A 110,159-nucleotide genomic window follows, 5' to 3' on the forward strand; every position below is an offset into this window, starting at 1 on the left:
TCCCTTCAGTCGCTCTCGCTCAAACAATGCACACAGCTAATCGCTGCCAGAAACAGACCAGGGGTGCAACGAACACTTTACTGAGTGATCACTATGTTCGGGACTGTTGCGTACAGGATGAATGGGTAAATGGTACTAGGTAGAAGGAAAAATGGGGGAGACCAGGGATGGGGTGGTCCAAAGTGAAGGGAGTGGAAAAATAGTGACAAACATGAATGAAAGTAGTGTACTCACCTCATATGCTGGAACATTATGCAAGCATTAAAAAGATTTGTAACATCAGTATCTATTGTCCTAGTATTGTTAGGTGAGAAAATCTGCTGACTGAGTGATGGGTATTATATGATCCCATTTCTGTAATTAAAATACCCCCCCCACCCAGTCAAAAAAAAAAAGGAAAAGAAAAAACTAGTACATGAACATGAAGAACAGTATGGATGGAAGGAAAACAAGTTGGATAAAAAGAAAGGTTAGGGACTTCCCTGTGGATAAGACTCCGAGCTCCCAATGCAGGGGTCCTGGGTTCGATCCCTGGTCAGGGAACTAGATCCCACATGCATGCCACAACTAAGACCCGGAGCAACCAAATAAATAAATAAATAAAATTATGGTTTAAAAAAAGGATAAGCTTGGAGAAAGGAAGCAGAAAATCCACTACAAAAAAGGACTCATTTATTGGACAAATATTTATTGAGTTCCTTCCAAGTGGCATGCAGTGTTCCAGGAACTTGAGAAAAATCAGTAGAAAATATTGATTTTTTAAAATATTGATTCTAATGACACAGACATTCTAGTGGAGGGAGACAGATGACAATTAGAGTAAACAAGTAAATGATGTAGGGTGGGGAAAGAGGAAAGGGGAATGGCTTGCAATTTTAAATAGGATGGTCAGATCAAGCCTCATTGAGCAGGATGGCATTTGAGCAAAAGTTTGCAGTAAGTGAGAGAGTGGGCCAGGTGAATATCTAGGGAAAGAGCTTTCTAGGCAAGGAAAATGCCTGGCATGTTTGTGGAACAGCCAGTAGAGCACAGTAAGAAAGGGGGAAATGGAGGTGTTAATGGAATAAGATGCAAGTCACACAAGAAATAGACACTTCCATGTAAGAACATAAAAATAGGGACTTTGCTGGTGGTGCAGCAGTTAAGAATCCGCCTGCCAGTGCAGGGAACACAGATTCAAGCCCTGGTCCAGGAAGATCCCACATGCCACAGAGCAGCTAAGCCTGTGAGCCACAACTACTGAGCCTGTGTGCCACGACTACTGAAGCCCACGTACCTAGAGCCCAAGCTCCACAACAAGAGAAGCCACCGCAATGAGAAGCCCACGCACTGCAATGAAAAAAAAGGAATAAAGTCTTTAAAAAAAAAACAGAAAGAACATAAAAATATGAAGATTAAGTCTCCTTTTTCTACACGTTACAAAGAAAGAACTAAATTATGTGTTTTTTACTTTTCTTTTTCCAAACTACATTATGCCCACAACACCTAAGTACATTAAGCCTAAAAGCCCTTCAATAAATATATGTTGGTTGATTAGAATTTACCATGTCAGTGAACTTCACACACCTGTCCTAAGTGGAAACTTTCATTTCTGCTTCTGAAACATTAGGAAAGATTCTGCTGAAAGGACCCTTGATGAAGAGACAGTAAAAAAGACTTGCACAGTGGAGGTGGATTGAAGGCTTTCTCATTCTGCACTCTTAACTTTTCAAAAGAATACTGTCACTAAAACTCAAAAAGATTTTTTTTAAGTCATTGGTGGAAAATGTTACCATGTATATGAAGTGTAATAATAAAGTAATATAAGAAATATTTATTCAAAGAAGCGTTCAAGAAAGCAGTCTCCTTAAGAACCTAGACACTAAGATCCTCTCCTTGACCAAACTCTAGCCAGGTTCTTCTGAGACCTCTTCTCAACAGGGCCTCAGCTTTAGCATATAAAGACGAACATAGTTTACAACAGCTCAAAGCCGCATCCTTGGAATGAGCCCAACTTCCCTTAAAGTGCCTATCTGAAAAAACTCAAGGCTGCCAAAAAAATGTAGTGTTAGTTCCAGCTAACAAATGAAGATAGAGTCCCTATCTTCTAGTCTTTGTGGAAGGACTGGAGACTAAATTTGATAAGCAGCAGTTAACGAAAGCAGAGGGATTTCACTTGCCTAACAGCTGCTTCTCAATTTCTGTAATCTTTCATTTCCCTGACTTTACTGGTCCCCTACTCATGCCCCCACCCCCATTCTCTCATTCTCCTTTTAAAACATGAGATCACCTATGTACAAATCGAAGTCGATTTGAATATTTCCCTATTGCAACAGTATATCATTGATTAAAACTGAAATGTTGACAGGTGTCCAGCTTTGTATTCACACTGGACTTTTCCCCAGTGAAATACTAAATTACTGATAAAAGTTAAAATTTAACAAGTGTATGACTTTTTTTGTCTATAACAACACTGAAATCAATAATTCTGCTATGTCTCCAGGTTTTTTTTCTTCATTGGAACTACCTTAAGAAATTCATTTGCATATGCTGTTACTTCCAAACATCTCATTTCTTTCTTATTCTAAATAGTGTAAATGATATTTATTCTGTCCTAGGCAAGATAGGAAATTTAGAGGTAATATGAGAAAAGACAAACACATTTGATTACATAAAACATAAACATTTTCAGATGACCAGAGATAAAATTTTAAAAGTTTAAAAAAACAATGAATATTTGCCACTAAAATGACAGACAAGATGGTGGTTTATATCACAAACATACAAAGAACTCTACAAATGGTTAAGAAGAGGTAAACAACTCAATATAAATACAGACAAAGTACATAATTAGGTAAATCACAAAAGAGAAAGCAAGTGCCATTGGTCAAAAAGACAAGATGAAGAAATTCTCAACTCCAGTAGTAGTTTAAATGAATGTAACTGCAAACAAGGAGATACCAGTTTTCATCAATCATACTGGGGGAAACTAATAAGAATAATAACATCTTAATGCAGAAAAAAAGGTGGAGTAGACATAGATCTCAGGTACTGACTTTGTTGGTGGGGGTGTGAATGACTAAAACCTTTTAACAACAATTATTTATTAAGATACATAAAAAGATAATATTGGGTTGGCCAAAAAGTTCATTTGGGTTTTTCCGTAAGATGGTATGGAAAAAAACTGAATGAACTTTTTGGCCAGCCCAATATTTAATTTATAAATCCCATGTTTGGAAATCTACAGAGATAAAATAATTAGTCATAAAGGTATATGTACCAGGATGCTTACTGCAACATTGTTTGTAGTGGTGGGGGGGGAACAGGTGTAAAATACTAGAAGACATAAGGGAGACATTCACTGGAACACAAAAATATTGGGGAATTAAACACCAATATCACATCAATGGACAGATCTCCAGACAGAAAATCAATATAGAAACACTGTTCTTAAACAACACAGTAAACCGGTTTGACTTAATAGATATATAAACAAAATTGCATTCAAAACAGCAGAATACACATTCTTTTCAAGTACACCAGGAACATTCTCCAGGATAGAGCACATGATAGTCCACAAAATAAGTCTCAGTAAAGTTTAAAAGATTGAAATCATGTCAAACATCTTTTCCAACCACAACACTATGAGACTAGAAATCAACTACAAGAAACAAAAAAGTGCAAAAAACACAGTACAAACATGTGGAGGCTAAACAATATGCTACTGAACAACCAATGGGTCACTGAAGAAATCAAAGAGGAAATCAAGAAATACCTGAAGACAAATGAGAAAACAAAAATGCAATGGCCCAAAAGATATGGGACCCAGCAAAAGCCATTGTCAGAGGGTAAGCCACATTGCCCCCTGGTAACTGTAAGTTTGTTTTCTGCATCTGTGACTCTATTTCTGTTTCGTAGATAAGTTCATTTGTACCCTTTTCTTAGATTCCACATACAAGTGATATCATATGATATTTGTCTTTCTCTGACTTACTTCACTCAGTATGACAATCTCTAGGTCCATCCATGTTGCTGCAAATGGCATTATTCCATTCTTTTTTATGGCTGAGTAATATTCCATTGTATATATGTACCATATCTTCTTCATTCATTCCTCTGTTGATGGATGTTTAGCTTGGAAGCATTTTAAGTGCCCATCAATAGATGAATGGATAGAGAAGTATATAAATATACATACATATAGATATATATATTTACTATATATAATGAATATATAAAATAAATATATATAGAAAAAATAGAAAGAAATTTATTAGATATATATAAAATTATATATTAGATATTCCTTCCTATATATTACGTAGCAAGGAATATATTATACATAATATATATAAAGGAATATTACTGAGCCAGAAAAAAGAATGTAATCATGACATTTGTGACATCATGGATGGACCCAGAGGGTATTATGCTAACTGAAATAAATCAGACAGTGAAAGATAAACACTGTGCAATTTCACATATATGTGGAATCTAAAAAACAAAACAAATGAACACACATAACAAAACAGAATCATAGTTACAGAGAATGAACAGGTAATTGTCAGAGGAGAGAAGGTCATGGGAAGGAGTGAAATAGGTGAGGGAGATTAAAAGTTACAAAAACAAACAAAAAATAGGTGAAACCTGAATGTATGTCAATGAATGCCATTTATCACTTATTCAATTTGCCACCGAAAAAATTGTGGCATATTCTGTGGACTCTTTGCTGCTTTTAAAATAACAATTAATTAGATCCATATTAGTTGAACTGGAGAATATCTATGATGCAAGTTTAAGCGAGAAAAGAAAGCTGCAAGTAATATCCATGGTGTAACCACATTTTAAAAAATAACAAAACGCCAAAGTACTTACAGACATGTGCATCTGTATGCATGCAAAGTAAGATGTGGAAGCTTACAAACTCATGGGGGGAGGATAAGGTGATTATTAATCATTTCCTTATTTATCTACATTGTTTTACTTGTGACAGTGAGCATGTGCTACTTTTCTGAAAATAAAATAAGGTCCTTTAAGAAAAAGTAAAAAAATAAGAGAAATCTCCCAAGGAAGAACATAGAAAATGGACCAGTGTGGCTAACGGGGGCCAAAAATAAAATGGGGCAGGCAGTCATGACAGACCTGGGGTTCAGTCACATACTCTGTGTTCGTAGAAAAACCACGAACAAAAACTTTAAAGACTTTTATTCTGCTAAGGGTCCTACGTAGAAAAGCCCCAATCAAGAAGCTCCAATGACAGCCAATCATTGATCATGATGGGAGGACTTGTAGTCAGTCTGCAAGGGCCATCCAATCCCCTTACAAGTCTCCCAGCTATGGCTTCTGAGGGTTTCACTTTTAAAAATCCCTCACCCCTTTCCCCCACTGAGAACACAATTTCAGTTTCAGCTGAGGGCTGTGTATCCCCAGTTTGCAAACCTTGTGAACAATAAAGCTGTCTTTTTGCTTCAAGATAACCCTGATTCTTTTCTGGATGTTATTTCTAATTTAGGACAACACAGTTGTAACTTTAATACTTTATTAAAGTTTTTAATAAAGCTTTAAAAATATATATAATATATAATAAAATAATAAAGTTTTAACAAACTTTTCAAAGCTTAAAAAAATACTTCTGCTGTATCCATTGGAAGGAATTTTATTTGGAACAAGATAAAGGAATGAAGTATTTTCTTTTAATTTTGGTTGCGTTGGGTCTTCGTTGTTGCACGCGGGCTTTTTTAGTTGCATCGAGCGAGGGCTTCTCTTCGTCGGGTGAGCAGGCTTCTCATTGCAGTGGCTTCCCTTGTTCTGGAGCACGGGCTCTAGGCGTGCGGGCTTCAGTAATTGTGGCTCGCGGGCTCTAGAGCACAGGCTCAGAAGTTGTGGCGCATGGGCTCAGTAGTTGTGGCACACGGGCTTAGTTGCTCTGCGGTATGTGGGATCTTCCCGGACCAGGGCTCGAATCCGTGTCCCCTGCATTGGCAGGCAGATTCTTAACCACTGCGCCACCAGGGAAGCCGAGGAATGAAGTATTGATACATGCTATAACATAGATGAACCATAAAAGCATAATGCTAAGTGAAATAAGCCTGTTACAAAGGACTGCATATTTTATGTTTCTGTTTATACTGATGAAATAATATTATTTTTAAGGCAGGACAAGAAAAATTTTAAACATAAAATTCTCTCTCTGCCTGTTTGGGCTACTACCCTTGTTGCACTGTACATCTGTATGATATATTAACCAGATCTCTTTAGCAGATGTAGGAATGCCTGCTCAACCATAAAAACAACTTTTTCCTGGTGCCAGCAAGGTAGTTTCTTAGGATATAACATTTACTTTTTAATCTTGTAAGGGGTCACCAATTACCCACTTCTTGCCTTATACAAGGAGGTCTGAACTACGTAGACTGTCAATACATCATTTGATATATAACCTTTTGTCTCCAAAATGTATATAACTGTGCTTTAACTTCTAATGGGCAAAACAGTCCTCAGGGCTTTCTGAAAGACTGTCTTCTATTGGCTCGAATAAAATTATTTCCTTCTTAGATTGACTACTAATAACTTTTCATAGACATTTGCATAGCATAGCCAGCAGGATATCAGAGACACCCATCAGAGGACACCTGGAGACTACCTGAACTGGTTGTTGTTCAGTACCAGCTCAGGTCCTTAGAGTTCCACTGGCTTCTCAGTACTTTTCAGGTGTTCCTGTAAGTTCTCCTGATATCCAGGTCTTATTGTTTTAGGTGATGGTCCTACAAATTTTATTCAAGCTGATTTTACTTAAGACTTGGAGTCTTAAAGAGCACTGGTACATTTCTTAGGGACTTAGGGGGATCTGGGTGGGAGGCTCAGGAAAACCCAGATAGGTGGCCAGGTTTTTGTTAAATTTGGCTTAATTGAAAAACAAGTAGATATATGGTCTGAACAAACAGCTAGTGAAATGAGAGGCTGAATTATTCCACTCGGAAGAAAAGGGACATTTGCTCCTTCTGGCCACAAGGTGTCCTCAGGCAACTGAGAACTTAGTGGAAATGTCTGAGGATTAATCCTTGTGACATGGAGCAGTCTCACAGGAAATCCCAGTACTATTAAGTCATTTCTGCTCTTCCTGAGACACATGATGTAAAGACTGATCATCTAGTGCTCTGAGCACCCAAAGCAGTTTTAGACTATCAGAGGGAAGAACAGAGACATGTAAAAGAGTCAAACGAATCCAAGGTTAACTCTCTAAGGAGCTAGACTCAGAAGCAGCACACATTCGATACACCACACTGTTTTCAGAAAGTTGTTGAATTAGGCTACCAAATTAATAATGGGAAATTGTTCCTCAAAGGCCAAACAGCTCCCTGACAGACAGGCACCTATGGGAACCCAGCTGGGCTTATGTATTACACTTATGGAACTGATACCTGCAAGAGCTTACTTAGTTGGGAACTGTGGAAAGTCACGCCCTGAAAATGACCAAGATGGGGCTCTTTCTGACATTCCCAAACTGGCTTTGCATATGCAGTTATATAATGCCAGCTTGATAAACATCTTTTCAGAATTCAGACCCTAAGGGAACAAGATCTTCTAGGAGGGACTTGCTTTTCTCTCCCTATGCCTTGAGATGTAAGTGTTCTACCAGGACTCTCAGGAACTCTTACCTTACTCTTATCTAAACCATCTCCAATTCCTGAGACTGAGAGGAAAAAAAGGTGGAAAAGAGGCTTTTTTAAACTCATGCAGATAAACTTAACTTACTCCAATTGTTATTTACAAACTAGTGAGTTTATATTGTAATACCTGATTCATGACTAGACTTGAAAATGAAGCTATGAGATCTTTGGTTGTGTCTGTCTATACATGTGTACGTTATAGATATGATATATCTTTACGTTCGGATGGCTTTACCAAAATTAAATGCCAATTAATGTAAATTAGCTCTATTTAATTGGCTTAAATAAAACTAAGCTCTTATGTAAATACTCAGAAATATAAAAGAAACTAACCCAAATGAATTTCAGGTTCACTGGAAAGTATTCAATGTTAAATTAATATTTGGTATCAAAATTAGTTTAAATTTTTTGGTTTAACTGATACAGATGTGTCTGTGGAACCATCAACATTAAGTACTAGGTTTGCTAGAAGTCAAATAAGATCTTACAATCTATGTTAAAAAATTTGTCAGCAAGAAAAAGAACGTGATTTGATGAGACCAAGTTTCTTTGTCAATTGCATTGTAATTAGATCTTTAACCATACCTTTTAAAGTCTTTTGTTTTTGTTTTTTTTGCAGTACGCGGGCCTCTCACTGTTGTGGCCTCTCCCGTTGCGGAGCGAAGGCTCCGGACGCGCAGGCCCAGCAGCCATGGCCCACGGGCCCAGCCGCTCCGCGGCATGTGGGATCATCCCGGACCGGGGCACGAACCCATGTCCCCTGCATCGGTAGGCGGACTCTCAATCACTGCGCCACCAGGGAAGCCCTAAAGTCGTTTTACCACTTATGGACAGCTATTGTTGTACTCTGATGTTTTTGAAAAAAAATGCTTCATCTTCAAGAATATTCATAGAAAGAAACTTTTGACAAGTACAGGTTTCTGATATCGTTCAAATCATACCACAAATCTGGGTAAGAAGTTAAAGAGTTCTAATGGAAAACAAAATGGCTTCATAAACTGTTAACAGATGATCAAGATCAACAAGGATTAGCTACATAGGACTGAGTGAACTGATGAATATGGTTATAATTTTTATGACTTTTTGTCTAAAATATTTTTGGCTTTTAATCTTTGTTTTCCAGTTTTAAGGAAATGTTTCCTCTTAAGCTAATAATGACTTATAGCAACTTGGTAAGTTGTACGTTTTTAAGCAGAATTGAAATATTTATCCTTTCTCTCAACTTAATTACTTCAGAATTTGGAAACTCTTAGTGAATATTCTTATTTTTAGGCAATATAGTTATTTGTATATGTTCAAGAAGAATCTGTTCTCCTTATAACAGGACATAATTGGAAACATTGGTTATATTAACATGGCTTTGACTGGAATGTTGTATTACAGAATATGATAGAATCAGATATGACCAAATAACTTTAAAGAACTAAGGTGAACTTTATGGAGCTATAAAGCCCCTTGGAAAACAGCCTGGTACCCTGCTTTCAGTGTTCTCAGCAGCCTTACCAGGTAAATAAAGAAATCCACCTGCTGGCTGGTGCAGGAATCTCAAGATATTTTGGGGACCTTGAGAAGAGAGGAATTCACCCAAATCTATAGATACCACAGGCAGAATCTGATAGCAAGCCCTTGATGTGGCTTGCCCACCCTTGACAGGCCTTTTAAAAGTTTAACCTGAGATTCCTTATGAAAACTTCCAGCAAAGCCAATTTAAAGAGCCTATATAATCAATTACACTTATGTAAATAATTAAGGTAAGTTTATTGAAGCCAGGCTTATTTTACAAACAAATTAGTCTTAATTTGGCTATATTTGGTGGAAATTAGGATAATTTTAGAGAGAAAAATTACTTGTGGATATTCAATTCTAGCGTTGTTCATGTCTTTGGGGTTTTATATTTTCTACCTAGGACTCACTTCCTGAAGGGCTCCTCATTACTATGTTATATTATTGTAAAGTTTAATTAACTTTTTAAAGGACATTCTAAGTTTCTTTCTGAAGCTTATCCCAGTAGTCTGTCTTTGGGCAAAGATCAGTTGTCCCGTGACCTGCAACCAGGCAGATTATGCATACTGGGAAAGACATTATTTAAAGGTCCATCTCCAACCTAGATAGAAAGACCCTTACCAGGTACACTTGACTAGCTCATACACAGTAAAACTAAAGGAAATTGACTTTTGGATCCTTATGTCCCACTTTAGAAGGGTCCTGCACTGGGCTGGTCTATAGAGAAGACTGCTGACCTCAACTCACTTTAAAACAGTGCTCAAATAGAAGAGAAACTACACCCACACTAGGACAAAAAGACAATGACATCAGAATTAGACAGCTATCTTGAGATGCTGGACCTGACTTATATGATTATTTATAGTGTTTTATTGATTTTGTGGACTTTTGCATATATCAATTTTTTCTATCATGGGCACAAAACCTAAGTAGGGTTTAAAATTAATTCAATTGTTGGCTTTACAGTGAGTAATCTACGACAGATTCTTCCGGGTGTACCTTGGTGGATTTCTTCTCTCCAAGGCTCTAACTGGATGGCCCTTAGAAATTTTATTTTAGAAGAAAGATACCCTAGGACTGTGCCAGCTACCACTGATATCACTAAGTGGGACCCTCTTATTCAGCCAATGAATGACATTTGTTCAGAATCTGACTATAAATACTCCTTTTCACTAGATATTAAATATATTACTTAGGGCTTCCCTGATGACACAGTGGCTGGGGGTCCGCCTGCCAATGCAGAGGACACGAGGTCGAGCCCTGGTCCGGGAAGATCCCACGTGCCGCGGAGCAGCTAAGCCCGTGCACCACAACTACTGAGCCCGCGTGCCACAAATACTGAGGCCTGGGCGCCTGGAGCCTATGCTCCGCAGCGGGAGAGGCCACCACAATGAGAAGCCCGCATACCGCAAAGAAGAGTAGCCCCCGCTCGCTGCAACTAGAGAAAGCCCGTGCGCAGCAACGAAGACCCAATGCAGCCAAAAATATAATAAAAATAATTAATTTAAAAAAGAGATAATGGATATAAATATATATATATATATATTACTTAGCTCCTACCAGGATCCAATGGATTTATTGAACAATTTTATGGCGTTGCCTCTCCCCAGGTTGGTTAGGAAGATGCACAATTGGTTTTACTCATGCGCAAGGTCACCTACAGGTAGCCTTTGAAACTGTCCCTGCCAATCTGCCTTTAATGTGAACACACAGGGATCAATCAGTCTTGCATTGGTATGATCGTTTGGTCACAATATTTATTCCTTCACTTGGAATAGAAGTTGTCATTATTCACAGAGACTTTAACAAAATTCACCCAGCAAGCCTTAAATGATAGTAACCAAGCCATTAGCTTGCTCAATTCAGAAGTTTCCATGATGAGAAAAGAGGTCCTATAAAATCACATGGCCTGGGCCTCCCTGGTGGTGCAGTGGTTGGGAGTCTGCCGGCCGATGCAGGGGACACGGGTTCGTGCCCCTGGTCCGGGAAGATCCCACATGCCGCAGAGCGGCTGGGCCCGTGGGCCATGGCTGCTGGGCCTGTGCATCCGGAGCCTGTGCTCTGTGGCGGGAGAGGCCACAACAGTGAGGGGCCCGCGTACTGCCAAAAAAAAAATAAAATAAAAAATCACATGGCCCTAGATATTTTAACTGCTTCCCAAGAGTTTTCTAATATGACCCATATCGTGACACATATGAAAACGCAAATTTCCACTCTAAATGATCTTCTTCCCAGTTTAGGAGAAATACTAGGAAAAAGGTTTGGTTCGGCGGGTGGGGGTCCTGCTTTAAATCTTTACTAATGGCATTCTTACTCCCGTTGGTAATTTTGATGACAGTTTGTATAACTTGTAAAGTGATGGTTTCTTGCATTTCATGCTATGTGTCACCAACTTCTACTAAAATAATAATATCTAAACTGATTGAAACTATTGATTACATCTATAGTTCTCTATAAAATAATGAACATGCACAATGCACATGCAATGTAAAATTGACATAAGTCCTACTGGGCAACTTGGAATTCACTGTCAGTGCTTGACAGACATTATACCACTATAGTCCCCCTAAAAGGAAAGAAAGAACCAGGCTTTTAGAACTGGCAATGGAGGGACATGACAGACCCAGGGCAGGTAAGCAACCACAGGTGGCATCAAGGGACCAAATATTTGATCACCTAATGCTTTCTATCAAAACATTAATGATCGGGGCTTCCCTGGCGGCGCAGTGGTTGAGAGTCCGCCTGCCGATGCAGGGGACACAGGTTCGTGCCCCGGTCCGGGAAGATCCCACATGCTGCGGAGCGGCTGGGCCCGTGAGCCATGGCCGCTGAGCCTGCGCGTCCGGAGCCTGTGCTCCGCAACGGGAGAGGCCACAACAGTGAGAGGCCCGCATACAGCAAAAAAAAAAAAAAAAAAAAAATTAATGATCAAAAGAGGGAATTGATGAAATAAAACTATTTTTAAGGGAGGGCAAAAAACATTTAAACATAAAACTTTCTCTCTGCTCATTTGGGCCAATACTCCTTTTTAGTGTGCACTGTGCTTCTACAATTATACATAAACCAGATCTCCTTAAAAGACACAGGAATGCCTGCTTGATGGTAAAGAGCAATTCTTCCTGGCACCAGAAAGGTAATTCCTTAGGCTATAACATGAGGGATGAGACATAACATGAGGGATGAGGCAGCATTGAACATGGGGCTGTTTTATTTCTTTTCCTTCTCAACTAAAGAGGGTTTTCATTTCCAGCTCAAGTGTATTTTATTTTATTTTATTTATTGCTATTATTGTTTGGCTGCAGCACACAGCTTGCAGGATCTTAGTTCCCCGACCAGGGATTGAACACAGCCTGGGCAGTGAAAGTGCCGAGTCCTAACCACTGGACCGCCAGGGAATCCCCATATTCCTTTCTTAATCCTTAATCAAGATGACTCACTACTTGCCTTGTACATGCACATCTGGACTATGTAAACTGTCAATACATCATTTGATATATAACTCTTTGTCTTCAAAATGTATATAACTGTGTATTCTCTTTTATTTATTTATTTTTTAAGTACAAACATCCCAGCAACAGCACATGGTGAGCTGTTGCTAAGGGCATAGGTCTTTATTGGAGGAGGGGTACAGGCAGGGCATGAGGAAGGTTCCCCCATTCTAAGAGGATGGGAACAGTCCTGGCTGCCCCACAGTGGGTTGTGTGGTGGGGGGGGGGTCTCTGGCCAGGCCACAGTCCACATGGGAAGACACCAATCAGTCCCAAAGTCATGGGAATGCCACACAAGCCTGGCTGTGGGCCCAGGCACTACACAGGAGCCCAAGGCAGGTCCCCTGGGCTAAACTATACAGGATGTTAAACTATACAGGATGAGGCTGTACATGAGTTAATTACAAAAGAGCTATACTTACAAAAATCTGTACACACATTTGAAAAACTCACAAAATTGTCATCTATGTATCACAAGTTGCTAAATGAAAATAACTTAAAATGGAATAAAATTATACATTTCTTTTCTCAATTCTTTTCAAAAGGATTAATATTTTTAAAGCACATATACTACTTTCCTTAGCAAATTCCACAAAGAGACTGAGCAGCCCAGCCCTCCTTGAGCCCCAGAGGACTTGAGCTATGAATGGGCCTGGCCAGGGGACACGGCCCAGAGTCAGGGAAGGGGAGTCAAGCCCACAGTACAGAGCAGAATGCTGAAACACAAAAAAGGAGGAAGTTGTCTCTGGCTACAACTCTGGCATTAAATAAAAGAGGCAAACAGGATGGAAACATGCAGCCCTGTCAGCCAGGTTGGGGCAGAGTAGAGGAACAGGCGGCCTTGAAGCCTGGCTCCAAGAAAGGTGGGAAGCAGGCCTGGGCACGTACCTTGATGGGAGAAAGTTGTGTTTCAACCAGTTGGGTGTGCCTACTGGGCCTGGCAGGGAGTGCATGCATGAAAGAAACAGGGAAGGGCAGGTGGGCCACCTTGGCCACAGCCAGCTCATCCAGTAACTAAAGTGGATGTAGTACAAAAGTTGCAACCAAGTACTATGGACATGCTACCTGCTTGCCTTAAGGGTCATGTGGCAATGTTGGGCCAAAGGCAGGACCCTGTCCTTGTCCTGGGTGCCTGGGTCCTCAGCCACAGAAAGAGCCTCAAGTTTTCCCAATGTGTGTGGGTCAGGGGAGACAGAACACTCTCCCCTTACATGTTAGCCGAGAGCTCCTGGGTCCAGGTATCAAGGCTCAGAGTTTGTGCTTCTCTTTGTAGTCTGTGCCCCCTGTTGGCACCAGCAGGCTAAGAATGGACAGAGGAATATCTGGGCCTCTCACCCCATGGCAGAGCACCCAGCCTGAGCTCAAAATATCACAACAGCCCTTCCACACTGACAAGGTGTCCAAGAAAACCCACAGGGTGGCCTGCCGAATAGGATGCGATGCACAGTTCCATGGGGCAGAGGGGCATGGGTGGTGATGATCCTAGTGGAGCTCCGTGGCCCTCAGGTCTGCATCAGGCCTGGGAGGGCCATAAATGATCACCGAGGCAATGTGGTTGTTCTGCATGACCTCAAAGATCATCCGCTGAAGACCAAAGCAGAATGTGGAGCCAAATGGGTTGGTGTTGTCTGGGGAGCAGGACCTGTGCAGAGCAACAGGCCTCTCCACAGGATGGCCCAGAAGCTCTTGGATGTTGTCCCCCTTGCTGTAGGTCATGCACGTTTCTGTCTGACCATCTGTGTTTTCTCTCTTTACAGTTAGTGGATTCTTGAACTCACAGTGGTGATAAATGTTAAAATTATAATGTCCAGGGTAATTGGTGTATAGGACAAAGTTCTTCACTTTGAGTGTATTCGCGTCAAAGAGGATGTCCACTCCAAGAGTGAAGTAGTTAAAAAAGTAGTCATCGCACTTGGATGGAACTTGCTTATTAGGAGAAGGAGAATAAATCTTCATTTTGTCTTCTGACTTGTAGAAGACCTTGTGTGGAGAGGTAAGCATGCTAAGAACATCTTGGCAGGAACTGCCAAAATACACTAAGAATTCAAATACCCACATCTTGGCATCTGTTAATAGGCTGGGTCCGCAACCTGCGGCAAGTAGGCGAAGTCATAAACCTGAGGGTCCAGTTCCATCTCAAAGAACATCTATACTCTCAGCACACACATTGCCCAGGAAACAGCTCGGGGCATCATGGGAACCTTGGTATCCTGTAGGCTGTTTCCACTGTAGATGTGCATTCGTTTCACGATTGCTTCGTGTGTTGTCTGGAGAGAAGCCAGACCATGGGCAAAACTGGGTTCGCACTTGGGAGCCTCGGTCCATGAATCTAGCTGAAAAGAGAAAAAGACAGTCCTCTGAAGTTGAGGTGGAAGAGCTGCTCAGTGGAGTTGTACACTGCAGGATGGGTTGCATCGAAAGACTGGTCAATCTGCTCAATGGTGGGAGCTATGGCTTGAGAATTGAAATGCACACCACAATATTTTAACTTTACTTTAGTCAAGTCATATATTTCGATCACCTTAAGTCTCTGATAGTTTCATCCCATCCTGAGTCAGGTTAAAGATGAGGTGATGGCTTAGAGGAGACCAGTGCACCTTCCCATTGCTTGTTTCCCAGAGAACACTGAGGCACCACCTCCACGCCCAGCATTGGTTTGGTTCGCTGATCCGGCGGCCTCCCTGCCGCAGCGCAGACAGACCGGAGCTCACCTGACTGGCAGCAGCCTCGGGAGGCCCTGTGCATTAACTTCTAATGGGCAGAAATGTCCTCAGAGCTTTCTGAAAGATTGTCTCCCGGGCTATAATCCTCAGGTTGGCTCAAATAAAATTCTCTATTGCTTTCTTAGATTGACTATTAATCAAATTTTTCGTGGACAATATAATGTCCAGAATAGACAAATCTATAGAGACAGAAGATTAGTGGGTTGTGGCGGGGGGTGGAATGGGGAATAGGAAGTGACTTCTAATTGGTAAGGGTTTCATTTTTTCGGCGGTGAACGTTCTAACATTGATTATAGAGATGGTTGCACATCTCTGTGATTACACTAAAAAAAAAAACACTGGGGCTTCCCTGGTGGCGCAGTGGTAGAGAGTCCGCCTCCCGATGTAGGGGACACGGGTTCGTGCCCCGGTTCGGGAAGATCCCACATGCCGCGCAGCGGCTGGGCCCGTGAGCTATGGCCGCTGAGCCTGCGCGTCCGGAGCCTGTGCTCCGCAACGGGAGAGACCACAACAGTGAGAGGCCCGTGTACTGAAAAAACAAAACAAAAACACTGAACTGTGCATTCTATCTTTATACATTTTTTTCCTTTTTTTTTTTTTTTTTGGCTGCCAGCCTGGGGTATTTCAATTCCGCGACCAGGGGTTAACCCCAGGCTGTGGTAATGAAAGCCCGGAATCCTAACCATTAGGCAACCAGGGAACTCCCAAACTACATTTTAAATGGAAGAAATGTATGTTATGTGAATTACATCTCAAAACGTTGTTTAAAAATACTATCCACTATTAACATTTGTCTTATTCATCCCCAAAAGACTAATATTTGATATCTTTGAATAAAATCCCAAGAATGTGCACCAGATTCTAAAGACAATTCTAAAAATGGTTATCCAAAAGTATCGAAGTCTAAAGGAACTAGTCCAAAGAAAACACCACATTTTGGGGCATGTACATTTCCCAATGTTTAAAAACTTTTACATAACTTATGAAATGCAATACAAAACACATAATGAGTATACTGAAGTACATTTCAGAGCCCTAATTTTTCTGCTTCCCTGGAAGAGGGCTGAAATTTGTATATATTCTGAGTCAGTTGGTTTTAGAATTCTTGGGACCTATTTGCATTAAAGAACTATTTCTTAAATATTTTTCAGTATACATTGAATATACCAAGGAAATTCAAATATAAAGAAAAATTCCGCTAAGATCTAGAAATACATTCCAGGCTCTCAAAAATTTGGTTAATACCAAGAAGACATTCTTTTTTTTTTAACATCTTTATTGGAGTATAATTGCTTTACAATGGTGTGTACTTTCTGCTTTATAATAAAGTGAATCAGCTATACATATACATATATCTCCATATCTCTTCCCTCTTGCTTCTCCCTCCCTCCCGCCCTCCCTATCCCACCCCTCTAGGTGGTCACAAAAAAGCACCGAGCTGATCTCCCTGTGCTATTCGGCTGCTTCCCACTAGCTATCGGTTTTACATTTGGTAGTGTATATATGAAGAAGACAAATTCTTAATGAAACTTTTTGTTTTTTGGCCGCGCTGTGTGGCTTGCGGGTTTTATTTCCCTGATCAGGGATGAAACCCAAGCCCCCTGAAGTGGAAGCGCCGAGTCCCGCCACTGCACCTCCAGGGAAGTCCCTTGAAACTCTTTTAAGCTAAAAATAAAAATTTTTTTAATGAGATTTTTTCCGTACAGAAAAAGCAGGAACATCTATTCAACTGTATCGGAATGCGAGAAAAGAAATCATTTCTTATATGAAAAGTAACAGATTATATGGACTCTCAATAAACTTTTATTTTTGAATAAATAAACAAATCTTCCGGGAATACACGTTTGCTTGTACGTCAACCTAAAGCATTTCAGCGAGACCAAATATCGTGAGCGCCGCTGGTGTAGTGGTATCATGCAAGATTCCCATTCTTGCGACCCGGGTTCGATTCCCGGGCGGCGCATCTAACTTTTGTCCTTGCCTTAAATAATTTTTATAATCTTTCTTCTTCTGGAAACACAATTTTTCATTTCCATGAATATTTATATTTCACTATAAATTACTGTTGACACATTCGAATCTGGAGTGGAATTCAAAAGAGTTTCCTCAAGTCATGAACTAGTTAACCTTTACGCCTGCGCAGTCTGAGACATCCCCGAGCGTCGCTGGAAGAGCGGCTGCGCAACGAGTGAATATAAGGACTGAGGTGCAGCCTGGCGGCCAGGAGGTTGAAAGTGCAAGATTCTTCTGCGCCTGCGCGGCCCGGGTCACTTCGCTGGCCGCTTCAAGGCTCCCGGCTCGCCGCCATCTTGTGTTGGGGCTTCATTGTTCGCGCTGGGCCGGGTGGTTTAGTGTAATTGCCGCCGAAGGAGGGGGCGGAGTAACCTCCGGTCGGCCGAGAAACCCAGCTATTTCACAGACATAGCAGCTCAAAAGATTTGTGAGGTAGTAAAGGGTAGAGAGCTGGACCCGGAGGCGCCGCCGCGACAGCAGCAGCCATGGAGGACGAAATGCCTAAGACTCTGTGAGTCTGGGGCAGCGATGAGGGGGGCGGGATGGTGTTGGTCCCGGAGCGAAGCTTCGGCTCTGCGCCGCTCCCCAGCCTATTGTTCCCCGCGGACGCCGCGATATCATGGTTCCTCTCCCTAGCGCTCACCGGGATGCCTAGGGACCGAGACCCGGGCTGTGAGGGGACGAGATGGACGGAGACGGGGCTCAGCCCTCTAAATTAGTCCCTGCCGCGTAACTACCCCACAGCGTCGCGTTTGGCTTCGTCCCGGGCGCTCTGTGGTCTTAGGCGTGGAGAAAAGATTTTCATTCAAACCTGGTTTTAGAACTCGGCTAGCCTTTTTGTTCTACGCTTTTCTTCTCTCCCCCCATCCCCCTCCCCCGCGTCTCGATTAACCTCTTTTGATTTTTACAGCCGTCTCCCTTTCATTTTACTTTGATTTTCTCTAGAAACTCTTCCTTTCAGTGTCTTTCGTTGATAAGAATTTTTGTCTTGAAAATGCTTATACTGATTTTCAGGGACTTAAACTTTATTCTCGCAGTTGCCAACTGGAAAAACGCCAAATGTTTTTTCTTGAACTTCTCTGTGGCTTTCTTTCCGTGGCACCCCCTCCCCTGATCAAAAAGCCCCAAATCGGACCCCTTAAGGATCTTGAAACTGCTTTTTAAAAATGGAACTCTCCCCCGGAGGTATATATTAACTGAGGGGAAGTGAATATAATGCATTTTTATCGTCGCTTGCTACTTTTCTGATTGACATGTCGTTGAAGCAGCGGCGAGTTTTTAATGAAGCAACAATTGATAAGTACCTTAACATATTTAGTCACCTCTGAGAATTTTTAGACTTAGTGTTAAGTGATCTTAGTTTGGGATCTTTTCTTTGTCGTGTTGCTCTCCCCGCCCCCTCTCCTTTGTTTTTTTCGAAATATTATCCGCTGAGGTGATCCTGCCTTTGTTGCTTTTCTCGAAAAGAAGAAAAAGCCCGATGAGTTTTTGACGTAGCTTTTTTGTTTTTATTCTTAGAATACTGGCAGTTTGAGAACTCAAGGCAATAAAAATAGGCTCAGGTTTCTTTTTGCAACTCTCTGGATATCACAGTTGTTATGAAGTACAACGTAATCAATTATTTTTTTCGCCAACAAAATAGTTTACGTTTTGTAATCTATATGAGAAATATAGTTACACTTGTTTTCTTAATGAATAGGTAAACTTTTTTGATAGTTTGTCTCATAATCTGTTAGTTACGTTATGTGTCTTTTTAATAGGATGCAGCAATTAGCCCATGACTTTTGTCTTTTGAAAGATTATATCTGTAGATGAATACTCCCTAAAACATCATTAGCCCCATAGAGTTTATGGAAACCTTTTTTCCCTCTTGCCTCTTCGCTGGAAGCATGATAGCCAGCAGCATATTGGATTAAGAACGGCTCATCTTTTATAATGTCTTTAAGAATCTTATTTTGAAGTTTTTAATTTCAGAAACTGCCAAAAATAATCTGAGAATTTAACCTATTTAGTACGTTGATTTGGGAATATCAAATAATGAAGACAACTTAAGCTTTCCTAGGCCAGTCTACAAAAGCAAGCAGTACTAGCTTGGGGACAGGGGACCAACCATTGCAGGAGAATTAATGAAGTTTTATTTATTATTTAATTTATTATTTATTTATTGAATACTTATCGTTTGCCATGTGTTCTCTGTTAAGTGCTTTATGAGCTTGTGTAATCCTCATCAGAATTCTGCAGTAAATGGGTCCATTTTACAGCTGAGGAAAAGCTAAGCTTAGAATTAAAGTAACTCATCCCAAGTCATATACCCTTTTGTTCATCATCCTGCAACTCTACTGTCCTCAACTCTTGACACTTACATTTATGACTAATTTTGCCTTGTATGCTTTACTAGAACACCCCATCCAAGAATCTTTTCCCCAAAGTAGTCCATGCTTTAACATTTCCTATTATCCCCTCCCTCGCTTCTGCCTTTCTCAATCAAAACTCCCATTCTTCCAGTCAGACCAATCTTGATTAAATATGAGTAGGTGCTCATCCCTGATTTTTCCCAGCAGTGTTTTTTATTTTTAATATAAAATGTTTGTTTGAATAACCTTGGGAGTCAGAGGCTTTTAATATGTTCTTAGCAATGTCTGGTCCATGGTAAGTGATCATTAAATTTGTTTTAAAAACTGGTACAGTTTCAAGCAGTGAATCAAGATTTTACTCATTCTTGAGGGTAAGATACAGTCTGAATTTCCGTATTGCCTGTGTACCTGAATGGCTCAGAGGAAGTGCCTTCCTTTGCCACAAACCAGTGTTCAGCAGTGCCTTGTTAGAGACTGTTCAATTTCTTGTCAGCACTACTCTGGAAATGTACAGTTGACCCTTGGGCAATGCAAGGGTTAGGAGCTCCAGCCCTCAAGCAGTCAAAAATCCATGTATAACTTTTACAGTCAGACCTCAGCTTCTGTGGATTCAACCAACTGTGGATCATGTAGTACATATTTAGTGAAAAAATTCCATGTGTATAAGTGGATCCACACAGTTCAAACACATGTTGTTCAAGGGTCAACCGTATTGTGAGAAGTGGTTTGATTCTGGAAATGTTTTGAAAACAGAGCTGTGGGAATTGCCAGTGGTTTGGATGTTGAATGTGAGAGTGAAGTCAGCAATAACTTTAATTTGCAAACGCGTAATTATCAGCCATCTAGAATGTTAGTTTGTTGTAAAATATAATTTAAAACGAGAACTGTCCTGAGAGCATGGATATCTTATTAATAAGTCTTCTGGGCATAGTGTTAGATACTTTTGTTCAGACTGGTTTATGTACAGTTGGCCCTCTGTATCCACTGAAGTGGAACCCTCAGATATGGTGGGCCAGTTGTAAGAAACCTGAGCATCCATGGGTTTTGGTAACCATGGGAGGGGGCAGGTCCAGGAAACAATCCCCTGGGAGTACCAAGAGATGGCTGGCTGCATATGGTCTGTTCTCCAAGTGAAGGAGGTGCTAGCTGATAAAATAAGAGGGTTTCAGCTATCACGCAACAGAGTGTCCTTTGTGAAGAGTAGACAGTTGTTAAATAATAGTAAGGTTATGATGCTGGTATATAGTATTTGTATTATGTACAACGAGCATTTACTGTCATACATAATGTCTTTTTTTAAATTGAATATAGTTGATGTACAATATTTTATAAGTTACAGGTGTACAGTATAGTGATTCACAATTCTTAAAGGTTATACTCCATTTATAGTTATTTTATAAATTATTGACTGTATTCCCTGTAACGTATAATATACTCTTGTCATAATTTCGTAATTAGTAGGAGACATATACCTTTCCCCCCTGAACTAGAGGGACTCAGGCAGAATGGGTTAATTCCCTAGCAAATTGCAAATGTTCAAAAGTAATTCTGAGAGAGTACAGTTATCTCTTTGACAAATATTTATAGAGCACTTAAATATTCCAGGCAGGGTTCTAGATAGTAGATATATAGTATGAATGAAAAAAAAATCTCTGTTCTTATGAAATTTATCATTAGATTAAAACGTATTCATGTTTTTCACTCAGATTTTCAGAGGCCTCATATCAAAGTCTGCATTTTTATACGATTGTGGCTCATAACAAACCCAATACAGCATTCTGCCTTGTAAATTTTTCTTTGTAGCTTAAATTTTCTAGACCTGTACTAATCAAAATGAATATTTAAAATGTTTTGGATTCCAATGTTATAACTGTTTGAACTTAATATCAGCTTTAAAAGTATATATTAAATTGACATGAAATCCTATCCCAGAACTGTCAAGTTTTCACTAGCATTGATGACTTTTTCCATTGAATTTTCTCAGGAGGCTTTTGTTTTTTTAGATTTATTTATTTTTACTGTACACAGGATCTTTGTTGTAGCATGTAGATTTCTTAGTTGCGGATGCACGTGGGATCTAGTTCCTCGACCAGGGATTGAACCTGGGGTGCCTGCACTGGGAGCATGGAGTCTTACCCACTGGACCACCAAGGAAGTCCCTCAGGAAGCTTTTTATTTTGAAAAATTTAAAACCTATGGAAAAGTAGCAAAAATAGTACGTTGTAGACTTTGATAACTTTCATGTGGCTTTACCAATTGCTAATAGTTAGCCAAATTTGCTGAACCATTTGAGAAGACATCATGACACTTAGGGGCTAAATACGTCTAAGAATAGGGGCATTCTCTTATGTAACGGCAATATAATTTTCATATTAAGGAGGCTACACTGAGTCAGCATTGTTAACTAATACACAGTTTATGCTCATATTTTATCCAGTTGCCCAAGGAAGATGTTTACTTTCCAGTTCTGCACAAGATTGGTACATGTTCTCAGAGGTGATATAATAAATATCAACATGGGATACTTCAGTCTATGCTGTTAACAAAAAGTTCATGGAACACATAGAAAGGGATATTTTAACGTTCTTGAATAAAAAGCATCTTGAAAAATTAAAACTACATAAATGTAAGAAATTTACATTTTTGTTTAGTAGTCCAGTTGACATTGTGACAGGGAATTTGGCTTACAACTGCTCCAGTATCAATTTTTGTATCACTCAGTATTTTCTTAAACGCAAGCTGCAAAAAAATTCAGGCATACAAGGAATTTGTTTAAAAAGATATTGGACACTCCCAGAATTTGCAGGAAGGTTATGGAACCTGGCTTAGAAAATGTTCAGGAAAGAGACAACTAACTGTCAGGCCTACAGTCCTAATCAAGCCACAGATCATCCCAGAAAGGATACTACTGCCACACCTACTGAGGACCTGATACTACAGCTTCCACTTTCACTGGGCATGGGACTCTGCGGCTGTTTGCCACCAAAGTGGATTCTCTTCAGTCTCTGCTTCTTTCACCCCTATCTTTGTCTTCTGTGTTCAGGACTGGTATCTGTAATTGCGCTAGCCCAGATCACATGCAAGGGAGACTATATAACCATATTTAGCCTTCTCATCTTCTGAAGAGGAGTCAGGCTTTGCCACAGAGTGAGGATTTCTCTAAAAACAGGAAGATATTTGGCAGCCTAAAAAAAAAATCTGTTACACAGGTAACTTAAATCCATGCTGTTAAGAGGAAATCCTTTCACTTCAGAAACAGAATAGTGTGTGACAAAGTATGGGACAATTAAGAAACATTTTTATATAAAAATGGGAATGAACTACAAGTATATATGTTACTTGTAGTTTATTGTATTGGTGTCGAAGGTTGAGAGCAAGTTGTTGTGCAACTTCCTCTGAAGAGACTTTCTCGAACAGCTGTGTGTAGAGTTAATTGATAAAGCCTCCTGGAACATATAGTATACAGCAGGCCACATTAAATAAACAAATATAAAGGCAATACAGACCTTAGTGCTTTTTAAAGTATGTTTTATTATTATTATTAGCTATCTTCAAACTACGTAAATCACTTAGAAAATATTTCTGAGAAAATCTTAAAGTTTTGCAAAGAGTAAATGATAGACTCCGGGTTCCCTAAATACTGTTCAGCTTGTCACTGGATTATCTACCTTTAGCAAAGCAGATGTTAGAATTAAATTTTCAGAAGAGCCATTTTTTTCATTTAGACATATGCAATCCTTAGGATTTCTTATAGGCACAAGAGTCGGGTAAGAATAGATACAGAAGAGTTGCAGAGATAGTACAGAGTTCCCGTTTGACTTTAACCCAGCTTCTCTTAATGTTAACATCTTACTTATATAACCATGATGTAATTATCACAACTAAGAAATTAACATTGGTACAGTACTGTTAACTACAAATTTTATTACCATTTCCCCATGCCACTAATGTCCTTTTTCTATTCCAGGATCTAATCCAAGATACCACATTGTGTTCAGTTGTCATGTCTCTATCCTGTAATATGTAAGGAGATATCTTTCATTACTGTGGCACTTTTGAAGGGTACTGTTTCTCCACTGTACAATGACTACTGTTTTTCTCGACATACTCTGTCAGTTAGAATTGAGTCACTAAGGTAGCCGACCCTCAAGTAGAGGGAAATTAAGCTTCACTTCAGAGAGGGAGGTGTATCAAAGAATTCTTGTCAGTAGCGATTATTACTAAGGTGTTTTAATGGTGATTTCTCTCATTTCTTCTACATTTATTAATTAGAATTCTGTAAGAAAAAGCTCTTGCCCCCCCCACACCTTAATCTAGAATTCAGTCAAGGATTATTCATTGTATTAGGTTGTCAGTCTTTTAAGTCCCTCTTAATCAAACACAGTCTTTTTTAGGACAATAATCTTTTGAAGATAATCAAATAAGTCGCCATATAATAATCAAATAAGTCGCCATATATGTGTAATTTGTGTAATTGTTTTATATGCCCAATATCCTGTAAACTTAGATCTAAATTTAAGCTTAGCTAGATTCAATTAGATCTTTCTGATTTGAATACTTCATAGATTGATATTATATAATTCATATAGTACATACAATGTCTCATTGTTTATCCATAAAATGATTTAAAGTTTGAACACTGGGTCAAAGTGGCCAAAAGCTCTCACTTTTAAGGTGGGTTTTCCCTTTGCAGTTGTTAAGTGATCTATGTGATAATTTAGGCACCCTGCAAATATCCATTTTCTTACCAACCTTTCACCTAATAGTTTTATATCCATTAATGGTTCATGCCTGAGTCAGTTTGTCAGTCAGGCTTACACATTGCTAATTTAATGCTCTCTGTCTACATTTACTGACTAGCATTTTTCTATAAAGGAACTGTTCATTGTTCCTTAAGACTCAGCACTTCTCCCTTTGCCATTTTAACCTATACCTGTGCCTTCACAGTAAGCATTCAATATTCTGTTGAATGGGTAAATGGAAGGAAGGAATTGAATCCACACTTTGTGGCATGTATAGATGTTTATCTTTGGGGGGAGAGAGTCCATACCTTTCATCACATTCCCTGAAGGATTCTTAGCAGAAGAATGAGAAACTACAGTTGTTGGGAGACAACATTCTCTGATTTCAGAAGTAATAAACCTCTAACTCTAACATGTCTGGAGGTAATCTCATTTTAAAATCCCCTTTTGAAAATTAATTTATAAACCCTTTAAATAAGGATCATCCCCCTTCCCCCAGAAAAAGTAAGGATCATCCCAGTCATGTGGTCTTATAATACATTATTTACACTAATTAAGTTTGTTAGCCACCACTTCATATTATCTGTTAAAAGTCTCTCCTAGACTCTTTCTACTCCCTTTCTACTATCACTGATCAGTGGAAGGTTTCCCATTGAAAGGTTTCCGATTCTTTTGTGAGTATGTACAACACCTGATAAGTGATTTATCCATGATTTTTCAAAAATATGTTTACTGTGTAAGCCAAAGTATACCTAAATTGGACAGTTTTAGGGAAATCCTGTGAATTAAAAATTGAAGAAAATTAATGTTCTCAGTAATACTGTAGAAGTAGAAATAATTGCAAAGCTTTCCAGGATTGATTGTATAAAATGTTCTACATATTTAATGATTCATTTGAGCGATTTTAAGCATATCTTCCTAAGGTAAGCCTAGGAACTTAGAAACAAGCAACAGGTTTTATTTGTACAACCTTGAATAAAAACACACACACACTAGCTTCCCCTCTACTAACAGTGTGTCATTAATATATTTGCAAGTAACGTATCTTCCATATGTTTTGAAAGAGATTTTGAAGTTTTCACAAACTTTTAAAAAGTTCCCAAATAGTAGATCCCAAAGATCTACCTATTCCCCATATTCACTCTCCAGTAATCAACTTTAGGAACTGATGCAAAAGAAGCAAATTTAAAATGATGAATTGTTTTTCTTTGTGTTTCAGATATGTCGGTAACCTTTCCCGAGATGTGACAGAAGCTTTAATTCTCCAGCTCTTTAGCCAGATTGGACCTTGTAAAAACTGCAAAATGATTATGGATGTAAGGGTATTTTACTTAGTTAACTTTCTTTTTTTTCTTTTCTCTGAGGTTGTCCATGATACATTATTTAAATCCATTACTTCCAGGAACTCTTAAATTGCTTTATACAGTCTAAATTCATAGGGGTTTTAGTAAATTTGTAATGAACCCGTTTTGGCCATGAAGTTTGTTTTAGTAAGTAAAGAAAGAAGAGAATGGTACTAATCATGCCTAAAGCAGGTGACAACTATATGTGGGCTCTTGTTTTAAAGTGTATTGAGGCATCAGAATTGTTTGTTTTATATGTGGTATCAGTTGATTGGCTAAACTAGAAATTCAGTTATTACAATTAAAATGGGAAATTGGGTAAAAAAAAAAATAGACTTTGATACTGTGAAAGTGTTTTTAACTTAATTTTAAAGGTCATGATTCAAGTTTTTCTTGTATTGTGGCAGTGCCCATCCATCAGACCTTAATGTATAGAAAAAACATAGAATTCACTCATCTAATTGGTATTAATCCTGAGTCATAATGTGTGGTAAAAGGCACCTTAAAATTCTTTTGATGAGAAAAACAGTGCTAAAGAGAAATCCTTTTATCCCTGGTCTCACCTACCTTTAAACTTTTGGTTTTCTTTTTTCCAGGAAAGAAAATCATGTATGTGTCTGTATCTACTACTTTCTCTTCTATTGTATTTCAATTTAACTTTTTTTTACTTGGTATTTTTAAAAATAATTATTTAGCCAGTTGGCTTTGGTTTGCTGTCTCATATTTTAAAATGTCAAACCTTTCTCCTGGGATTTCCCCAGTGGTCCAGTGGTTAAGACTCTGCCTTCCAATGCCGGTTCGATCCCTGGTCAGGGAATTAAGATCTCATCTGGCGCGGGGTGCAGCCAAAAACTAAAAAAAAAAACTTTCTCCTAATGTGGTAGGGTCACCTACATATAATATAGATGGATTCAACAGATGTTTTTTGTCCTTTACACTCTTCTAAAGTGTTGTTTTTTGGGGTTTTTTTGGCGGTACGCGGGCCTCTCACTGTTGTAGCCCCTCCCGTTGCGGAGCACAGGCTCCGGACGCGCAGGCTCAGCGGCCATGGCTCACGGGCCCAGCCGCTTCACGGCACGTGGGATCCTCCCGGACCAGGGCACGAACCCGTGTCCCCTGCATCGGCAGGCGGACCCTCAACCACTGCGCCACCAGGGAAGCCCCTAAAGTGTTTTCTTATCACATTTAATATCTGTATGCCTTTGGATAAAGAAGAAAAGATTTCTGTACCCTTAGAGAAAGATAAGAGGGAGAGATAGGGGACTATGATGGAGAATTTAAAACCAATCTTTCATCTGGGGCTCCTTCCTTATCTTAGTGATAGTATTTATGGAATGCCTACTGCCTGTTATTTTAATGCTGATGCCTTATCACATGCTCAATAGAAACATTACAAAGCAGCTGTTATTCCTTTTTTTTATTATTTTATTTATTTACTTTTGGCTGCTTTGGTTCTTTGTTGCTGTGCGTGGCTTTCTCTAGTCAAGGCAAGTGGGGGCTACTCTTCGTTGCAGTGCGCGGGCTTCTCATTGCGGTGGCTTCTCTTCTTGCGGAGCATGGGCTCTAGGCACACGGGCTTCAGTAGTTGTGGCTCACGGGCTCTAGAGCGCAGGCTCAGTAGTTGTGGCGCAGGGACTTAGTTACTCCGTGGCATGTGGGATCTTCCCGGACCAGGGCTTGAACCCGTGTCCCCTGCATTGGCAGGCAGATTCTTAACCACTCTGCCACCAGAGAAGCTCTTCCTATTTAATATACACAGAAATGGGGCAAAGCAAGGATGTAAACCCAGATTGATCTGTTCTCTCCATAGGTCTGTAGGCTGCTATTCTCTCTGTGTCTGGGTCTTTCTAGATATTTGCCTGTTAAAGGTCACTAGGCAAAATGTTAATGACTGCTGGACCTACAGAAAAGGCTAGCTAGGTTACCTCTGCCACTTTGTATAAATTTTGGATTTTCGTCACTCAAAGGCTTAGATTAACTATTCCTTCTCCTCCTCCTTATCATTATTTTATTATTATTAAAGTCTAAATCCTAGTCTTTTCACACTGATGCACTGATGTTCATATTTAGGAATTTTATACTCCCTAGAGTATAAAGGCTGATAATGTATATGCTTAGAATTTTTTTTTAATCTAAAAAGTAGTTGTTGTTTTTTTTCTGGGTACAAATTAAGTAAAATGAACATTCTTATTTATTTGATTGTCTTACTCTTAGGTGTAAGCCACTTTTCTAACCACATTCTGATGCCTGTCAACATTGATCTTGGTAATAGAATTCCCATTAAATATAACATTAGTTTGATTATACATTTTTAAAAACATTTTTATATTCTCTAATGTTTTTAAAGTAAAATAATAGATAGTTTCAATGTCATCAATTTTGTGGTTGCCTCCTTGCTCTAAAATTCTTTAAAATCATTGCCAGTGACTTTTTTTAACTGTTAATTGTGCTTGAAACAAAATGGCATATTTATTTCTTCTGTTATCATTCTAGTCTTTTGAATTAGTTTCTTATTTTAATAGTTCTGCTTAGGAGATTATGGAAAGAATTAAAAAGTCATTTGGTATTTTGTACTGATAGGTGTAAAATATTGGGTGTTTTTTCTGCTTCTTTAATTTAAAAGAAAACATCCAGGCTTCACCTGTCATCAGACCTCAACTACTTGGAACACCAGTAGAAAAGAGGAGAGAGGTTTTTTTTTTCTTTTTTGGCCGCATCACGGCTTGTGGGATCTTAGTTCCCTGACCAGGGATTGAACCTGTGTCCCCTGCAGTGGAAGCGTGGAGTCCTAACCATTGGACTGCCAGGGAATTCCCAAGAATTTTTATTTTTAAAAGATTTCTAAGCAGGCAAAAATTTTGATGTCAGAAAGTCCACATTCTAAAACATATTCTAAAACTTTGCTTACCAGAGAACCTCTTCAGTTTTCAGAGCCTGTTTACTTACATTTTAGTAACAGGTTTAAGAAAGTTAATTAGAACACTTAGTCATTAATAAAAGATTAAATTATATATAGTAGTATAGTATAAGCTGTTGAAGAAGATAGCTTTCTATAAAAATAGTTCATTTTTTAGTGTTTACTGCCTTATCGAAACATTTACTTGCAGAAAAGACCCTTCGTTCTCCATGGCCTGATACTGAGATGTATAAAACTTAAAATTGGCTTTTGTGTTTCTTCTTCAACAGACAGCTGGAAATGATCCATATTGTTTTGTGGAGTTTTATGAGCATCGTCATGCAGCTGCAGCACTAGCTGCTATGAATGGGCGGAAGATAATGGGTAAGGTAAGCTGTCATAATTAAAGAAGGTGACTTGCACTGGAGAATTCTAAGTTGTATACGGTTTTGTTTCCTTTTTAGAAGCATTATATTCGCTTTACAGAAAATGATCACATTTAATATTAAGAAGCTGGGATAAAGCAAATTAGAGGGTATGTTTATGTTAGTGTTCTTCATGGTGCCTTGCACATGGTAAATACTAAGATATTTGTTGAATTATTCAAGCTTTGATGAAAGATCTAGGAACATTGGATACTAATGGGGAAGAATAAAAGAAAAAAAATTTATTGGTACTTTAGAAAGGTTAGTTGAATGTTAACAAAGAAGTATGTATGGTTAGGATTTGTTAACATTATTTGCGTAAGTGTACGTTAAAAAATAAGTATTGAGGGCTTCCCTGGTGGCACAGTGGTAGAGAGTCCACCTGCCGATGCAGGGGACACGGGTTCGTGCCCCAGTCCGGGAAGATCCCACATGCTGCGGAGCGGCTGGACCCGTGAGCCATGGCTGCTGAGCCTGCGCGTCCAGAGCCTGTGCTCCGCAATGGGAAAGGCCACAACAGTGAGAAGCCCGCGTACTGAAAAAAAAAGAGTATTGAAATTTTGACCAGAAAGTTTGAATGCTTCATCTCAAACATATACGTATGTGTTCATAGATGCAAATCTTGTAATATCTGATTATTACCTTTATTTTTATGGAGTATAAATGTAGAAAAATTTTTTTAGGAAGTCAAAGTGAATTGGGCAACAACCCCCAGCAGTCAAAAGAAAGATACAAGCAGTAAGTATATTTTATACTCTTTGAACTTTTGTGTTTATTGTACATAGTAGTTTTATTGTAAAGCATATAAACATCATACATTTGCAGTAATGTTTTGATCGTTATCCTAAGATATGATTGAATGTGTTTGTGTTAATAAATTTAAGAACAAATCTAATCTTTGTCATCAGGTAGTACCGTTGTCAGCACACAGCGTTCACAAGGTAATTGTATCTTCTTAAACATAAAATGAAATCTCTTGAAAGGGTATTCACTAACCACCTGAAGTTTTTTTGTTTGATATTGGGGGGAGCGGGGAGGGAGGGGTCGTATTTCTATTTGTCTCTCTGGCAATATTTTTCCCCCTTTTTCCCACTGTTGACCAATTGTGGTTTGTCCACTACTTTGGTGGTATTTTAAGTTCTCTGATCCCCATTGATAGCAGCTGATGCCTTAGAAATACTTTCACCACTGAAGGGCAAGATACCCTTTTTCCTTGAGGTCATGATCTGTGCTTCATACCAGATCTTCTGATTGCTTGAGTTGCTCCTGAAACTGTGTTTCCCAAATGGCAACCCAATATGTTGCTTAAGGCCTGCCAAATAGGGGTAACTTTTCTTTCCAAATATACTTTGTCAGAATTGATATATATGTCCATTTAAAGTGTTGATCCAACTGTTTTGTATTTTTAAAGTGTTTCTTTTTTTTTGAGCATTGTCTTTTTAAGAAAACTTCACATATGGGAACGTTTTTTCTCTCCAGTGCTTTTTTAATGGCTCTGATATAAAGTGAAGGGATTACTGTTTTCATTCTGTTGCCTTCAGTCTTAGTTCACTTGCACATGGATTCACATAAACTGAATGGTGTAATGTCTGGGCAACCAAAACTGTTGGCTTTTGAGAAAACTGTCAAATACTTTAACATCAAACTGTTGCAATGCAAGGTATTTCTTTGATTGTTCTTCACAAAATATGGTTAAACCAAGTATATCACATAGGTAAACTGAATAAATGTAAATAAGTACTATTAGAATGGTAATGAAGTCATAAATATATATATATATTTTTTTTTTGCAAAACTTATTATTATTAGTTTATTTTCTTAGACCAGTATAATAATTGGCTATAAGTAGAAATATAACTGTCAGTTTCCCATTAGATATATCATAGTCCCTAGGAGAATCTTTCCTGTATTGTCACCTTGATTCATTATGTTTAAAACTGATAGGATTTGTCTAGGTATAGGATAGTGTTATACTTTACTATAATCCATAAATTATTTTAAGAATACTTTACTGAATAGATTTTAGCATTTTTTTAAATTCTAAAATTATATTTTTCTTTTCACTTCCCCTTCCTTCCCCTTATAAGATCATTTCCATGTCTTTGTTGGTGATCTCAGTCCAGAAATTACAACTGAAGATATAAAAGCTGCTTTTGCACCATTTGGAAGAATATCGTAAGTAACAGAAGATAAATTTAAAATGCTTTATATTAGAAACAATCTTACATAGAAGTAATTTGAAAATCTATTGTGAATTTTGGACATTAATTTTAACACTTGAATGTGATGTATTAATATTCACTTGAATAAGTGTATTGTTTAGAGACTATTCAAGCAGTTAACAGCCAAAGATTATTTTCCCATTGATAAATAAATCTTTGGTCTTCAATTATCTTAGAACTCTTTTTCAATTAGCGTTAGCTTTTAAGAGACAAATGTGCTGTTGTGCATATTGTTTCTTATATGAGTGTCTTGCTAGCTTGGTCATAATCTTTAGTGAACTTGTGCTATGACTAAGGAATTTAGACCCTTTGGCACTTCTATGATACCATGCATTTTCTGTTAATATATTTTAACAAAAAGAAACCTTAACAATTCAACCCAAAACGCAGTTATTAAATGTTAATTCCCAGGTATCTATCCTTTTGTTGTTGCTATTAACAATAATAATAATGCCTTTTAGTGTTTTGTGAAGCACTGTCTTGCTTGCATTTGTTATTAATTGTATAGTTTAGGCCTTTTATAAAAAGGTCACTCAAGGAGTATTCATCATAAAAGAACTTTATATTTTGAAAAGCATGCCTGTAATAGAGTAAGAATAATAAGTTGATGATTGCACTTTCTTAGAAGTAATCGTTGAATTTAGAAAACAAAATTTTTAGAGTTTCTCGTTGCTTTATTATTGTTATTCCAGCTAGAAGAGTAGGAAAAAGGAAATGTTAGCTTTGGTTTGGTTTGATGAACAGACCAACAGCAGAGATGAGAAGGAGACTGGACAGTAAAAGCTGGTGGTATTGGTGTTGAATTTTGGAAGTTTTCGTTTGAAGAGTTTTAGTTCATTGGTAGGAGGATGAAAATGCATAGTGACCAAGGAATGACCATAAGTAAGGGGCCAACTTTAAAGGCAGTCACACGATTAGGGTTTACAAGTAGACTCTTCTGTTAGGTGACATTTTTCTTTGTCTCTTAGAACTGACTTTAGGAAAATAAAGTTCTAATTTCGTGACTGTTCCTTTTAATCTGTTTTAGGGCTTTGATTATGGTTATCTGGCTTTCTAGCTGGCTTTCAAATATCTAGATTGGAAAGGTCTTAACCTTTGGCCTCTCAAAGTTTCTGTAAATCTCTGTATGCAAAATTTTATGCTTGCTTTCATTTTGGTGTGGAGTATCTTTGTAAGTTTTATCCTATTTTCAGATTAGTCACAGGGCCATAAAAGATTAAAGAACTCTGATATAGATCTTTGCTGCTTCTTCCTTAGAGAATCCTTTCAGATATAAGTAAGCATTAAATATATTTCAAGGCTAACATTTCCTGAAACTTACCTTTAAAAAGAAAAGGCTTTTCTAACATTTTAACAGATTAAACGCTATTTTATTAAATGTTTCGATTTTGATTGCAGTAGCTTTTCTGAAAGCATGGGAATTTTAGTTTGGCATTAGATAAAGATTGTTTAACAATTGGTGAGTTTAAGTTAAATGACATTCAAATTTTAGTAATTTCATTACTTTTTAATCAAGGATCAATAATTTCTTTTTGTTAAATATGTTGGTATCATAATTATAGTCTAGATTTTCTTAGAGTCAACTATGATTACTGATGTATATATCATTTTTCCTTGGTAAGGCCTTTAAGTTTTATAATTTTCAGTCGAGATAATGTCTAAGCTTTAGGCTACCCAGAGAGTTAGTGTTTCTAAATTTGAAGGAACCATTTTCAGTTGGTAGCATCATTTCCTGATTTTTTTCAATTAAAGGAGATACGTTGATAAATATATATATTGAAAGGTTCTCATGATAGTCAAGTATTCCCCGTAGAGATCCTACAACAGTGCTTGATTTATAAAAGGTGTGTAGTAAATGTTGGCCTATTAAAATATTTAGTATATAAAATATAGTACTTTCTTTCCCTAATTTACATAGCTTAAACTTTTCCTGTTCCTTGAATTTAGGGTAGTCTAACAAATTTTGCTATAGAAATGAATCAGCTACAAATTAAATGCATGTGTACCATACAGATAATTTTAATAAGTATTTTTACATATTGAGAAGTGGCTTGCATTAGTTTTCCCCTTTCACCATCACCTCTTTGTCATTTTGACCCTAAACACTTAATAAATCACTCCTAAATTGATCAAAATATGCTTATGTATACTTTAATATAAAATTATATTGCATGGCTTTCTGACTTGGGTTTTTGTTGTAAAAGTGCCTGTTTTGTTCATGTGTCCTGAGAGAACAAGCATTGTGACATACCTGGCTAACTTAAAAGCAGATTGCCTGTGAAGCACAATTTGAGTCCAATTTTTTGAGGTATGGAGTTTTAGCTATCATGGCTGGGTTTTTTACTCAATCTCAAATAATAGGGCTCTGGTTATTTTGCAGAGTATCTCTGAAGAATGGACAGAATTGCCCTGGCTAACTACAAGCTACGGTTCACAGTGGATAAATGTTGGCGTGCTTTTTTACTTTCTGACTTTTTAAAATTTTGCTTTTATATCTTATAGTTTCCAATCAATCTTATATGATTGCTATTTTAGAATTTAGTGTAAAATCTTCTCTTATATAAAACTAAATATAGTTTAGTATAAAACTAAAGTGTGTGTCTAGTATTTTTCTTCAATGATTTAACATTTCTGAAAAGTCAAGTTCTCAAAATTTACCCATAGTCCGGAAGGGGGGTATGAACTGATCTGAGAAAATGAAAAAATTTAATTAATTTAGGGAATATACAACTTTTCCATTCTTTTAGTTTCCAGTTTTCTATTTTAATTTTTTAATGATTAGGTAGTAAGTATATAGTGTCAAATAGCAAATTATAAATTGCATGGTTAAAGAAAGCCATTCATTTAGTGTACCTGTGAACCCTATAAGTTAAGTAAAATTCATGTGAATAGCTGCTTTTACCATGCTTAATATTTAAAAATTTAAAAACTTTTTAAAGTGGGAGGCAGTTTCTGTACAATGTATACATATATATTTAAGAAGTTATTGATTTGCATGTTTATAAAATTAAGCTTCATTTGCTAATACATGATAAATTTTATAGAATAAAAGGTGAATTTGCATTAAAGGTTCATTTTAATGAAGATGAAACATGAAAATGAGTTGTGTATGAAATTCTCACTTGATATCCAGAGGAGAGTTTGCAAACCTAAACTTCCGATTGTTTCTGATTTCAGAGATGCCCGAGTGGTAAAAGACATGGCAACAGGAAAGTCTAAGGGATATGGCTTTGTCTCCTTTTTCAACAAATGGGTGAGCTAAATAAATAAAAAGTGCATGTGTGGTGCTTTAAGAGTAAAGGATAAAAATATTCATTTTGTTTCGATTGTTAATCATTTTCCTCATCTGCCATTTGTTCATTTCACTGATAATTAATACCCTTACTAGAGGATATCTTTTTTCTCCTGTTTGGTCATTTAGTCAGCATTTATTTAGCGCCTGATGCATGCAAACTACTGATAAAATGTTTTCAGAATATAGAAAGTAGAGTTGTTTAAATCATCAGCCAAAGTTAGATATTGACTATCTCATTTATATATTTAATTCATTATGTCCCTGTTTCATATTCCCATGGTAATTCAAACATAGCTAGTGTGATAACTCAAGGTTCCAAACAATTAAATGCAGAGATAATCACATTTCTAAAAATATAGGGATGGATGGTAGGAGAATTTAATGCACTAATCCTGGAGTATACACTAAGGTTTCATTAACCTTAGATTTTATTGTATTGCCTCTATGTTATGACTGTTGTTTGCCAACGATTACTACAAAAATATTGTACTTTCTGTGTAAGAGTGCCTTAGAATGAGCCATTAAAATTTTTGATAATATAAAATTATTTTAGAAAGGATTTTCTTACTTTAGTAAATAGAGTATTTGAAATAGATATCATTTCTTGATGACTTCAGGTCAAATTTATGAGCATCATTCTGAGTCTTTTAAAAATACACCCATAAAAAAAAAAAATACACCCGTTCGCAGTTATGCCAAATAGTGTCAAATTGTCTTGTTTTTTTCTAGTTCCTGTCTGCTTACATTGAAACTGTTTGGTTATTCCTCCCTATGAACTCTTACTATCCAGATGCTTGCTATAGCAGCCAGCTTGCAACCATTTTGCCCCAAATCTACTTTTCAAATAAAAAAGTCTGCCCTAAAAATGTTTACATGGCTTATAAGTTAAGGCAAAAGAGGGTAGAATGCACTGTAATGGTATGTCCGCTGTTTGCACAGTAACATCATATCTTGCAATCACATTGTTTAAATGTATAGCTATCATCTTCCTCTCATGAAGTGAAAATGTCTTCTAAGGAGTAGGTTAGCCTAAGAGGTCAGGAAAAATCCGTATATTAGAAGAAAAGTTGCACATGGTAAAGCATATTGAGAGGTGAAGGGGTAAGAGCTCCATCATGTATGTGTCCCATCTACCAAGTATAAGATGAGATAAGGAAATAAAAACTATGAGAATGTAGCTGGTTCTCAAAGCTTTACTGTTAATCACAGCATAATATTTAGGAAAGGTAGAAAAATACCTCATACAATGGATTGATAGCCACAATTAGTATGAGTTCCTTAAAGGATTGATAAATAGGATATTAGTGTCTTGTGCTACTTGGGGAAATAGGTTGAGGGCTTTGGGTTGACTAAGAGCTCATTTTTTCCATTTGAGATTATGGAATATATACCCCTGCTATATGAAAGTCACTATTTAATGCATATTTAGTATGAAAGTCGGATAGCAAACGATGTCTGTGTGTGGCCTCTGGAGTTAGCCAGAGATGGATTGTAATCCTGACAATCATCATATGATAGGTGTAACTTAGAGTGATTTAATGTGATCTTCCCAAATTTATATTTCACTCTCTGTACATTTGGGATATGTGATTGGCAGGCATTCTCAGTGCCACAGCACCGACTGACATTACCCCTGGCTTCCTTGCCTCTTCCTGTGTTGTGTGTGCTAGGCAAACTCCAGTACTGGTTGAACATAACCTCTCTGCTTACTCTGAAGTAATTGAGTATTGATAGAGAAAAACTGAGTCAATGGTTTTGCTTCTAATTTAATGGTCACACATTAGATAGATGAGTACATGTTACTGTCTTTGCAAACCTGTGTTTCTCTAGTAAATATGATTTCCTGTTCTTTGATAACTACTTCATGCCCCCTCATTTCTCCTCGGATATTCCTCACTTTTCTCCATCACCACCCTGAGCTTCAGCTGAGAAAATAGAAGCTATCATACAGGAATTCCCTGAGCTTTCAACCACCAAACCTACATTAAATGCACTCACCTTCTCCCTCTTCCTCCTATTACAGTGGAGGAAAGGTCCTGTAAAAGACCAAATCACTTATGATTGGGGTCCCACCACTCCGTCCTTTTTAAGGACTTTGATCACGTGGTTATTCTGGGTTTTTTTCCCGACTAAAGGTTTATTGAGATATAATTCACATACCATAAAATCCACTCATTTAAGGTATATACCTCATTGGTTTTTAGAATATTCACAGTTATGCAGCTATCACCACAATTTTAGAATACTTTCATGACCCTGAAAAGAAACTACATACTCATTAGCAGTCACTAGCTTTTTTCTTCTACACCCTCTCCCCTCAGCCTTGAGCAACTATTAAATCTACCTTCTGTCTATATAGATTTCCCTGATCCAAACATTTTTTATAAATGGAATTGTATAATATGTGCTCTGCTTGTTCTTTTGTCCTATGTCATCAGTCTTTCCCTCTTCACTGAATCATTCCCATCAACCAAAAAAACATGTTCTGATGTCTCTTAATAAACTTAACCCCATATCCCTTCCTTATCTGTATCCCTATTTCTCTTAATAATTCAGACTCCAACTTCTCAAAAGAGTTGTTTGCACATTCTTCCACTTCTTTGTCTCCCACTCACAATACGCATACCCCCCACAGAAAAAATTTTCCCTCTTCTGTGAGCAAGTAATTGTATTTGTTTTCTAGGGCTGCTGTATCAAAGTAGCTGAATGACTTAAAACAACAAAAATTTATTCTTTCAAAGTTCTGAAGGATAGAAGTCCAAAATCAAGTTGTCATCATGGCCATGTTCCATCAGAAGACTGTGGAAGAATCCTTCTTTCCCTCTTCTTAGTTTCTGGTGGTGACTGGCAGTCTTGGTATCCTTGGCTTATAGCTGCATCACTCCAGTCTCTGCCTTGGTCTCCACATGGCCTTCTTCCCTCTGTGTGTGTCCACATTAGCTTCTCCTCTTCTTACAACGGCCCTTCTTAAAGGGCCCACCCTAATTTGTATTGACCTCATCTGAACTAATACATCTGCAAAGACCCTATTTCCAAATAAGGTCACATTCACAGTTACGGGCAGGGTAGATAGGACTTCATATAAATTTAAGAGACACAGTTCAACCCACAACAGTAATTAAACATCGTATGGAGCTCAGACTTGTTAGTGTGGTAAGCAATATTTGTTTTTTTTTAAGAATATGCATTTCCTTTTTATGTGTCTCAACAGCTTTTAGTTTGCCTGTTCTTTTGTGCTAGTTTAAGCTGACATTTGACATATGCAAACCAAAGCTGAACCCCATCTACTTTTCACTGTACTCTTTTTTTTTAATAAGTTTATTTTTTTGTATATTTATTTATTTTTGGCTGCGTTGGGTCTTCGTTGCGGTGCACGGGCTTTTCATTGCGGTGGCTTCTCTTGTTGCAGAGCATGGGCTGGAGGTGCGCAGGCTCAGTAGTTGTGGCTTGCAGGCTCTAGGTGTGCAGGCTCTAGAGCGCAGCCTCAGTAGTTGTGGCATACAGGCTTAGATGCTCCGTGGCATGTGGGATCTTCCCGGACCAGGGCTCGAACCCATGTCCCCTGCATTGGCAGGCAGATTCTTAACCACTGCGCTGCCAGGGGAGTCCCTTTCACTCTGCTCTTAAGCTGGCTTTTGTTCTTACTCTATACCAGCACTACCCTTTTCAAGTTCACCTCTTGACTTCTGCTTGCTTGACCCTGACAGTAGTTTGTTTTTTTGTTTTTTTTTGCGGTACGCGGGCCTCTCACTGTTGTGGCCTCTCCCGTTGCGGAGCACAGGCTCCGGACGCGCAGGCTCAGCGGCCATGGCTCACAGGGCCAGCCGCTCCATGGCATGTGGGATCTTCCCGGACCGGGGCACGAACCCGTGTCCCCTGCATCGGCAGGCGGACTCTCAACCACTGTGCCACCAGGGAAGCCCCTGACAGTAGATTTTTGAGGGTTTCTTCCTTCATCACTGGCTATTCCTTCTTAGTCACCTTAGCTATTGATCTCTCCTTTACCCAGATTTCAGATTTTGCTGTTTTTCAGGACTCTATCCCAGGATGCGTTCTTCTCTCTAGTCTTTCTTCATGACTCTGAATCTTACATCTCCAGCTCCGTTTACTTCACACTTACTAACAAATGGTCTTCATTTAGATGTCTTACAGATATCTCAAACTTAATGTGTCTTAAATCATCTTTGTTTCTTCCTCAAACTTGTTGCCCTCCTCCCTCCCAGTCTTCTCATTTCCATTAATGCTAGCACTATCCTCCCTACTGCCCAGGCAAAACCTAGGAATTATCTTTGATTCCTGCCCTTTGGCTTACTGTGCACATCCCTCCCCACCAATTCTCTTGACTCTTCCTTTAGATTACATCCACTGCTACTGCATTAGTCCTGGTTACCGACTGTTTTTTTAATTTGGATATTGCATTAGTCTCATAAAGAGTCTTTTTCCTTTTACTATCTCCCCAAACTGTTCTCCTTCTTAAAACATAAGAATGGCCTTCTTAAAACATAAATCGATCATGATAATCTTTCTTAAAATAATCAGTTTTTTCCTCTCGCACTTTTCCTTTTTTGCACACTAGATTCCATTAAAACTAGTCATCTTTCACATGCTTCTTTAAGATGCGTACCAAACACTTTCCTGCCTTAACACACCTTGCAGTGCTTTTCCCTCTATCAGGAACACCCTGGTGTTTGGACTTTTCTAGCTCCTCTTCCTCTCTATTTCAGCTTAAATGTCATTTCAGAGACCTTCCCTAATCATGCTGCTCTAAAGTAGATTCCCATGCCTGTATCTCAGCATGGGATATTCTCTCTCTCAACCTTTTGTTTCTGTCATGGCATTTACCACAATCTGTAATTACTTTATTTGTCCCCCGCAAAAGAATGTAAGTTCTGTGGCAGCAGAGACCATGTCTACCTCATTGACCAACGTTTCCCTAGCACTTAACCTGCTGTCTAGGACATGACAGCTGTTCAGTATTTACTTGTAAGATGAATGAGAAACCAAACACTGTCATTAAAAGCATGTTGGATTGTATAAAGTGCAATTTTCATCCATAATAGTATGGGTTGTTCCATGCACTTTACAATGGCTACCTCAATAAGGGCTTTTGGGCTCGAGTCTTTCAGGTGATTAACATTCCCAAAGTCTGATACCCAAGTAAAAGAAAGACAGTTTAAAAGCACCATTGTGTTTTAGGAAAGCTGTCATATATTGTGTATTTCACAAAGCATTTCATTCAAAAAACATTTGTGAAAAGCAACCATGAGTTTTCTCTATTGCTAACAATTGTTTAACATCAACTAATAGTGGCTTCTTTGTCATTTCTAATGTTGTGTGGAACAGGATGCTGAAAACGCCATTCAACAGATGGGTGGCCAGTGGCTTGGTGGAAGACAAATCAGAACTAACTGGGCAACCCGAAAGCCTCCAGCTCCAAAGAGTACATATGAGTGTAGGTGAATTGGAGAAGAAAAGGAAATGTGGAATTTTGGAGGAAAATACACTAGATTTTAAATGTTAGAGCTGTTCCCGGAGACTTATTGCAGAAATAGATGAGAAGCAAATCAAGACTACTGTTCAAAAATGTACTTAGTTTTCATTTTTGTAATTATAAATAATAAATTATATCTCTAATGTCAAGTCTCCTGTTAAATAGAGAATATTGAGTAATTTTTAGACATTCTTGGGGGAGGTTTAATCCTCAGTCAAATGTAATATGTATTAAATAAGCATTTTGATCAAGGTAAATATTACCATTACAGTAGTGTAGTTAATGTTGCTTTACTCTTTCTGAACATTTTATTTAATGAATTAAAAATATTAAATTTTTTCCTCTCCAGCAAACACCAAACAGTTATCATATGATGAGGTCGTAAATCAGTCTAGTCCAAGCAACTGTACTGTGTATTGTGGAGGTGTCACTTCTGGGCTAACAGGTATGGGGGCTTTACCTATGTGGCATCTTGAGATTAATTTTTAAACTAAAAGATTTGGTATTTGTAGGATTTTAATGCGGGTTTTTTTGTTTTTTTTTTTGTCTAACAGAACAACTAATGCGTCAGACTTTTTCGCCATTTGGACAAATAATGGAAATTCGAGTCTTTCCAGATAAAGGATATTCTTTTGTTCGGTAGGGGTGGCTTTTAAAAAAATGTTTCCCCCCAGATCATTTTTGAACATTTAACTTAGTGGTTTTCTTTAAAATTTACTTTGGTTATAAAGAAATAAAAATTTCTCTAGTGTTTATCATATTTGCCACTTTTTTAATAGCTCCCTCCTTCCAACACAAGGCAAATAAAACATTCTGTTAAAAGAAATTTCCCCAGAACTATAAGATCTTTGAGGGGGAAAAAAAAATGAAAATATGCCATTTTATTGATTCTTTTATATTAACTTCCTGTTATATTTCAGGCTTAGTTTGATTTTTAAAAATAGGTTTTATTCATAAGCACTTTAAACTATTTATTTTTAACATCTTTATTGGAGTATAATTGCTTTACAATGTTGTGTTAGTTTCTGCTGTATAACAAAGTGAATCAGCTATATGTATACTAAACAATTTATATTGGTAATTCTTAATATTATTTTCAATAGGTTCAATTCCCATGAAAGTGCAGCACATGCAATTGTTTCTGTTAATGGAACTACCATTGAAGGCCATGTTGTGAAATGCTACTGGGGCAAAGAAACTCTTGATATGATAAATCCCGTGCAACAGGTGAGAAGGTTCTTGACTTTGCAGAGTAATTGCTGGGCTAATAGGTATTTTTAAATGAAATTGTTGATAATCGTCATTAATGCTTCTAGCTAAAATGATAGCATATAAGGGCTCTTCATGTATTATAGTTCCAGAGTAGTGGTTCATGGATGCAGGGGTGACATGATGAATGTGACCACCTCGATTGACTCATGCTCACACAGTGGATTTTAAAATGCTGCAACAAACTTAACAGGGTATTAAATTTTTTCTAATACTTAGTAGATTTATTCACATACTATTTGGAGGACTCACAAGCATGTTTTTTTTAAATTATTTATTTATTTATTTATTTATCTATCTATCCATCCATCCATCCATCCATCCATCCATTTTTGTTTGCATTGGGTCCTTGTTGCTGCGCGTGGGCTTTCTCTAGTTGCGGCGAGCGGGGGCTACTCTTCGTTGCATGCACGGGCTTCTCACTGCAGTGGCTTCTCTTGTTGCAGAGCATGGGCTCTAGGCGCGGGGGCTTCGGTAGTTGTGGCACATGGGCTTAGTTGATCCGCGGCATGTGGGATCTTCCCGGACCAGAGCTTGAACTCGTGTCCCCGGCATTGGCAGGCAGATTCTTAACCACTGCGCAACCAGGGAAGTCCTCACAAGCATGTTTGATTCAGTTGAAACAAAAGCTATGAATATATTTAGGACCTTGGCATTTTCTTCCAGATTTTGCTGCCTTTGTTTTTCCAGGCAGTTCTAGTGGTTCAAACTTGATCCCACAAACATTTCTATGAGGAAATGGAGCATCAAGATAGGAGTAAGAAAATCCTAAACTATATAACTTTCTTAAGTAAACTGAATATAGGAATAAATAGTCCTTATCTTCCCTATCTTCCCTAGCTAAAGGAAACGGTCATATGGATAATTTACAAAACACCCAAACATTATCCTGAGTTTAATAACCCTAACCCTAACCTGCAGCCTTACAAAGAGTATGCCATTTAGAGCATCATTGTAGAGTTAAAGCAGTATAACCTCACTTTTTTTTTATTAGCCGTGACTTTATAAACTTTTCTTTGTCCTTTAGTGTTTTCTTTTTAATATATATATAAATTTATTTATTTTATTTATTTATTTTTGGTTGTGTTGGGTCTTTGTTGCTGTGCACGGGGTTTCTCTAGTTGCCACAAGTGGGGGCTACTCTGTTGAGGTGCACGGGCTTCTCATTGCGGTGGCTTCTCTTGTTGCAGAGCACGGGCTCTAGGCACGCAGGCTTCAGTAGTTGCAGCACACGGGCTCAGTAGTTGTGGCTCACAGGCTCTAGAGCACAGGCTCAGTAGTTGTAGCGCCCGGGGCTTAGTTGCTCTGCATCATGTGGGATCTTCCCAGACCAGGGATCGAGCCTGTGTCCCCTGCATTGGCAGGCGGATTCTCAACCACTGCGCCACCAGGGAAGCCCTGTCCTTTAGTTTTAATTGTAATTATGGCCCTATGTGTTATGGCTATGTATTTGTGGTGTATTAGGACTGTATATGCCCCTATAACTTTAAATAATATTAAATTATCTGTTACAATTTTACTTAATAGCAGAATCAAATTGGATATCCACAAGCTTATGGCCAGTGGGGCCAGTGGTATGGGAATGCACAACAAATTGGCCAATATATGCCTAATGGTTGGCAAGTACCTGCATATGGAATGTATGGCCAGCCATGGAACCAGCAGGGATTTAAGTAAGCATACTTGTTCTTTTCCTTTATTATTAGCCTTTGAAAATGTCAAGAACTTGGGAAGAGATTTTAAGTAATTAGTAGATAATGTGCCTTCTTTCTAAAGCATCGCCTTTGAAAGACTTAGAGAGGTTTTTACTTTATAGTTTTAAGTGTATATCTAAAATTTTGCCTAGAAATGTGTTGTCTTGATTTATAACCAGCGTTATGAGAATTTTGGTAATGCTTGGCAATGAATCAACAAATATTTAAGTAAGGAAATAACTTAATAGTTGCTAGGCTTATTGGATACAGTTATTTTGATCCTAATTGCTTTATTCATTATGCTTTTTTTTTGTGCAGGAGGGTTTATTCATACATTGTTATATGAAAGCTTCTTTATACATCCTGAATTACAATTTTACTTAAATTTCTGAAAAACAAACTGGAAATTAAAACGCTTTGCCATTTTTATTAAAAAGAATCTTGTAATGTTGAGAAAATTTATGAGTTTACATATACTAATAATTACCTTAATTTCTTCTTTGAGTAATATAAATACAAGTCCGTATCATGCCAAATGATCACGTTTCCTTCAGGTAGTGGCTTGTTCAACATATGTCAAACTCCAGATGGACAGTTTTCTGAGATTAGAGATGAGTTTTTCTGAGTTCAAGGGAATAAATGTTTATAGATAAAGGATATCTTCTTAGCTATAATTAAACTAACAGAATTAAACTGTACAAATTAAAGCTACAAGGATGCTTGTTTTTAAAAGAAAAAAGCTTTTGCCTTTGCTTTCTCTGGCATAACAGTTATTCTTGTATTTGGGCTTAAGAAAAAGGATATTTCCCACGTATGTGTTATTTATTCTTGGCATTATTTATTCTTGGCATTACATTCTATTTTAACCAGTGGATTTCCCCTCCCCTCTGCTTCTTTCACGTTCTGCACCAGTCAGACACAGTCTTCTGCACCGTGGATGGGACCAAATTATGGAGTGCAGCCGCCTCCAGGACAGAATGGCAGCATGATGCCTAATCAGCCTGCAGGGTATCGAGTCGCAGGGTATGAAACCCAGTGAAAAAGGACTCCAGAATCTAAAGCCAGTGGCTTAAGGCTACAGGGAGTGTAGTAAAGCCGTTGTTTACTTAAAGATTTATCAAATCAGTCAGTGCAAATGTCAGATACAATGTATTTATTTAAAAGATTCATTTTTTAATCATGAAATTACTTACCATCCGCATTGTTTTAAAAAGAAACAATATGCTGGATGTCTGCCAATTTTTGCCTTCATTACCTTTTTTGATAAAGTTTCTCAAATCCTTGTTTCAAATACAAATGCAGGGATTGCTGCCACTTTTTTAAAATTGAGGCAGAAAATTGCACAATGTTGAACTTTTTTCCACTGAAGTAGTGTGCAGTTCTAGTTTGCATTCCTGATATGATTTAAAACATGTAATATAAAGATGTAAAAAAAAAAAGAAAAAAGGAAAACCAAAACTGTGCAGAGTCTAGAAGTTCTTTGTAATCTTCAGCTTATGCACAATTCTATTTTAGGTTTTTTTGAAATAGGCATTGTTTGAGCTGTCCCGTCTCCACTGTTTTCCCTTTGGGGTTTTTTAATATAAGTTATTAGTTTACATCATTTTTGTATCTACATTTTTTTCACAAATTTGTCTTGCCTTATTAAAGTTCTATGAAATATACTTAAATGGAAAAAATGATCTTTAGATTGAAAACTTTTCTCAGATGGATTGATAATTGCATTCATCTTGTGTTTTATATGAGAAGGTGCCTCAAGAATTCCCTGTTGAATTTGTTTAAAAGGGTTTTTATCTTCTGTGATAAACTTTGCTGTGTACCAGGAAATATAAAAACAAAAACTTGTTACTAAAGAAAATCTCTGAAATGTGATAAGTTCTTATGGACCCATGTTAATTTCATGTGTCAACTTCTACATTTACATGTATCATTTCATTATGTAAAATGTTTTAGCAATTTAATATTTTGCACAGTTAGCAAACTTTGTATGTCATTTCCTCCTTAAAGGCATCATGCAGAGTTGACAGGAGATTTATAAGGTTTTGTTTGCATGTGAATATCAAATACACACTTTGGTAGTCTTTGAATACAAAGTCATCTGCTCTTGTTTTTCAAGAACTTTGAGACACAAAGTTGTATGTAAAGAAATATATTAATTTGCCATATCCTAGTTATATTTACTCAAAAAGAGTAAATCAACTTGATTTTAATATGTACAAATGATAGCTGTGAAACTGTAGAATATCCTTATGTCAGGCTTGGGGTTTCTTGTGAACTCCAAAATTAGCCTGAATGACCAGCCGGGCAAAGCATTTTTTAAATGTTCAGAGGCCAAAAGATAAACAAACAAAAACCCGTGAAATCCTACCTCCTTAACCAGCCTTCAAAGAGGAGAATCCTCAGTGCAATCATTACTTTGATTCTTTTGGTACCTGTTTTCCTGGAGTTCCCAATTTTATTATTTTGGGGTGGCTCCGAGCATTAAGAGGTTTAATCTTTGATGGCATTGTTCTAGTTTTGAAATTTCTAGTATATTTCAGTCTCTTAGAAGAATTGTGGGAGATTTTGTTTTGTTTTGTTTTCAGCGAAAGTCACAAACTCTCCTCTTCTTTGACTCACAAAGGGGAAGGGTCCCCAGTATACATATTTGGATGCTTGGTTGTTTTTAAGACCAGAGAGCTCCTGGTGTTTTATTTAGGAACAGAAAAGGCCCATGGAATCCTAAGAGTTTCCTGGCCTGTATCCTCCAGGTAGGAGCAGATGACTCTAAGCTGGTCTCTAAGCCAATACTCCTGTAAACCAGAGCCCAGGAAAGACAGCTCATAAATGTATAATTCTCTGGAGCTCAATTCTATGCAGTTGTACTGATGTTTCATCAAGTCACTGTGTATTTTCTAAGTGTTGATACATTAAAAGTTGCTTTATGGAAGATGAGTAAATTTTTTAAACACTTGGAAATTTTATTTCCTTGTTAATTAACCTTCTACAGATCAGGGCATGCAACCAAAAGCAGCTTAAATACTCAAAAAAAAGTAACAGGATGCTGTTTTTAGATTCTTCTGGTTTGTGTTCCTATTTTAGGACCCTCACTTTTCTCTTATTCAAAAGTATTTTATGTCCTATACATCTGTGGATTGCAGGGTAAATTATTTGGGCATAAATAATCCAAGCAAAAGTATAGTTCTTCTTTCATCTTGACTATCTCAAGAAATAACACTTTTTATTAGCCAATATTTTCTTATTGCACAATTCTAAAATGTACATTGACTACTTTTTGAGAAGAAAGTAGCATTACTCAAAGGCTTATTACTACTGAACAAATTTGCAATTCAGGAACATTGCTAACTTTGCTTTAAATCTTACTCTCAGTGTTAAATCATTTTAAAAATTTACAGTCTAAAAATCATACTGGTATTAGTATCAGGTAAGGAAATTAAAGTTTTTTAAATGGATTCATTCTCTGCAATATGCATTCAGATTTTACTTTAAAATACATCTGGTACTGTAAAGAACCTAAAGTGGTTCACACTTAATGGGTCATTAATCCAGTATTCTTTGCCCTGACTGTTTGGATATTAAAGTTCCTTTATGTTTTCTATAACCTTTGGGATCTTCTTGCAGTGATTATTGTGTGTGAGAGATTTTTTTTTCTTTTTGGTCTAGTCATATTGTTATATTCACTCTGGTATTTGCTAGATTTCTTTTTAATCTTATTTCAGAAACCATGGTTTGCATCGGGTTAGTTTGATACCACAAAGAATTGCTGTAGATTTAACTCACTATGAAATCAGGATCTCATTTTCCTTGTTAATATTCTCTCCCAGTTGAAAATGAGATTCACATTCTAGTTTTATTCTTCTCCTGTTTTGTTCCTGTGCTTACTCAGCTTCCTTTTGTATGTGTTAGAGTTCTATTACTTTTGAGAAGGCAGTTGATAAGGACTAGTTTGCATACACAAAGAGAGTTAAGTTTACCAAGAGCTACAGGGTGCTCTTGAGGTTACAGTTGAATTGGAAAAATAAAATGTGTTTGTAGGAAATAAAGAACAAACCCTTTCAATGAAAGAGTGATGATTTCTAAAAACAAATCTTTTTGTAGGGGGTTGTTACGTTTTTTCCAGTCACTGCATTTGACTATTTAGAACTTGAAGGGCATACCTCCAAAACAACAAATTTTAATTTAAGAGCCTTGATAAAATGTATTTGAATGTTTCTGAGTTGAATAGGACTTTACACTGTGGTCTCTAAAGTTGAAGGCTAAGTTATTCTGATAGTAATTCACCTAAAAAAGGGAAAAGTAGATTTCTTACTCAGGGTTAATAAGCTCGGGTGAGACGCTGTGCAGAAAATAGTTATTAAGCAGTTTTATATACTAGATAAATGAGATCCCTAGCTCCTTATTTGTGTTCAGCTCTAGAAAACCAACAGCCACACTTAAACACACCAGGCAAGATTTGGTGGCTCCTACTGTGGAAAAATAAGCAACTCTTGAGTGAAAAGACAGATGCTGACATTTGAGGGTCCCCGCCAAAAAGCAACTGGCCAAGAGTCCCCTTACAGTGGAGCGTACCAATCAGTAAGCCCTGCCCACGTACACAAACCTTCCAAACAGGTTTTTAGTGCTTCACTTCTAAATAAAGACAGCCAAAGATCACCAGAAATTGAGAAAAACCTTGATTGTAAAAGGTAGAGCTAAATAAAAGCAACTCTCAAGAATCAGAAAACTTCAACAACTATCATATCCTCAAATAAGATACTGTACTCAAGAAATTAGAACAGGATACTAATAAAATGTCACAACAAGAAATTAAAATATGAATAAATTCAGTGAGAATATTAAAAGAGATGTTCTATAACAAATCAAAAGTGTAGGGAAAAAAATAAATATGGATCAATTCAGGAGGTTTAATATTAAATCAATAGGAGTTCCAGGAAGAAAATAGAGGATTGAGTAGAATTTATTAAATAAAGGAAAATTTCCCTGATGAAATTTTGAGTTTCAAGATTAAAAAAAAGCTAATGTTGAATTTGCACAATAAATATAAAAGACCCATATGAAGCCATACCACTATGAAATTTTAGGATGCCAGACCTATAAATAGAATATTCAGAAATTTACCAGGTAAAAAAAGGATCAAGGAAAATACTCAACGGCAACATTGGAACCTAGTGATCAATGGGGTGCTGTCTTCAAAAGTTTGAATGAATTATGTCTTGGGTGACAATAGAATAAAGACATTTTTAGACATGCAAGTTCTCAAAAGATTTTCTTCCTGTCACTGATTCTCAGTTACTGGATAAACTCCATCAAAATAAGAGTAAATCAAAGAAAAAATATGATGTAGCGTCTAGAAACAGGATCAAACACGAGTGAGATAACGGGAAGTCCCAGGATTGCAGCTGTGAAGCGACCTGGCAGCCAATCCAGACTGATGGTCAGAGGGCTAGACTTAAGGTTATCTGAGATGCCAGCCTGTGTATTGTGAGATGTTTTATGGAACTATGGAGCATGTGAAAAGACTAAATACTGGAAGAAAAGCAAATGGAAAGAGACAGTTGTCAGGGAAAGCATTCTATAAGAAAGGAAACATTCCCTGAGCCAAGTACATGCATCAAGATAATATTTCATGTTTTCCTGAATTATATTCACAAATATTTGTATCAATACTATTCCACTGCTTTGGTTTTCTTTGGCAATTCCAATTGTGTGTTGGATTTCCTCTGCCTGACATGATTTCTATCATTCGTTCTTAATTATTTTTACCTTTTTGTTGGCGTTTTTCATTTCTAATCTCCGTTCCTTAATATGCTTCCTATGGTATCCAGACTCACTTGTGTTCCTTTTAATGTAATCTTCATTTCTGAAAAAATTTTTTTTTTCTGTTTTCTAAATTCCACCAATTTTTGTTTGACTTCAGGGATGTCTCTTCCCTGAATTCTTGTTTTTCTTAGCTGCATTCACTTCATTAGATTTTTAAAATTCATATTGGAATGTCTATATTATTTTCAACTGCTTTGTGGGAACATTTTTCCTGTGAGTCTTCTCCAGGGAAACTCTAGGTAAGTTTTGCCGTCTTATTTTTAATTACAGTATCTTGATACAAATGCTGTGCTTATTCCTATTTGTTCATATTTGAAACAGTTGGTTTTTCCTAGACCAAGTACCAGCAGGAGGATGAAGGGGAAAGACCTTGTCGAGGTTTCTCACCTCCCTCTGTGGCTACAATGAATTGTCTCCTTAAAAGTGTAGCCATGGGTCTTCTCTGGGATGTGATCTTGTTCAGAAGTTCTCTGCCAGCTCTGAGCTCCCTTGGTTCCTTCATCTGCTACATTAAGGGACCTAACTCATGCCTTCAATGAGATCCCCTAACTTGCTTTCTGAAAGACATCACCTCTGGACCCCTTAGGCACTTCACACACCTTCCCTCCTTGCCTCTCCCACACTCATATGCTTGTTCAGTCCTCCCCACAGCAGGCTCCACTCAGGGTTTGGCTCTCTTCTCAGAGTGAATATTTGTGAGTGATTTCTGAGGTCTGCCACTACCAGCCCCCTCCTCACTCCCTGTCCTTCCCCCATGGCACTCAGTTGGCCTCCCATCCAGTACCACACTTCCACTCAATGTGGAATGTATAAGTTTTCTTTGCATCCCTAGTTTCACTTAAGATAACTGTTTGTGGGAGTCAGTTGGTCATGTTTTCCTTGTCGCTCCCTGTGGTTTCCAGAAGTGGAAAGATCCAGAACCAGGCTGCTAACATTTCTACCAGAATCAGAAGACCAAAGGAATCTTTTAACAGATGTAAATCTGATCATGACACTCCCCTGCTTGAAAGTCTTTGTTTCAAATTGTATTTAGCAGTAATCTAACATCTTTAAGGTGGCCCGCAGAGCCTTCTACAAATGCAATCTGTGCTTACCCAACTTCACAGCAAGCCATTCTCCAGTCTCCCATAAGCCCTTCCACTCCACACTCATCTTTCAGTTTCCTGAATAAGTAAACACTTTGTATCAGTTAAGGTCCAGTCAAGGAGACAGAAGCCAACACTAAAATTTGAAAAGGGAAATTTTAATGTGAATAGTTGTTAAATAATAAAAAGTGGTTAACTACTAAAAGGGATCCAGAAATTGCAGGCGCAAAAAAAAGCAGCTACTATTTATGGACAGAGGGGACAATGCAGAAACTAAGGGTTTAGGAGAGCACTGAGTTTCTCACCTCTTCAAAGTGGGCTTGATTATCATAGGAACGTGCCACCTGCTGAACAAACATGCCAGAGGGTGTGGGCCAGAGCTGGTCCTTAGAAGCTGCCTGCCATTGGCCAGAGGTGGGTGGGCTGGAGATAATCTTTAGAAATGGTCCACCATGTGGGGGAGCTATAGGGTTGCCAGAATTAGCAAGTGAAAGCACAATCGCAAATATTGCAAGAAACATACTAAAAGTCATTTGTTGTTTAACTGGGTGTCCTGTATTTTATCTGTCAGTCCTCGAGAGTGGTGCAGCCAAAGCTGCCATGGAAGCAGCTGCAGGTAAGTAAAGTGTGGCCTGAGGGTGCAGCCGGGGCAGGTCCAGAGAACCACTGATGCGAGCGCCACTGGGTCTTCTGTACACTGATCCATTGGCTTGCACGCTGAAAAGAAAGAGAACCAGAACCCATAAGGAATGTGCCTTCCTGTCACCATCACCTTGCCATGTTCCCCCAGTGCCCTCTATTGACAAAGCCTAACATTGAGCCAACTGGCAAAGAAGAAATGTTTCACAAAGCAAGGCCAAGAAGAGTGGACTGGGGACCGAGACTCCCATTGCAGAGCCCTGCCATGTGAATGCCTTTTGTCTGCTCTTTGTCTTCAACTCTCCACTTAAATGTCCCTTCCTCTAAAATGCCTTCCTTTCTTTACCCACAATCTAAATCAGTAGCTCTCAAGCCATCTTATGTTTACTTTTCCTTTATAGCATTTGTCACCATTTTAAATTATGTATTTGTGCAATTATATCGTTAAAACCTGTGTTGCTCACTAAAAGCTGGTGACTTTTCTTCAGTGCTGTATATACCCAGTAGGTAGTAAATCAATCAATTAATTTATCTCAATCTTGTTTTAACCAAATGGATTTCTACCATGTGCTGATAGTACTACCAGCTAGAGTACTGGGTATGAGGTGATAAGAGCTAAAACTAAAGGACCAAACCAGGGCCAATTCTTTATGCCATGCCAAGTAATTTGAACTTTTTTTTATCTTAAAGGTCCTAGGGAGCCATTGATCTAATTTGTTTTTAGTCAAGATGTCTTCCAGGTTCCTGGCATGAGCAATTAGATGGATGGTTGGGAGTAGTTACTGGGGTAGGAAAAGGAAGAAGCGCAGTTTGCGGGGGTAAGTAAGGATAGATGCTAGTTACAGGGCAGAAGATGAAAGCTAATGAGGTCTGCCTTTCAAAATGTGCTTGGACATGTGTGACATTCAGGTAGAAATAGCCAGTAGGTAATGATATGGAATTTGGAAGGGAGGTCCAGGCTGAAATAGAGATGGGAGTCATCAGCATTTAGGTGGTAGTTCAACCCATGGAGTGGCAATCACCCAGAGAGACACTAGAGTGAGAAGAGGACTGAGGACAGAACTCTTAGGTCTATCAGTATTGAAGGGGACAGAGACAGAGAAGCTTGCAGAGGAGAATGATGAAGAGCTGCCAGACAGGTGGGAGAAATACTGCGGGTCCATGATGTTGCAGAAATCAAGGAGGAAAACATTCAAGTAGTGAAGAGTCAAATTTGGCAGAGGGGAAAAATACAAGTTGTGAAAAAAAGTCCACTAGATTTAGCAATGAGGAAGTAATTGGTGACTTTAAAAATGAGCAGTTTGGGCTTCCCTGGTGGCGCAGTGGTTGAGAGTCCGCCTGCCAATGCAGCGGACACGGGTTCGTGTCCCGGTTTGGGAAGATCCCACATGCTGCGGAGCGGCTGGGCCCGTGAGCCATGGCCGCTGAGCCTGCGCGTCCGGAGCCTGTGCTCCGCAGCGGGAGAGGCCACAACAGTGAGAGGCCTGCGTACCGCAAAAAAAAAAAAAAATCATTTTCAGTGAAGAAGTAGGAGCAAAATGTGGACTGTAAAGGAGTGGGAGGTGGGGATAGTTAACTAGTGCAGCCTCTGCCTTCCCGATTAAGTGGGCTATAGACGGAAGGAGAGAGGAAAGAGGAGATGGGTTTTAAAAAGCAATAATTTTTTAAAATCTCAATACAATAAACTATGAATAAATCACAAAGATAAGTAAATGACCACCAAAAAAACAACCCCACTCTTCATTCGGAAATACACAACAAAAAACATTCACCTCCGTTTTACATAGAAAATCGGAACAACAGTTAAAGAATGCGTTTGTGTGCATGTGTGTACTGTTTTTCTAGGATACTCAATTGAATGATGGATTAAAGAATGTAAATTGCAAAAACTGTATGATATATATTGTCAAATTATATTGGTACTTTATAACGTACAGCTCTTTATAATGGTACAGTTATAATGGTACAGCTCTTAAAAGCTGTACCATTTTACACTCCAACCAATAATGTCCGAAAGCACTCGTTTGCCCCCCTACTTTTACCAGTGCTGGTTGTTATTAAGCCTTTATTTTTGCCAATCTGATGCATGTAAAATGATCTCTTTTATTTCCCTAATTGTAAGTAAAGTTAGTGATTTGTTCCCATGATAGTTGGCTGTTTGTGTTTCTTTTCTGTGACCTGTCTGTATCCTTTGTCCATTTGACCTCCAAGGACTTTAAGACATTATAATAATCACATGTTGAATATGTAATAACTATATATCATATGTCTTTAGAAGTAAAAGATGCAGTAAAAATATGAGCAAGAAGTAACTATTGAATGATTAGGCAGAATTTTTAAAGAAACTAATAGATCCTGTAGAAATTAAAAACACAAAAGCTAAAATTAAAAATTCAATGGACTGGCAAAACCAAATTAGATACAGCTGAAGACATCTGTGAATTGGAACAGTACAACAGTACAGAGACAAAGAGGTAGGAAATATGAAGAGAGCATGGAGAATAGAATGGGAAATCTAAAATATATTTAAACTGGAGTTCCATAAAGAGAGAAAACAATTTGGGATGGGAAGCATTCGAAGAGATAGGGCTGAGAATTTTCCCGAATTATTGAAGGGTAGGAATTCTCAGACAAGATCCACAATGAATCCCAAGGAAGATAAATAAAATGAAGTCCATGCTTACATATATAGTCAAATTGCAGATTATCAAAGACAGATTTTAAAAGCAGCAGAGAGGGGGAGAAAAAAGACTACTACAATGATATGACAATTAGATTGACATCAAATGTTTCAACAGCAAGACGATGGGCCAGAATTCAGAGGGGTATCTTCAATGTGCTGAAAGAAACAACCAACTTAAAGCAATCATACAAGAATGAGGATGAAATAGAAAAAGAAAAGCCAAGAGAATTTGCCAACAATAAATCCAATACTAAATGAACTTCTAAAGCGTATATTTCAGGGAGAAAAAAATCCCCAAACAAACGTCTGAGCTGCAAAAAGAAATGGTAAGCAAAGAAATTTATACATATGTAGTTTAATCTAAAGCAACAATAATAGTGCCTTCTTCTAAGGGAGAACTAAAATAAAATACTGGATAATAATAATATATATGACAGGAGGTGGTTAAAGTGTTCTAAGATCACTGTATTTTTTTTCAGGAGAATAGCAGAAAAATGTATTAGCTTTGGCCTTGAGTTAAAATGTAAAGGATCGTCACTAAAATAATAAAAATAGAGCATATAACTTCCCAAAAGAGGAGGTAACAAAAAAATCCAAAAGAAGGCAGAAGAAGAAAAGAAACAGAGAAAGCCAGACAAACCAATCTTAGATGGTAGAAATAATTCCAAATGGATTAACAAGCATAATACATGTACTAAGCTAATAAAAGAGATTGTCTAATTGGATTTTTAAAATCTAGATGCACTGCTTAGAAGCAACATCTAAAACAAAAGTATGCAGAAAGATATATACCAGGAAACCCTAAATGAAGCTGATGTAGCCAAATTAATAGCAAAGAAAATATATACACATCTGTTCTCAAGCACACATGGAATACTTAAGAAAATATTGGTTTTTAAAGGTCACGGGAGTTAGAAGGGTAAGGGAAGTTGAAGAATAATTATTGCCAATTGGCAAAAATCAAAGAACTGTGAATAATTGTTCTAATGTGCCAATACCACACAAATTCTTTTTATTGGAAATGCCTTTAAATATCAGAAGCTATTATTCATCTATTAACAAATAAATAAATAAAGCAGAGTTTCTATGAGATCAAAAAAAGTAGCCTATCATGTTTTCTGACCATAAAGAAGTTAGGTTAGAAATCAGTTACGAAAACGCATGTATAAATAACTTATGAGTCAAAGAAGACGCCATAGTGAAAATTTTAAATTATTTAAAATTTAAAGAAAATAAAAATATTGTCTATCAAAATTTGTGGAATGCAAATAAAATGGCCCTTTGAAAGTAATGTATACCCTTAAATGCTTATATTAGAAAAGAAAGGTTAGAAATTAATGGGCAGGGACTTCCCTGGTGGTCCAGTGGTTAAGAATCCGCCTTCCAATGCAGGGGATGTGGGTTTGATCCCTGGTTGGGGAACTAAGATCCCACATGCCACGGGGCAACTGAGCCCACGCACCACAAACTACAGAGCCTGCACACTCTGGAGCCTGTGTGCCACTAGAAAGCCTGCGTGCTGCAACTGAGACCCGACGCGGACAAAAATAAACTTTAAAAAAATAGTCTATATATATTAAAAACAAAAAAAACAATGAGAGAATTAAGTAAAGTGACTGGGTAAAAAATATTAACATACTGAAAATTAACATACCATAATGAACCATAACTTGAGAATATTGTGCAATTCTGAGAAGCCTATTTATGAGAAGAGGGCTCAGAAAGGACTTCAATGATGGCAATGTTTCTTCAAAGACCCTTCTTTGAAGGAGGAATGGAAGAACCCTGAGTGTTTGGCTTGGAAGAAAGAAACCTCTTTTAGAATGGGGTTGCTTGATAGCTTCCTTTCTGGCTGGAACAGATAATGTGTCTCAGCAGAAAACCCACAGATCTCTTAGGACACATTTGGGCAATTCCACTGAAAAAAATTTAAACACTCTTTACAACAGGGTCTCTCAATTGTGGCACTACTGACATTTTGGTCCAGATAATTCTTTGTTGTAAGGGCTGTCCTGTGCATTGCAGGATCTTCCATGGCATCTACTAGATGTGTAGCAGTGCTACCAGTTGAGAACAACTGCTTTAGATAATCACTTGGTACTTATACAATCATAAACACAACCAGGCATTGAAACCCCACAGTATTACTAGGTGATCATCTAGATGATACAGGATATACTGATGATCATTTAAAACCTTATAATTGAAATGGAAAGACAAAATTGGAAAAATTTTCTGGAAAAAAATGTGCCCGTCTCCCCCTACCTCCAGTTTAAGAAACAACATAGCAAACCTTAATCATGAAAGGGACCACTTCTCTTATTAACAGTTGAGAAGACTACGGTTCTACCAGCTAAAGAATGTCACTCACCTTCTGGCTCAACAAGGATTAAGTCATTAGCCACTGCAGTCACTGACCTTCAACACACCCTGAAAGGAGTTCAGGGTGGAGATCAGAAATGGGGCACTCCATGCTCTGGGAAAACTGGCAGAATAGGACTTCATATAGATATTTTCGGGAGATTTTATGAACCCAGTTTCTTGCATCTTCCCATACTTAGAAAAACACTGAAATCATTATCTGTGCCTTGTGACCAGCAGCAATCTTCTACCAAGCTGTGTGCTTGATTACACATACCCCTTCTCCAAAATCACAGATGTACTAACCTCTCCCCATACCTCTTCAGATCACTTCTTCAAAGCTATCTGAGAGGTTGTCTCCCTGACTATAGTCCTAAGTAAGTCCCTGAATAAAACTGAAACTCACAGCTCTCACATTTTTTTTTATTTTAAATATTTTTATTATTTCCGTTGACAGTTCTCAGGCAACCAGCCCACAGTGCCACCACTAATAAGTATCAGGATGAAAGCTAAAGGTGCAGGAAATCTCATTCCAGAGTTTTCCAACACACACACACAGGCCTCACCCTTAACATATTTGTACTCAGGAGCACAAATTTATTTATTTGATTAGACTTATTTATTAGACTTATTCTGTGCGATTCCAAGGACCAAAACTAGGTCATACCAGAACCCAATTCCAACGCCTAATACGGGAAAACGTTCAAGTAATATGTCAGAGTATAATTAAGGGAGAAAAAGATAACTTGATGCAAACACACAAGTGATAGAAGCAGCAAATACTTTGGTGGACGAGATCCCCTTGACAAAACACTAAATCGCAGCCGGCATCTGCTAATAATGTAGAAAATCTAAGTTGATTTTTGCATCAATGACCAATGGAATTCTACTCAGAAATAGGACTCACTCAGGCCTGAAACAGTGATGACCAGCCCTAGAGTTGTCTGTGCCTTCCAGTACCAGCAGGGTTGGCCAGAAGCACTCTTTCCACAGCAAAGAACCTAAGTAGTACTACCGCCAGGTAGACGCAAATTCCACCACGGGATTCCCCAATTGTCAGCCACCTCCAGGAGGAGGAAACTACAACTCCCGTCAGACAACGCTAGCTGAGGTGGGCGGGCTCTCGCCGCGCGTGGGCGGCTCTGACCAATAACGACTGTCGTTACAGAGAACAGTTTGGCCGCGTTTGTAAAAGGCCGTGGCAGGCGAAGAGAGAGGAGGTGAGGGCGGTCATCAGCTGGGGGCCTGGGACGGCGGGGTGGGGGGCGCAGGGCAGGTAAGGGGGCTGTGTTGACAGAAGGCGGGGGCGGCAATGGGACAAGGGCGTAGAGCTGGGAATCCCGGCGGATAGCGTTTCCCAAGAGCAGGGTGCCAGGCAGGTGATGCTTCTGCTTGGGCCTACTTAGGACCGGAAGTGAGCGGTCGCGCGGGGAGGATGCCGGGAAGCAGGTCCCCGGGTGGGTGCGTCCGGGGGCTGGCCGCATCCCGGAAGCCAGGTGGGAGGTGCGGGTCCCGCAGGCCGGATGACAGGGGTCTTGTCTGCGTGGCCCCGGAGGCCTTTCTCCACTCTTCCGAGGCAGTGCGGGGCAATGGAAGCACCCTGGACCTGGAGTTGAGAGTCCTGGCTTCTAGTCCTGCCCCTTCCTCTCACTTGTGGTTTGACGGAATCCAGCAGATTCCAAACTCACGTTAGATTATCTAGAGGCCGGCTGAGGGACATTAATCAAATCACTACTTTCTCTGAGCCAGTTTCTTCATCTCTAAGATAAAATAATACCTACTTCACAGGATCGTGGTGAGCATACATGAGTAAATGCATGGGAAAAGCTTACTTGTACTCAGTAAACGTTAGCAAGTTTATGTTTTATTTATGGTGATCGTTCTCTTCACTTACTGTGCTTCACAAGCCTTAAACGGCATTCACCAAACTGTATATAGCTCTACAGCCGAATAGTACGGGGCTGAAAACCCAGCACTACAGGGAGTGTTCGTGGGGTAGCTCTTCCAGCACCAGTCCGTTTACACCATCTGAGGAGGCTGTTGAGTAAACTTGCCAGGGAGAGGAGACGCTTTCCTAGGCAGGATTCAAAAATACAGGTTCTTTATGAAACTGCACTCCTTCTTGGGTGGGACCCAACCAAAACTCAGACCAGGACTCCAACCCCCCTGCACCTCACATTGGGAATTGAACCCACAATCCCTGACTTAGGAGGGGACTCGAACCCACTGTCTTTTAGTTGAAACTGCTCACCTGGTGTCAGGACTTACTGAAGCTCAGAGAATTCAGCGTGAGGCAAAGTGGCAGGTGAAGAGTGAGTTTATTAGCATAGGAGGCTTGTGAGAGATACGAGCTGGACAGCAGGGGAGCACAGCCCTGAGAACAAAGAGGGCTATATTTTTATAATCAAAGAAAAAGTGGGGAGAGGAGAACACCACCTTCTTCCTCAGTCTTGGGCAGACGTCAAGGCTTACATCATCGGTTCCTCCTTTGACCCTATCTGGTCTAACCCGGACTGCCTTGGCGCTATTTAAATCATATGTATATTAGCAAAAGGGTGGTAAATTATACTAAGATATGGTAATCCATCTCAAGTTTTTGTATAATGTCCCCTCTCACCTAGTTTCTTTCCCCTTTCATCTATATTCCTGTCTTGGCTACATGCAGAAATGCTACTCTTCAAGGATCATTAACTCCCTGACTTCATGTAACAAGATTCAGACCCCATATCTATTGTCTTGTGTTGTAACTACCAGGATTTGTGGCTTGAGTGTGTCTGGTGTTTGGATGCACCTGGTCTTCCTTCAAGATAGTGTGGACTGTTGCTAGGTTACTGGATTCTTTTCTTGAGTGGTCATTAGCTTACATCAGTCTCCCAAACTCCCTTAAAATTCCCTTTCTCTCTTTAATCCCCTAGTGGGATTTCTAAACTAACTAATCCTACTCTATCCCTGTCATTTACAAATTGTGTTACTTGTTTATGTATGCTTTCAATATAGAATCTGTAATAAGTGATACTAGTACAAGTTTAAAATTCAAATCGTATGGAACAGTGAAATGTGTATCTCCTTCCCACTTTCTGTTTCTCAAGTCCCCAGTCCCTTCTTCTGAGGCAACATATTCTGTATGTGTGTATCTCCCCTGTCTTTTTTCTTTTTTAAACCAAGAGTATCACATTGTACACGAAGTATTATACCTTTTTTTACTCCACAGTATATCTTGATATTTGTTCCTTATCAATACATATAAATCTGATTCGTTTTAGGGGCTCTATAGTAGCATATTGTATGGTTACACCATGATTTATTTAGTTAGCTCTTAGGCTGCTTCTGTTCTTGTGCAGTTATGGACAGCCTTGCATGGAGTACCCCTGTACATATTTTGTGTTCATGTGAGACTAGAACTCATGAAATCTTAAAAGTGGAATTGCTACGTCAAAGTGTGTTTTAAGTTTATTTACATCCTTTTAAAGACGATATTGCAGTTTACACGCCCACAATAGTGTACAGTGCCTATTTCTCCACATCCTCATGTGATAACATTTATCTTTTGTGTCACTTTGCTGAAGTCTTGTTTTCATTTGCCTCTTGCTTATTGTAAGGTTGAATTTGGGACGTTTAAAATCATTTTTCGGGAATTCCCTGGGAGTCCAGTGGTTAGGACTCCGTTCTTCCATTGCTGGGGGCCTGGGTTTGATCCCTGGTTGGGGAAATATCTCACAAGCCACATCGCCAAAAAAATCATTTTTTTTCTTTTTCATAAGCTGTCTTTTTATGCACTTTGCTCATTTTTTCTAGTGGGTTTGCTTTTTTCTTATTGTAAAAATTCTTATTTTAGGAAATTAACCCTTTGTTATTTGTGTTCCAAATATTTTCCCTTTATTTTTAATGACAGATTTATTGAAACATAAATCACATAACATAAAATTCACCCTTATAAAATGTTACAATTCAGCGATTTTTAGTATATTCACAGAGTAGTGCAACCTTTCATTACCCCAGAAAGAAACATCACACTCAATGGCAGTCACTCCCAGTCCCGCCTTTCAACCCTAGCAACCACTCCTCTTTCTGTCTCTGTGCATTTGCTTATCCTAGATGTTTCATTTAAATGGAAGGTAAGGCTTTTTATGTCTGGCTTCTTTCACTTAGTCTAATATATCAAGGCTCATTCATCCATGCTGTAGCATGTATCAGAACTTCATTCCCTTTTACGGCCAAATAATATTTCATTGTGTGGATATATCATATTTTGTTTACCCATTCATCAGTTGTTGGACATTTGGATTGATTCTACTTTCTGACTTTTATGAATACTACTACAGTGAACACCAGTACAAATTTTTGTATGTTTTCAATTCCATTGGGCATATATAGATATAAATATAGATATAGATAGATATAGATAAAGATTCTCTTGGGAGTCATATGGTAACTCTGACATTTTGAAGAACGATCAGTTTTCCAAAGTGGCTGCACCATTTTGTAATACCATCAACAATGTATGAAGGTTCCAGTTTTTCTATACCCTTGTTATTGTCTATCTTTTCTTAGTCATCTTAGTGGCTGTGAAGTGGCATCTCACTGACATTTTGATTTGCATTTCCTTAGTGACGTGATATTGAATATCTTTTCGTGTGTTTATTGGCTATCTGTATATCTTCTTTGGAGACGTATCCATTCAGATCATTGGCCCATTTTTATTTTTTTGAATTTTATTTTATTTTTTTATACAGCAGGTTCTTGTTAGTTATCCATTTTATACATATTACTGTATACATGTAAATCCCAGTCGCCCAATTCATCACACCACCACCACCACCCCCACCACTTTCCCCCCTTGGTGTCCATACGTTTGTTCTCTGCATCTGTGTCTCTATTTCTGTCCTGCAAACCGGTTCATCTGTACCATTTTTGTAGGTTCCACATATATGCATTAATATACGATATTTGCTTTTCTCTTTCTGACTTACTTCACTCTGTATGACAGTCTCTAGATCCATCCGCGTCTCTACAAATGACCCAATTTCATTCCTTTCTATGGGTGAGTAATATTCCATTGTATATATGTACCACATCTTCTTTATCCATTCATCTGTCGTTGGGCATTTAGGTTGCTTCCATGACCTGGCTATTGTAAATAGTGCTGCAATGAACACTGGAGTGCATGTGTCTTTTTGAATTATGGTTTTCTCTGGGTATATGCCCAGTAGTGAGACTGCTGGGTCATATGGTAATTCTATTTTTAGTTTTTTAAGGAACCTCCATACTGTTCTCCATAGTGGCTGTATCAATTTACATTCCCACCAACAGTGCAAGAGGGTTCCCTTTTCTCCACACCCTCTCCAACATTTGTTGTTTGTAGATTTTCTGATGATGGCCATTCTAACTGGTGTGAGGTGATACCTCATTGCAGTTTTGATTTACATTTCTCTAATAATTAGTGATGTTGAGCAGCTTTTCATGTGCTTCTTGGCCATCTGTATGTCTTCTTTGGAGAAATGTCTATTTAGGTCTTCTGCCCATTTTTTGATTGGGTTGTTTGTTTTTTTAATATTGAGCTGCATGAGCTGTTTATATATTTTGGAGATTAATCCTTTGTTGATTCACTTGCAAATATTTTCTCCCATTCTGAGGGTTGTCTTTTCATCTTGTTTGTAGTCTCCTTTGCTTTGCAAAAGCTTTTAATTTTCATTAGGCCCCATTTGTTTATTTTTGTTTTTATTTCCATTACTCTAGGAGGTGGATGAAAAAAGATCTTGCTGTGATTTATGTCAAAGAGTGTTCTTCCTATGTTTTCCTCTTTTTTTTTTCTATAGTGTCCAGTTTTACATTTAGGTCTCTAATCTATTTTGAGTTTACTTTTGTGTATGGTGTTAGGGAGTGTTCTAATTTCATTCTTTAACATGTAGCTGTCCAGTTTTCCCAGCACCACTTATTGAAGAGGCTGTCTTTTCTCCATTGTATATCCTTGCCTCTTTTGTTATAGATTAGTTGACCGTAGGTGCGTGGTTTTATCTCTGGGCTTTTTATCCTGTTCCATTGATCGATATTTCTTTTTTTTGTGCCAGTACCATGTTGTCTTGTTTTAAAAAATTTATTCATTTGTTTATTTATTTTTGACTGTGTTGGATCTTCATTGCTGCGCACCAGCTTTCTCTAGTAGTGGCGAGCGGGGGCTACTCTTTCTCATTGCGGTGGCTTCTCGTTGTGGAGCACGGGCTCTAGAGCACAGGCTCAGTAGTTGTGGCTCACGGGCTTAGTTGCTCCGAGGCATCTGGGATCTTCCCGGACCAGGGCTCAAACCCGTGTCCCCTGCATTGGCAGGGGGATTCTTAACCACTGTGCCACCAGGGAAGTCCATATTGTCTTGATTAGTGTAGCTTTGTAGTATAGTCTAAAGTCAGGAAGTCTGATTCCTCCAGCTCCATTTTTTTCCCTCAAGACTGCTTTGACTATTCGGGGTCTTTTGTGTCTCCATATAAATTTTAAGATTTTTTTAAGACACAGACCTACTAGAGAATGGACTTGAGGATATTGGGGGGGAGGAACGGTAAGCTGGGACAAAGTGAGAGAATAGCATGGACATATATATATTACCAAACCTAAAATAAATAGCTAGTGGGAAGCAACCGCATAGCACAGGCAGATCAGCTCAGTGCTTTGTGATGACCTAGAGGGGTGGGATAGGGAGGGTGGGAGGGAGGGAGACGCAAGATGGAAGAGATATGGGGACATATATATATGTATAGCTGATTCACTTTGTTATAAAGCAGAAACTAACACACCACTGTAAAGCAATTATACTCCAATAAAGATGTTTAAAAAAAAGATATTTTGTTCTAGTTCTGTAAATAAAACACCATTGGTAATTTGATAGGGATTGCATTGAATCTGTTGATTGATTTGGGTAGTATAGTCATTTTCACAATATTGATTCTTCCAATCCAAGAACATGGTATATCTCTCCACCTGTTTGTATCATCTTTAATTTCTTTCATCAGTGTCTTATACTTTTCTGCATACAGGTCTTTTGTCTCCCTAGGTAGGTTTATTCCTAGGTGTTTTATTCTTTTTGTTGCAATGGTAAATGGGAGTGTTTCCTTAATTTCTATTTCAGATTTTTCATCATTAGTGTATAGGAATGCAAGAGATTTCTGTGCATTAATTTTGTATCCTGCAACTTTACCAAATTCATTGATTAGCTCTAGTAGTTTTCTGGTGGCATCTTTAGGATTCTCTATGTATAGTATCATGTCATCTGCAAACAGTGACAGTTTTACTTCTTCTTTTCCAATTTCTATTCCTTTTATTTCTTTTTCTTCTCTGATTGCTGTGGCTAGGACTTCCAAAACTGTGTTGAATAACAGTGGTAAGAGTGGACATCCTTGTCTTTTTCCTCATCTTAGAGGAAATGGTTTCAGTTTTTCACCATTGAGAATGATGTTTTCTGTGGTTTGTCATATCTGGCCTTTATAATGTTGAGGTAGGTTCCCTCTATGCCCACTTTCTGGAGAGATTTTATCATAAATGGGTGTTGAATTTTGTCAAAAGCTTTTTCTGCATCTATTGAGATCATCATATGGTTTTTATTCTTCAATTTGTTAATATGGTGTATCACATTGATTGATTTGTGTATATTGAAGAATCCTTGAATCCCTGGGGTAAATCCCACTTGATCATGGCTAGTATTTTGTTGAGGATTTTTACATCTATGTTCATCAGTGATATTGGTCTGTAATTTTCTTTTTTTGTAGTATCTTTGTCTGGTTTTGGTATCAGGGTGATGGTGGCCTCATAGAATGAGTCTGGGAGTGTGCCTTCCTCTGCAGTTTTTTGGAAGAGTTTGAGAAGGATGGGTGTTAGCTCTTCTCTAAATGTTTGTTAAAATTCACCTGCGAAGGCATCTTGTCCTGGACTTTTGTTTGTTGGAATATTTTTAATCAGTTTTAATTTCATTACTTGTGATTGGTCTGTTCATATTTTCTATTTCTTCCTGGTTCAGTCTTGGAAGATTTTGCCTTTCTAAGAATTTGTCCATTTCTTCCAGGTTGTCCATTTTATTGGCATAGAGTTGCTTGTAGTAGTCTCTTAGGATGCTTTGTATTTCTGCAGTGTCTGTTGTAACTATTCTTTTTTTCATTTCTAATTTTATTGATTTGAGCCCTCTCCCTCTTTTTCTTGATGAGTCTGGTTAATGGTTTATTAATTTTGTTTATCTTCTCAAAAAACCAACTTTTAGTTTTATTGATCCTTGCTATTGTTTTCTTTGTTTCTGTTTCATTTATTTCTGCTCTGATCATTATGATTTCTTTCCTTCCACTAACTTTGGGTTTTGTTTGTTCTTCTTTCTCTAGTTCCTTTAGCTGTAAGGTTAGATTGTTTATTTGAGATTTTTCTTGTTTCTTGAGGTAGGCTTGTATTGCTATAAACTTCACTCTTAGAACTGCTTTTGCTGCATCCCATAGGTTTTGGATCTTTGTGTTTTCGTTGTAATTTGTCTCTAGGTATTTTTTTATTTCCTCTTTGTTTTCTTCAGTGATCTCTTGGTTATTTAGAATGTACTGTTTAGACTACATGTATTTATGTTTTTTATGTTTTTCTCCCTGTAATTGATTTCTAATCTCATAGCGTTATGGTGAGAAAAGATGCTTGATATGATTTCAATTTTCTTAAATTTACTGAGGCTTGATTTGTGGCCCAAGATGTGATCTATCCTGGAGAATGTTCCGTGCACGCTTGAGAAGAAATTGTAATCTGCTGTTTTTGGATGGAATGTCCTATAGATATCAAATAAATCTATCTGGTCTATTGTGTCATTTAAAGATTGTGTTTCCTTATTAATTTTCTGTTTGGATGATCTGTCCATTGGTGTAAGTGAGCTGTTAAAGTTACCCACTATTATTATGTTACTGTCGATTTCCTCTTTTATAGCTGTTAGCTGTTGCCTTATGTATTGAGGTGCTCCTATGTTGGGTGCACATATATTTATAATTGTTATATCTTCTTCTTGGATTGATCCCTTGATCATTCATTATGTAGTGTCCTTCCTTGTCTTTTGTAACATTCTTTTTTGTTTTTTAAAGAAGATGTTGGGGGTAGGAGTTTATTAATTAATTAATTAATTTTTGCTGTGGGGTCTTCGTTTCTGTGCGAGGGCTTTCTCTAGTTGTGGCAAGCGGGGGTCACTCTTCATCGTGGTGCACAGGCCTCTCACTATTGCGGCCTCTCTTGTTGCGGAGCACAGGCTCCAGATGCACAGGCTGAGTAGTTGTGGCTCACGGGCCTAGTTGCTCCACGGCATGTGGGATCCTCCCAGACCAGGGCTCGAACCCATGTCCCCTGCATTAGCAGGCAGACTCTCAACCACTGTGCCACCAGGGAAGCCCATCTTGTAACATTCTTTATTTTAAAGTCTATTTTATCTGATATGAGTATTGCTACTCCAGCTTTTTTTTGATTTCCATTTGCATGGAATATCTTTTTCCATCTCCTCACTTTCAGTCTATATGTGTCCCTAGGTCTGAGGTGGGTCTCTTGTAGACAGCATATATATGGGTCTTGATTTTGTATCCATTCAGCGAGCCTGTGTCTTTTGGTTGGAGCATTTAATCCATTCACATTTAAGGTAATTATCGATATGTATGTTCCTATTACCATTTTCTTAATTGTTATGGGTTTGTTTTTGTAGGTCCTTTTCTTCTCTTGTGTTTCCCACTTAGAGAAGTTCCTTTAGCATTTGTTGTAGAGCTAGTTTGGTGGTGCTGAATTCTCTTAGCTTTTCCGTCAAATCTGAATGAGATCTTTGCCAGGTAGAGTAATCTTGGTTGTAGGTTCTTCCCTTTCATCACTTTAAATGTATCATGCCACTCCCTTCTGGCTTGTAGAGTTTCTGCTGAGAGATAAGCTGTTAACATATGGGAGTTCCCTTGTATGTTATTTGTTGTTTTTCCCTTGTTGCTTTCAATCATTTTTCTTTGTCTTTAATTTTTGTCAATTTGATTACTCTGTGTCTCGGTGTGTTTCTCCTTGGATTTATCCTGCCTGGTACTCTCTGCACTTCCTGGACTTGGGTGGCTATTTCCTTTCCCATGTTAGGGAAGTTTTCGACTATAATCTCTTCAAATATTTTCTCGGGTCCTTTCTCTCTCTCTTCTCCTTCTGGGACCCCTATAATGCGAATGTTGTTGTGTTTAATGTTGTCCCAGAGATCTCTTAGGCTGTCTTCATTTCTTCTCGTTCTTTTTTCTTTATTCTGTTCCATGGCAGTGAATTCCACCATTCTGTCTTCCAGGTCACTTATCTGTTCTTCTGCCTCAGTTATTCTGCTATTGATTCCTTCTAGTGTATTTTTCATTTCAGTTATTGTATTTTTCATCTCTGTTCTTTAATTCTTCTGGTATCTGTTCTTTAATTCTTCTAGGTCTTTGTTAAACATTTCTTGCATCTTCTCGATCTTTGCGTCCATTCTTTTTCCGAGGTCCTGGATCATCTTCACTATCATTCTGAATTCTTTTTCTGGAAGATTGCCTATCTCCACTTCAATTAGTTGTTTTTCTGGGGTTTTATCTTGTTCCTTTATCTGGTACATAGCCCTCTGCCTTTACATCTTGTCTATCTTTCTGTGAATGTGGGTTTTGTTCCACAGGCGGCAGGATTGTAGCTCTTCTTGCTTCTACTGTCTGCCCTACGTTGGATGGAGCTAAGAGGCTTGTGCAAGTTTCCTGATGGGAGGGACTGGTGGTGGTAGATCTGGGTGTTGCTCTGGTGGACAGAGCTCAGTAAAACTTTAATCTGCTTGTCTGCTAATAGGTGGGTCTGGGTTCCCTCCCAGTTGGTTGGTTTGGCCTGAGGTGACCCAACACTGGAGCCTACCCGGGCTCTTTGGTGGGGCTAATGGCGGACTCTGGGAGGGCTCATGCCAAGGAGTACTTCCCAGAACTTCTGCTGCCAGTGTCCTTGTCCTCACGGTGAGCCACAGCCACCTCCCGCCTCAGCAGGAGACCCTCCAACACTAGCAGGTAGGTCTGGTTCAGTCTCTTATGGGGTCACTGTTCCTTCCCCTGGGTCCTGAAGCTCACACTACTTTGTGTGTGCCCTCCAAGAGTGGAGTTTCTGTTTCCTGCAGTCCTGTCAAAGTCCTGCAATTGAATCCCATTAGCCTTCAAAGTCTGATCCTCTAGGAATTCTTCCTCCCATTGTCAGACCCCCTGGTTGGGACCCCTGACGTGGGGCTGAGAACCTTCACTCCAGTTGGTGGACTTCTGTGGTATAAGTGTTCTCTAGTTTGTAAGTCACCCCCCCAGCAGTTACAGGATTTGATTTTATTGTGATTGCGCCCCTCCTACCGTCTCACTGTGGCTTCTCCTTTGTCTTTGGATGTGGGGTATCTTTTATGGTGAGTTCCAGCGTCTTCCTTTCGATGATTGTTCAGCAGTTAGTTGTGAATCTGGTGCTCTCGTGAGGGGGAGTCTCATTGGCCCATTTTTAAATTGGGTTGTTTGTCTTTTTATTGTTAACTTATAAGTCCCTTATCATATATATGACTTGCAAATATTTTCTCCCATTCTGTAGGTTATCTTTTCAGTTTCTTTTCTTTTTTTTTAATTTTATTTATTTTTTGGTTGCATTAGGTCTTCATTACTGTGTGCGGGCTTTCTCTAGTTGTGGCGAGCGGGGGCTACTCTTTGTTGCAATGCACAGGATTCTCATTGCGGAGGCTTCTCTTGTTTCGGAGCATAGGCTCTAGGCACGCAGGCTCCAGTAGTTGCAGCACGCGGGCTCAGTAGTTGTGGCATGTGGGCCCTAGAGTGTGCGGGCTTCAGTAGTTGTGGTGCTTGTGCTCAGTAGTTGCGGCTTACGGGATTAGTTGCTCCACGGCATGTGGGATCTTCCCAGACCAGGAATCAAACCCATGTCCCCTGCATTGGCAGGCAGATTCTTAACCACGGTGCCACCAGGGAAGTCCCTATCTTTTCACTTTCTTGATGTGTACTTTGAAACACAAATGTTTTTAATTTTGACGAAGACCAATTTTTCTATTTTTTTTCTTTTGCGACTTATGCTTTTGGTGTTATATCTAAGAAACCATTGCCTAATCCAAGGTCTCGAGGTTTATTTGTTTATTTATTTATTTAAAAAAATTTTTTTTTAATTTGTTTATACATTTTGGCTGCGCTGGGTGTCAGGTGCGGCATGCGGGATCCTTTAGTTGCGGCACTGTTTTTAGTTGTGGCATGTGAACTCCCAGTTGTGGCATGCGTGCAGGATCTAGTTCCCCAACCAGGGATTGAACTCGGGCCCCCCACATGGGGAGCGTGGAGTCCTCCCCACTGGATTACCAAGGAAGTCCCAGTCACGAAGATTTATGCCTGTGTTTCTCCCTAAGAGTTTTAGCTCTTACATTGATGTCTATGATCCACTTTGTTAATTTTTATATACAGTGTGAGGCAGGGGTCCAACTTCATTTTTTTGCAGGTGGCTATTCAGTTGTTCCAGCACCATTTGTTGACAGGACTGTTATTTTCCCATTAAATGATCTTGGTGTCCTTGTTGAACATCAATTGACCATAAATGTGAGGGTTCACTTTTGAACTCTCAGTTCTCTTTCACTGATTTGTATATCTGTATGTCTAAGTCACATTGTCTTTTTTTCCTCCAGCTTTTTTGAGATGTAATTGACATATAACATTGTGTAAAGTTTAAAGTGTGATATGCTTATATTGCAAAATGATTACCACCATAGCATTAACTAACGCTTCCATCACATCACATAATTACCATTTCTTGTTTGTGGTAAGAACATGTAAGATCTACTCTTAGCAACTTTCAAGTATAAATGCAGTATTGCTAACTATAATAACTATGCTGTATATTAGATCCCCAGAACTTATTCATCTTATAACTAGAAGAGTTTGTACCCTTTCACTAACATCTCCCCATTTCTCCAATCCCCTAGTCCCCTGGCAACTACCATTCTATTCTGCTTCTATGAGTTTGGCTTTTTTAGGTCCTACATATAAGTGATGTAATACAGTATTTGTCCTTCTCTGTCCACATTGTCTTAATTTGCTTTGTAGTAAATTTTGAAATCAGGAAGTGTAACTCCTTCTACTTTGTTCTTTCTCAAGATTGTTCTGGCTCTTCCAGGTCCCTTGCATTTCCCTATGAATTTTAGAATCATCTTGTCAATTTCTGCAAAAAAAGGTATCTGGGCTTTTGACAGGGATACATTACATTGTATCTGTAGATCAATTTGAGGAATAGTGCCTCTTAACAATATCAAGTCTTCTGGTTCATGAACATGAAAAGATGTTTTTCCATTTTTTAGGTCTTTAATTTCTTTCAATTATGGTTTGTAGGTTTCATCATACAAGTGTTGCACTGCTTTTGTTGCTTAGTTTCTTTTCATCTTCGGACTTAGTTTAAGGTACCTTTTTCCATGCAGAAAAATTTCATTTTTATGTAATCAAATATAATGAGTCATAATTTTTAAATGGGCCAAATATTTGAATAGTTATTTCCCCAAAGAGATAGACATATGGCTAAGTAAGCACGTGAAATTTTGCCAACATCATTATTCATTAGGGAAATGCAATAAAAACCAAGTGAGATACCACTTCACACCCACTATAGGCAAATGGCTATAACCAAGGAGACAGTAACACGTGTTGGCCAGGAAATGGAGAAAGGAACCCTCATGTGTTGCTGGTGTAAATGTATAATGGCACAATCACTTTGGAAAACAGTTTGGCGGTTTCTTAAAATCTTGTACGTAAACTTACCCTACCACCCAGTAATTCTAATTCTAGGTATCTACCCAAGAGAAATGAAGACATTTGTCTACACAAAGACTTGCATGTTAATGTTCTCAACAGTGTTCGTGATAGCCCTGAAGTGGAAACAATCCAAGTATCTATAAGGTGGTAAATGGATAAACAAAATGATATAACCATACAGTGGAATACTGTTCAGCAATATAAAGGAATGCAGTACTGATATATGCTACAATGTGGTCGCACCTTGAAAACATCATGTTGAATGAAAGAAGGCAGACATAAAAGGCCACATATCCTATGATTCCATCTATATGAAGTGTCCAGAAAAGGTAAATCTATAGCAACAGAAAGTAGATTAGTGATTGCCTAAGGGTGGGCATGGTGATTGACTCCAGAAGGCAAGAGGGATCTTTCTGGGGTGATGGAAGTGTTCTAAAACTTAATTGTAGGGATGGATACCTAACTCTATAAATTTTATAAATATTATTGAATTATACACTTAAAATGGGTGAATTTTATTGTATGTAAAATATACCTCAAAAAAGAAGTTTAAAATAAAACCACTGAAATAAATAGGAAAAAATTAATCATTTCTGGATTTAATATTTTCTGGATTCTGGGTTTTGTGTCATTTAGGCCATCCTCAATCTGATATCCTTAAAAAATATTTTAAGAAAAAAATTCTCTCCTTTTTTTTGTTCTACTGCTTTAGCAGTTCCATCTTTTGTAGTTGAATGTTTTATCTGCCTGGAATGTATTTGAGTATAGAAAGTGAGATAGGATGAAGAAGATATATTTAATGATGATAATATTTTTAGAAGTAGAACTTTTTTCTCCCAATAAAATCTTATTCTGTACCCAATAAATTAAGAAAACTAAAAACAATGTTCAGAATCTTTTCTACTGAAATATTTGCATCTATGTACTGAGGTCAATGTTTAGGATGTTCATTGCAGCATTGTCTAGAACTAAAAACCCACTGGTAGAGCTGGTTCAACTATGGTCTATTCACACTACAGATTACTGTTCAGCAGCTAAAGATGGTGTTAAAGCCATTTGTGCTGACATGGGAAGAAATCTATGGAAAAATGTTAAGAAGGCAAACTTCAGAACAATGAGTATAATATAATTCAATTTTTATAAAAACAAAAACCCACATCCATACATATATGTATTTATTTATTTATAAAGAAAATAATCTGATGGATATATGGCAGCCTGTATTACTGCCAAATAACTGTATTTACTCTTGAAAAGTGAGGATTTTGGGGGGCATGTAGGGATAGTGGTAGTGATAATAGTGGGGCATAAAAGGGTCTTTAGCTTTTTAGTTTGCTTTTGCACCGTTATTTTGTAAGATGACTTGTCTTTTAACATTTTTTTCAATTTGCATTTTTGAAAAGATCATAGATTTACATGATTTTTTTTGTTGTTTTTTTTACAAATACTTTATTTATTTTAATGAAGCTGGTACAATGTCCATTTAAAACCCATATCCCAGGCCAATAAGTATAAATAAAGTCAAAAAGAGCAGCACTCTGCTGTATACACTTCTGCATGAATAACTTTAACTCCTAATGAAAATTAGAACTTTTCTGGGATCTTCTGACAAGATTTTTCTTTCATCTTAAAATGCTTTCTCTTCAGTGAAGCCATCTTTGGAGTTAGTCATTATTTTCACCACCTTGACTCCAACCTGCTATTCCTCTTCTTTTGGTCCAGACCCTCAGATTTTAAAAGTAGCTTCAAGTTAAGGAAAGGTCATTTTTCCACAGTTCAGTTCTCTGAAAAACTTCCATCTCCCACGGAAAGTCACAGTCCAGGAGTGAAGCGATCACATGCTAGAACTTCAGGGCCAATTGGAAAGTCATTATGAGCACTCGCATTAGTCAATCTTATTTATCACAAGCCTGTAAATGCACAGTCCTGGAAAAGGCGGGCTCTCTGTGCACACATGTAATTTTTAAAAAGGAGAGGGCGTTATGAACTGGGCTGAGGTTTGATCACCAAAAATCAGCACAATGAAAACAAACAATAACGAATAATGGGCACTAGAATTCAAATTACCAGATGTTCTAAAGAGATGGGGTGCCAGTTTTCAATTCTGTTTTGAACACCACATTACAAACGAACTATTTTTAAAAATAAAAAGGATTAAGGGGAAAGAAAAAAATAAAAATATCTAAATCGTTGAACGACCCCCTGCTTGTTCCTGATCAACTTCAATCACATCTTCTTCCTCCATTCCCAGTTCTTTTGGAGTGTTATTATCAGCAATTCAAAGAGAAACCTGAGTGAATTCATGGGAACTCCCTGTCTTTGACAGTATGATTCTTTGAGTTTCTTGAGATGTGTTGTCATTTTCACTTTGAAGTGAATCTCACTGCTATCCTGTCTGATGACTTTGAGTTTAATATATTCTCCTTCCTTCTTATCCCCCAAGTCCTCAGTTGAAGGTTTTGCCTCCTGGTCAGACATGGTGACTGTGGTTTCCCCTGGGGTCTCCGCACAGCAGCGGCCTCGGGTAGGCAGAACCTCGCTCTGGGGTCTACAAATCCGTCTCCCTTCCCCACAGCACAACACAGCGGCTCTACATGATTTATTTACAAAATAAACTATAACTGGCAAATAATTCCTCCCTTAATGAGCAAAGTTGTTCTGTTTTTACACTTTAATGATAATATGACATCATCATCATCAGTGTAATTTTAAAATTGAATTATATGGACTTCCCTCGTGGTCCAGTGGTAAAGAATCTGCCTTACAATGCAGGGGACGTGGCTTCAATCCCTGGTCGGCGAACTAAGATCCCACATGCCACAGGGCAACTAAGCCCACGCGCCACAACTACTGAACTCGTGTGCCTCAACTAGAGAGCCTGCTGTGCCGCAAACTACAGAGCCCGTGCACTCTGGAGCCCGCGCCACAACTTGAAAAGAGAAAACGCCATAACGAGAGAGAAGCCCGTGCGCCGCAACGAAAGATCCCACATGCCACAACGAAGATCCCATGTGCCACGACAAAGACCCGACTCGGCCAAAATAAAATAAATATTAAAAATAAAAAGGGTTTTAAAAAATTGATTTATATATAAAACAATCTGAAGCTCAGAAGTTAAAAGACTTGGTCACAGAGATAATTGACTTTGGAACAGCATTTTCTTCTAAGAACTCATGTTTGGCTGAGTGACAGTACCTATCAAAGAAGTTTATTGACCTAAGAAGGAAATGCTGTGTAAACAGGCTAATGTCTCTAGGTCAGTGGTTTTTAACAGGTGATTTTGCCCCCAGGAGGACATTTAGCAATATTTGGAGACATTTTTGTTTTTTTACAACTTGGGGAAAGTGTGTTGACTGCTACTGGCATCTGGTGGTGGAGACCCGGGATGCTACTAAACATCCTGTGATGCATAGGATAGCCCCCTGCAACAAAGAGTTACCCAGCCCTACATGTCTGTAGTGCCACGGTGCAGAACCCTGCTGTAAATCATATTTCACAAAGCTTTATTCACTCAGCAGATATTACAGTTGGGGGATTAGTTCATAGCCAATGAGAAGGTGGGCCTTCTTAGGCTTTTTTTATTTGTACTTTCCAGTTTGTTAATCAGTGGACTATAGAAGACGTGAAGGGAGAGTCTTTTATCAAGACCATTCTTGGGACTTCCCTGGTGGCGCAGTGGTTAAGAATCTGCCTGCCAATGCAGGGCACAAGGGTTTTGTTGTGGTTTTTTTTGCGGTACGCGGCCTCAGTGTTTTGGCCTCTCCCGTTGCGGAGCACAGGCTCCGGACGCGCAGGCTCAGCGGCCATGGCTCACGGGCCCAGCCGCTCCGCGGCACGTGGGATCCTCACGGACCGGGGCACGAACCCATGTCCCCAGCAAGAGAAGCCACCACAATGAGAAACCTGCACGCCGCAACGGAGAGTAGCGCCCGCTCACCGCAACCAGAGAAAGCCCGTGCGCAGCAACGAAGACCCAACGCAGCCATAGGTAAATGAATAAATGAATGAATGAATGAATGAATGGAATCCGCCTGCCAATGCAAGTTCGAGCCCGGGTCCGGGAAGATCCCACGTGCCGCGGAGCAACTAAGCCCGTGCACCACCGCTGCTGAGCCCACACGCCTAGAGCCCATTCTCCGCAACGAGAGAAGCCATCGCCATGCGAAGCCCGCGCATCACAACGATGAGTAGCCCCCACTCTCCGCAACTAGAGAAAGCTCGCGTGCAGCAACGAAGACCCAACGCAGCAGAAAAAAAAAAAAAAAAAGACCATTCTTTGGGGTCAGGGAGGAAAAGCAAAGCTTTTCCCTACTTCAAAATCACAAGCAGATTTACCTTTCTAAAAAGCATTAAAACTATTAAACTTTAGTTAATAATATGCATGTCGATCTGATACCTGTAACTTACTTTGAAAGGCATTAAAATATGAAAGGGATTGATAGATGGAGAAAGGGTTGGATAGGTATGTAATAAAGCAAATATAGTAAAATGTTAATTGTAGAATCTAGTGGGTGGGTATATGAAGGTTGTATAATTCAATTTTTTTATATGTTTGAAAATTTTCGTAATATTGGGGGAAATCAAAAACAGATTCGCACTCTTTTTAGCAGACACTGGGTTAGTAGGAACCACATTGCTGATTTTGCTGGGTGGCCTCAGGCAAGTTACTTAACTTTTTGATTTTCATCTGAAGAGCAATTGTTTGGCTCAAATAAGATACTAATATGGCGAGATTCAAATGAAATAATGAATGTGAAATCACTTTGAAAAGCATAAAGTACTCTAAAAATGCAGTGCATTACTATTAGGAAGGATGAGTGTTCAACCAATTATATACCATGGCTCTAGGTGTTCTTGACAACTCCCTGTGTAATGACATTAACACTGTTTTACCTTCTTGCGATTCAAAGTATAAAGCAACTATAACAATTTCTATCAAATATTTCTCAAGTATTCTTGAAAGACTTAGATTCCTTTTCTGGGAGGAAAGAATCATCCTGTCTTTGTATAACTTTAATATTTTTTTCCTGTTTTACTTATAGACTGCCAAGGTCTCCACTTAGGGCAGTGAGAATCTTTGACTGTGGAACATTGGACATGAGCTTTGCCATTGGCTGGTTGAGAAGGAGAAGGCAGAATGTCTGCACTGTTACAACACAGAGCTCAAACTTCAGAAGACTTTGAGTTAAGCAGTGTCATTTACCATGCACATGATTATGTCTTCATCTGTCCTATATGATCATCACAAACTAATGAAACACCTTTTAGGTCTTATGAATTCAGCTCACACTTTTTCTGGATGCTCGGGCAACTGATAGAGGTAGGATTGGGCCGGGTTTTGTGGGGAATGGTGGAAGGGAAAGAACTCATCTTTCCCATTCTCCAGTCTTTGCTCAAGTCAAACATCTGTGCATGTAAAGATTAGGTTAACTAGGGAATTCCCTGGTGGTCCAGTGGTTAGGACTCTGCGCTTTCACCGCTGAGGATCCCCGCAAGACACGTGGCGTGGCCAAAAAAAAAAAAAAAAAGATGTAGGTTAACTAATCTAGGTTGTTGTATAGAACAGGACTGAATCTAGAAAAATGCTTCAGTTATTACATTAGGACTTAAAAAATAGAGAGAGAGGGCTTCCCTGGTGGTCCAGTGGTTAAGACTCCGTGCTTCCACTGCAGGGGCAGCGCAAGTTCGATCCCTGGTCAGGAAAGTTCCACATGCCATGAGATGTGGCCCCCCCCCCCAAAAAATTATATATATATATATATATATATATATATATATATATGGAGAGAGAGAGAGAGAGAGAGAGCGATGTGAAATGTGAAAGGCAAAGTTTCCTCCACTTTTTTTTTTTAAACAACTTTATTGGAGTATAATTGCTTTAAATGGTGTGTTAGTTTCTGCTTTTATAACAGAGTGTATCAGCTATACATATACATATATCCCCGTATCTCCTCCCATTTTTATTTTGCTTGAGGGTTTAAGTGGATGTTCTCTTTGAGGGTACAATTTGAGAATAGTGGATAGCTTCTTACATTTTACTTTGTATACTAAATATCATAAGTGATTTTAACTTCATGTGTGTGTGTGCATGTATACGCATGCTGATGGGCTTATTGCCTTTTCTAGGACCTGTGAAAAATGGAACCAAACTCTCTAAGGACAAAGGTCCCAGCTTTCTTATCTGACTTGGGGAAGGCCACATTGAGGGGAATCAGGAAGTGTCCCCGCTGTGGCACATACAATGGAACCCGGGGACTGAGCTGTAAGAACAAGACATGTGGAACCATATTCCGGTATGGCGCACGGAAGCAGCCTAGTGTTGAAGCTGTCAAAATCATAACAGGCTCTGATCTGCAAGTCTACTCGGTGCGGCAAAGAGACCGGGGCCCTGATTACCGATGCTTTGTGGAGCTAGGTGTTTCAGAGACGACCATCCAGACAGTGGATGGGACGCTGATCACTCAGCTGAGCTCTGGACGGTGTTACGTCCCCGCATGCTTGAAAGCTGCCACCCAGGGTGTTGTGGAAAACCAGTGCCAGCACATCAAGCTGGCCGTGAACTGCCAGGCAGAGGCCACCCCTCTGACACTAAAGAGCTCGGTCCTGAATGCAGTGCAGGCCTCCCCAGAAACCAAGCAAACCATCTGGCAGTTGGCCACGGAACCCACAGGTCCCCTTGTACAGCGGATTACTAAAAACATTTTGGTGGTGAAATGCAAGGCAAGCCAGAAGCATAGTTTGGGGTATTTGCATACATCGTTTGTGCAGAAAATCAGTGCCAAAAGCTTGCCTGAGCGCCGTTTCTTCTGCTCCTGCCAGACTCTGAAATCACAGAAGTCGAATGCCTCCAAGGATGAGGCGGTCCAGAGATGCATTCATTTCTTTGCTTGCATCTGTGCCTTTGCCAGTGACGAGACATTGGCTCAGGAATTCTCAGACTTCCTAAATTTTGATTCCAGCGGTAGGTGGTGTCGTTGACACAGTTACTCTGTTTTTCTAAAATGGCAATGAAAGTGTCCCACTGGTGGCATTTGGAGATTGTCCTAGCAACCTTCAGAAGCAGTTGCTAGATAAATCAAATGAAAAGCATTCCTTCTTTTAATCCCAGTGAGCATACTTGCATAAAGTTTGGTTGGTTGGTTAGTTGAAATTAATGATCAAGAGACTACTTGTGCATTTTCATTGAAACAATGAATCTAGCAAAGTTAGCTTTGCTTTGATTTTTTTACTCCACAGATGCCCCATGTTAGTAAAAACAAAGAAAAAACAAACAAAATCCCTTTTATTTTGTCTTGCTTGCTTGTTTCTTATCTTTGAAGATGGGGAAAACTAGTACCTTGCTCAAAAGATCTTTAAATGTTTCTACATCATCTTATGTTTTTAACATTTTTATCTTGTAGATGCTTTTCGTTTTCATTTCTGAACGATCTTTAGTTGGCAGCAGCTCCCAACTTTTTAGTTTTACATTTCTCTGTAGAGCCTTTTATCGTATTAATGGTCTATGAACAAAAACATATGTTTGGGAGAGTTCTTTAAAGGAACTGATTTTAAAGCAGACAGTCACTCTATAATTTGTTTTGGGGATTTGGATTTTTAGAAATTAATTTTCTCTAGATAGGGACCCATACTTACTCTTGGGTAGTATTAATAATTCAGATATTTTCTTATATTTTAGGTCTAAAGGAGGTTATTGTGCCCCAGCTAGGTTGCCACTCAGAACCAACAGTATCAGCTTGTGAGTCTTCTGCCTCTAAGCCAAAGAAGAGGAAGAAGGAGGAAGTATCTGGTGAGAAGCTGTTTGGTTTGTTTGTTTGGTGGTGTTACCTTTAGAGGTGGTTTTGCTGTGTTTTATGTGTTTCACTGAATCTCAGCAAGTATAAGAAATAATGTTGTTGTTTCCTGAAAAAAGTTTTACTCTCCCTTGATGATTCTTTCTCAAGTGAAGCTAAGAGTCGGTTCTACTGGCCAAGTATAAGATCTGACCAAACTCCACTTTTAGTTTGCTCATCCCTTAATCAATCAGACTAGTCTTACACCTTACTCTGCCTTAGGACAGTGTTATGAAATTTTCATCAATAGATATATTTTTTTAAATTTGTGACAATGGTTAATTATATTTTCCACGATAGTTTAGCAATATAGTTTGTTATCTGCATCTTCAGCAGGTCGCTCCATATATGTATCTTTTTTCTTTTTAAATTCAAATATATCAGTGTCAGTTAAAGACTCATATAAATCAGTATGAAAATGCTGACGTGTCCTAGTCGGTAAGTGTTAAAAGACCTAGGCTCTAGGGACTTCTCTGGTGGTCCAGTGGCTAAGCCTCCACGCTCTCAATGCAGGGGCCCTGAGTTCGATCCCTGGTCAGGGAACTAGATCCCACATGCCTCAACTAAGAATTAGCATGCCACAGCTAAAGATCCCACACGTGGCAACGAAGATCCCACATGCCACAACTAAGACCCAGCGCAACCAAATAAATAAATCTTTTAAAAAATAATTTTAAAAAACGACCTAGGCTGTAAACAAAAGGAAAATATTACCAGTCCGCACCTGAGGACCAAACTCCAAATATACTAGTGAAGAGAGAAATGCAAGCATTTTATAAATGCAGAGTTAAAACAAGATACTTTGGGATACCAAATCAGCAAAGATATTTAAGCGATGAGACCACAGGCAAAGGTAAAATCGGTGTTCTTCAGCATGGCTAGTGTAGTGTAAGTTGCTTTAATCATTTGTAGTATCTGTTAAGAACCTTACAAAATGTTCCTACCCATAGAGGGAGTATTGCTGCAGGTGGGTCAGATGGTCAGGCACAGGCGTTCAGGTGCTGGGAAGCTGGAGAAAGATGGAGAAACGAAGCGACGTGGTTATTTCTGTGTTTTTGAGGGGTAATTCTGGCAGCAATAAAGAGCAGAGATCATGGTTAAATGTTTGATTATGGGTCTTTCCGAGGAAAATTTGAAATTAAAAAAAAATTTTTTTTACCCTCTAACTCAGTAATCCCACTTCTAAATAATCTTTTTTTAAGGAAATAATCCTTTGTACAGGAAAAGCATTTTGTCCAGAGATGCCTATTGTGTAGTTATTTATAATATTGAAAAATTAGAAACAACTAAGGGCCAGCCACTGGGGATAGTTAAATGACCCGTGATAAACCACTTGATAGAATACCAGGCAGCCATGAAAAATGACTCTGAAGAGTTTGGAGAAATGTTAGCTCACTCGGGTAGCCAGATAGAGTACATAATGCCCAGTCCAATTTGAATTTCAGATAAACAGTGAATAATTTTTTGGTATCAGTACTTCCCATGCAATCTTTGCAACATATTTATACTAAAAAATTATTTGTTTGTTTCAAGTTCAAAAAAATTTTTTTTTGCTAAATCTGACAATCCCAGTATATTTAGAGCTACTTAAAGCACAAAACCAGCAAAATAAACTATTTACAAACAAGAAAATGGACAGTAGTTCACCAGAAAATTAATAGTGATTGTCTGAAAGGTGGGAACAAAGGGTGAAGTTTTTTCTTCCTTTCACTTCTAGTCCCCCCACCAACTTCCTGTAAAGAGTGTGAGACATTTAAAATGTTATGTATAAAGGCTAATGCTAATTCTTTCTAGAAACTGAAGCTAACTTAGAAATTAGCAAAGACTTTTTATATGTTTTAGACTTCAGAAATTAATATTGAATCGATTTATATTCTGTAGACATTTTATTAAACACTATAATGATTTGTGGTTTAGGTGCACAGACGAACAGTTCACTGCTGCCTCAAGATGCAGTGAGCAGTAATCTAAGGAAAAGTGGCCTGAAAAAGCCTGTGGTTGCTTCTTCATTAAAAAGGCAGGGTAAGTTTCTCTTCCCCAGGATAGGCTAAAGAGTTGGAAAATCATCCTGAAGAAGCCCAAAGAGGGGACTTCCCTGGTGGTCCAGTGGTTAAGACTCTGCGCTACCAATGCAAGGGACATGGGTTGGATCCCTGGTCAGATCCCACAGGCTGAGCAGAGTGGCAAAAAAAAAAAAAAAAAAAAAATGATGCCCAAAGCAATATAATCAAAAGAAATGCTGCATATTGTCCCCCTAGATAAATACTAGCAGGCACTGAGGCCAAGATCTGTGCTGTCAGTCCCACCGGTCTCAAATCAGTCTCAAAACCAAATTGTCTTTTTTTTTTAAAGATTTACTTATTTTATTTATTTTTGGCTGCATCGGGCCTTAGTTGCGGCACCTGGGATCTTCGTTGAGGTGTGCGGATCTTTCGTGGCAGCGCGCGGGCTCTTCGTTGTGGTGTGCAGGCTTCTCTCTATCTGTGGCGCACAGGCTCCAGGGCGCGTGGGCTCTGTAGTTGTGGCATGTAGGTTCCAGAATGCATGGGCTCTGTAGTTTGCGGCGCACGGGCTCCCTACTTGACGCTCGCGAAGTCAGTAGTTGTGGCACCTGGTCTTAGTTGCCCCGTGGCATGGGGTATCTTAGTTCCCCAACCAGGGACCAAACCTGCGTCTGCTCCATTGTAAGGTGATTTCTTTACCACTGGACCACCAGGGAAGTCTCCCAATTTTTTAATTTTTTAAAAAAATTTTTTTGGCTGTATTAGGTCTTCGTTGCTGCACACAGGCTTTCCCTAGTTGCGGCGAGCGGGGCTACTCTTCATTTTGGTGCGCGAGCTTCTCATTGCGGTGGCTTCTCTTGTTGTAGAGCACAGGCTCTAGGCGCACGGGCTTCAGGAGTTGTGGTGCACGGGCTTAGCTGCTCCGCGGCATGTGGGATCTTCCCGGACCCGGGCTGGAACCTGTGTCCCCTGCATTGGCAGGCGGATTCTTAACCACTGCGCCACAAGGGAAGCCCCCCCGCCCCAAATTGTCTTTAAATAACAAATGCAACAAAAATTACTGACATATTTTGGCAGCACGTATTTTGTAAAATATTTTCCTTTTGTTGCTGATTACGCATATGCAATTTGGTATAGGGGTTCCAAATTGAAGAAGAAACATATCTTACAATTATACTGATAAATATTTGTTGAGAAAGACAAATATAGTCTGTTCTCCAAAGTTAGTGAACTTTGAAAACACCTAAAAGCAGTAACATTTAAGAGACAGAATGACTTAATTTGAATATAACTTATAAATTTATATATGTCAATTTTCTACTCAGAATAGTTAAGCTTGTATGTTTGGGGGTCGACATTTTCTTAACTTTCATATAATATGGCTGGGTGATTAAAAATTAGACATTATCCCTGCCCTCATACTCTGGTTTTGAAGACAAGACCGATACATAAATAGCAAACAATACAAGACCAAATCTTAATTAATTAATTAATAACTTACACAGTTCAAGAATAAATGTTTTTGGAAGGTCAGGAAGTAAACAAATCAAAAGTATCTGGTAGGGCTTCCGTGGTGGCGCAGTGGTTGAGAGTCTGCCTGCCGATGCAGAGGACGCGGGTTCGTGCCCCGGTTCGGGAGGATCCCACATGCCGCAGAGCAGCTGGGCCCGTGAGCCATGGCCGCTGAGCCCGTGCGTCCGGAGCCTGTGCTCCGCAGCGGGAGAGGCCACAACAGTGAGAGGCCCGCATACCGCAAAAAAAAAAAAAGTATCTGGTAGAAGATTTTAAACAAATTTTTATCACTTTGGTGCAAAGAAAAAAGAAAATAGCTTTTAATCCAAATTAGCACTATATGCATTTGTTTACAGACAGTTAGAATTGTAACTTAAATGAATAGTAGTTTTGGCATCATTAGCTCTTCATAAAAAGGGATAGGGCTTCCCTGGTGGCATAGTAGTTAAGAATCCGCCTGCCAATGCAGGGGACACGGGTTCGAGCCCTGGTCTGGGAAGATCCCACATGCCGCGGAGCAACTAAGCTTGTGTGCCACAACTACTGAGGCTGCGCTCTAGAGCCTGCGAGCCACAACTACTAACGCCTGTGCGCCTAGTGCCTGTGCTCCGCAACAAGAGAGGCCCCCGCAATGAGAAGCCCACGCACCACAACAAAGACCCAACGCAGCCAAAAATTAAATAAATAAATTTATTTAAAAAATAATAATAATAAAAGGGGATATATACTGCAGTCGTATGAAAACATTTCAGGAGAAGAAATAGAATAGAATGGTAGGTCATTGGGTATATAGACATATTCATCAGGAATAGGGCCAATTAATGGCTCTAAAACAGCCATTCTACAGGCCATTCTTCAATTTGCAGTTTGATGTGAAAGGCTGCAAATTTTTTGTGGTTAATAATCTTAAACCCATTAGTCTCTCAGAGCTTTCTATTCCTTTTTTTTCTAGTTGGATTCTTTAAAAGAATCCTGCGATATTCCATTTCACTTATTGTATCTACTTTCTTTGAATTTCAGCTTGTTCCTCTTTTATGTATACACTCCTTAGCTTTTTCAAACTTCAATTAACTGTTAAGTTCTGTAAGAAAAACATTAATGAAGAGTTTTGTTTTGTTTTTCCCTAGGCTGTAGTCAGCTGTTAGATGAGGCACAAGTGACCTTATCCTTCCAAGACTGGCTGGCCAGTGTCACAGAACGCATCCATCAAACCATGCACTATCAGTTTGATGGTAAGTATTGGTCATCCAACTGGGCTATTGCTGAAAGTAGGAGAAATTAAAGTAATTGTGTTATAGTTCTACTCTGTTTTGATAGAAAAAGTAATTGGGCTTTAGTCTAGAGTGCACCGGGCCGCAAGAGAGTAGAAATGTAAATGAAATAAAGGAATAATCACATAATCAAAATGCAGGAACAGCAAAATGAGTTTAGAGATGGAAGAGAAAAACCACAGCAAATAATAAGTAAAGGTAGAGAGCCTTGGTCTTGGGGTATGCATGGGTGTGTATTTGGTCAGGGAGATACCAAAGCCTTAGAAGATCATTCTAGTCCTCACACTTAAAGCAAGGGAGGAAATAGTTTAGAAAAAAATCTAAGCCTGTGAGACTAAGACAGTCATATAAAATTACACAGACATGCTAAGGAAGATTGGAGAACACAAGCTGGCTTTGGCTTGATCGTGATAGCCTCATAGAACCTCAGCAGTTTCAGAGGTGGACCATCCACCCAAGCCTTGCCCATTGCCTTAAAAGCATCCCTGACGGCTGGTTTTCCAGGCTTTGTGCAGCGATGAGCAGCTCACTGCTTTTGGAGGCAGCTCATGACATTGTTAGACAGTGAGAACTGTGAGGAAGGTCTTCCTCATACTAAGTGGAAATGTTTGCTGATAATACTTCCTGTTGGTTCTAGTTCTGTGCTCTAGTCACACGGAATAAGTCTGTTCCTGTTTTCAAATAACAGTCCTGCCACTGCACACACCCTTTGCTCTGCCTGACAGGTCTTCTGTTTTCCAAGCGATACATCTCAGGTCTTCAAACACTCCTCGTGGCATATTTACAAACCTCACATCATTTTGATGTTCTTTGCTGAATATGTTGAAGTTTATGAATATCATTTTAAAAATAAAGCACCCCAAACTGAATAGTAGCCCAACAGCAGACACTCAGTAGGAGGACATGAGTTTTGAAGGGTTAGATCAGTTGTGGCTTCATGGTGAAGAAAGGGACAAGAATGGAGGTGTTGAAATACATGCTTAGTTTTATTTATATTAATTCAAAATAAATAAAACTTCAGAAGTTACTTTTTAGAAAAACAAAATAAGCTAGGGAAGGTTAAAGAGAAAGTCTATGTTTTTCTTTTCTTTTCAAAATTTATTTATATATTGTTTTAAATAATATAATAAATACCTACTAACCCACCTCCCAGAACTTAAAATAGAACATTGACAATAATGTAAGCTATAAACTGTGGTCCTTTTTCATCCCATTCCTTGTAACACCCCCTCTCACCATCTCCATTACCACCACCTTTGTCAAAGTCACCATCAGCTCTCTCCTGGACTGTGATTCTGTGTCTTTTACAAGGGCTTTTCAAGAATAATTTACCTAAACCCTAGCATCCCATCAGCTGAGTTGTGGTAAGTTAGCAGTTTTAGAGTTGTAATGATCTCTGCAGATAGTCCATAATCTAATTTCAAGATGAAAGATTTTAAAAACCTTTCTGTAGTGACTTCTCTAAACTGCCCCGATATTAATATTTTAGTGGCTTGGGACTTCCCTGGTAGTCCAGTGGTAAAGAATCTGCCTTCCAATGCAGGGGATGCTGGTTCGATCCCTGGTCGGGGAACTAAGAACCCACATGCCGTGAGGCAACTAAGGCCCGAGCCCCTCAACTAGAGAGCCCACACGCTCTGGATCCCGGGCGCCACAACTACAGATCCCACACGCTCTGGAACCCATGCGCCACAACTAGAGAGAGAAAACCCGCACGCCACCACTAGAGAGAAGCCGGCACACTGCAATGAAGAGACCGCGCGCCGCAACGAAAGATCCCGCGTGCCGCAACTAAGACCCGATGCAGTCAAAAATAAATAAATAAAAATTAAAAAATAATTTTAGTGGCTCAAAAGCAGTGACAGTTTTGTCATTGGCATTCTGCATTCGATTAAGTAGGTAAAATCAATTGATAGAATGTGAAACCTTAATATGGAATTCTAGAAAGCCTTTCATTTTCATTTTTCTTGGCTTGATCTTTATTTCAGAAAGGCAGGTGAACTGTCTTTAAGAACTACACCTTCTACACGCAGGTGGAAGTTACATGTTAAGCCATGTGGTTCTGGATGTTTTCCCTCTGTTGGAGCTTGCTTCTTGGGCAGAGTTTTTAAGGAAAACTCTGAACTCTTTCACCCTCTCCCCTGAACACTCTTTCTGTTGACCTAGTGTCTTGCAACTTTTTTTTTTCTTGCTACTTTTTAAAAGAGGTTTGTTACGTATTTTCAAACAGTTTGCCTGTCTTCACATCAGAGAGGAGACTGATGCTTATTGGATAAAGTGTCCTAACTTTGCAGTCTCTGGCATTGGCAGTCCTGACCATCTGAGAAAATGAATGCAAACAGCAGGTGCCTGGGATAGTGAGCAGCAGTGAATCAAGTTTACCTTCTCATCTCAGCCTCAATGTTCTCATCTCATTTCATGTCCTCTTTAAAGGGAGAAGTCTGTGCTGTGGCAGTGTTTACAAAATTAGGGATTTGAAAAGGTATCTTTGGTAGATGACAAGAGTGTGCTGTATTTGTTATAACTGCAAGGGATCAAGAGCAGGGCAGGCGACAGTGCTTGACTCATAAAGGTCAATCAAAGCCTTCTTTTTGCCTCTGTATAAAGAAATCTCAGGGCTTCCCTGGTGGCGCAGTGGTTGAGAGTCCGCCTGCCGATGCAGGGGACGCGGGTTCGTGCCCTGGTCCGGGAGGATCCCATGTGCCGCGGAGCGGCTGGGCCCGTGAGCCATGGCCGCTGAGCCTGCGCGTCTGGAGCCTGTACTGCGCAACGGGAGAGGCCACAACAGTGAGAGGCCCGCGTACCGTAAAAAAAAAAAAAAAAAAAGAAATCTCAGTGGTATTTTTAGTTATTACTACCCATCAATTCCATTTCTTCCACCTTCCCCTACACACCAGAAAGCCCACTGAGTTTCTTTAAATGAGCTTCTTCTTATTTCCTATAGGCAAACCAGAGCCACTGGTGTTCCACATTCCTCAGTCCTTTTTTGATGCCCTGCAGCAGAGAATATCCATAGGAAGTGCAAAAAAACGGCTTCCCAACTCCACCACAGGTATGGGATTTTTCCTCAGGAATAGCAATAGATGTCTTGACCTTAGAGAATAATGTTTGGAAAAATTGTGTGGAATTTTCATGATTAGGACTTCTAGTTACATGCTCAGAGCATGAAGCCTTAGCCCATCAGCTCTTAGAATAATGATCACACTCTTCAAAGGCCCCACGCTTATGCTAGTAAGAGTTGATGGAAAGATTCCGGAAGCAAAATGTTGGTAAAAGGATCACCGATGAAGCACAATGAAGGTGCCCACCAAGAAGTTGGATATTTTCTAGATATGAACCAATTTCAACAAAAGCATTGCAGTCTCCAGTTGTTGTTTGGGCTGGCTTCTTGGAAGCATATTACAGGATGTGTCAAAAACTAAAACTTGTTTTTCATGATTCCCCATTTATGATGAAGGGAGATTTTATTTTTAGAGTGATTCTCAGGCTTCGAACATTTTATAATTACAGTATTCTGATACTTATTTCTTGGTTTTATATAATATCTTTCTACTAGAGATCTCAAGATACTTATTTGGTAGTGTAAGGAAATAAGGGAGAGAAAAGGAGAAGGAAAAGATTGCTCAGGGACAAATAGCCCAAGAGTATCTACAGCTAGAAATCAGAGCTATTTCTTCAGTAAATTGTTATTTGATGATGTAATAGGGACTGAAGTGTTTCTGTTTGTTTGTTTTTTGGCTGAGCCATTCAGCATGCGGGATCTTAGTTTTTGACCAGGGATCGAACCTGTGCCCCTGCAGTGGAAGCTCAGAGACCTAACCACGGAACCTCCAGGGAATTCCCAGGACTGATGTTTAATTCTGTCTTTTAATAGTACAAGCTGTGAATCTCTCTGTTTAGGGCCATAAAAATCTCTGTCTTTACACCTTATCTTATCTATCTGACTTTTGAGACAGAATTTTTTTTTTAAAATAAATTTATTTATCTTTTTTTTTTTTTTGACTATGTTGGGTCTTCGTTGCTGCACACGGACTTTCTCTAGTTGCGGCGAGCAGGGGCTGGTGGCTTCTCTTGCTGCCGAGCATGGGCCCTAGGCGCGTGGGCTTCATTAATTGTGACACATGGGCTCAATAGTTGTGGCTCACAAGGTCTAGAGCACAGGTTCAGTAGTTGTGGTGCACGGGCTTGGTTGCTCCGCAGCATGTGAGATCTTCCCGGACTAGGGTTCGAACCCGTGTCCCTTGCATTGGCAGGTGGATTCTTAACCACTGTGCCACCAGGGAAGTCCCTTGAGACAGTGTTGATGCTTCCAGTTTAAACTTTAGGCCTGGAATTTCCTAGCAGTCCAGTGGTTAGGACTCCACACTTCCACTGAAGGGGCATGGGTTCGATCCCTGGTGGGGGAACTAAGATCCTGCATGCTGAGTAGTGCAGCCAAAACAAAAACAAAAACAAACCATTTTAGGCCTAATACATTAATTTTAACCCATTGCTTACATCTTTTTGGGTCCTTCAGTGGAACCCCTTTATAATCTGGGAGGCAGGGCAATAGATTGGCAACCATGTGAGCAGGCTTAAACTCTATGTAGTTATTTTAAGGACTATGATTTGACCTCTGACTTATCTAAAGTTGTAAGAGGCTGTTTTATAATAGAGTCCTCTGTGTGTAGACTTACCAAACAAACAAGTTGCCAAGATGTCAAAAATCAGTAGTATCTCAAAAGAAGCATCAGAGACTTTTTATAGCAGAAATCCTTATCATTTGATTCATCACATTTCTGCCAAAACTCTATTATAAATTTGCTTCTAGAATTCCTTTTTTAGGGAATTCCCTGGCGGTCCAGTGGTTAGGACTCAGCACTTTCACTGCTGGGGCTAGGTTCGATCCCTGGTGGGGTAACTAAGATCCCTCAAGCTGCACAGCACGGCCAAAAAATGTATATATTGGGTTGGCCAAAAAGTTCCTTCATTTTTAAAATAAAAATAAAAGACACATTTTTCATTTTCACCAAGAACTTTATTGAACAATATATTCACCCTTTTGTTCCACTACCTTCTGCCATTTTTCAGGCAACTTCATAATCCCACATCTTCCCAAAATTTTTACCTTTTTGAGCAAAGAACTGTTCTAGGTGTCTTTTACAGTCTTACAGGGAATTGAAATTTTTTCCATTAAGAGAATTCTGTAAAGACCGAAATAAATGGAAATCCGAAGGTGCAACGTCTGGTGAATACGGCAGATGAGTCAGAACTTCCCAGCCAAGCTCTAACAGTTTTTGCCTGGTCATCAAAGAAACATGCGGTCTTGCGTTATCCTGATGGAAGATGAAGCGTTTTCTGTTGACTAATTCCGGACACTTTTCACTGAGTGCTGCTTTCAGTTGGTCTAATTGGGAGCAGTACTTGTTGGAATTAATTGTCTGGTTTTCCAGAAGGAGTTCATAATAGAGGACTCTCTTCCAATTCCATCACATACACAACGTCACCTTCTTTGGATGAAGACCGGCCTTTGGTGTCGTTGGTGGTGGTTCATTTCACTTGCCCCATGATCTCTTCCGTTCCACATTATTGTACACTACCCACTTCTCATCACCCATCACAATTTGTTTTAAAAACAGAACATTTTCATTACGTTTCAGTAGAGAATTGCATGAGGAAATACAGTCAAGAAGGTTTTTTTCACTTAACTTATGTGGAACCCAAACATCAAAGCAATTAACATAACCAAGCTGCTGCAAATGATTTTCAACGCTTAATTTAGATATTTTGAGTATGTCGACTATCTCCCGCGTGGTATAATGTTGATTGTTCTCAATTAATGTCTCGATTTGATCGCTATCAACTTCAACTGGTCTACCCAACTGTGGAGCATCGTCCAGCAAGAGATCTCCAGCACAAAACTTCGCAAACCACTTTTGACATGTTCGATCAGTCACAGCACCTTCTCCATACACTGCACAAATCTTTTTTTGTGTTTCAGTTGCATGTTTACCTTTCTTGAAATAATAAAGCATAATATAAAGAAAATGTTGCTTTTTTTCTTCCATCTTCAATATTAAAATGGATACACAGAAATTCACCAATTTTGATAAGTTTTTTTTAAATGCAACTGATATGACAGTTGTCACAATACAATCTAACAAGATTGTTTCAAATGAAGTTAAAGACCACTAAGCAGGGCTTCCCTGGTGGCGCAGTGGTTGAGAGTCCGCCTGCCAATGCAGGGGACGCGGGTTCATGCCCCAGTCCGGGAGGATCCCACGTGCCGCAAAGCGGCTGGGCCCGTGGGCCATGGCTGCTGAGCCTGCGCGTCCGGAGCCTGTGCTCCGCAAAAGGAGAGGCTGCAGCAGTGAGAGGCCCGTGTACCACAAAAAAAAGACCAGTAAGCAATACTAGAGCCATCTTATGGAAAAAAACGAACAAACATTTTGGCCAACCCAAAACGTGTGTGTGTGTGTGTGTGTGTGTGTGTGTGTGTGTGTGTGTGTGTGTGTATAAAATACCTTTTTTAGAGGACTGAGATTCTATAAGGCAGGAATATCACTTCACTGAACTCTCCAGAAACTGGATAACAAATTCAGTGAAAGAGCATGTTATTTTTCGATAGTCTAATTTTACCCCCTTTTTACCTTGAAGCTTTTGTTCGCAAAGATGCTTTGCCACTGGGAACCTTTTCCAAGTATACCTGGCATATCACGAATATCCTGCAAGTTAAACAAATCTTAGATACCCCAGAGGTAAGAGTTTATTTCTACAATAGTGGGAGGGCAGAGAGGGGAAGAGAGGGAAGCAAGTGCGGGAAGTATGTTTGCACCAGCTCCTTGAGTCATGGATACCAAAGAGTATTCCTTTTTTTCATACTAAGAGATTATTCAGAAATATTCATGGCTTTATTGTTCCAACTCTGATTTTAATAGGTATTCCCTGTAGCTTGAGGATGTATCTTAAATTGGAGTATCCTTTTTTCTTTGCCTTTGGGATCAGAAAACAGGGATGCTCTTTCTTGTAAATTAAATAATGATCCCCTACTAGCCATGGTGAGCCCTAGGTTAACTGGCAAGCAGCTAGAAAGTATATATATAATTTGAGATGATATACTATTTGTGAAGTCCGTGGGTCCAGCACAATTCAGTGTTCCTCTCCAAACTGCAATTTAGCTCTCACTAGAGAAATGATTCTTAAGTAGTTTGTGTCCTTTCTCACAGGGGCAATATTAGACATTTTTTTCAAGCAGATCCTAAAAATGTGAGGATTTTCCCTTCCTATGATAACGGAATAGTGTGGAAAACTCAGCATCATGTGATTTAATACATTAAGATTAGCTGAATTGCAAGGCACTGTTACGTTCAGAAAAATAAATTGTTTGGTAACTATAGAACTTACATGGGAACCTTAGGAAAGGCCTATGTTCACACTTGAGGAACTTCTTTAAATGGAGGATGTCGCAGAAACGGCTTCTAGCCTGAAAAGGGCGGGGTTCAGGGAGGCACTGCAGCAGCCCCAGAGCAAAGTCAAGTCGTGGAGCTTCTGTGTTGCACGTTACTTACCTGTATCACCCCATTCAATCTCACAACCATGCACTGGTATTAACAATATTTTGCAGATGAGAAACAGGCTATGAGAAGCTCAGCCTGCTGTTTAGTGGCAAAGGCAAAATTCAGTTCAAGCTCTGGCTTAGTCTCAAGGGTGGTGGAAGCACACAGGATGTGAGGTCAGCTATAGGTGCTGTTGGTAGGGTTTTTAGGAGAAGATTGCTGCCAGCAGAGCAGTAGGGGAGGGAATAAAACTGATTTTAGAGCAGGTCTGTGCCAGTAGCAGTCAGGTAGCCATGAAGGTATTAGGCGTTCAGTTCAGTATGGTTTGGTAAGGGTTCAAATGAAAGTTACAGAGAGAAAAGGAAAGGCAGAACTGTTGAAAAAATTTACTTGAAAATACAAGGGGAAATTTTAGTTAATTTGAGTGTACTTAGAAAAGAATGAATAAAATCTGTTGTCATCCAATGTTCGTCTACTTTGAAAGTTTTTCCTTTCTCACCTTTCTTGGTATTGTCTCCATATGCAGATGCCTTTGGAAATCACCCGGAGTTTTATCCAGAACCGGGATGGGACTTATGAGCTGTTTAAATGCCCTAAAGTAGAAGTAGAGAGCATAGCAGAAACCTATGGCCGTATAGAAAAGCAACCAGTGCTGCGACCCTTGGAACTAAAAACTTTTCTCAAAGTTGGTAAGTAAATTGGTGGTTTCAATAGCACACCTTCCTTTGAGGGTCACCTGTGTGTATTACGCTGTCCTCAACTTTGGGGCTTGACCTTGAACAAAGAAGACACATTCACACATTTTGTAAAGGCAGTCATGGGATAAGTTGTTTTGTTTCATCTGAGCCAGTACTTTAAAAATAAAATTAGAGGGCTTCCCTGGTGGCACAGTGGTTAAGAATCTGCCTGCCAATGCAAGGGACATGGGTTCAAGCCCTGGCCTGGAAGATGCCACATGCCACAGAGCAGCTAAGCCCATGCGCCACAACTACTGAGCCTGAGCTCTAGAACCCGCAAACCACAACTATTGAGGCCATGTGCCACAACTACTGAAGCCTGCACACCTAGAGCCCGTGCTCCACAACAAGAGAAGCCACCGCTATAAGAAGCCCACGCACCGCAACGAAGAGTAGCCCCAGCTCGCCGCAACTAGAGGAAGCCCACGCGCAGCAATGAAGAGTAGCCCCCGCTCACCGCAACTAGAGAAAGCCCGTGCACAGCAACGAAGACCCAACACAGCCAAAAATAAATTTATTTTTAAAAAAATAAAATTAGAGAAGTAATACCTGTTCATTATACAGAAATCATAGATTTCATTATAGAGCATAAAGGAGGAGAAAAATGAAAACCACCTGTAATCCCACCCACTATAGATGACATCATCATTAAGATTTTGGTGTATACCCTTTCAGACTTTTTTTTCTGTGCATGAAAAGGGTTTCTAGGGGCTTTCCTGGTGGCGCAGTGGTTAAGAATCTGCCTGCCAATGCAAGGGACACGGGATTGAGCCCTGGCCCGGGAAGATCCCACATGCCGCAGAGCAACTGAGCCCGTGCACCACAACTACTGAGCCTGCACTCTAGAGCCCGCAAGCCACAACTGCTGAGCCCACGTGCCACAACTGCTGAGCCCGCGTGCCACAACTGCTGAAGCCTGCGTGCCTAGAGCCTGTGCTCTGCAACAAGAGAAGCTACTGCAATGAGAAGCCTGCGCACCGCAACGAAGAGTAGCCCCCGCTCACCGCAACTAGAGAAAGCCTATGCACAGCAACAAAGACCCAACGCAGCCAAAACTAAAAACAAACAAATAAATAAATTTAAAAAAGAAAAGAAAAGAAAAACAGTTTCTAAAACATGGGATCATATCTTAGCAGCTTTTTTCACTTAAAAATATATCATGAACAGCTTTCCATGTCTGTCTTCAACATTATTTTTTAAACTTTTTTTATTATTATAAAACATGTAATATAAAACTTAACATTTTAACCATTTTTAAGCATAAGGTTTTCTGGCATTAAGTACTTTTGCATTGTTGTGCAACCATCACCACCATCCATCTCCAGAACTTTTTCATCTTTCTCAACTGAAACTACCCATCAAATACTAACTCTGCATTCCTGCCTCCCCCCAGACCTGGTTGCCATTCTACTTTCTGTCTGTATGAATTTGACGACTCAAATTAGAATCATACAATCTTCGTCCTTTTGTGACTGGCTTATTTCACTTAGCATAATCTCTTCAAGGTTCATCCACGTTGTAGCATGTGACAAATTTTCTTTCCTTTCTAAGGCTGAACAATATTTCATTATATGTATCTACTACATTTTGTGTATCCATTCATCTGTTTGGATACTTGGATTGCTTCAACCTTTTGGCTATTGTGAATACAACATTTTTAAACAGCTTCATAAAATTCATTCATTAAGTTATCTCACTCTAGTCAATCCTGAATTTAAGTTGTTTCAAACTTTTTGCTATTATGAACAATGCTTCCTTTTATAATTAACTTCCTTTTAGACAAACCTTTTATAACCTTAATTATTTCCTAATTTATTTAGGATATTCTTTCGGGTAAATTCTTAAAAGTTAAACTGGAGGGTCAAAGATTATGTACATTTTTAGGACTTTTGATTGTTTTTGTCACACTGCCCTCCAGAAAGATTGTAATATTTCTGCAGTTTACTCCTGCTAGCCATGCATGAAAGAGTTTCTCTTTTTTATTTTTTTATTTTTTACTTTTGGCTGTGTTGGGTCTTCATTGCTGCCCATGTGCTTTCTCTAGTTGTGGCAAGCAGGGGGCTATTCTTCATTGCAGGGGGCTACCCTTCATTGCGGTGCATGGGCTTATCATTGCGGTGACTTCTCTTGTTGTGGAGCATGGGCTCTAGGTGCGCGGGCTTCAGTAGTTGTGGCATGTGGGCTCAGTAGTTGTGGTGCACGGGCTTAGTTGCTCCGTGGCATGTGGGATCTTCCCGGACCAGGGATCGAACCCATGTCCCTTGCATTGGCAGGCGGATTCTTAACCACTGCATCACCAGGGAAGTCCCCAAGAGTGTCTTTTTTTAATCTTTATTGATTTGATAGCCAAAAAATGTTCTATCATTCTTTTAATTTGCATTACCCTCAAATGTTAATGAGAGTAAATTTTCATATTAGTCATTTGTATTTGATGAATTGCTTTTTCTTTGTCTATTTTTAACTTGGGTATAATAATTTAATAATAATAATGACAACTATAACAAGTAGCACTTAATGAGCACCTACTCTGTGCCAGCTGTTATTTTAAGTTCTTTACCTAGATTAATCCATTTAATGCTCATCAGCCCACTCAGAGGTAGATTCTGTGATCCCCATTTACAGATGAATAAACTGAGGTGAAGATAGGTGCAGTAACCTGTCCAGAGTTACACAGCTAGTAAAGTGGTAGAGCTGGTCCTCAACTCCAGGCAGTTTTGGACTCCAGAGCCTTCACTCCTAGCCATCCAACACTCACCTGTCTTTCCACTGACTAGGCTATAAGCACTGTCAGGGCAGTGAACTGTGTCACCAAGAAATTTAGAATTTATAATTATTTTGTCAAATTCTTGTGAAATATATTTTTGGCTGCTCTTGGGAATAAGATATTTATCATGTGTTTAACTTGTTACTGCCAATGTATGGAAAGCTCTTGATTTTGATATAGTTACTATCAAATTGCCCTCCTTAATGAGTTCCTAGTAGCGATGATAGTTGTTTACCTGTTGTTTCTGGGAAATCAATTATATCACTTGAAAAATAATGATAATTTTGTTTCCTATCAAATGTTTATATCTCATTTTTTTTTCTTGTTAAATTAGCTACAACTTCAAGAGCAACAATGAATAATAGTAAAGCTAGCAGCTGAGATTTTCATTTTACTATAGTAAAACTATCATTTTTACTATAGTAAAAACTCCTCCAGCATAGCATTTTCCAACTCTGTCTTGAAGAAGAGATAGTGATAAGTATGCTGTGAAAAAAGTGTTCCATGATCTGATAAGTTTGAGAAATGCTACATACTGTATTTCTTTGATTCTAAGACTCTTGATTCTAAGACTCCCTGAACCCTTGTTCAGTCAATTTTGTAATAACTTTTTTGCTGGGAAAAGAAACTTGGCCACATGAGAACTTCCCTGGTTGTATGATATACTCAGATCGCAGATAATGTTACAACTGGAGTAGGGAGGCAGTAGGGAGTAGTGTCTTAGAATATAATGTATCCCTCTTAGTAACTCATCCTATAAATTTGCATATTAAAAAGATCCTGAAATTAAAATACGTGTTGAACTTTATTTAACTTAAGTTTTCCCCCGGCTTATTTGACCGGTCAACACTTTTCAGGGGAATACCATTAGCATTTCATAGAATTTTTCTGGGAAAAGCTGCTCTGTGTTTCACTATTAAATAATGAACTATTGGTTATTGATTTCAGATAAAATTTTTTATTATAACAGCATATCATATTCTTGGTTTATTAAGTATTTTTATTAGGAAATAGAATTGATTTTTTTTAAGGTAGTTGTTTTTTAAATTATTTTTATTTATTTATGTATTATTTTTTGGCCTCACCACATGGCTCACGGGAGTTCCCCAACCAGAGATTAAACCTGGGCCACAGCAGTGAAAGCACCGAATCCTAACCACTAGACCACCAGGGAACTCCCTAGAATTTAATTTTTTGAAATACCTTTTTTTAAAAATTTTTGGCCACACCCCGCAGCACGTGGGAACTTAGTTCCCCGACCAGGGATCAAACCTGTATCCCTGCATTGGAAGGGGGAGTCTTAACCACTGGACCACCGGGGAAGTCCCTTGAAATACCTTTTTACCATCTTTTGAGAAACCTCAAAAGATGAACTGTTTTGACCCAAGTGCAATGAAATTTATTTATTTTATTTAAGTATAATTGATTCACAATGTGAGTTTTATGAATAAATGTCTAATATTGAAGTAATCTTGCCTTTCTGGAATAAATCCTGTGTGGTCTTTTTTATTTTGATATGTATTATGTAGAGTCTATTTGCTACTACTTTATTGAGGATTTTTTATTATTGATTCATAAGTATTAACTGCCTACAGTTTCTTTTTTGGAGGCTATCTTTTTTGGGGTTTTGTAGTAGTTATATAGAAAATGATTTTAGAAAGCTTTGGACCAAATTAAATATCTTGGGGGGAAGGGTAAATTGGGATTTGGGGATTGACATATACACACTACTATATATAAAATAGATAACGAATAAGAACCTACTGTATAGCACAGGGAACTCTACTCAATTCTCTGTAATGACCTATATGGGAAAAGAACCTAAAAAAGAGTGGATATGTGTATATGTATAACTGATTCACTTTGCTGTACAGCAGAAACTAACACAACATTGTAAATCAACTATACTCCAATAAAAATTAATTTAAAAAAATAGCTTAGGAAATATCTGTTCCTTGAATGTTTGAAAGAATTTATTCTCTTGGACCTAAACTTTACTTGCAGGCAGTTCTCTAAAAACTTGTTTAATTTCTTCTGATTTATATTTGTACTCACGGTCTCTACCTCTTCTTTAGTCAATTTTAATTGTTTTTTTCCCAAAAAATTCTCCTGTTTTCATCCAAAATTTAAATTGTGTACATTTTTATAATTTTTGGTATAGAGGATAATCACATAACTTTTAAAACCTAGGTCTATAGTTATATACTCCAAGAATTTTTTGTCTTTTTCAAGGAACTGGCTCTTGTATTTATCTGAATGTCTGTTTTGAACTATTTTATGCTTTTGTCTGTAAAAATTTCTCCTAACTCTTTAAATTTTTTTTCTAACACTTTCTTGGAATTTTTAAATTTTTATACCTTTTGAAATTATCAGTTAATTTTTAAAATTCATATTTGATAATAGGAACATTTAAGGTTCTTCTTATTATTAATATCTAAATAGTCTCTAATCATAGTTTAGTTTCTCTGTGTCCCCAACACTTTGTATTTAAAATTTCCAGTTGGTTGAGTTGGTTTGATTTTTATATTCTTAGCTATCAATTTCTACTTTTATTATTTTGAGGTCAGAAGATGTGCCTTTTCAATTTCTATTTATTTTAGGGATTTAAAAATATTTTCTCACTAACCTAATGTATGATATTAATTTGTGCTAGCAAAGATGTTATTATTTATCCAATGTAAAGTCTTGTATAGCTTTAAGACTTATACAACTTAGCAGAGTTGTGAGACAATTTCCTACTACAGTTATGTTTCTCTAAATGTCTTCTGATATTGCAAAAAGCCTTTGAGTATTGTAATGCAATGTTTTTGGTACATCAGAGTTATTGACAGATGTCAATGTAAATATATTGTCTAGTCCATTTGGGCTGCTATAACAGAATACCATAAACTGGGTGGCTTACAAACAACAGAAATTTATTTCTCACAGTTCTGCGGGGTGGGAAATCCAAGATAAAGGCACCAACAGATTCGATGTCTGGTGAGGGCCTGCTTCCCGGCTCAAAGACGGCCATCAGCAGTCTTCACTTTGTGTCCTCACATTACAGAAAGGGCAAGGATGTCTCTGGGGTCTAAAATAAGGGCACTCATCTCATTCATCTGCCCTCATGACCTAATCACCTCTCAAAGCCCCCACCTCCAAGTACTATCACATCAGGGATTAGGTTTTCAATTTATGAATCTTGGGAGGATACAAACTTTGGGAGAAATTTTGGGAGAATGTAGATTCAGTATATAGCAATACTTTATCAATGTAAAAATAACATTTGCCCTAAATTCATCTTTGTTCAATATTACAACAGTGACACCAGCTTTCTTTTGTTTTACATTTTTCTGATGTTTGCCATCCTTTTAACTTTTTTGTGACACTTTGTTCTTATTGAATCTCTTATCAATATTATATTGTTGGTTTTGATTTTTCTCCAATTTCAATAGTTTTTCCCCTTTATTATAGTTGATAGAGTTGGTCTTCTGTCTCCTTGTTTTGTTCTTCTGTTTTTTGCTAAATGGACTATGTTTTCTATGCTTAATTGTCTCCATAGTTTTGAAGGTGATACCATATGCTTATTTTTAATTCTGCTAGTATTTTACATTTTTTCAAAAGCATTCTTTAACCTGAGTTTTTCACGTTTAAATCTTTGATCTTCTGGACTTTATCTTGATGTAAGTTATGAGGTAAGATTCTGCCTTTTATTTTCTTCCAGATAATTATGTAGTTGATGCACACCATTTGTTATAAGAAACACTCGTGGGTTTCCCTGGTGGCGCAGTGGTTGAGGGTCCGCCTGCCGATGCAGGGGAAGCGAGTTCATGCCCCGGTCCGGGAGGATCCCACATGCCGCGGAGCGGCTGGGCCCGTTGAGCCATGGCTGCTGAGCTTGCGGGTCCGGAGCCTGTGCTCCGCGTCGAGAGAGGCCACGGCAGTGAGAGTCCCGCGTACCGCAAAAAAAAAAAAAAAAAGAAACACTTGTATTTCTTGTACTAATTGAAAATGCCATTTTTACCTTATTTTAAATTCCTGTTCTTTTTGTATCCATTTTGGATCTTTCTGTTTTGTTTTGTTAATCTGTGTAGACATATGCCAGTACCATACTTTTTTTTTTTTTTTTTTTTTTTTAAGCGGTACGCGGGCTTCTCACTGTTGTGGCCTCTCCCGCTGCGGAGCACAGGCTCCGGACGCGCAGACTCAGCGGCCATGGCTCATGGGCCTAGCCGCTCCGCAGCATGTGGGATCTTCCCGGATCGGGGCACGAACCCGTGTCCCCTGCATCGGCAGGCAGACTCTCAACCACTGCGCCACCAGGGAAGCCCCACACTCTTTTGTTATTATGGATTTGTAATATGTTTTAGAACCATGTAGATTTTAAGTCTGTTTCTTTCTAGTTTCCTTGAAACCTTGACCTTTTCTTGATTGTCTCCCTTTTTAACCTCATCCAGCTATCTTTTCCTCTTAGTCTGGCTGGGCTCTCCTTGTGATTCTTTTGGCCGTATTTTCATAAAAGCTGGGTCTTATTTTATTTGAGGATGCCAGACAGTTCCCTGAAACTTTGTTTTGGATAGGTACAGCAGTAGTCACTTTTCCCTTCCCTTGATTCTTCTTGTTGGCCCCCCGCGCCTTTTTTTTCCTCATATAGTTTTTTTTTTTTAACTTCTTTTTCATTTCCTTTTAAAATTTGCGAACAGGGTAATATCTGTCCAGACTCAATTTTTTTTAAATTTTATTTATTTTTGGCTGCATTGGGTCTTTCTTGCTGCGCGCGGGCTTTCTCTAGTTGCCGCGAGCTGGGGCTACTCTTCATTGCAGTGCGCGGGCTTCTCGTTGTGGTGGCTTCTCTTGTGGCGGAACACGGGCTCTAGGCACACGGGCTTCAGTAGTTGTGGCACGAGGGCTTAAGTAGTTGTGGCACACGGGCTTAGTTGCTCCACGGCATGTGGGACCTTCCCGGACCAGGGCTCGAACCCATGTCCCCTGCATTGGCAGGCAGATTCTTAACCATTGTGCCACCAAGGAAGTCCTGTCCAGACTCAAATTTATTTTGGAATTGTACTAATCAGTCTTTTTTCTTTTCTTTTTTTTTTTTTCTTCAGGCAACACTTCCCCAGATCAAAAGGAGCCAACACCTTTCATCATTGAGTGGATTCCAGATATTCTTCCCCAATCCAAGATTGGCGAGCTGCGGATCAAGTTTGAGTATGGTCACCACCGCAATGGGCATGTGGCGGAGTACCAAGAACAGCGGCCCCCCCTGGACCAGCCCTTGGAACTGGCCCCTCTGACCACCATCACTTTCCCTTGAGGCAAAACAAAAGAGTCTTTCGCTGCTAAATTTGCACATCCCCACCCTTTGACAACTTTAAATACTAGTTAGGCACTTAGATGGCTCTGTTCCTTAGTGAACTACTCTTAGCTAAGATACGGTTTCTCAACACATTCAAGTGGATTCTGTTGAAGAAAAACTCTTCTTGTACATATAGCCCTTTTGGTGCTGCTGTGTATAGTCTTCATTATAAATTGGGTGGTATTCCTGGCTAGTTTTTGAAGGAACAAAAAGAAAACCAGCCCACATACCTTCTCGAAGGACTCACCTTTAGAGTTTGTTTCAACCTTTTCCTAATTCTCTAAGAAGTTAGCAGCACTTGCCTTAACACCAACAGTGTTGGAAAGTTAATAGTACCCTGGTTAGGGCAGAATGTTGATGATCATCCTGGCAGAATTCCAGTCATGCCCTTTTATTCTCTTCTCAAAGCACAGTGTCACTAGTTTTTCCAAATTATATCTCATGTTGGCCTAATTATAAAATTATAAACCTTTTGGGAGATTCAGGTGATAGTAAAACAGGAAAAAGAGATCCAGGTGTCAAGGCAGTATTTGACATTTCAAACTAATGCTTGTAATTGCTTGCTTTCTTGATATTTCTTTCCTTCTTTACTCTCCAAAAAGTTTAACAGGTGGTAAAATTCAATTCCTATTTTTTTAATTCATTGATCACAGAATGGAGATACACTGAAAGACACAGAATGAAAGCCTGCCTTTAAGGAGAAAAGAAGGGAATGAACATTTCCTGTTTGCCTACTACATCCCAGGCATTTTCATTTAGATTCTCATTTGATCATTTTTCTCATTTAGTCCTCATCATTCTTTGAGTTTAGCCATCACCCCTTCTTTTATGAATTTAAACAGTCTCTTTGAGATTAAGTATCTTGCTGGAAACAGCATTAAAAATGTTTCATTTTATTCCAAAGTGCATGTTCTTTCCACTGTGTCATGTTGCCTTATAATATAAATTCCTTATAATTCACTGTCCTTGGGAAGACAAGAAAAGTCCTTAGGTAGGCTTTTTGTTTGCACATAACAAAAACCCAACTCTAACCAGCTCAGGCAAAATGCGAACGAATGACTGGTTCATGGACATTAAAATAGGGCTGGACAACCATCCTGGAGTGGAGCTGGGGTGTGGCTAGGCCTCAGAACCCCTGCAGCCAGGGTCTATCTGACCCATCTCCACCTCTCCTGAGGCTTCACTCTCAGCACAGAGCATCTCCTTCTGGTAGGAATTCTGGCTCCTAATGCACCTGAAAGTATGGCTTTCACTTCCACACTATAGAGCAGGACTGACTGCTCTACTCTCCCTGATCCAACGTCCAAAATCCCCAAAAGAAAGGCTCTGCTGGGCCTAACTGGGGTGGGGGTGGGGGAGTCTGTGATCATTTTTGGTGAAAGGGGGAGCTGTGCCCCTATAAGAGGGGGATGGGTAGGCAAATTAAGGGTTGTCTATCTACGATTGAAGAGCTAGCTTGTGTGGAGAGCTCCCAAGTGCTTCTGACAATGGGGAAAATCCTTGAGGAGAGTCCGGAGGTCCATGGAGAATTAGACCTGTGCTGGGCTTTAAAGGAGAGGAAGGTGGGGATTCCCTGGCAGTCCAGTGGTTAGGACTCCACGCTTCCATTGCAGGGGGCATGGGTTTGATCCCTGGTCGGGGAACTAAGATCCCACAAACCGTGCCACATGGACAAAATAAAATAAAATAAAGGAGAGGAAGGGCTTGGATAGGTATAGAGAAGAGGAGAAATTAAAACTAGGTGCGGCAGAGTGTTTGCTTTAAAAGCAAAAACACCCGAGGAAACACAGTGGTTGGCCTATTCTGAGAAGTCTTTCAACCTCAGTACTTTGAGGACATCAGTCACAGCTTTTTGATCAAGCCAAACCTGTGAGTGACAGGCAAATCCTGGCTGGGTCTAGCAGTACTTGACTCCAACCACAGGGGCCAGAAGAACCACAGGAGCCATAAGACACATGCCTGGGGCAAATAATTCACCAAAAGAGGCCCCCGCTCAAGCGCCAAGATCTTCCACCCAGGACCACCCCAGCCCACCAACACAGTTCATCAAAATCTGAAATGGGGTTCAGAGTTACATTGACCTTTTCTACATTGATACCCTCTCTACCAGGTCAAGCATGGTCCTAGGAGTACCAGTAGGGTCGCTACACCCACTCCCAGCATCCAGACACCTTTGGGACACCATCAGTATTGACCTCATTTCAGACTTGCCCCATGCCAGAAGAGTAGAGTGGTCCTAGCTACTCCCAACAGTCCAGTGTTCTTCAAACCCTGCACCCACCCATACATGCTCCCATCTGTACCATCCACTGCACACCTCCATTAGGCGTTGGAATCTCCCAGCTCTGAGGGCTGCCCACCTGCTGCTTTCCCATGCTGCAGCCACTATTTGTGTTCTGGAGTGAGCAGCGCAAGACCCTCCAGGTCCACACAGCCTCCTGTCTACTGCACAGACAGACGGACCATCCTCAGACTGAGCGTATTGATGGGTCTGAGATGGATGGCATCTTAACTCCTCCTCCAGGCAACATGGCGGGGGGCCCTAACATGATGGGCATCATGAGAACAGCTTGCTATTCCTACACCCAGAACACTTTGGTTCACACCTGCCTCTACCAGAACTGCTATCATCTCAACAGCTTGCTACTTACTATTTAGAGGAGCGATAGGCCACTCAGAGGCCTCCAGAAAATCTGACTCCAAGAAGCACCCAAGTGGAGTTCTGTAGGCCTGCCACCTGGCTCTCTCAAGGTACCAGATGTCATCAGCTCTGTGACTCTCTGGGCCTAGCAATTTCCAGTCGCATATGTCCACCCCATCTTTCACTGATTCTTGTCATGTCTGATCTGCCAATCACTTCCCTTCCCTCCAGCCCACATGTGCATACACATGCACCCACACCAGCCCCCAGGCCTGGCCGCCTACAGAGTACAACCTGTATATGTCATCCAAGAAGCACTCTGCTGTCACTGCCTGGTGTCCCATGTCAGAAACAGGCCAAAATTTGCCCTCCACTAGAATTCAGAGAAATCCCACTCTATGTGCTGAAGGTGAGGGAATGGGCAGGGACTGCCCTCCTGCAGCCCTTCGAGTGAATGGACCCTCTCAGGCAAAAGTCACAGACAACATAGAAAAGTCAGTCACAGAGAACAGCCCTTGTGTCTATTTTTTTGGTGCATTTTCCCAAGATGGACCTGCTTCCCCCCTCAACATACTCTTTTTTGTTTTTTAATCTCCCAGATTCTGATTTCCTAGTTTTCTTCCTTCACATCTTGTGAGATTTGCTGATACTCCGTATTTGATCCTCTTTTTAGACCTCCTTACAGGGAGTTCCCTGGTGGCCTAGTGGTTAGGATTCCAGGTTTTTCACTGCCGTGCCTTGGGTTCAATCCCTGGTCGGGGAACTGAGATCCCACAGGGCACGTGGCACAGCCAAAACAGAAAACCAAAACCTCCTCCCTATCCCAGCCCTCCCACCATCCAGCGCCACAAGCTCCCTTCACATCTTTCTACCATCCCACCTGTATCACCAAGGGAGCAGGGTGACATGATAACAACAGTTCTTTAGTGTGCATAGGAATCACCCAGGGATCTAGTTAGAAAGCATATTCTCATTCAGAAGTTCCAGGGTAGGGTCCAAGACTCCGCATTTGTAACATCAAGCTGAATAAAGAAAGTTGATGGACTGAAGAAACACTGCTGGACTGCAAGCCTCACTTTGAGTTGCAGGACCTAATACCTGAGCAGGTGCTGACCCCCACCTTTCATTGGCAGTGCTGGAGGTCGGTGACACTCTGCAACTAGTGGCCCTTGCATATAGCCAGGTGATTCAAGGCAGCATATTAGTCTGGGCTGCTTTATGGCACGCTCCTGCAAACCTGATCCAACTGATGGAGGCAGTAGCCATGTTCCTAGGCACTAGTTCCCATCGACAGTTACAGAAGTACAAAGCCAGTCTGCTACCATATATGTTCCCTGCCGTTTTTCGCCCTTCTCCCTAGACCACCATCTTAAGGTTCAGATTTTAACCCCTGGGTTCAAACTCCCACTCTGCTACCCGCTTATTAACAGTGCAACCTTGGGCAAATTATTTAACTCTCTGAGCCCCAGTTTCCTCGTCTGGATGATGTGCAGAGTAAATAAGATAGTCTGTTAAACGCTTATTAAATACTATTACCCTTTCGTCTCGCCTATTCTGCACTTCTCTCTTCTACCGTGTTTTCTTATTTATTTACTTTTGGCTGCATGGGGTCTCCATTGCTGTGCGCAGGTTTTTTCTAGTTGTGGTGAGCGGGCGCTACTCTGTAGCCGTGCACGGGCTTCTCACTGCAGTAGCTTCTCTTGTTGCGGAGCACAGACTGTAGGTAAGGCAGGTTCAGTAGTTGTGGCTGGCAGGCTTAGTTGTGGCGCACAGGCTTAGTTGCTCCGCAGCATGTGGGATCTTCCCGGATCAGGGCTCGAACCCGTGTCCCCTGCGTTGGCCGGTGGATTCTTGACCACTGCCCCCACCAGGGAAGTCTCTACCGTGTTTTTCTAACTTGGCTTTGCTGCTTTTTGTCCCTCCTTAAGAGCTTTTGTACTTACACTGACATACAGCAAGATTAAAGTAAAAGAAAGTCTGGGAGTAAATATGAAAAGGGGTACTGCTATTCCTTATCTTCATATCTTTTCCTTTATTTTTCCCCCCCAAATTTTCTATAGCAATATAACTTATGTTGATAAGTTTGAGAAAAGGCGAGGTTTTAACCTTAAAAGAAGGGGCATAATAATCAAGCTTCCACACTGTACTAAAAAAAAAGAGAAAGAGAAAGGCTCCCGGTGCCGAGGGCGGGGGCTGGTCACGCGGCAGCCGCCCCCTCGGCTCCGCGAGCTGATGTCAGTCACGTTCTCCTCTCGCCCGCTCCGCCTTTTCCGGCGGGTTTGGTGCTTTTCTTCCACCAGGCGGCGCCGCAGGACGTTCTGTTGCGGACGTCTCTTGCGCAGCCGCATTAAACCCCAGGACACGTCACCACCTTCGCGTCTTTTCTGGAGAGCGCGGGAAGGCGAGAGCTGGAGGACGGTGACGTCACCGGGGTTCCCCGCGTGGCTCGCGGGGGCGGGGCCGGGGACGTGGCGCGCGCCGGGCGGCGGCGGGGGCGGGGGTTGGCGCCGAGCGCTGGCCCGGCCGGGACTGACCGGGCCGCACCCGGCGACGAAGCTCAGGCGCTGCCTCGTGACCCACTGTGGGGCTGGGGTGGGCCGGGCTGCGGGAAAGGTGCTGACGAGGCGAGCTGGGAGGGGAGGGGTGCCGGCGGTCCGGCGCGAGGCCTTCCCGAGGTCGTTAGCCGGCCGGGCCCCCAGGCGTGCCCCAGGTGCCTTCAGATCAGCTCTGAGGTCGGGCACCGACTTCCTGGCACCCTCGCGCGGGCGGGGCCGATCCTGGACTCCTGCCCACGGGTCCGCCGGGGCGGCGGGGCACGTGGGGCCGGGCCGCACCCTGAGCTGCAGACCGCGCGGCTCTGCAGGGAACGAGCAGCTGCGCCCGGGGACCCGGGCCCCTCCCGTTTTCCCGGTATTGGCCGAGCCTCACCCTGGCTGTCTTGCCAGGTGGGGAACGAGAGGGAGCGTGGGCTCTAGCCAGCCTGTTTGCCCTGAGCGAGTCGTTCATATCTCTGTCGCTTTTCTCCTTTGCAAAATATCCACTCCACAGACTCACTAGTCTGGTCTAGCACGTGGTAGTCGGTCAGTCAAAATATAAAAATTGCTTTTCCATTTTTTCTCACCGGGTCCTTAGAGCCACTTTTCAGGGCCATTAATCCCAGGGTAGTCCTTAAAACAAAAGGCTTTGTGTGGTTCCCTGTACTGATTTTTAATGGACAGAAGCTTCCCTTTTCCTAGCATTAGCTCCACAGCCTGCCCAGTGCGTTTGGAGGAAAAGGCAGAGGGTTCATCCATGATCTGATGAGTTGAACCTGGGGTCTGGTCAGAATTTAGGGAAGGGTGGTTGGGGGGATTTTCTCTGGGCCCAAGCATCTGTGATACTGCTGAAGTGAGAAGCCGCAGGATTTCCTGCTGGGAGCCCTGTCTAGGGCACACTCTGCCTTGTGGCACCCTTCAGTTGTCTTTCTCCTCTAGCTGCCCCTTCCTGGAATTTTTCATCTCGTGTTACACTGTTATGGTCAAGACATCTTTCCTGGAATGGCCCGAGCCCTGGGGACAAGCTAGCCTCCAGTAGTTTATAGGAAGTTGGTCTGAGTAAACAGAATGCAAGACTATCTCCTGGAAAGAAGAAAACTAATGTATCCTGGAGTGCTTATTTAGCATGTATCGGAGGCTGTATTTGCCTTTTCACACAAGTTATCTCATTAGATTCCCACAGCTGGTCGTGTGAGCTAGGTGGAATTATCCCTTTATATAGAGGAGGTTCAGCAGGGTAAATGGCATCACATCTTACAGCAAGAATGCATCACATCTTACAGCAAGAATATGGTAGACGAAGTGCTCTCAGAGGCCATACTAAAGTTCCACTGCAGGACTCCGACAGGAAAGCGGCAGTACCTAGTCAGCCCTTTTCTGGGGTATGAGAAGCTCAGGACCATCTAGAAGGTATGAGTGAAGGCATATTACACTAAAGGCTTCCCCTCTATATCCCCTGTCTCTTGGCCACCCCTGCCATTTGTATCAAGGCAAAACCAGGTTAAGCAATGGAACACTTAAGGTACCCTTTGAGACTCTAGAAGCCCCAAAAGTCAGAGAAAGACCAACCCCACCCACACACTTTGCCTTGGTCATGGATGGGTTAATGGAAGGACTCTTGTGTATCAGACTTGGGCCTTTTTTTAGCACCATCTGGCAGGAGCCACCTCTCCTGCACCTGCTCTATCTACAAACCATTGCTCATTTGCCAGTCAATGGTGCGAAGGGCAGAAATGTGGTGCCTGTGTAAGTTAGATTCACTGTTACCTCCAGGGGGGTCTGTGTTCTCTGTGTTATGTCCTGAGAATGGCAGCCCATACTCACTGCTAAGTTGTATGTGGAACTGCAAGAGACAAAAGAAAGACAACAAACACGGAAGTCCCCTTTCCATTTTCTTTTCTTTTCTTTCTTTTTGTAAATTCTTGAACTTGGCTAGAGCAAAAGATAGAGAAATTCCCAAGATAAGGTAAACTAATAAGGGCCCAGGTATTTTGGAGTCATTCCTCAAAACCCAGCACTTTGTAGGTACATACTCTTTGGTTTTGAGCAAGGCAGATAGCTTTTGTGTTTTAGATCAAGAGAGCAGATGGGGGCTTCCCTGGTGGCGCAGTGGCTGAGAATCTGCCTGCCAATGCAGCGGACACGGGTTCAAGCCCTGGTCTGGGAAGATCCCACATGCTGCGGAGCAACTGGGCCCGTGAGCCACAATTACTGAGCCTGCGCGGCTGGAGCCTGTGCTCCGCAGCAAGAGAGGCCGCGATAGTGAGAGGCCCGTGCACAGTGATGAAGGGTGGTCCCTGCTTGCCACAACTAGAGAAAGCTCTTGTACAGAAACGAAGACCCAACATAGCCATAAATTAATTAATTAATTAATTAATTTTTTTTAAAAAAGCAGATGAGCCTTGTTAGTTCACCCTGGGCCACTTTAAATGGAGGGTGTTTTTTTTCTTCCTCTTTGCTGCCAAAGCAGTCCTTTCTATACTATCACAGGAACTTGCTGAAATCTACAAGGCATGGGCCCTCAGGTGCTTATTTGGAGAAATGTCTTCTATTTTGTCAATGTAGCTTGTATACCTAAGTGAAAGGAAATAAGTTTGCTTTCAGACCAGTAAAACCCACATGTAATGGATGATTAGCTCTCCATGAAAGTAAACCTAGAACGTGTCTGTAAATTTGTTGCCCAAATGTTGGAGGACACTCTGAACACTAATCAGGTGTCTGGGAGCAATCTCAGGAAAGAAGGGCTGGAAAGTGGTTGTAATTTAGGTTAAGTTATAAAGCAGTTTGGAGAACTGAGCAGAAGGGACTTGGCCATCCTCTGAAGTAAAGAAGTGGGCCTGGTACTGCCTGAGGAAGGGCAGGTCTTGACTAAGGGGACTTGAGCGCTGTGATTGCCTTGGTCAGACTGCTCCTGTAGCAGGGAAGGGGGGCCCTGCCGTAAAGGAGAGAGGTGACTTTAGGTCGGTTACTTTTGTTCTGAGTCCCTGTTAACCAAGCACTCTTTAGCCCATGAGGAAAAGATCAGCTAGTCAGGCTAATTCAAGCATTCTAGTCCATAGAATGTCCACTGTTCCTTGGTATGCATCAGTACACTGGCATTTGGTTTATATGCCCTGCGACCTCTGTGTGTACTTGGTTAATAGGTGTTTGAGAGGTGGGTCCCTTCACATGGGCCAGCCTGAAAGTGTAAGGCCCAGATCTGGGTCCTTGTTCAATTTAGCAAGATAAGCACTGCTAAGTGGGGATCTGTGGGAAAGAGGTAGAAGGAAGGGGAGCAGGGGCAGGAAGCCAGCTTTGCCAAGGAAATACTACCCTTGTCTTATTGTTGACCTTCCTGTTGCAGTCACATTCAGGAAAATTATATTATCAGCATAAGGCAGAAGGTGCTAAATTCTAGATGAGTGATGCAGGCATTGAGTGCTGTGGTTTCAGAGGCAGGGGAGATTACTGTAGGAGGTTAAAGGATGGTGCTACAGAAGAGTTCGGTAGGACTTGACAAATGGATACGATTTCAATAGGTGGAGATGTTGGAGGTGGAGAAGACATACCCACTGCCGTTTCAGTGAAGTTCCCCTCTAGAGCTGATATAAAGTACATGGTCATCTGATCTCTTAGCTGTTAGATAAAAAACACTGTTGTGGCAGAAGAGGGAGTGGTAGGCTCCAGAGAAAAGGAAGGAAAATCAACTGTTCATTCAACAGTTTGTTCGTTTAACATTCATCGAGTTTCTACTATGTGCCAGGCGCTGAGCTGTGTCCTAGGGATATAGAAATGAACAAAACAGACAAAAACCCTACCTTCAAAAAGTTTACATTCTAGTGAGGAGAAAGAAAGACTATGAAAGGAAGGAAGGAAAGAAGAGAAGGAAGGAGGGAGGGAAAGAAGGAGGGTTAGATGAAGGGCTATACAGTATGTCAGATGTGCTGTGGAGAAAATTAAAGCAAGGGGTGGGGAGGTTGGAGGATGTGCTGAGGTGTTTTTCTTCTAAATTTTTAATGAATTATGTGCAAGCTAATATAAAAGTAAAAGTACACATAGTCTTTGATCATTTTCTGTGAGTTGGGGGAGCTGACCAAGTTGTGACCGAGGAGATAAAATTTGTCTGTGAATATGACGCACCGCCTGCGGAAAAGTAAGCCACGATCTGTGAATGGGACACTTCTTCTGAAAGCCAGAAAAACCAGGTGCAATGATAGAGGAAAACAGAATTGTACCCTAAACCCCTAAATATGGTTCTAAGAACATAGGTGTTGACCTCGTGAGATGTGATAGAGCTAAGCGGGGAAGAGGAAAGAGCTAAAGAAGCACCTTCTCTGCTCTTTTTCCTGCTCAGGGGTTGGGGGAGGGGAGGAAGTCAGGTCTTGAGACAGGGTGGCTGTGGAATCTGCAGAGACCACATGTGTTTCCTCAGGAGGTTCCTTGTTCACAGATGGGGCTGTGAGGCTGGAGATACGAAGTTGAGGAGGGATCTCAGCCTGCCCACCTTGTGTGTCACAGCACTGTTTTCTGACCGAGGCCTTCAGAGCTATAAAGTTTATCATACTCCTTCTTGGTGCCACGTGTGAAATTGGGACGAAAATATTGGCATTCTGAAAATGTTTTGATGAGCATGATAAGACAATAGTCAAGGAAGTAGAAGCTTGTGGTTGAGGAGGGAGAGCTCAAAGGTGGATAGTGTGACTACAAGTGTTAACAGACAGTACCCACTGGAACAAGGCTGAGGGATGTACAACAGGGCCTCAAACGTCTGCACCGACCTGCAAGTGTCAAAGTCCGTAGTCATCTCTGTTCTCTTTGAAGCTGGGGAAGTGGGTGTGGCCCGTAACTGAACTTGGCTCAGCTTACGTTCCTGGCTTCACCTCTCCCCTCCTCTTCCCCCCTCTGTTAATGATAAGGTTGGGGGAAAGTTAAAGGACTTCCTCTGTTGGGGGGGGGGGAATGGGGATGACACTTGTGTTCTTGGCTATCTCTGTTCCTCTCTAGCTCTGGCCTTGGGCAAGTGTCTCTCCCTCTTGGAGTTCTGGCTTCCTCTTCTGTGCGAGAAGGACTTGAATTGATCCCTGTTGTTCCCTTAGACATTCTGTAAAGAGATGGAGGCCTCTTCATTTATAACCCAACCTCTTCATGTGGACAGAGGTTGGTCACTTAAAGATAATTAGGTGTTCTTCTTTTCTGAACAGTGTTTTCCCTTTTTGCTTCCTCTGCACAGAAGAGGCAGTGGGTATAAGCACAAGAGAAGTTCTGTGGGGACCTGAGAAGTGGCATCTCACCCAGACACAGCAATGGGCAGTGGACACCACCAGCTTTATAGTCTCAGTCTCTGGTTTTGAAGAATCTTCAGGTTGACCAATGATTTCTGCATGTGGTCTGGCAGTGCCCATGAGACAAGATAAATATATCCATACTCTTTGATCTAAAACCGGCAGCCCCCTCTCTCCTGTATGATGTACCCATCCTGTGTCCACCCATTTCTTTCCACTCCCACTGGTATTACCTTAGTTCAGCCCATTTTCGTCTCTTACCTCAGTCACTGCAGGTGCGTCCATGGTCTTCCTGCCTCCACTCTAAGCCTCTTCAGGTCTTCCCCGGAGATGCCTGTCTCCTATGCAGACCTGGTCATGTTACTCCCCTGCTTAAAACCCATCAGCGGCCCCTCATTGTCTTCAGATATTTATTGGCAACTAATATGTATCTACCAGTGTCTCTGAGCCCCATGGGGGACAAAACAAACGTGAGACCCAGCCTCTGCCTAAGCATGACAGCAAGAGCCTTGGTCACCTGGTTCTAATTTCCTCATCCACCCTCGTCTCTTCCACCCCACCCTCTCTTCTCCTTGCACACAGCCATGCCTACTCTCTCTCTTCTACCTTTGCACATGTTGGTCTCACTGCCTGAACATTCTTTCCTTCCCTTGCTTCCCACGGCTGGCTCGTATTTACTCTTCAGGTTTTCAGCTCGAGCATCGCAGTCTCTGATCACTCTTTCCTAACTCTCTTTGTGCCACCACGTTTGGAACAGGGCAGGCACACTCTGTGCAAACATCCACATACTGCCTTACTGTTAAGTGTTGGTGTTCTTGGCTCTCCACCATTTAACCGTAAACTTCTCAAAGACAGGGATCTGGGTCTTATGCACCTTTGCATTCCCAGTACCTAGCATAGTGCTTGCAACCTCAGAGGTGTTCTATAAATGTTTGTTGAATGAGTAACTGAATAAATTAATTAACGTATGAGTGCCCTGTGTAATCCGGAGCTTGACAAACCTGGAGTACAGGGCCCTGGCCTACGCTCTCCTTTTAATGGATCCTTTTTTATCTTGCAGTTCTCCCGGGGAGATGGCTTATAGTGTTCAATATATAGCCTTATACTGTTATGCTGAACTGAACTGTTCAATGCGGGTAGCAAAGTCCATGGGGCAATGGGGAATTCACAGGTGATCTTCAGAATCACAAGCAAAATGGGGCCTACCACCTTATGCTGTAATGCTTGTACCCTGAGTTTGTCAAATCTTTTTTATTTTTTAACAATT

General features: G+C 39.9%; 2 protein-coding genes and 1 pseudogene across 13 annotated transcripts; 2 read left to right on the plus strand and 1 right to left on the minus strand.

Annotated features, from left to right (window-relative positions):
• Positions 1–17,582: 17,582 nt before the first annotated feature.
• On the plus strand, positions 17,583–46,705 carry TIA1 (TIA1 cytotoxic granule associated RNA binding protein). Of its 9 annotated transcripts, none has more exons than XM_079940229.1 (13): positions 17,590–17,884; positions 25,689–25,785; positions 28,999–29,097; positions 29,817–29,871; positions 30,042–30,074; positions 31,221–31,308; positions 34,533–34,608; positions 39,994–40,102; positions 40,491–40,586; positions 40,696–40,780; positions 41,245–41,368; positions 42,941–43,083; positions 44,017–46,705. In XM_079940229.1, the coding sequence occupies exons 1-13, from the start codon at positions 17,859–17,861 to the stop codon at positions 44,141–44,143; spliced, it is 1,158 nt and encodes a 385-aa protein (XP_079796355.1). In that variant the 5' UTR covers positions 17,590–17,858; the 3' UTR covers positions 44,144–46,705. The 9 variants fall into 9 exon arrangements, 7 of the variants coding, with proteins under 7 accessions (XP_079796355.1, XP_079796357.1, XP_079796354.1 ...); XM_079940228.1 differs by having other exon boundaries at positions 17,592–17,884; positions 42,938–43,083; XM_079940231.1 differs by lacking the exon at positions 30,042–30,074.
• Positions 46,706–56,898: 10,193 nt separating this feature from the next.
• Positions 56,899–99,272, plus strand: LOC307195773 (uncharacterized protein C2orf42 homolog). 3 transcript variants are annotated; one of them, XM_079940225.1, is made up of 11 exons: positions 56,899–56,912; positions 69,501–69,796; positions 74,510–74,787; positions 75,594–76,428; positions 77,143–77,253; positions 79,214–79,318; positions 81,939–82,043; positions 85,027–85,134; positions 88,719–88,819; positions 90,144–90,306; positions 98,206–99,272. In XM_079940225.1, the coding sequence occupies exons 4-11, from the start codon at positions 75,606–75,608 to the stop codon at positions 98,412–98,414; spliced, it is 1,725 nt and encodes a 574-aa protein (XP_079796351.1). In that variant the 5' UTR covers positions 56,899–56,912; positions 69,501–69,796; positions 74,510–74,787; positions 75,594–75,605; the 3' UTR covers positions 98,415–99,272. The 3 variants fall into 3 exon arrangements, with proteins under 3 accessions (XP_079796351.1, XP_079796353.1, XP_079796352.1); XM_079940227.1 differs by lacking the exon at positions 85,027–85,134; XM_079940226.1 differs by lacking the exon at positions 79,214–79,318.
• On the minus strand, positions 70,524–72,050 carry LOC307196181 (small ubiquitin-related modifier 1-like; annotated as a pseudogene). The gene has a single exon. The product of its transcript is annotated as a small ubiquitin-related modifier 1-like (transcript).
• Positions 99,273–110,159: the final 10,887 nt, after the last annotated feature.

Source organism: Stenella coeruleoalba, assembly GCF_951394435.1.
Source record: "Stenella coeruleoalba genome assembly, chromosome: 13".
Lineage (NCBI taxonomy): Eukaryota > Metazoa > Chordata > Mammalia > Artiodactyla > Delphinidae > Stenella > Stenella coeruleoalba.

What these genes read in the sequence shown, in the direction of transcription:
- TIA1 (XM_079940228.1), top strand. Translation starts at nt 17,859, where the DNA reads ATGGAGGACGAAATGCCTAAGACTCT. An exon ending in CAGCACACAGCGTTCACAAG is followed by an intron (nt 30,075 to 31,220) that starts GTAATTGTATCT and finishes TCCCCTTATAAG; the next exon opens with ATCATTTCCATGTCTTTGTT. An exon ending in GCACCATTTGGAAGAATATC is followed by an intron (nt 31,309 to 34,532) that starts GTAAGTAACAGA and finishes TTCTGATTTCAG; the next exon opens with AGATGCCCGAGTGGTAAAAG.
- LOC307195773 (XM_079940225.1), top strand. Translation starts at nt 75,606, where the DNA reads ATGGAACCAAACTCTCTAAGGACAAAGGTCCCAGCTTTCTTATCTGAC. An exon ending in GCTTCCCAACTCCACCACAG is followed by an intron (nt 85,135 to 88,718) that starts GTATGGGATTTT and finishes TTTACCTTGAAG; the next exon opens with CTTTTGTTCGCAAAGATGCT. An exon ending in AAATCTTAGATACCCCAGAG is followed by an intron (nt 88,820 to 90,143) that starts GTAAGAGTTTAT and finishes CTCCATATGCAG; the next exon opens with ATGCCTTTGGAAATCACCCG.